Below are 121,896 nucleotides of genomic sequence, written 5' to 3'. Positions count from 1 at the left end.
AGTACTGGTGCCTTGTAGTCCCAACTTCTGTCATTGTGCGGCCCCTTGCCAGGTGCACAGTCGCATGCCCTATGGGGGTCTGCCACCAGCATGGGACTTGGTCTGGGGAAACTTACTCTAGACGTGATATGAGGAAGAAAAGTAGGCCTAGCAAAGCTGCTACCTGATACAGCGGCAATGCTGTGTGAATAGCCATCAGGAAGCAGGGCAGATACATAAGTATTCACTGAGCAATTCTGGATTGGTATTAAGGGTATTAGCCCTTCACTGCACTATAGATCACATCACCAGAACTCAGGCTTTCTAAATTCCTTTGCACAACCTTGTACACTCAGTCTCCAACTGCACAGACTGGCCATACATGTGTGGATCACGGTTTTATTGCAGGCATATGCTTAATAAGGAGAGTAACTGGAGAGGGAGAAGCTGAGAGATTTGATAGAGTTGCTGCTGGGGAAAGGGTATTGAAGTTTGAACTCAGAGCCTGGGTGCTGTCCCTGAGCACTTGCTCAAGGCTAGTACTCTACTACTTTGAGCCACAGCTCCACTTCCTGTAGTTTGGTTCTTAAATGTTCCCTAAAGGCCCATATGCTAATCAAAAGCCTTCCCTGTGAGGTACTGGACACTTCCAGGAGTTTAGCCTGGTGGAAGGAAGTTAGGCTACGGGGAAGTGCTGCCCTTAGGTGCTGTGGGCGTCTCAGTCCCCTTCTCTTCTGGCCCAGCAGCCATGAGGCCTCTGCCATATGCTGCCATAGGCCCAAAGCGATGTGGCTAAGCCACCATGGGCAAAAACCATGAGCAGAAACAAACCTTTCCTCCTTTATTTATCTCAGGCATTTTGTAACAACAGAAGGCTGATGAACAATTACTTTTCAAATACTCGGCTGTGTTGCCTAGTCCTGAAAACTAAGAGAAACAGCTTCTGTGCAGAGACCCTGTTCCAATGTGAACTAGCTTGTCTACAGGCAGAGAAAGAGGACAATGGGCCTGGAGGTTTGGTGCTCTCCTAAGGCTCTCTGTGACAGAGCCATTATTGGGCAGCTAGCACACGGGCCAACTACTAAACTCCTATGTTTATCAAACTATTTTTCAATAGAATCTTATGTATAGCTTTTGAAACAGTTACGCTTTTCTCATTCTTTAGGGGATGGAGAGGGTATTTGGTCCCCAAATCCTATGATCCTGAGATATTTGAATACTTTAAAAATATTTATTATTAATCTATTGAAACAACCAGAAAGCCAATCATATACATACTTGGCTTTTTATTAAATATCCAATCCTCTTTCAAAAAAGAATACATATACACATGACTATGGAATATTATTTTATGAAATAGAAGGATTAAAAACAATATAGAGCAAGGATTAAAACCTCATGTAGTTTAAGACAACTAAGTGACAGAATATTATTTACATTTAAAAATGATAGAAGTATTCTTATTTGAGATAACCATGAATTTTTTTTTCTTTCTTGAAGAAATGTGAAAAAGGTGTATGCACGTGGTTTGATCAATACCCATGAGAGATTGCTAGTCAGATACCTTCTATCTGGAAAGAACTAACTTGAACTGGTGAAAATCCAGTGTTGTAAACAGGAAAGAGTAACCATCTAGTTGTAAGCACTCAAGTGGTCACTTCTTAGATAAACTTCTATATGTTAAGTGTATGTATTTTAAGCAATTTTTTTTAAAATTGAAAAATGTGTCACTGTTCTTAATGAAACCTCCTACTATTCTTAGCAGTAGTTCTCCAGTTCCCCAGACGGTGGCAGGTTTCTTGTCATACTTCCATCTTCTTATAGAAACCAGTGCTAGAGTTCATCATGTGCCAAAACTGTAAGAAAAGAAAGTTTATATTTAATTCCTGAAATCTTATATATGTCACCCATTTAAGCTAATTTTATATGTAAAATTTCAGCTCAGGAGTTTATTGAGGATCTTGTTAGTTGAGTACTATAGTTGAGTACTATCTATACATTATGTGACATGAGAACAGTTCTTTGTACATTTTAGTACCTATTATACTGTGCCATGATGATATGTTTTTTTCTTTTCTAGAATGTGAGATTATCATGAATTTATGAGAGCAGAGATATCTTGGTTATCTCTATGATTCTATATAGATCACAAATATAAACTTACGAAACAAAATTAGAAACCATAATACAAACCCACTTCAGTATTAGAACCTGATATGGTTTAAAATTAATAAATGCTAGCTGGTGTCTTATGCCTGTAATCCTAGCTACTCAGGAGGCTGAGATAGCAGTTTGAAGCCAGGCCCAGCAAGAAAGTCTGTGAGGCTCTTATCTCCAATTAACCAGCAAACAGCTGGAAGTGGAGCTGTGGTTCAAGTTGCAGAGCCCTAGACTTATGCAAAAAAGCTCAGCCCTGAGTTTAAGCCCCAGGATTGAAGTGTGCACCCCCCATATTTGTTTTTTTTTTCTTTTTTTTTTCACCCCCCATATTTGTAAATGATTATAGATAGGTTGATAGATTTCATAGATTCAAAATGTACAAAGTATCCTGTGGGACAACAAAGAGAAGACCATATATATAGTCCTCATGTAAGCCATGAGGCTAGAACATTCTAACATAGACATAAGCACCATACAAGTCTAATGGGTGCTGTTCCTGAGCTAACTCAAGGCTCATGCTTTACCACTTTGAGCCACAGTACCACTTTTGGTTTGTGAGTGGTTAACTGGGGATAAAAGTCTCATAGGGACTTTTCTGTTTGGGTTGGCTTTGAACCATGATCCTTAGATCTTAGCCTCCTGATAGGCGTGAGCTACCTGTTCCTGGCAATTAAGTTCTTATTTTTTGAATAGATGAATGTTTTTTTGTTTTTGTTTGTTTGTCGTGAAGCTTGAACTCAAGAGTCTGGGTGCTGTCTTTGCTCAAGGCTAGCGTTCTACAACTTGAGCTGCAGTGCCACCATCTTTTTTTTTTTTTTTTTTTGTCGTCATGGGGTTTGAACTCTGGGCATGGTTTCCCTAAGCTCTTCAGCTCAAGGTGAGCCTCTACCACTTGAGCCACAGCGCCACTTCTAGTTTTCTGTTGGTTAATTCGAGATGAGTCTTGGCTGGCTTTGAACCACAACCCTCAGATCTCATATTACTGAGCTCCTAGGATTACAGGTATAAGCCACTAGAGCGCCACAGGTTTTTAAGTGGTTAATTAGAGATAAGAATCTCAAGGGGACTTTTCTGCCTGAGCTGGCTTTGAACCATGATCCTCATTCATATTTCAGGCTCCTGAGTAGCAAGGATTATAGGCATGATCCATCGCCACCCAGTGATCATCTTGTAACTTTAGAATTTCCACATACTAGGAATTTTTTTTTTTTTTTTGTCGGTCATGTGGCTTGAACTCTGGGCCTGGGCGCTGTTCCTCAGTTCTTCAGCTCAAGGCTAGCGCTCTACCACTTGAGATACAGCACCACTGGTGGTTTATTGGAGATAAGAGTTTCATGGCCTTTCCTGCCTGGGCTGGCTTTGAACTGCAATCCTCAGATCTCAGCTTCCTGAGTAGCTAGGATTACAGGCGTGAGCCACCGGCAACTGGCACTGGGGAAATTCTTTTCTGAACTACTCAAGGATTATGTGCTTAATCTTTTTTTTTTTGTCTTTTTTGGGGGGGTGGGGAGAGTTGGTCGTGGGGCTTGAACTCTGGGCCTGGGCGCTGTCCCTCAGCTCTTCAGCTTGAGCCACAGTGCTACTTCCTGTTTTCTGAGTGGTTTATTGGAGATAAGAGTCTCACGGGCTTTCCTGCCTGGGCTGGCATTGAACTGTGATCCTTAGATCTCAGCTTCCTGAGTAGCTAGGTTACAGGCGTGAGCCAGTGGTACCTGGCGTGAGATTATTTTAGAACACAGGAGGTAACTTTTTTGTTTTTTTTGGGTCCGGTCCTGGGACCTGAACTCTGGGCCTGGGCACTGTCCCTCAGCTCTTCAGCTCAAGGCTAGCACTCTACCACTTGAGCCACAGCGCTACTTCGGCTTTTTTCTATTTGCTTATGTGGTGCTGAGGAATCAAACCCAGGGCCTCAGGCATGCAAGGCAAGCGCTCTACCACGGAGCCACCTTCCCAGCCCAGGAGGTAACATTTTTAGTGAGCCTGATAAAGCCTTAAAAAATTTTTTTTCAAGGTCTGCTTATATTTTCATGTTTGTGAAAATCAGAATAATGTTAAATTGACAGTTCTTTTGCTTTTTAACTCTTTCTGTGTCAGGAAGCTAATGTTATATTACCTATTTTTATAAATGATAGGAGCTGAAGCTCTATCATGGGGAATAGATTTTCTTTCTGTTTTAATCTATGAGTTTAAAGTCACAGAGAATAAATGGGACTGAGGGTGTAGCTCAGTGGTAGAAAGCTTGCTTGTCATGCATGAGACCTGGGGCTCAACCCCCAAATTAATGAATGAACTAATGAAACTCATTATTAATTAACATGCATTACAGCAGAAGTTTGTGAGCTTAGACTACATAAAATGAAATTGTTAATGAAGCTACCAATTTTCTTAAATTCTGACAATCATTTGATCACTAATAAACAAGTCTGATATATTCTGATCTAATTAATGCACCATATGATTCAGATGTAACTGCAGGATGATGACTTACTTGTGTTTTTCTTCTTGTTTTCGAGATGATCTAATAATTGTCGTATTTCTGTATCATATTCTACCCACTCTGGGACAATTCTGACAGCAGCTTTTAGTTTGGGTTCTTTAGTCTTGGGATTATTGCACTGCAAGTTTAAACAAGTTTTGTTAGTGAAAAGTCATATTTCAAGATGACCAGTAGAATATACATTTTATCAAAAGCAAAGCCTATGTACTTAACATAATGAAAATTTAGCATAGCTAATGAAATGACGACTCAAAATTTATGTTCAGACTGGGTATGTGGCTCAGTGGTAGAGTGCTTGCCTTGCATGCATGAAGCCCTGGGTTCAATTCCTTAGAACCACATAAACAGAAAAGGCTGGAAGTGGTTCTGTGGCTCAAGTGGTGCTAGTCTTGAGCAAAAGAAGCTCAAGGACAGTGCCTAGGCCCTGAGTTCAAGCCCCAGGACTGGCACAGAAAAAAATAAAATAAATTACGTGCGTAATTACTGCTTAATGCAAATACCTTATCAGACATTTAAAAATCATGTGGAAAGAATTTGATAGTTCATAAGATGTGGTAAACAATTCTGCACAGTTTGACAAAAGATGTAATGACATTACCATCTCTGAGCGAACATGGCAGACCATCTGCTTTACAACACAGTAACACAGTAGAAAAGCACAGGAACTGGAACCTCTGCCGGGCTCCAACTCCACCTTTCCTCACGCTAAGACCTGCACCTGCCAGGGGACTGTGCTGGGTGAGGGTTTATCTTTGTTCATCTTGCAAAAGAAATTAAAACAATATAATCTCTTAGTTCAGTAACATTTAATTGCTTTTTTTTTTTTTTTTTTTTTTTTTGGTCTGGTCGTGGGGCCTGAACTCTGGGCTTGGGTGCTGTCCCTCAGCTCTTCAGCTCAAGGCTAGCGCTCTACCACTTGAGCCACAGCGCCACTTCCGGATTTTTTCTTATGTGGTGCTGAGGAATTGAACCCAGGGCCTCTGGCATGCAAGGTAAGCGCTCTACCACTCAGCCACCTTCCCAGCCCCCCAGAGATATTTTTATAGTAATGGAAAACAGCATTTTCTTACAAAAGACAACTTTACAGGCAATTTTTTAATAAAAATTATGGAAATATTTCCTCCTTAAAATGGTGCCAGAAATGATTTGCAAACTGATGCTCTCTTTGGTTTGCTGGTGCTACAGTCTGTTTTCTGTAACTCGGTGCTGTAGTCTACCATTGCATCTTGCCTCAGGGGGCTTTGGCGAGGTCTGAAGATCTGAGCTGCCCTGAATGTGGACTAGCGGGATACTTGTACCAATGAGTGTATAGTAGTCAAGATGCCCATTATGAATACACAGCCCCCGAAGAATATCCAGCACTAAATTCAAGGCTGAAATAGTCCATATAAGAGGCTGACAGCATTCATGCAGACCTCTGCTCCATCTTCAGTGCATTCATCATCTTGCTTTTAGGCTGCTTTCTTGGGACTTGTGTGCATTCCTTTAACTTTTCTCCCAAGAAGCTGCCAACAATAATGGATTCCATTGTATTTAAGTGTATCTGAAGGGGACAGCGTTTAGCTGAGCATTAGAATGTCTGCACTAATGCTAAGAGGCATCTGTTCAAGAATGAAATTTCCCAGTTGGCTTTGCTTTGTATCCTCCTACTGTAAAAGCCTTCAGTTATAAGCACAACTATATCCTGCAAGGCTGAGAGGATCTTAGGGCTTCCTGAACACAGACCTCTATTTGCTGTGCTAAGGAGATTCATAGTAGATGGAGCAGCAGAAAAGGTGAAAGAATATTTGTAAGACTGGAACTATTTTGAGGTGAACATGTTCACGCTGACTCCTATTCAAATGAAGCGACGCACTCACCAGGTCGATGGTTTTGGCTCTCTGTTTGGATTCATCATCACACCAGGTTTCACACCACAGCCAATCTTGGGGCAGAGACTTAATGGCAACTTGGTAAATCATATTATTTGGAAGATCCTATAGGAGGAAAAAAAAGATTTAAACACAGAGATACAGAAATTAGGGTCTGAAGGAAGGAAATTGAGTAAAGTCATTCAATTACTGTACCATAAAACGTACGCAAATTTGAGATAGCTCCCGTTTTTAAGCTTTAAATGCTTAATTTGATCAAATTGTCTTATTCATGTGATAGCTCCTTAATCTTCCACCCTAGAATCTGGGGGGGGGGGCAAAACCCAGCCGCCATGCTTCCTCCTGGTCAGCCATTCTGCCTCCTGTCAAGTCACGGGGTTCAGGGCTCACACGTGGCTGGTTATTACTGATTAGGCTGGGCCCACACTTTCCAGGGGCATTTTCATCTCCTGGCTGGATGGAACACTTTTCCAACTGCATTCTCTGGGCTTTCTAAGCCAAGATTGCTGGTTTATGGGTTCAAGAATATTTGACAACGGGGCTGGGAAGGTGGCTCAGTGGTAGAGCACTTGGTTGCATGCCTGAGGCCCAGGGTTCGATTCCTCAGCACCACATAAGCAAAAAGAAAAAAGCCAGAAGTGCTGCTGTGGCTCAAGTGGTAGAGTACTAGCCTTGAGCTGAAGAGCTGAGGCCAGGCCAGGTGCCCAGGCCCAGAGTTCAGGCCCCACCACCAAATCCCCCCAAAAAAAGAATATTTGACAAGCCTAGGAAGTCAGAGATCTTGAGACAGGCATCTTCCCAAGAAATATTTGCTTCTATTCTTATTGAGCCTTTCAATAAGTCTGACTGAAGTTAAGTGTGATTATTTTTCAGGGTTTCTTTTTTTTTTTTTAATTAGATTCTCTTATATTCTGCATGGTCTTCCTTGCTTCATTAAGCTGTTTATTTGTATCCTCTTTGAATTGAGAGAGAGAGAGAGAGAGAGAGAGAGAGAGAGAGAGAGAGAGAGAGAGAGAGAGAGAGAGAGAGAGAGAGAGAGAGAGAGAGAGAGAGAGAGAGTGTGTGTGTGTGTGTGTGTGTTGCCAGTCCTGGAGTTTTGGCCTCAGGGTCTGGGCGCTGTCCCTGAACCTCTTTGTGCTCAAGGCTAGCACTCTGCCACTTGAGCCACAGCGCCACTTCTGGTTTTCTGATGGTTAATTGAAGATAAAAGTCTCATAGGCTTTCCTGCCCGGGCTGACTTTGAGCTGCATGCCTCAGATTGCAGCTTCCTGTGTAGCTAGGATTATAGGTGTGAGCCACCAGCATCCAGTCAACACTTTTTAGTCTATAGTCAAGGTCCCACTTACAACACAGATCCCCTGGTTGTGCCCCTGTGGGGCACCAGATGGTACTTACAAGGTGTTACCCTAATATGTGTGATAGTGCATATAACAACTCACTGAGCTCTGCACCAGATACTGACAAGAAAAAGAAAAGACTAAATGAGATAGGGCACAGAAAAAGAGACTGAGAATGGAAATGTGAGGATAAAATGCTATTAGTATTAAAAACATTGAAAAAAACTCACTGAGATTGAGTTAAAAATTATTCATATGTACACATATTTGCATAAAGGCCAAAAGTATAAAATGTAGTTGAAAATAAAAGATTTTGCTTTTACATTCAGAAAGTTGAAGCAGTTTATGCATACGTATTCAAGTTTTTGATTCGCATCTTACTCACCTGGTCTAGGTTTGAAAGACTGTTTGGGTCTTGGCTGAGAGCTTGGTACTGGCCCCTGAGCCTGTCACCTGCTGCAATTCTCCTGAACTTCTTGAGATCCACCACATATAAGGCACTACAAAAAGGAACACTCCTTGGTAGCTCATGTTGTTTATATAGTTCCTTCCTGTGAGTGTCTAGAGTGATGTTATTAACTAGTCATATCCGAGAGTCGAATAAATCTTTTCATAAATATGCTCTTAGTGTCTAGTGTTAGACATTTATATTATTAGTAGACATAGTGTTAGACATAATTTGAAGTATGTTCCAATACTTGTAGGCTCTCTATTCTTTAAGGGTCACTTTAACTTTTTCTAGTTGTCTTGATAGCAATAAGAGAAGCAGCTTTGAAGAGAGTATCTGCATTTTCTTGACAAACCAATTTAAATCTTCTGTGAGAGTTAGGAGTACATTCTGGAATGCTATCACTTATACAGGTCAAGTATAAAGTACTAAGAGAAGCCTGTACAAGTGGAGACAATAGTGCCAGGAAGGTTGTCATAAACATTTTATGAGCTCATATGTAAGACATGTCTGTAACTGGCATGTCTGTAACACCATGTAATAGGTTACAATTATTGTATAATCTCTAAGGAGAGTCAAATTGTGATTTAATGCGTTACTAAGTGACAGAAAGGTAAGGGTATAAATTTTCTTACCTGATATGGTATTTCCTTCTGGAGAGATGCGATGCCCAGTACCCTGTTTTCCAGAAGCGATAGCCATCCATTTCAGTGCGGCTATCACAGAATGGGGTATATCCATAGGGGGCACCATCCAGATCAAAGTCACGGAGTTCTTTTAGATCATGTCTCACAATCTACATAATTAAAATACTGTCACTGATGAACATACTAAAAAATATTGTATGTCTTTATATGGGAATTTCATTATTAACCTAATGTAAGAAATAGCTGCATTTATTCATAATTCATTCATGCTCTAAATGCCTTACAGATTAAAGGATACCTGAAATTTATAATCAGAGTCTACATAACATCTTATTTGGTACTAGAATATTCTGTTGTAATATTGTTAAGTAAGGTATTTGATACGACACACAATTTGGAGTTAAATATTACATAAGTACATTGCTCTTACTATGTACTCAATGTGTGTTTCTAAACGTGTGCATTAATACTTCAAAATCACTTTGTGATAAATATGCATTACTCCATACTGGAGTCATACAAAAATATTCTGAATATTCTAAATCACTTCAATGACATAATTACTGCATCTTTTATATTTTTAATGACTCCAGACTTCTGGAAAACTGTGTTTGGGAAAAGAAAAGTAAATTTATTAGAAAATTTGTCAGGAAATGCTTACTCTATCACACACACTTTTTACTTTTTTTTAAGATTCTTTTATAATGGTTCATAATTATCAACTTGGAAAATACTACCAAAATCCAAAAGAATAGTTTATAGAATACAATAAATTTAAATATACTTGTTTTATTTTTTTATATTTTTTTAGTGTAAAAATGCTGTATAGAGGGGTCACAGTTACATGAGTAAGGTAATGAGCACATTTCCTATTGAGCATTGTTGCCTCCTTTGATTTTCCCTCCCATCTCCAACTCCTCCCTCCCTTAATATACTTGTTTTAGATATAAAAGATCTACTTCAAATATTTAATTTATAATATTATATTTATATACTACTGCTATTAAAGTGCTGTATATTCTTCCATTAATGATTACGAAGACAATGCAAACAGGGAAAGGGAAAAGTCATAACTTGCAGACACATAAATTTTTAAGATGATAATTTTTTTTTAGCCCAATTTAGGACTTTTTCTAAAAAAGTATTATGAGCTTGATTATTGGATGAATGTTGGATGCTCTCTATACTGGAGGAATGAGGAGACTTGTGCTAATTTCTAACTGCTCCAGCAAGGAGACATCATTAACAACAACAACGACAACAGCTCATATTTAAAGAAATTCATGTGGCCACTGTTGTGATGACTAATATTTGTTTTAATACTCCATTTAAAAATCTACTATTTTAAATGGAAAACTGTCATATCCTAAATAATAAATGAAACCATGCAATGCCTTCAGTGTTTCCCCAGGATGATAAGAGCTTTAGACTAGGGTGCACTGCTGCTACGTCACACTGCAGCTACACATTTACCCAGCATGGTAGCACAGACAGTAAGCAAGTTTGGTTAGTAAGAGGAAATGATCTTGTTACCTGGTCTGCATCCACAAAAATGATTTTGTCCACTGCTAGTGGAAAAAGGACATCAAGGAAAAGAATTTTGTAACCCCAAATAATCCGTTGTTTTTCAGTTTGTTGATGAAGCCAACGGGGCCACTTATATTGGACTAGTTCATACTGGAATCCATATTCCTTTGCCATGTGAGGAATTACTTCCTAAAATCATATATGTAAACATCAAACAATAATTCAAGGAAAACACAGCTTTATCCTACAAGAAAACACCCACTTTTAAAGGAAAGAATTTACTATGAATTCTAATAAACTAGTTGAAAAAATGTCAGAATTTCATTTATTCTCTCCTTCTGCCTTGCGCTTGCTTATGCGTATTGCTCTGCCAGTTGGGCTATGCTTTAAGACCTTTTTGCTTTTTTTTTTTTTTCAAATACAGTCTGGCATTTTTGCCTTGGGATCCTTGTGTTTAGCTTTCTGTATAGTCAGGACATCAGGCACACACCACCACAGGCTGGCCTAAAAACAAGCCCCTGACTTCTGCCTCTTACTGCTGTTCTTGTGCATGAGATATAACTAAATGTACGTAAGTATATACGTATGCACACATGCATGTATGTGTGTATGAATGCTTCTAAAAGAAATTTTGAGATGACACAAATCACAGGAAAGGAAAATACTATTTCAGATAAGGTACTATTTTTGGCCATGATGTGGTGTGAGAGTTTCTATCCAAATGTAGCACCATTTTCTAATGAGTAAGACAGTCTCTTGCTCAGATGATGTTGAGACTTTGCGTTATCTGTCCATGAAGTTACCTCTGCACCCTAGGCTGTGTTTGGTTAGGACAACCTGCTGAAAAGTCAGGAACAAAACAACGATGGCTCCTTGTATATTTATGGGTTCCTTCTCAGATTCTGCTGCCTCGTGCCAAAGAGCAGAGGGGGAGACCCTGTTGATGCGGGAGATAAGACAGTGGCCCATCAGGTGAACCACCCGGCCTTCGGCACAGAATGCTTAGGGTTCACATCTCACCTGTGCTCTCAGTTAGCTGCTTTATACCAGCTAATTATAAAGGCTGGAGCTTGCACAAAAAGTATGGCTCCATGCTTTGACTCCAAGATAACCTCTCCGCTTGGAGTGCCCTGCCCAAGAAAAATACCATTGTTTTCCTGGAGGCCTTGGACCACCCCAGACAGTTTATGCTGAAACTGTGATTTAAGGAGAGGACCTTGAGACATAAGGAATCAGCTCAAGTTTGGAGGGGCTGAAAACTTAGGGCAGCTAGGCAGGCTTACCAGCTTGGTCTGCAGAGTCAACACCCAGTACAAGAGCTGGACACCAAATCTGAGTAGGTGCCAGTAACAGTCCACCAAGTGTCCTATGGCTGGGAGGAATAAGGGAAGCTCTGCTGAAGGATACCTCAACGCCCCACCCGGGTGGCCCTGCATCCGACCCTCTTCCGTGCCTTTTCCTTCACTGATTTTTTTTTTAAATGCACGTTTTTGTAATAACCTGAGTTGTGTGGATCCTTTGAATGAATGATTAAACTTAAGTGTGGTCTTAGGTGCCTCCTGGTGCAGGCCAGTCTTAGTTTTCTTTTACCACCTGGGATTGTTATAAAGAACAATTGAAAAATGTCAGTAAAGGATTTAAATATGCCTGTAAATATTACGGGCCCAAAGCACGATGGGCTATTTTTATTTCTGCTTCTATCATTTCTTCTCAGCTACAAAAAGAGGACTCTATTGAATTACTGTTAAACTAGATTCTAATCTCATAGATTGATTACTCTGTACAAGAATGCTTTGCGGGAGGTGTGAGGCTGAGGAAAAGCAATAGAGGTTTGGCCACATGAAAAAAATTTTTTTTTGGTCAGTCGTGGGGCTTGAACTCTGGGCCTTGGTGCTATCCCTCGGCTCTTCAGATCAAGGCTAGCACTCTACCACTTAAGCCACAGAGCCACTTCCGGTTTTCTAGTAGTTTATTGAAGAGTTTCACAGCTATTTCCTGCCCAGGCTGGCTTTGAACCACGATCATCAGATCTCAGCCTCCTGAGTAGCTAGGATTACAGGCGTGAGCCACTGGCACCAGGCAGACCACATGAAAATTTCTTTTTTTTTTTGGGTCTGGTCGTGGGGCCTGAACTCTGGGCCTGGGCGCTGTCCCTCAGCTCTTCAGCTCAAGGCCAGCACTCTACCATTTGAGCTACAGCGCCACTTCCGGCTTTTTTCTTTTTGCTTATGTGGTGCTGAGGAATCGAACCCAGGGCCTCATGCATGCAAGGCAAGCACTCTACCACTGAGCCACCTTCCCAGCCCCACATGAAAATTTCTAATCAAACACCTGAGATAATAGTTCCCAATTACCATACCAATCTATGCACTGCACAAAATCAGTTTCATTGTTCTAAGGACTAATGTAGAACTATTTTCTAGGGTATAATTTTTGTAATTGCTTTGTTAAAATATGACAGAATTCTATTCACTGAAAAATCTTTACATACTTTCCATTGTGGAATTTTATTTATTCATTATTACAAAAAACACAATAAGCATTCTAATTTTTGACTACTTGATCCAATCTCTTGCTGTTCTTTTCTTTAAATATCTCTTAAATAATAACTATATACAATTTTTCTCAAGCTAGATAAAATACTGAGTATCCTTTCACAATTTCCTTTTTTTTTTGTCTGAGACATGGACTTGAACTCAGTACTTGACACTTTTCACTCACTGGCTGGCAATCTACCAACCGAGCGAGCCATACCTCCAACCCCTCATTTCAAAATTTCTTAAAATAGTAATTAGAGAAGAAACACATTTTAATAGGCTCGTCTGAGCCTCCAATACTCCAATACTCAGAAATTTACCTTTCAAACATCACCCCTCCAGGAAGAGTAATGACTTACCTTAAATGTTGGTGAAAGATAGTTTTTCAGAAACCAAAATTTGACTGGTGTTTTGGTGTTACGTAAAACAGAAAGCATCATGATTCTAGATAAAGGAATATTAAGCCCAATGTAAGTTAACATCCAACTCTAAAGACTTTTAAACACTTAACGGTATGAATTAGGAATTTTGGAAAATCAAATAGAACTATCATGGCTGATGAAATTTGTAATCAATAAGGACAGGAAAACACATTTCTGATATAAACTAATTGACTAGCTTTTGTTTGTCCTTCCTTGCTGACAAAGAAGCTGCACTGAAATAATCTTGCTTCCACTGATATCACTCTGTGATAAATATTAGGTCTATGAAATTTGAAAAGCATGTCTAGTTTGATACATTCACTAGACAGGGCACTTGTTTTGCTATACAAATCTCTCAAAGATATAAGTGTATCTAAAGCTCTTATTTAAAGTCTCAACATTATGCTTTGTGAGTCATTCTTTGTGATCTTTTCACATAAACTGTTAAAAAAAACATCCCTTTGTTAATATACTTTCCTTTTTTCATCTCCTTCCTTCTTTGTATAAAACAAGGAATTTTTTTGGTACTGGGGTTTTGAACTCAGCACCTCACACTTTCTAGGCAACCAGGCCTCCAGTTCTTATTTATTAGCTGTTATTTTTAGGTTGGGGTCTCACTTTCTGTTCAGGAATGTTCTTATGCTGTAATATCACTATTTTAGCACATACCACCATGCTGAGCTTCTTTCCACTGAGAGGGCCTCTCATGCACTATGTGGCCTGGACTGCCTAGAACATCTAGCTTAAGATGGCAGGTGTGTGCCAGTGCCCAGGAGTATAGGTTGAGAAAGGGTCTCTTGAATTTTTCTGCCTTGGTTGGCCTCAAAATACAATCCTTACTCTCAGCTAGGATTACAGGTGTGAGCCACTAGCACCCACAAAACAAGGTATTTCCCTCATTGGGAAAGGAAAATTTCTATACCTATCTTTGTTACCTATCATATTATTATAAATTTTGTATTTTGTAGCTTTAAAAAAGTATTATTCCAAGTCAAATCAAGATAATCAAATTTCACTGCATTTAAACAATTTACTACATAATTTTAAGTAATAAAAAGCAACATGCTGATTATTATGTACTTACTACTTGGATAAAAGAGTTAAAAAGAGGGGCTGGGAAGGTGGCTCAGTGGTAGAGCGCTTGCCTTGCATGCCTGAGGCCCTGGGTTCGATTCCTCAGCACCACATAAGCAAAAAGAAAAAAGCCGGAAGTGGCGCTGTGGCTCTAGTGGTAGAGCGCTAGCCTTGAGCTGAAGAGCTGAGGGACAGCGCCCAGGCCCAGAGTTCAGGCCCCACGACCGGACCCAAAAAAAAAAAAAAAAAAAAAAAAAGAGTTAAAAAGACAATATATGTACATGTCTTTATGTATACATATAGTGCATATGTATATATGTACTAGCCTACAGATATTAAACAAGATATAAAAATACTACTGTTTTCCTATGAAAAAAAGAACTAAGAATCAAATAAACAAAGACCATAGTTTCTCTTAACTGTAAATTTCTTTATTTTTTTGAAGTGTGAGTCATGTTAAGTGTATTACTTTTAACAAATCAGATAAAACAAACACGTACCTTAGAAAGCGTTCATATAAATGGCCAGAAGCAACTGAAAAAATGTTTAGAACATCATTTTCATCTTTGTTATCTTCTTTATGCAGCCTTCTTGTGAAACTTCAAAAAATAACAGTTTTTATAAATATATTGACAAACTTTATATGCTTAAATACTACACTTGACAATAAAATAAGAATATCATTTTAAGATGAAAATGTTTGTTTAAATTATTAACGTCAAATAAATTTTCTTTTTGTGAGACAGGGTCTCTATGTGGCCGAGGTTGGTCTCGAACTTGGCATCCATCTCCCAAGCATTTTTTTTTCAGACTATTAGGTATGCAACATCATGCCCAGCTGAAACAAACTCATCGTAACAAGTATGGAGTGCTAACATGAAACATGGGACGCTATCACTTTATGTGCTTTTATTTTAACATGGAATGTAATTTTACTCTCTCCAAGTTAGATGACTACAGCCTGCCATGTTCATGTCTAGTGTGTTGAAACCTTAGCTGAAGAACAAGAAACAGATTGTAGCGATGTGTCACTATGGCACAGAAATGATTTATACAGTAGTATAAGTAGGTCCATGAGTGCTGATAACAGGGGCTCAGGAGGCTGAGATCTGAGGATTGTGGTTCGACTTGACTGGGCAGAAAAGTCCCCATGAGACTCTTATTTCCAATTAATCACTCAAAAACCAGAAGTAGAGCTGTGGCTCAAAGTGGTAGAGCCTTGAGAAAAAGAGCTCAGGACAGCACCCAGGCCTTCAGTTAAGGCCCCACCACTGACAAAAAAAAAAAAAAAAACAAAAAAACAAAAAAAAAACCCAAAAAAAACAAAAGGAGGCTTTATTGCTCCACTATTATTTTTTAAATGCCTACACTTTAACTTCTGACCAGTCTGTCCACAGCAACTTCCATGAGGACAGAGAGGTGAGGGAACCCTTCCTTACTGGTTCACATCTTGGTATATGCATCAGGGACATGGGTGGGTTTTAATTCGTTCTCATTGTTCTGTATGTCTAATCTCATAAGTGGCATTCATAATGTATATAATTCCTTCCAACGAAAATTATTTAAGTAAAAATCTTATTTTTGAATAAACAGTTACTTAGCACGACTAAAATTTGGAAAATGTAACAATTGAAAATGATCACTGAATGTATTTTGCCAAATAAAATCTGTTATTACAGAAGTATTTTTTCAAATTATTTTATTGAAATCCTCTTGAGTAAGAAAAACATTTGATTTGTGGGATAGTAAACATAATGCTTTCCATCAAACAAGGAAAAAGAATCTTTAGATAAAGCATCTTTAATGAATGGAAAGCCCTCAAGACGGAAGTACTGAAGCCTGGCATAACAAAGTCTACTTGTATTGTTGAATCTATTTGGCCTAAAGCTTCCATTTCGTTTCCTGAGCAGAATAATCAATGGTTTGCCATCATAATCCAGGACTTTCTAAGTCCTGTACAATGTGAACTACAGCAGACATTTTGTGTTTGCCTCACACCCACTCCCCTATGAGTAAGGAGAGCGTGGTCTTGTTTTGGTGACTCCATTCTCTGAGATGGGACAGGCCTTCCCACAGGCTCTAGAGGAGTGTGTGTGACCCCAGCATGGCCTCTGGAGCCACAGTGATTGGTTTAGTTTGGGACACCAATGAGTCAACCATGTAACTTTGGCTGGTATTATTTGGAAATGGGGAACTTTCTACTGGGGGTGGTAAGTTTTACTTTTAAAAGCCTGCCTGAAAATGAAGGAGGTACAGAAAGAGTAGAACTAAGAGGTAGAAAGCCAGCTCTTAGACCACATCAGCTAAGTGCCCAAGCCAGGTCTACTCCATTTTCCACATATGTGAGCTAGTGTTTTCCTCTTCGTGTGCAGTGCTAGGGAGGCAGGCGCTTCAGCACCGAGCTATAATCCTAATGCCAATCCTTTTGGTTTGTTTTTGATTCATAATGTAACTAACAAATTCCCTATTACACTCAATTTCTGTTCTCCGATGAACATGTCAATCTTTTTGCCCTCATATAACTAGTTATCTTCCCTCTATCTTCAACTTTTGAATACTCTCTTTCCTTTTCAGTAGGCTTTACACACTTTTCTAAGAAGTCTTTCCTGGATTCTTCCTATCTGAATATATTCTTTTTCCTCCTAAGGTTTGCACAATACTTTATTTCTGGCTGTTTCATGGCTCCAGTTTCCAATCCTGTACTTTTCATATTACGCATCTACCTTATGCCTCCTAGAGAGAGGATCTGTGCTTCACTTGGATTTCTACTTTCTGGAGAGTTCCCACTGATTAGGATTAATCTAGTTGTACGTTAAAGTATTCATTAGTAATTACCTTTTAATAGAATCCCACATTCCTTTTTTTTCATGTTTATCTTCAATAAGGATGTCTTCCTTCATTTTGTCTGGTTTTTTCTGAACCTAGGTAACACAGCAAGCCCAAATTTTAGATGCTCACCGTTAAATCTTATGCTGTATGGTTAGTAACTATAACATAGTAGGGAAGGGAACATAAAGGACAGGCCAAATGAACAAATCCAGGCAGCACATTAGCAGAGTGTCACAGATGAAATCTGGCCTTACCTAGCAATTTGGATTCTTGTATTAAGTTTCTTTAGTGGTTACTTCCATATTTCCTATCTAATCATCTTTAAACATTATCTAGATTACTTCTGGATTCACATAATTTAGGCATTGCTTGCTCTTTGGGATGACAGATAAGTAGCTCACTTAAATAATGATCCTTTGGAAAGTACTTAAAGATAATAAAAAAATTTGAATAGGATTTAAACATTTTACGGGGTGGTAGTGGCTCATGCCTGTAATCCCAGCTACTTAGGAAGCTAAGATCTGAGGATCATGGTTTAAAGCCAACTTGGGCAAGAAACTCTGTAAGACTCTTATCTCTAATTAACACCAGAAAACTGGAAGTGGTGCTGTGCCTCTAAGAGCTCAGAGACAGTGCCCGGGCCCTGGGTTCAAGTCCCATGACTGACAGAAAAAAAAGAGTTATTCATTTCATCCAATGCTTTTACTAGCATCATTAAAAACTCCTTTTTAGACATATACTAGTTATTGCAAATCAGGGAAACCATGGAAAACAGCCATGTAAAGCAAGCAAAGAAAAAATGAAAAGAAATCCTAGTCTCTCTCTTAAAGAAACATTTTTTTCTTTTCAGGACCTGTGCTCTCGACTCATCTCTAGATTTCTAACATTATCTGGCTATAGTAGATCCAGTAATGTAGTATAACCTTAAAAACCAAAAGTTGCCCCTTCCTTTCTATCTTCCCATCTGCGTTCCCTTTACTCTTAAGAGTTTTAACGTAAGATTCTAGGTAGTAAAACTGATTGTAAAGTAAAAATCAAGGACAAAAAAGTACATGTAAAATCTTCAGCCTCACACACCTGTATTTTCAGTATCTTGTTCCTGAAGCTGTTTAATACAACGATAACATCACCTAGGTCTGGCTGGGAGTCAGTTCCTTCATGCCTAAAGCAGAGAAACATAAGCATCTATTATTAATTTAGAAACAGACACAATTTTAATGATATAAATAATTCATTTTACAATTAACAAGTATACTTATCAGTGGTATATATCAATTTGGCAGTTTCTATGTCAATTAAGATATGTAAATATTTTAAATTATCAAATAAAGTTTAATATAAGTTGTACAAAAGTGACTAATTAAATTTTTTTCTAGACTTAAGAGCTTTCATACAGTTATATAAGTTTTTGATATCCACAAAGCATTTTTGAGTGACAAAATCTGAAAAGCATTGTTAAATTCAAGAGACTGAAAAATATGTTTACGATACACACAGAAACTCTAATGCTTCTGTTATTTTTACTGTTGTTATTATTATTATTATTTTGTGTCAGACCTAGGGTTTGAACTCAGGGCCTGGGTGCTGTCCCTTAGCTTTTTTGCTCAAGGCTAGCACTCTACTACATAGCTCCACTTCTGGCTTTATGGTGGTTAACTGGAGATAGAGTCTCTTAGATTTTTCTGCCCAGGCTGGCTTCAAATCATGATCCTCAGATCTCAGCCTCCTGAGTAGCCAGGATGACAGGTGTGAGCCCTGGGCACCTGGCTCTGATGTTTCTATTTTATATAAAAAACCATTTACAATAAAACTGAGTTTTGCCAAAGGAGAAGAAATCAATGCTCAAATTAGAAGCTGCTTTTGAGTTCCATGGCACTGGCAACTTTACCCTTTTCTAACATGACCGGGGTTATAGCTCTGGGATGACTTCCTTTCCTCCTAGCTCCACTAGAGTAGTTACCCCATAGTGGAAGGCACAGCCCTGCCCAACAACTCTCACTACAAAAACAGAGTTACAGCACTGATGTGAAAAATCTTATTCTGACACCTGAGCCTGGCCCAATCTTAACATATCGCACTCTTAGTCATATATGAAATTTAAAAGTGGTTTATATAACTTACCTCACTATTTGATAAATATCTTCTGATTTTCCTTGACGTAATTTTAGTATCCAAGCACCTGGGTTTGCTTTTAGCTGAAAATATCCCTTTTAAATAAGGAAATAATGGTCACTGAGTTACATGACTAAGAATAATCAATTGTTAACAAAAAGGCTACATGAATTATCAAAGCAAATATTTACTAATTGCAGAATGAGAAAATTTTATAAGTAAATTCCAAAGACATTTTTACAGTAACTTGTAAAAATATATTCTCAAAGCACGATTCTTCCCATTTGTGTTTTAGTTACTTTTCTTATTCAAGGATTCAGTTTTGTTTTCTGTGAGCTGTTCAGCAATAGAAGAATAAAGATGATGTCACTGTGTTCGATTTTGGTACCCTGGGTATTGTATATATGTTAATCTGAACTAGGGAAGGGAAGGGGAACCACAGAATGGTGAGACAAAGGACAAAGGGGAAACCAATGCAACAGCCATACTCATAAGTCACTATGTTGGAAGTGATCACTACCACTTGGGGTGGGGGGTGTTGGGAGGAGGGAAAGAGGGAGAAAAATGAGGGAGGGGATAGCAAGTTAGATAAGAATGTAATCTCTACCTTCCTTACATAACTGTAACCCCTCTGTACATCACCTTGACGATAAAATTTCAAAAAAAGTCATAATCCCCTCTCCAAAAGAATAAGGATGACTTACTCTATTAGAGTAACACAAAGAGAATTTCTCCAAAGCCTTCAATATCATCCATTACATATTTAGAATACTTACAAGATTAGCCATTACAATTGTGTCCACCATGACAGGTTTTCTTCTTGTGCCCAGTGTGAACTGCAGTCCCTGGGGTGGCTGCTCTGCTATGTCAAAGCAGTGCCCTTCGAGCAGCAGATACTCCAGTTCATATTCTGCCATAACAGTGCTCTCAGTCTGAGGAGGAAACATGTCATTGTTCTGGTTATTGGTGGTTCTCAGTGCAATACACAAAGACGTGATTATTTTAATATTAGTTGATGAAGTTTGGTGGATAATTTGGACTTTTTTTTGGCAGTACTGAAGACTGAACTTGGGGCTTCATGCATGTTCTGCAGGCACTCTACTGCTTGAGACATGCCTCCAACCTCTTTTTTTTTGTCAGTCGTGGGGCTTGAACTCTGGGCTTGGGCACTGTCCCTGTGCTCTTCAGCTTAAGGCTAGCTCTCTACCACTTAAGCCACAGTGCCACTTCCAGTTTTCTAGTGGTTTATTGGAGTTAAGGGTTTCACAGACAGGAAGTGGTGCTGTGGTTCAAGTGGTAGAGTGCTAGCCTTGAGCTGAAGAGCTGAGAGACAGCGTCCAGGCCCAGAGTTCAAGCCCCACGACTGACGAAAAAAAAAAAAAGAAAAAAGTTTCACAGACATTCCTGACCAGGCTGGCTTTGAACCATGATCCTCAGATCTCTGCCTTATGAGTAGCTAGGATTATAGGCGTGAGCCACCGTTGCCTGGGTCCAACCTCTTTTTGCCTTGCATGTGCTTTATGCCCAAGCTGGCCTGGGCTACTATGTTCCTACTTTGGGTTCCTGTGTCACTGGGGAGATAGGTGTGTGCTACTGAGCCTTGCTGGGAAAACAGGTGTGTCCGTCACCATGCTCACCCACTGGCTGAGATGGAGTCTCGCAGAACTGTAAGTCCTGCCTAATGCATCTCCACCTTCCAAACAGTGAAGATAACAAGTTTGAGCCATGGCACCTTGCTTCAAGTCTTTCTCTTATATGTGAGTAAACTAATCAGTTGAGGTACTTCTTCCAGTCCAAAGCTCATAATGGGTGTTTTATTTCTCATCACAAGAGTTTTCCACCAATGCATGTCAACATGTTGATTTTTTTCATAACTTTTTTCAAGCAAGTATAGCAGATATAGTCATTAAATGCAGTTTTCTCAGAATATGAGTATGTCTGTGTCTCCATAAATATCTTTTTTTTTCTCTTTAGAAAAAGGTTTCACTCTCCCCCCTTTGCTTTTTGGGCTGGCCTTGAATTTGTGACTATCCTGCCTCTGTCTCCTCACTAAATGGTCCTATAGGTGTGCACCACTAGACCTGGCCTTCATAAATATCTTTTAAATTGGTGGATATTCCAGTTGCTTTAAGATTGTCTTACTGTGAATGCTATAACACATACTTAAGGGATAAATGAAAATCAAATCAAATGGTAGGAGATTTTTATAGAGTTTGGAAATTTTGTTATGTAAATCTATACATTTACTTCACAATATGAAGATTTCAACACTTTTTTAAGTGTGCTTTCGATAGAGTATTTAGAAATAATCCATATTGTATGGCTGTCCTTCCATTGCTGTTATTATCCTAGAAATAAAGTATGTGCATATACAAACTGGACTTGAGACTTATCAAGTCCAGTTATTCTTATGCTACTTTAAGAACAAAAAGTATACAATATCTGTTTTATCAAGTTCAATTGTTGAATTATTACTGAAGTAGTTGTTGAACTGTTACTATTCTAGTAAGCCATATAGCAATGTGCTTGAATGGAATGATTCATAGAACAGAAACACAATAATAAAACACCTAGCTTTTAGACAAGGAAATGGTATGCTATAGTAAGTATAAGTAAAATATATTAAATGTAAAAAATTATGAAATGTACACCAGGGCAGATAATCTCCATTTAATTAGTTTGTGAATATCTTCATTTTATAGTAACATGAAATGTTCCTTTTGTTCTTATACTGTGTAGCAGACACATTCCTTTGATTCAGATGACACCCAAAATAGCCTATTCCTTTTTTGAGAGATCTTTGACCAAATTTAATCATCTCACTTTTAGCTTTCCTGTAACCACTTTTCTCACCTTTAATCTTGGATTAATGTTGCTGTACAATGAAATCTTTGTAGTCACAATTATGTGAACAAAATCTCACTACTAGCTCATGTATCTTACCCCAAACATTTAATAACATTTGGAAATTAAATACAACAAGGAGTATTTGCACTAACTAGTGTTGAGGGCAATGACAAATCTCTCCTATTGAACTCATTTTTGCCAGGATGTACTTCTCCCGATCTACCTCAGCTCCTTTCTGCTCTGGTAAATAACTTTGTCCATTATTCATATTTTTCTAGGATAGTTACAGATAAAGAGTATTTATAGCATACAGTGGAAAAGGGAGCTAAAGTGTAGTTTATGTTTAAACATGTTCCAATATTAAAATGTCGTTCTCTTTATCTCCTGTATGAAGGAAGACACAGGGACTTTGTCTTTTAGTCTTCTAATTTCATAGTTAAAACTACTGTTAATTTGACTGCATTCTAAAAAGTTGCCATGAGACTTGCTACTTGGTTTAATAGCTGCTAGAACGTTCACTGACAGGCTTCCCTTTCATCTCTCACGTTTGACTTGGAGACTTTACAGCTATTTATTCATTTTTAACAGTTTGTAAGCTCATTAAAAAATTTAAAGAGTTATCAGAAAGGTGACGTACAGAGGGGTACAGTTTCTTTCCAGTTATTTTACCAAAATATATTATCATAGTGTCTCAAAGGGAACCCAACAGACTGCTAATAGATCTCTCTGACCACCGAGAAAAAAGGGACCTTTTTATTTGTTCACTTCTTACAACTTTTCCTCATACATATTATTATCTTGTTTCCTTCTGTTACTTAAATCTAAAGGACTGATTTCAGATGATGGCTATGACTGGGTTTTGGCTATTTAGGGACTAGGTAAATATGTTACAGGGAAGTGACTTATTCATAAGTGCATCAGAAGAAACTGGTCTAGAAGGAAAATCTTTAGGTAAAGGTAACACATGAGAAGCATAAGGAACAAATAGGAACATTCTAACCAAACAGATACAGTTCAGTATTTATACCTTGCTTCATCAAGCCGTGGAGCATTCTAGTGATGTCAACCACAGAAGCTAGCTAGAAGTATTTACTCCTCAGTTTTTAATCTGAACCCTAGGAATCGCTAAAAAAATTTTTTTTGGGGGGGGGGAAGAGAAAGAGACAGAGTTTAACATTCTTTTCTTATTTTAAATTCAGTCTTTTGAAAGATGCAGTGTATTTAAACTATTCTCTTTCTGCTGTGGGTTGAATGACAACAGTAAGACAAGGGTTGTGCAGGAAGTGCTAGGCAGCAGGTGTACTCAGCCTGATGTACAATAGTGAACTTTGCTTCCTGCTTGAAGAAAACTTCCTCGTGAGAAAAGTTCCTCTTAAGAACTAAACTTGAAGGGCAATGCAGGCCTCAAATGATATCTGTCTTCATCTTAGAATAGCCATAGTGAGCTAGTGGTATAAATTGTGAAGAGTGGTAAAGGCACCTTGGAACCTGGAAAATTGCAGAAGCTGAATTCTGAAGTTAGAGAAACAAAAATAAGAACACAAAAGATGGAATCAAGACAGAATCACAAGGAATATCCTGGTGGGCATCTGCAGCATTACCACTTACGTACTCCAGCTCTAAGAGCTGATAAGTTATCCCAGACTCTCTTCACATCATCACTTACATCTTTCAAGTGAATGTTATCAAGGTCACAGTTGCTGTGTACTATCTCAATCAACCAGTTTTCTGGAGTAATCACGTTGAGGGTTAGAAGAGGTGATTCAGGAATATCCAGGAATTTTGCCACTGGTCCAGGAGAAGGATTATTATCAGCTCCTGTCACCAGTTCTGGTTCCAGAACAAAACGGTAAAAGCTGTGAATAATAATAATAACAATAAAGTAATGACTAGGACCAAAATCAAGAGTTATTTCTGTTTAAAATGTTCAAATTCAAAATGGCTTAATCAAAATCACTACAAGGTCTTAAGAACAGCTATTGAGGAAGAGTTCATGACAATGGTTTTGTTGACACTAGTATCTGTTAGGATTGTCTATTACATCCCTTCCTCAACTTGAGAATCCTTTCAGTTTGTGTGCTACTCACTCAGGTTCTAACAGCTCATGATTTATACTTGGCCAGCGATCCTTCACATTTGTTTATGACTTAATTTTTGGCTATTTTATTAACTCTAACCACTAATAATAATACGAAGAGAAATGATACGCTGAAAACAAGTAAACCAAGTTGAAATTCTGGTTTTTTTTTTTGAAAGTTCAATTAAAATAGAGAGGATTGAGTTATGTGAAACTGCTTATCAGACCTCTTAGGTGTATCTACAATGGCCCTAGCATTGGCATCCCCTTGTGAACAGTGATTCACACTATTTGGGGGCTTTAGTTGTTGTGCTGCAGCCCTCCTGACTCAAAGGTGGGAGGGGGAGAGATCTGCTGGGTTGGCTACTTTAACCCAGTGGCTTGCTTGCCAGGAGGACATTCCCAGCATGCTTCACCCGAGAAACATGCAAGAGCCAGGGAAAAGGATGACCAGCAAGACACAAGGAACTGTCCTCCATAACATAATTACAGAAAGGACACTGATCATCTCTGCAGTATTTTGTTCATGAGAAGCCAGGGTACCAGGCCAGCTTTCACTCCAGGATAATTTACAGTGTGACTTCCAGGTAGTGGTGATGGAGGTGGTCACAGGCAGGCAGCCACATTTAAAGAAAAGAAGGTAGGGTTTTAAGTTTTGAAGCAGGCCCAGCCTTAGATAGTGATCTTCCTACCTATAGCTTTCCAAGTAGCTGGGATTATAGAAACTAGCCACTACACTCAGTTTACTATTTGATATTTAATATCACTAACTTTTTTCCCAGGCTGCCTTCAAACCACATTCCTCCTAAGTAGTTGGGATCACAGGTGTGAACCATTACACCTGTCTGTTACTTGTATCTTAATACCCCCAAGTAGTACCTGTGACAAAACAGAGATCATTTTGAAATTCATCTCGGAATAAGTATTGAAACCACAGCTAAACCCCAAGTACTTTAATTCATCTTATTTCCTATGGATAAATTTCTTAAGTATTCCTAGGTTATAGTTCTAAAAACAACTATGGATAAATACCACTCACTATAAATTATGCAAAATGACTTGGATCTCATTACAGAGTTAGGTTAGTTTTGTATCACTTAAGGTTAATAAAATTACTTTCTAATCTATATCAGTGAAGTTTCTGGTAAGGAATAAAAGAAAACCTAAGAACAGTAAATAGTGGCCATTTTCCTTCTTAGCATTTTCCCCTTTGTTAGGATACTGACGCCCTCTGACTCACCTCTTTAAAGGGGCTTCTGACAGCTTACTCCTACAGTTCATAAACAGCGTTATCTTCATGTTTAGAATCTTGCCAAGTACCTATTAAAAATTCCCATATTGAACTTTTAAATAATACTGGTAATTGACATCTATCAAGTGTGTATTATGTGCATTTACACTCACATTATCGCACTTGATCCTGCAACACCCTTCTATGCACTCTTATAGTTGAGGAAGAGACTCAGCAATTTGCCTAGGGTTACAATAACTCACATAGAGGCCAGTTCCAAACTCACAGAATTGATTTCAGTACCATAGGGTTTAGCTGCCTGCTTTTGGCATGAAGTGACTTTTTTTCACAGTATCTAAATTTCATTAGTATTGAAGAACAATACAAATAACTACTAGAACCTTTATCTACAAACATGAAATGGAGGCATCCTAACAGCATTGGCAATGGTGCTCTGACACTTCCAGAATTTTACTTTATGTGCTAAGAGATGTAGGATATTCTTGGTATACACACAGAAAGTACTCTACTTTTTTTTTCTTTCCTTGAAATAAATATGAAGGCAAATCTTAATTTTGACAGTCCCTGTCTCTACATAGGACAAGAAATCCCTAAAGATTTGAAAGCTATTAGGCAACTAAAGATTCCAGGAAGAAGGAAAAAAAATCATACAGCACAAGGATTACAGCCTTAATGAGCAATTTGAGCACACAGACTAAGGGTTTAAGAAGTTTATACATTAAACCACTATTTTTCTCAAAGTTTAGATAAGACATTATACATTTCTCCCAATAAATTATTTTCAATGCAGTTGCTAAAAATAAAGTATGCCATTATTATCCATTATTTAAGCTGGAATGCAATCCAACACTTTTATATTTTTGTATAATTCTATAAACCATTCCTAAATTCTACCTTTACCTAAGTTTCAAATGCAACTAATGTTTTTTTTTTCCTGAATAATGACTTATTAGGAATAGGTTATTTGTCCACTGCAGAGCATATTAGCTTTTTTCCTTACAAAAGATTACTGGTTATCATTCTAAAGGAAAATATACACAGTCTATTACATGTAAAAGTAAAACCCTGAATGTATGAAATATTACGAGGTCTGCAGAAATAGCCCATGGGATTGTTTGAGCTGTTCATAAAAGTGAAACAGCAAAGCGTCTCTAAAATTATGTCTATATTAATATATTTGTAGTAAATATTTATAATCTCTTTTCTAATTTCAGGTAGCATACACTAATTTCTGAGAAAAATATGTGAAATTTTGATGGTACAGCAGTATTACCTAGCTTAATCATTTATCTTGTCATCACATTTAAAATCTAAACACCTTTTGCTTATTTCCAAGTGACACCAATGTCAGAGGACAGTTTCTACTTCTTAGAATTCTTTTCAAATATAGAGAAGTTTCAAATACAATTATTGCAAATTTCTGAGTATCATTAGACAAGCAGCCTTCTAATGCATAACCAGCTTATTGAAAAATGTAATGGTTGAAAGCTATGTTATCATTTGAACCTTTAAAATGTTCAGTAGAATGAAAATGACCCTTTGAAGACTGCTAGCTATCTCATAACAGCTTCCTTCCTTTCTGTCACTATGCTTACACGACCTCTTCTTTATGTTCTCCAGCAAGCTAAAAGGGGTAGAGAGGCGGGGGTGGGGGGTAGGGGGTAGGGGGTGGGGGGGGTGGGAGGGAGGGAGGCAGAGATCTTCCTCAGCCTGAAAGATGAGGGGTTGACTCTTGTGATCTCTTCAAACTTTCCTTGAAAAGCCCCCATCTTTACACAGTAGGCATACTGGGGACTAGGGCTTGAAGGTCACTGAAACATATTTCTTATGTTTAAGGACGAATTCTGGTGGGGGCACACTCAGTGCATAGTAATTCCTAAACTCAACACTGTTATAAGGACTATGCAGAGCTCTCTCATTCTACATGGAAATCTAAATCTATAATCTAAAAAAATGTTGGGTGATGTAAAAAATCAAGAGCACAAATACTTGGTTAGACTTAAAAATACTTAAAAAGTTTCAAAATAAAAATAATATAATTAATATATCTTACAACCAATAAATGTGCCATCTTCTGTGCTTCTCTTGTCAAGGGGTCAACAATAACTATGACGTCAAAGACTATATCATTCTCTTGAGGATTTATCTTTACAATGCTAGAAAAATAAAAATAAACAAGATGAAAGATTATGTTTACACAAATCTGTTACTAATGACCTTAAGTATGCACATTTTTATTTGTTTTTACTAGATTAAAAAAAATCTGGGTTGCTGGGCTGGGAAGGTGGCTTAGTGGTAGAGTGCTTCCCTAGCTTGCATGAAGCCCTGGGTTCCATTCCTCAGCACTATATAAACATAAAAAACCAGAAGTGGTACTGTCCTTGTGGTAGAGTGCTAGCCTTGAACAAAAGAAGCTCAGGGACAGTGCCCAGGCCCAGAGTGCAAGCCCCAGGACTGCTAAAAAAAATGTTATTTACACAATAAAATACAAATTTTGAAGTCTTTGTTCAATAATATACAACCAGAAAGGATTCAAGAAAATGAAAGATTTTTACCAACAAGTAATAAAACCCCGTAAGGAACACTATTATAATAAAATTCCTGATAGTTTTAGGCCCTCAAATTCTCAAGAGTTACATATGTGAAAAATATGAGTGGCTACATTTTTTTGATGCCATCAGTCTATTTATGAAAGGAGTCCTGTCTTCTACTTTATGATCACTCTTGAGGATACTCTTTATCATATAGTCTCCTTTATATGGAGACATTTCTCATCCCATTTCACTAGTATAGTATGTTTGTTTGCGTCTCATGAACTTGGGGAATTGTGGAAACTGGCAAACCATGAGCTAATTTCATGGTGTGCTCTTGGCAGGCAGGAAGGACACTACTGGGACAGTCTGCAAGCCCTTCTTCAGGACATTTTACATGTGATCTACCACACAACTTTCTTTTGTCATTTTAAGTTTCTAGGACAATGGCATTATTACTTGTGCTTCAAAGATGCTACAAAAACATACAAACCACATTTTTTTGCAAGGAAAGAAATGGAGGAATGCAAACATTCAACAGAGAATCTCAGAGCAGTGAAAAATATATTTGTGTTTTTTTTCCTTTTTAAATTTTTTCTTGATCTCAATTTACTGCTGCCTGTTTCTTTCTACTTTTACAAACCTAATTTAAGTTCCTTGTCAAATTTATATTTTCTTTTTTTTTGGGGGGGGGGTCTGGTCGTGGGGCCTGAACTCTGGGCCTGGGCGCTGTCCCTCAGCTCTTCAGCTCAAGGCTAGTACCATTTGAGCCACAGTGCCACTTCCGGCTTTTTTCTTTTTGCTTATGTGGTGTTGAGGAATCGAACCCAGGGCCTCAGGCATGCAAGGCAAGCGCTCTACCACTGAGCCACCTTCCCAGCCCCAAATTTATATATTCTTGTAAGTTAATTAAAAATTTAAAATAAAATAAACATAACAGAGCTGTGACATGTTTTAACATTTGTAAATATTATAAAATGACTCTAGACATGAAGGGTATCACACAACCTAAGCCAATCTAGAAATACATCATTGCTATGTATATAAACACATAGCAAATAAGACCTGTTTTAATGTAGCATTCTTTAAACATACAGATCAAAGAACAGTTGTCCCCTTAGATTATATTTGTTCCTATCTCAGAGCAGTAATCCATACATAAACTCTGGGACATGTATTATATCAGCTATTTGAACATACATGGAGACAGCACTCTGTACAGGTACTCCTACATTTGATTAATCAGAATTTTTTAGGATCTGAGACAGTGTGTGTGTGTGTGTGTGTGTGTGTGTGTGTGTGTGTGTGTGTGTGTGTGTGTGTGTGTGTGTGTGTGTGTGTGTGTGTGTGTGTGTGTGTGTGTGTGTGTGTGTGTGTGTAGTGGGGCTTGAGCTCTGGGCCCGGGTGCTGTCCCTCAGCTCTTCAGCTCAAGGCTAGCACTCTATCGCTTGAGCCATAGCACTACTTCTTGTTTTCTCAGTGGTTTATTGGAGATAAGAGCCTCACGGTCTTTCCTGCCTGTGCTGGCTTTGAACCTCAATCCTCAGATCTCAGCCTCCTGAGTAGCTAGGATTACAGGTGTGAGCTACCAGCGCCCAGCCAGATCTGAGACTTTTTTTTTTTTTACATTAAAAGTATAAAGACAGTTTTACTTATAATGATTATTCCCAGATAATTCAAAAATTACACACTATTTTGACATGAAACCATGTTATCTATAACTTAAAACTTGACAGGCTAAGTGTATTATTCTTTATTTAACAGAGTACATGAATAACTGAGGTTTTTTCAATATTATTTTTATTGTAAAGATACTGTATAGAGGTGTCACAGTTACATGAATAAGGTAATGAGTACATTTCCTATCGAGCATGGTTACCTCCTCCTTAGTTTTTACCCTACTCTCCCTTCCCTCCCTACTTCCCCAACTCCTCCCTTTACATCTCATTGTTATAATAGGTCAACCTGTATCCTTATTTCAGCTTTTTGTTATTTCTCTTCCCCTCCCCAAATTATATTTTTTTTGTGTGTGACTCTCGGATTTAAACCCAGGGTCTTATGAATTAGAAGCAATAAATATTCTACCACTGAGCTATGACTCCAGCCCTAGAACTTTTTTTCCTCCACTAACAGTGTCAAATCCCTTTTGTTTTCTTAACAAAGAACTTGCAATTCTACTTTAAATTTCACTAAATTATAGAAATACTTGAGTGTAACAGGCATTGACATAAACAAACAAACTCACAGATACTGTAACATGCTTACCTGTGATTCTCTTTAAGAAATGTGATATCATACCGAGATGCGTGGACAGGCAAAGAGGAAATAAGGGCATCAAGTTTCATAACAAGGTCACTTAAGCTGGATAAACAAGGCGAACACAGTGACATTTACATGAACGAAGTTTTTTATTTTACATTACAATCAACACTTCTAGAAAGGCTCATAATAAAGGTCCCACAGAAGTAGGCTACTAAGGGAACTTATGGTATAACTGCATTTCTCTAAAAAGTCAAGGCACTCAACAAATACACAAACTAAGTGAGAGTGTGAGGCCCTGAATTGAAGCCCCAGTACTGGTACAGAACACATAAAACATGAATATGCATAGTTTGGTGATGGTGAGAAATAAGTATGTTTTATTTTCTTTATGCCTTTCATATATATTTTTACTTTTTTAAATTCTCTTTGCATATTCTTTTTTTTTTTTAATGTTGGTTGTGGGGCCTGAACTCTGGGCCTGGGCGCTGTCCCTCAGCTCTTCAACTCAAGGCTAGCACCACTTGAGTCACAGTGCCACTTCTGGCTTTTTTCTGCTTATGTGGTACTGAGGAATCAAACCCAGGGGCTCATGCATGCCAGGCAAGCACTCTACACTGAGCCAACTTCCCAGCCCTCTGTATTCTTTACTTTTCTATGTATTTGAAACATTTCTAATTTTAAAAAGAAATTACTCTGCAAAATACCAAACCCCCAAATGAATTGCTATGATTTTAAGTACTTACTCATCTGAGTTAATTTTTATACTTTCAACAATGTCTTTAATTATGTCCATTAAGTTACTGAATGTTATCTTTTCCAACAAGAGAAAATCTTCTGTGTAGAACTCTTCCTCTAGAGGTCCAAAGAACTTGACACAAAAATAGTTACATTACTTTACGTTTTCCAGAAAACAAAGGGAAAAGCAATTTTCTTAGCAGAGAAAGCTAGTAACTGCCTGTCTTTCTCTTTTCATTACAACTAACCGCTCTGCTTATCCTGTAGTCTTCTTCATCCTGAGCCATGGCAGATCCATTGTAAGACCTCCACAAGAAGACTGGCTGCCTTACAGCAGGATTGAGATCAATACTAGTATTTTTGTCCATTTTTAAGGAGAATTGAGTATATAAATAGTGCATATTTATATAGCATATAGAGAAACAAAGTGAAAATAATTTTATATTACTTATTATTAATGCCATATTAATTTTGCTAAGCAATGACAAATTAAATAGAGAGTAGCCAAGGATAGCTATATAATTTATTTTATTGTGAAAATACCGTACAAGGGGTTACAATTACATGGGCAAGGTAACAAGTACATTTCTTTTCAAGCATTGTTGCCTCCTCCTTTGTTTCCCCTTCCCATCCCTTCCCATCTCCCCCCCCCCCATAGCTATATACTTTTAAACTGCTTTTAAAAGTTCTTATAAGCAACTGTTAATGAGAAAAAATAATGTAATTCTGGGCCTCTACATTGCTATCATCATTCATCAATATAATATAAAGTTATCAATAAATTGTAAAATAGCACTATAAGATAAATTTAATTCTAGCACATAGATGAACACAGTTTATGACAATGTGGAAAACAAAACATCAAAAGGGCTTTGAAGATAATTTAAAGATATGTAAAACTTTTCAGTTGTTTCTTGATAAAGCTAAGTATCATATTCAATTGTTTTACTTAAATAATTCATGAAAATATAAAATCAGATACGAAAATATTAGTAGATATTATTCACTTACTCTGTTATAAAGATTCTAATCAGTAAAATCTTTCTTTTTGTGCCAGTCCTAGGCTTGAGCTTGGGGGTGGGGTGCTGTCCCTCAGCTTCATGTTACTCAAGGTTAGCAGTCTAGCCCCGGAGCCACAGCTCCACTTCTACCTTTTCTTAGGATTTCATTGGAGATAAGAGTCTCATGGACCAACTGTGATCCTCAGATCTCAGCCACCTGAGTAGCTAGGGTCTCAGGTATGAGCCACCAGAATCTGGCTCAGAAAAACCTTTTAATATAAAATTATATATGGATAGTATATATATGTGTATGTGTGTGTGTGTGTGTGTGTGTATATATATATATATATATATATATATATATATATATATACATAGAAAGAAAGTGATTGTAGGATTACAATCATGCTTTGAAAAGGAAGAGAAAGAAATGATCATAATAGAAGAGCTGGAAGGTAAAACAAGCTATTAATAAATTTTATTAGGATGATGGGAATAAGAATCCTTTTCTACAGCTTTTAAATGATATGTTAATGTGATAATTTAATTTTATACTTCAAAATTCACAAAAATCATTGTCACTTGACTGCAGGAAATCATGCCTGTAATCCTAGCTACTCAGGAGGCTGATGATTGCAGTTCAAAGCCAGCCTGGGCAGGAAAGTCTGTGAGACTCTTTTTTTTCTTTCTTTTTTTGTTGGTTGGGGGACTTGAATTCTAGGCCCGGGCTGGCTTTGAACCACCATCCTCAGATCTCAACCTCCTGAGTAGCTAGGATTACAGGTGTGAGCCACTGGCGCCAGGCCCGTGAGACTCTTATCTCCAATTAACCTCTAGAAAATCGGAAATAGTGCTGTGGCTCAAGTGATAGAGCACTAGCCTTGAGCTGAAGAGCTCAGGGACAGCACCCAGGTCCAGATATCAAGCAAAATGATCAACCAACCAACCAACAAAAAAACCTGCAGAAAAGCCAGTTGCTGGTGGCTCATTCCTGTAATCTAGCTACTCAGGAGGCTGAGATCTGAGGGTCATAATTCAAAGCCAGGCCAGGCAGGAAAATCTGTAGGACTCTTATCTCCAACTAATCCCCAGAAAGTCAGTGGCACTGTGGCTCAAAGTGGTATAGCACTAGCCTTGTGTTAAAAAAAAAAAAAAAAAGGCTCAGGGATAGCTCCCAGATCCTGAGTTCAAGCCCCGTGACTGAAAACAACAACCAAAAACCCTATAGAAAAAGGAATAAAAGTAGAAGATACAACCATGTACTTGCTACATCTACCACAGCGTAAGTTTCTGTTTTGTAATGTAAATGCTTGTTCTCATACTCACGTTAGAGCAAAATAGGGGCTAGGTGTAGTAAGTACGTTCTACCTTACCTGCATCCATGAATGGAGAAATGTTATGAATGGCCCTATAGGTGAAAGCGCAGCAGGGCTGTTGAGCACCCATTGTATTTACAGTGGTCTCACTGTCTGCGGTGGCAGACAATGTCTGAGGCAGATGGCATGCCTGTCACTGTGGAAGGAGAGCACCTGCTGTTTTACTCACTTTCCCATTGCTGACCACACTTATCTCTCCAGGATCCAACTGAAGCACACTCTGACAGAATAACTGGTGAGTTCGGAAAATATTCACTCCAATAGTGTTATATTTTTTCTCAAAAGCATTTTTATCCATTTCCTGAAGTAGGATTTAAAGATGCTCATTTTAGTGATATTAATATAAAAATTTAAACTAAATATGGTTATAAAACCATTCTTTTAATCGGAAACAGTATTTTAAATAGAATCTTCTTTTGCAGTAATTTACAATGTTTAAATCTTGTTATAAGCAGATATAGTTTGTTATTCATTCTTTAAGAATCTCAATGAAAAACAGTCTTTAAAATAGATAAGCCCTACCTCATTTCATTGTACCAAATGCCATTTAGTAACAATATATTTAAATACTGAAATACATTTAGAGTCACAATTTATATGGACATTCACAGAAAATCAAGCATACCTTCATTATGAAGCACACTTCTTACAAGTTTAAGCCAAAATCTTAGATTACCTTCATAGCTCACATACCATTGGTCAACTAATTCCAATGAATAGTTGTGAGAAATAATATGTTCTTGGTATCTACCACAACTATCTCATCCAAGACACCTAGATTATAACAGTAGCACTGTAATTGTTCATCCTGTGTTCTCCCTCATTTATCTAGGATCAAATCTTTACTGGCATTCAGAGTCATCTTTACAGGTTCCTTTTCTCAGAAAAATTGTCAGCTCCTTACCATGGCTGTCCAGTGACTAAACTAACTGGAGCTATTTCTCTGATCTCATCTTCCAGTGCTTTCCCTATCATCCCTCCATTCTGGCAGTGATGACAGAATGACTCACCTTTACCTCAGACATGGCAAGACAGTTTGGGACAACACACTGTCCTCCAAGACTTCCTGTGGCTCAATTTCAATTTTATGCAAAATTGCCTTTCTGACCACTCTGTTTGAAATGGCATTCTCCAAATTTTACACCCTCTTTCATCAGTCTACATTTCTCTAGTACTACTTATTTTCTGTCTTTCTCATTTTAATGTAAGCTCCACAAAGACTAGGGGCTCTATCAGTCTTGATCATTAGGGTATTTCAATTGTCTTGGCAATGATCAATAAAGGTTTTGTTGTTGTTGTTGTTGTTGTTGGTTCTGGGGCTTGAACTAAGGGCCTGGGCACGGTTCCTAAGCTCTCTAACTCGAGGCTTGTGCTTTACCACTTTGAACCACAGCACCACTTGGAGTTTGTAAGTGGTTAATTGGAGGTAAGTGTCTCATGGAGACTTTTCTGCTCTGGCTGGCTTTGAACCATGAGTCCTCAGATCTCAGCCTCCTGAATGGCTAGGATTACAGCATGAGCCACCGGCCCCCAGCAATAAAGTATTTTTTGAATAGATGAATGAATGTTGCTTCCAGAAGATCATCTTCTTCACTGAACTACTCAAGGATTATTTGCTTAATGATTTATTTATTTATTTATTTTGCTAGTTCTGGGGCTTGAACCTCAGGGCCTTGGCACTGTCCCTGAGGCTCTTTGTGCTTAAGGCTAGTGCTCTACCATTTGAGCCACAGTGCCACTCTCAGCTTTTTCTGAGTAGTTAGTTCATTGGAGAGAAGAGTCTCATGGACTTTTTTGAATCATGATCCTCAGATCTCAGCCTTCTGAGTAGCTCAGATTACAGGCATTAAGTCACTGGCTCAGCTGATTGATGTTTTAGTCCTCAGTTTTTCTTTGTCTCCTAATTAGAATGCAGCAACTTTGAGAAGCATGAAAGAGTTAATAAAATAGATGAAATTTGACAGTCATATCACTTAATTTTCACCATTTTCCCCTGTATATAACTGGTTATTATCTCCAATTTATACCTTTAGATATTTTCATTAAGTACTTTAACTTATATTTTTGAGAAAAACATGTCTTTATTATTTCAAACTAATAGTTACTGACCTCAGTGAGGAAATTTTTAATTTTATCACCAGAATAAATCGCGGTAGCAGTCTCTTCCTCTGTCAGTTTCTTGAGAAAGCTCTTTAAAGGGCTGTTTTTCTGTGTCAGAAAGGCTGCTAACATTCCTCTAGAAATAGCTGTGTTCTCTTCATTTATTTTTGATGTAGGATTAAAAATAAGACCTAATCGACTGTAGACACTTGTTTCCTGAAAAACACATTTCTAGGTTAAAAAGCCCAATGATCATATACCTTTACGGTTAATCAGTTTTTTTCCCAGTAGGCTTGTTCACTTTACCTTATGGCACTTTATAGTGTCAGTCTTCCTACTGAACACCATGCTACCCTTTTTAAAAATAGCTTGAAAACCATTCGTGTCATTAACTCCTCCTGCTTCACCTCTTTGCACAAAGAGGTTTAGCCTCTTTTTGTGAGTATGTGAAATGATACATTAAAAAATACATAAGGGGCTGGGAACGTGGCTCAGTGGTAGAATGCTTGCCTAGCATGAATGAATCCCTGGGTTTGATTCCTCAGTACCACAGAAACACAAAAAACCCAGAAGTGGATTAAGTGGTAGAGTGCCAGCCTTGAGCAAAAGCAGCTCAAGGATAGAGCACTTGTGCGCGCGTGCGCACGCGCATACACACACACACACACACACACACACACACACACACACACACACACACACACACACATGCCCATGGTGAATTAGACTACCATAAAACTACCACCAAGATCAAGGAGTCAAGCACTGACTGCATTGCAAGGACATTTCACATCTTCTGCAACCTGTCACACCCTCCAACTCTTCTAAAGACAACCACTAGCTTTCCATTTATGAGAGTGGCATATTTACTTTTGTTTATAGTTTACTTCCTAAGTCTGCATTTCTAGACATTTATTTTGTATTTCATAAAAGTAGAATCACATAGTATTTAGTTTTTTTGTATTTTTACCACTCCCTTTTATGTAAGATTAATCAATTTTATATTTTTTTAAAATGTTTTTTATTGTAAAAATATTGTACAGAGTGTGGTTACAACTACATGAGTAAGGTAATGAGTACATTTCCTATTGAGCATTGTTACCCTTCCTTTTTTTTCCCCCTACCATTCCATCCCTTCCCACATCCTCAACTCCTCCCTCCTGCCCCCAAGTTGTAAAGTTAGTTTTCAACATAGTGTCTTGTACATCTTATTGTTACAATGGGTCAACCTATATCCTTATTTCAGCATTTTGTTATTTCCCTTTCCCTCCCCAAATTAGAAAAATGTATATACAAGATGCAGGGCACCGGAATCAAATACAGGGGTTCTACCTTGGGGGAAGAACATACAAAAGAAACAAAAAAAATCACATTGTACATTATAAAACAATAGCAAGAAAGAAAAAACCACTTGTGTCCCTATTTTAGGGTTCATTTCACTTAACATCATCTTATATGGTCATATGTACATAGCTTTTGACCTTTTCTGCTTATCCTAGACATACACTAGTTAATCAATTTTATTTCCCATGGCAATAATACACTGGCTAATTTTATTAACATAGTAGGATTGAGAACTGCCTAGGAGATTAATAAAGATGTCTGTGATGGTATTTCCTGAGACAATTAGATCATGAAGGCTGAACTAATCGATGAATTCATAACATGATGGTGTTAAAAGGTGGTGAAAGGTAGGAAGGGCCTGGTTAGGGAAGGCAGCTCACTGGAGATGAGTCTCTGGGGTTACATGTTCCTCTACTCCTATTGTCTGCCTCCTGTCTGCTGCTCTCCTCTGTCACATGGGTAATGGAGCCAAAGCAGGTGGGCCACGTGACCTCATAAACTTTACCCTCAAAACAATGAGCCTAACTAAATCTTCTTCCAAGATTTTTTTCCAAGTGTTTGATCACAGTGACAATAAAAGTAACAAGTATAGGCAATTGCACAGAATTCTATTATATCAATATGTCCTCTGATCTAGGCTATCGAGTTTTTTGCAGTTTAGAATTCTACACACAAAAAGCAGTCAAATGGTTTTCAAAATGGTTAGCTGTTCTAATTTTTACAAATAAAATATGTGCACCATCACTTCACAGACTGATAAGCAGTTTGTACCGTAATTTAAGTGGAATCAAATGATTCTGGTGTACTGAAGTTTTGCTTTGCTTTTCCCACATAATTAATGATACTATCTTTAATATGTTTGTTGGCTTCTTTTCTGATTTGTCTGCCCAATGTCTTACCATCTCTTTTTTACTGGATTATCTTTTTCCCTTGTGGTGTAGAGGTTTCTAAGCCACCAGGACTTTTTGACTATATAGGCACAGATATCTTCTTCCATTTTGTGGCTTGTTTTAAACTCTACCATTGTTTTCAATAGAAAGTAGTACTTAATTTTAATGGACAGTGGTTCAATTTATTGATATTTTTAACCAATGGCTTTGGTGTCTTAGGTCCTATTTGAAACACCCTTCCCTACTCTGAAGCCATAAAGATAATCTATACTATCTTCAAGAATGTATTGTTTTGCTTTTTATGTTTAGATCTATAGTCCATTTGGAATTGATGTCTTTTTTGTATGATGTCAAAAGTGAGAACTTTCCAGAGCAATCTTTACTCTTCTTTTTTTTTTTTTGGTCTGGTCATGGGGCCTGAACTCTTCAGCTCAATGCTAGCACTCTACAACTTGAGCCACAGCGCCACTTCTGGCTTTTTGCTTTTTGCTTATGTGGTGGTGAGGAATCGAACCCAGGGCCTCATGCATGCAAGGCAAGCGCTCTACCACTGAGCCACCTTCCTGGCCCAATCAATCTTTACACTTCTATAAGGCTTTTTAATCACAAACAAGGTTATTAATAAAGGTACAGCTCTGTTTCTGTGTTCTCTTTTTTCCCCATTGCTCTAGTTTTTATCCTTGAGTTAAGAACAAGTTGTTCTCAGATAGCAGGTCTTGAGAGCTAGAAAGACACTGTTTCTCCTTTCTCCCTTAAGAATACTTTAGCTGGGGCTGGGAAGGTGGCTCAGTGGTCGAGTGCTTGCCTTGCATGCCTGAGGCCCTGAGTTTCATTCCTCAGCACCACATAAGCAAAAAGAAAAAAGCCAGAAGTGGCGCTGTGGCTCAAGTGGTAGAAAACGCTAGCCTTGAGCTGAAGAGCTGAGGGACAGCGCCCAGGCCCAGAGTTCAGGCCCCATGAAAAGAATACTTTAGCTATTATTGGTCCTTGGAATCTCTACATAAATTTGCAAATCAACTTGGTAATTTTCATTGAAAATTCAGAGATTCCTACTGGAATCCCAATCATGCTATATGTTAATTATGGTGACATACTTATTACAATATTAATTCTTTTGCTAAATGATCATGGTACACCTTCCCTTTAATGTATTTTCTTTTAAAATGTTTTAAATGTATTTGTCACATTTATTTCTATTTTATATTTCTGATACTACTGAAAATGGTTTATTTTTTATTTATTCTTTATTTGAATTGCATTCTTTGGCCAGGTACTGTGGCTCACACCTTCGATTCAAGCTCCTCAGGAGGCAGACTTTGAGATGACAGTACTTTGAGGCCAATCCAGACAAAAATTAAGCAAGATGCCATCAGTAAAAAAGACCAGGTATGGCTGGGCGCTGGTGGCTCACACCTGTAATCCTAGCTACTCAGGAGGCTGAGATCTGAGGATCACGGTTCAAAGCCAGTCTGGGCAGGAAAGTCCATGAGATTCTTATCTCCAATAAAAGCCACTAGAAAACCGGAAGTGGTGCTGTGGCTCAAGCAATAGAGTACTTGCCTTGAACTGAAGAGCGCTGGGACAGCGCCCAAGCCCAGAGTTCAAGCCCCACGACTGACCAAAATAAAAAAAAAAAAAAAAAAAAAAGCCAGGTCTGGTTGTGCGTGCCTGTCATCTCAGATACACAGGAGGGCTGAGGTTGGAGGACTGTGGTCCATGATGACCTGAACAACAACCCTATTCCAACAATACCCAAAACAGAAGGGGCTGTAGGGCAGTTCAATTGGCTCAGTGTTTGTCTACCAAGTCTGGGGCTTCACTGGGTTTGGCCCCCAGTGGAAGCACAAACATACATATACAAGTAAATAAGAATTCTTTTTTGAACAGGGGAACTGAACTCATGTACTAACCTGCCATCATGATAACCTGTTTAAGCTAAAAAAACAATAATGTATATGTGGAGCATATGTATTTTTCATGTAAATAATTTACAAAAATGACCTAAAATTTTTCGAATTTCATATGGGTTATTAATTTCTTTACTTCTTTAGGCTTTTTGCAACTATGGGCATGAGTAAGACTGGTCTATCATCTTTTGTTCTTCCTTTTAGGCATTCAGTTTTGAAGTAATCTTAGCTTTTAAAATGAGCGTGGACACAGCACATCTTTGCATTTGATGGACAGAGTGTGTCAGAATGATGTGTGGTCTAATTCACAGTGTGGTCATATGGGACAGCAATATTCTCTTTTAGAACATTTTAATTATCACACAAAGTTTACCTTTCCTCAATGCTTCCATTTCCAGTAGGAAGCGTTTTCTGAGATTCAAAATTATTCCTACTTCTCAATATTAATGCTTTTTTTTTTCTTGGTCGGTTGTGGGGCTTGAACTCAGGAACTGGGCACTGTCTCTATATCTCTTTGTGCTTTACCACTTGAACCACAGCACTACTTCAGGTGTTTGAGTGGCTAATTAGAGATAAGAATCTCAAGGGGACTTCTCTGCCTGGGCTCGCTTTGAACTGTGATCCTCAGATCTCAGTCACCTGAGTAGCTAGGATTACAAGTGAGCCACACATGCATTTTATGTAACATTCCATAAAAGAGATAAATAATTAAGATGTTACTTCTCAAAGTTTTAGAATTAAGTCAAGTGAGTGTTATACCAATCATGTTGTAGCTCCTGGACAAAGGCAGTTTATAAACTTTTCAGAAAATATGTTCCCAGAACTTCTGGAGCTGGCTGAAGTTAATTTTTCTTTTAAGATAACTGTTATGTTGTAGAGACAATACAACCTTTTTTGAAATTTGATGGTCTACAGGTTATTGAGACAAGCCCAAATGCATTTTGACATGGTCTAATATAAAAATACTTCTACAAATGTTACAATGTTTTCTTTAAAATATATTATTTATTCCTAATGTGTTAGTCAGACTCTAACGTGGCCCCAGTGATCCTCACCTCCTGGTACGAATGAGTTTGTATGAGCTTTTCTAATAGTGAAGAGAAACAACCTGAACAACAAACAGAAAAATACTTTGTCACTTTTGAGGCTTTACCACTTATTCTGAGGAAGGCCAACTGTCATGCTGTGTGATGTGAGGAGCGTGTGTGTGTGTGTGTGTGTGTGTGTGTGTGTGTGTGCGCGTTGCAGGGCTTAAATCATTCTACTTGTTTTTTTTCACCCAAGGCTGGCATTCTCCCACTTAAGCCACTTCTGTCTGTGCATTTTGCTGGTTAATTGGAGACAAGAGTCTCACAGACTTTTCTGTCCTAGCTGGCTTCAAACCTTGGTCCAGATTTACCATGTCTTAGCCTCCCGAGTAGCTAGGATTCCAGACAAGAGCCATTACAGCCCAGTATGTTGTGAGGATTGAAAAATCAACACCAAATAGATGTTTACGTGACAATGGAATGAGGTGCTCTAACAGTGTCTGTTCTAGCCAAGACTTAAGATGAATGCACTGAAGACAGAATCTTCACACATCCTCATTCAAGGCCCTAAGTCATAACCACTTAGCTAAGTTGTATTTGAATTCCTAACCTCAGAAACAGATGAAAAAATAAATGTTCACTGCTTTACACAGTAACATATGGGGTAATTTTCTATGTAGCAGTAATTTTTTTTTTTGGTCGGTCATAGGGCTTGAACTCTGGGCCTGAGCACTATCCCTCAGCTCTTCAGCTCAAGGCTAGCATTCTACCACTTGAGCTACTTCTGGTTTTTCTGGTGATTTATTGGAGATAAGAGTGTCACAGACTTTCCTGCCTAGGCTGGCTTTGAACTGCGATCCTCAGATCTCAGCCTCCTGAGTAGCTAAGATTACAGGAGTGAGCTTACAGTGCCTTGCTGTAGCAGTAAATTTATACTTAGCTAATATAAAAAGTAAATATACATAAAATATTTTAGTTTTTATTTTTATGAGTTTTAAAAATTTATATACATATAAATCTATGTTCCCATAGAGATTCAGCCATTAATTAAAAACACTTCTAAATAACTATAAAAATAATCTCCTTAAGTATATTTGTTTAAGATTATCTGGTAACAGGAAAAACTGAGGTTATGTTAAAACCTTATAATATTGTTGGTAAGTAAATTTACTTAAGTTTTTCTTCCATAATTGGAAAGTGCTGTCTAACTATGTGACAAAAAATTCTTATTACTAGTTACTCGATTTAAAAGAAAAGTAGATTTGGCTTCACTGAGGTAATGGCAAGCTCTAAATAATAATCTGTGTAACCACACACTTCTGTGTCTAACATATGGGCTACCACAGGCAGATTGAGTCACAAAGACGGCAGGTTTTCTTTTGGGGAAGTTTCCTGTTTTACATGAAACTCATTGAACTACTGATATAGTCTCCTCAGCACACATTCTAATCAAGTTAATTAAAATTTCAACATAGAGAAGGAAAAAAATTAATATATGTTCTTCATACTATTTTCCTTACCCTACAACAAATTGTTTATAGGAAGATTATGTACTTGCCAAGTGCTTTATTGCATTAGAAAGCAGTTTTCTTCCAGAGGGTGTATCAAAGTCAGCAATAAGCCACAGAGTGACTGCAGAAACCACCTCCTCATCCTCATCCTCATCTGAAATTTTCAAATAGGCAAATAAAATGAATTATTTCCAAAATCAAGGGAAGGAAACATATGCATAGAAAAACATACAAAAATAGTATTGTAGATTATTCTGAAAACGTAAATAACTCTAAAATAATGCATGTTTGTGGATTGATTATGGAAAATTCATATAAAAATGCTAGAAAAGTAGTTCATTGTATTGCTTGATATAAACAGGTACTGAGTAAACAGTCCTCAAGAAACAGGACAGTGGGTTATTCTTATCAGTACAGAAACTCTTCTATGGTTTTCATTGTTCTAGCACTGGTAAGGAATACTACCTTGTAGATACAGTTGTGAAAAAAACTGTATTTAGACCAATTTATACTTACATATATGTAAAAAAAGACAAACAGTAGTGGCTACAGAAAATGCAAATATAATATTAGCATATAGTTCACTGATTCCTTGTTATCACTAACTTAGTCTAACTTATATCACTTATTCTACCAATAATAATATAATTCTCTTCACAGTAAATTTTAAAAAAATTTAGAATCTACAGAAACAAAACATTTTCAATTCTGGCACACATTGAGATAAATACAATTTCATGAAATATCAGGTCACAACACATGAAATACTTGTCTGGCTGTAATCAAAACACATAGAAATCAGGCCCTTATACCAGGTTGCTGATTTAAAATAATAAAAAGTTTATTCTACCAAAACCTTTCTTCTTGAATAAATCTGAAGTTATAGCTATTAACATAGTCAATAATATGAAACTATAAAATGGCTTTAATAATGAGAGAAAAAATAGAACACAAGAAGGAGGATAGTTTTGATTCTATTTGCAACCACCCACCCCTGGGTTTTGGAGAACCTGACCACATGCAGCTTTCAGAATAAGGTTAATTTTTTTTGGGAGGGGGGTCAGTTATGGAGCTTGAACTCTGGTCCTGGGCGCTGTCCCTCAGCTCTTCAGCCCAAGGTGAGTGCTCTACAAATTGAGCCACAGAGCCACTTCCAGTTTTCTGGTAGTTAATTGGAGATGAGTCTCATGGACTTTCCTGCTAGGGCTGGCTTTGAACCGTGATCCTCAGATCTCAGCCTCCTGAGTAGCTAGGATTACTGGTGTGAACCACCAGAGCCCAGCTAGTACCCTAATTTTTAAGGAAGAAAAATAAAAGAATGCCAATTCTTCTTTACTGTTAGCACTTGTGCCATCACAGCTAGTAAACAAGAAATATTTAAAAAGTGCTCAGTAAATTCTCAAAATTATATATTTTTATCACAGAAGTACAGATAAGAGGAAAAAAGATTCTTAGATAATATCTTTTACTTTGTAATAGGTTTAACCAAAGGTATTAGTTACAGGTGATGCCTGAAGGGTATTTTTTTTTTTTGGGGTCCGGTCGTGGGGCCTGAACTCTGGGCCTGGGCGCTGTCCCTCAGCTCTTCAGCTCAAGGCTAGTGCTCTACCACTTGAGCTACAGCGCCACTTCCGGCTTTTTTCTTTTTGCTTATGTGATGCTGAGGAACCGAACCCAGGGCCTCGAGCATGCAAGGCAAGCGCTCTACCACTGAGCCACCTTCCCAGCCCCCTGAAGGGTATTTTTAAAATACAAATCAGATCCTGATCTGACTCCTTTTGCCTTTACTTGACACAGCTGCCAAAAGATAGAACTGTATTATATTTTATTCCTTGTTGGATTGCTTATAGAAAAAACATAAAACTAAATGATCAAAAACACATGGAATCTGTTAGAAAGTAATCCAGAGGCCGTCTGGTTGAAATTGGGATTGAATGTACTGTATAGTATTCTTAAAAAACTGTGTCATTTTTTTATTTCCATTTTTCTCCTATGTACAAGTAACATAATGATGGAAACTTTAGACCACTCTGACTCTTAGCATTTCACTGCTGATCTACTGAGACCAAAGCAGCTTCTCTTACTTTTTAATTATTGGTGCTTGTCTTATTAACTGAGCAAGCAAAAGCAGGCCAAATAAAGCGAAGCAAAGCATAAACTAACCAAATTCTATTCATTTTCTATTTATTTCAACAATTATTTGCACCCTGACATATCTGTGATCCCTGCTAGGTTCTCTGTTTAGACTAAATCTTTTATTTCCAAATGTTATTGACTTAAGGCTTTCTTCTTCCGGTCATGAAATTCAATTTAAGAAACACATCTGGATTTTGTTTAATCATAATGCAGGGAAATCATTCTCTCTTCTGATCCCAGAATTGCATATTTATTAATGCTGTTTACATAGCATTAAGATGGGTTCATTATTTTCTTAAAAAGGTGAAAATGGAGTATCTTACTAAAAAAACAAAGCAAGAAGGCAAGATGAACCTTTCTGGGTGATTAGTGAGAATAAGAAACACAATTTCCTCATGACAGTCCTTAAATTTTAAGAAATTATGAACTGTTAAAGTGAAACCCAGGACTCTAATCAAAAACAGAAACATAATAAAATTTATTATGCAAGCACCTTATTAAAATTCCAAGTTTTTATTACTTTAGGAAGCAGTCCCAGAAAATACAAGCTTAATTACCTTCATGGTTTAAATAATACATGTTCTTTGCAATTACAGTAGTCTTATCTTGTGAATCCAAGAAAAAGAAAGTAGAGAAATCTTCAATATCAGCAGTTACTGGAAAAAAACAATACTGAATTACTGAATCATTCACAACAAATATTTGTTCAACAAATGGAGAGTTATTTTACCTGATGTAGATATTAAGTTAATGTACTGATATGTAGAGTCCAAAATCAAGGAATTTATACGGGGTACAACATTATTCCTATTCATTAGGAAATCAATTGCATTCATTTGATCATTTAATATACCCTGAAAATAACAAAAATATTACTTAAACAAAATAGGCAACTTCAATGCATATTTAAAAATAATGTGAAATATATACCTAGGAATTAATCTAAAATAAATCAATACACAGCATGTGATTTAGGATTACCATAATAAATATTTTCTTTCCAGTACATGAGGTAAATTTAATTATTTTAAAATCATGATTAAATGATCAGGATAAGAAATTTTTAGATAACATGCTGTTAAAAAATATAAAATGGGGGCTGGGAAGGTGGCTCAGTGGTAGAGTGCTTGCCTTGCACGCATGAGGCCCTGGGTTCGATTCCTCAGCACCACATAAGCAGAAAAAGCTGGAAGTGGTGCTGTGGCTCAAGTGGTAGAGCACTAGCCTTGAGCTGAAGAGCTGAGGGACAGTGCCCAGGCCCAGAGTTCAGGCACCATGACTGGCAAAAAAAAAAAAAAAATATATATATATATATATATATATTATATATAAAATGACTCATTTATAAATGCCATTCATGAATTTTCTTCAACATACTTACTTACCATAAAGACATCTCTTTGCAAATAAACAGATGTATCCATCATCTTGTGAAGAATAGCCACTTCTAGATCTTTAATAGTCATTTCTTCAAGGTTAAAAGGCTCACCATTATAAAGAGCTTGAGGCAAAGGACCTAATCCAGTCATTTTATAAAAGTACCTTCCTGCCTATTCATTAAAAATATCAGTGTCAAACAAAATATAGCTATTTGAAAATTAATTTAAACGAAAAATAAAGAGACATTGTAACATTTCTACTTGGCATAAAAGGTCAATTTTGCTAATTTTATATGTCTTTCCCAATTACTATGAAAAGGAAAACAATGTATTTACATAGAACAGGAGTCGGGAAACTTTTTCTGTAAAGGGCTTAGACTATAAATATTTTAGGCTTTGTCCAGTCTTTGTCATTATGACTCACTTCTGGTCTTAATAGTAGAAAAGAAGACATATACAACACACTTTACCCACAAAAAAAAATGCACAGTAGATTAGTCTTCCTGACCCTTGATATAGCCTGACATTTATTTAAATCCAGAACCTCTATTTGTACCAGAAATTTATTTTATTCTTGTATTCATTAATTTAATACATATTGAATCTTGCCACCAGCATTTGATGATACCCAGTGAGTACAGAACTGAAAGTCTTCCCTACAGGGTTCATGTAACTACAAACAAAATCTCAAGGCATGTACAAAGTCCCAAGGGGGCCCATTAAAGGAGAATCTCACCAAGCTTGAGTATGAAGAAGGGGGTCAGAGAAGGCACCTGTTAGGGACACTGAAAACATTAAAGGGTGAATGTAACTGTCAGGATGATCAAGTATAGAAAGGTATTCCAAGTGAAGATACAGTATTGCAAGAACCAGAAGGAAAGTGAGAAGATAGCATGTTTAAACTAAACATGGGCTATGATCTACAGGGGAGACCTGTCAGATACAGGGGCACAGGGGTTTAGTTACAACTCATAGCAAGAGGTCCTCAACATCTGGATATAATTTAAGGATAACAAGGAGTCACTAAGCAACTCAGTCCTTTATATTCAATACTAACTACTACAGTTGTTATGATAGCTAATATTCTTATAAGTAGTCCAGGAAACTAAATACTGATTAAGTATTCTTAAATGAAATGGGAAAAGAAATGTATCAATTTCAGCTTTTGGATTATGTAATAAACTACATGCAATCAGTTGTGTATTCCTATCCAAAACCAGAGTAATGTTTAACAGATTCCAGAAGCTTTTGGAATTTAATCTATAGTACCATTAAAACTAGTTCGCATAGAATGAAACAGGGATTAAATCACTTCCAATGTCCCATAGCTACTATCTTTTAGGATCAGAACTTGTACTCAGATCTGACTGGTCAAGAGTTTAGACTCCTAAGTACTGCTGTACATTTGCACTTATTGGAAACTTATTATGTGTTAAGCTTATGAGTACACTGAATGATAGATATGTCAATACTATCCTAATGAAATATACTTTAACAGAGAGAGAGAAAAATGAGTAAGTGAAAATAAGTGTGATTATAGCATCTAAGAGTACCAATGTCAATCTCGTAGGAAGAGGGTTCATGACAAATAAAATGAACAGATTGCTTATTTTAAAAAGAATAAAAAGGGCCCAAAGCTGGTGGCTCATGTCTATAATCCTAGCCACTCAAGAGGCTGATCAAAGCCAGCCCGGGCAGGAAAGTCCGGGAGACTCTATTTTAAAAAAATTATTTATATCCATTTTTCTCTTTTTTAAATAAGTTTTTCTTGTGAAAATACTGTACAGAGGGGTTATAGTTACACGAGCAAGGTAATGAGTACAATTCTTATCAAGCATTGTTGCCTCCTCCTTTGTTTTCCCCTTACAATCCCTTCTCTACCACCTCTTCAACTACACTCCCTCCCCCACCGGCCCCACCTAAATTGTAAAGTTTGTTTTTCAAAATCATGTCATGTACATCTCATTAAACATTTTGTTTGTTTCCCTTCCCCTCCCCACTGTGAGATTCTTTTTAATTTTTTTTATTATTTTTTATTGTGAAAATACCGTACAGAGGGGTTACAATTACATGGGCAAGATAATGAGTACATTTCTTATCAAGCATTGTAGCCTCCTCCTTTGTTTCCCCTTCCCATCCCTTCCCATTCTCCCTCTGCCCCCTCCAGTCCTCCCCGCCCCCCCCCCCACCAAAGTTGTAAAGTTCGTTTTTGACATAACAACTTGTTCTTCTCATTGTTGCAATGGGTCCAACTGTATCCCTATTTAAACAAATTGTTTTTCCCCTTCCCCTCCACAAATTATATCGACATCAAATACAGTGAAAGCACGGGTTATACTGTGGGGGAGGGACATACAAAGCAATGAAGAAATAATCTTATACATGCGTTAGAAACAATCACATGAAAGAAAAAACAGTTGAATACATATCTTAGGGTTCATTTCCCTAACATCACCTTATCTGACCTTTTCTGCTTGACTCATACATATACTAGATATTACAAATAAGGGAAACCATGGGACCTATGTTTCTTTGGGCTTGGCTTACTTCACTTAATATCATTTTTTCCAAGCCTTTCCATTTCCTAACAAATGTTTGGGCAATGTCATTCTTTCTGATGGAGGCATAGAATTCCATTGTGTATATATACCACATTTTCTTGATCCATTCATCTACTGAGGGGCATCTGGGTTGGTTCCATATCTTAGCTATAGTAAATAATTCTGCAATAAACATTGTTGTGCTGGTAGCTTTAGTGTGGACTTGTTTGTAAACATTTGGGTAAATGCCCAAAAGTGGGATTGCTGGGTCATAGATTCTTATCTCCAATAAACCACTAGAAAACCAGAAGTGGCACTGTGGCTCAAGTGAGAGTGCTCGCCTTGAGCTGAAGAGCTGAGGGACAGTACCCAGGCCCAGAGTTCAGGCTCCACGACAGGCAAAAATACTTAATGGGTGGAACAGACACAATTTATATTCTATTGTAGGAAGGAAAGATGTAGTTTAGGACTAGGCTTCCAGTAGGGGTGGTCTGGGTGAATGGGGTAATAGGAAGATGATGATGGGCTTAGTTTTAGATACTTTTTGTCTTAGATGTTTATGGGCAATATGCTAGCAGTTAAATACATGGGATTTTGGACTTCTACAAAAAGAAGTCCCTGCTAGAATTACAGAATCTCCTTCTGCCACTATTCCATCACTTACCTACTCATTCCATAAGCTAGTGATAAGATTTTATACTTTTAACTCACTTGTCTATAGACATGTATATCTAATTTTATATGTGTGATCTTCTCTCTCAGTATGTCTGCTCTCCATTCCTACCAGTCTTGCCAAAGGCATCATCTCTCTTGCAGTCCATTGTTTAACTGAAGTTCGGGAGTCATCCTGGGCAGCATCTCATCTTCCCTCCTTCTCGTCCGCCTCAGCATTGGCCCTGAATAACTCAGATGTGCACATTTTTTGCTCTTGCCCGTACTTTTCCCAAAGGCCTACCAGCTTGTGCCTTGCTCTAACTCACATTCCTCAGTCTTCCTACCCTGCGCCTCTGCTAACAGCCACTGTATTCACTCACTGTTGTTACAATCTATAAAATCCACACTTATGAAGAAGAGCCACATTTTTAGGTTCCACAGATGAGCGAGGTCAGGCAGTATTTATTTTTGTTATAATCCAATGTTCCTGGTGTGTGCTCCACTTACACTATTACTGTTGTTCTTTTTAAAATAAGCAATTTGTTCATTTTATTTGTCATGAACCCTCTTCCTATGAGATTGATATTGATACTCTTGGATGCTATAATCACATTTATTTTCACTTACTCATTTCTCTCTCTGTTAAGTATCTTTCATTAGGATAATATTGACATATCATTCTGTGCCTGGCTAATACATAATGCCCCAACTTACCATTCTTTCTTTATCATATTTGGAGTAAGTTCCCAAAATATCTCCAATGTTAGCATGAGGAAATTTATTCTGGAGAACACTCTTCACATTGTCTACAGTGAGCAGATCCTTCACTTTTTGGTACATCTGTAGAAATAAAAATATTATAATCTTTTTTATAGTAATTAGTTTTTTTCATAGTATGTAACTAGCTTTGTAAAGGTCATATTTTATAGTTTGCACATATTCAGGATACTAATGATATATAAATGCAGATAAATAATTTTAAGCCTATAATACATTCTTTTAAAAATAGTACAAACATATTCTGAAACTAGATTTCAAAAATATGACAAATTTATGTTGTATTCTATTTTGACCAAACTTGATTCTTAATAGAAGAATGGTTTATTTTCTTCAAAAAAATCCCTGTCTTTACTACATTTTCTTTGTGTCCATATTTTCCCAGTCTTAAATATTCTAACATACTTGCTGAATATAGGGTATTTTATTTTCTTTCCTTTTGTATTTCTTCATCTCTTCTGTTAACAAGTAGTTATTGGACCTCTACAATGACCCAAGTGCTACTGTAGCTATGAAGAAAAGGGCTTTGCCCCAGGACGGAAGGCAATGAGTCAGCTAAGATGTAAAATGAACCCTGGGTTAGCATTAACACATACCTGGGAGAGAATTTCACAGGCAAAAAGAATAAGTAGTAAATACAAATGATATGAGGTAGCGTGCGCGCGTGTGCGTGTGTGTGTGTGTGTGTGTGTGTGTGTGTGTGTGTGTGTGTGTGTGTGTGTGTACTAGTCCTGGGGTTTGAACTCAGGGCCTGGGTACTGTCCCTGAGCTTTTTTTTTTTTTTTTTTTTTTTCGGGTCCGGTCGTGGGGCCTGAACTCTGGGCCTGGGCGCTGTCCCTCAGCTCTTTGACCCAAGGCTAGCGCTCTACCACTTGAGCCACAGCACCACTTCTGGCTTTTTTCTTTTTGCTTATGTGGTGCTAAGGAATCGAACCCAGGGCCTCAGGCATGCAAGGCAAGCGCTCTACCACTGAGCCACTTTCCCAGCCCCCGTCCCTGAGCTTTTTTGCTATCACTGAAGCCACAGTTCTACTTTTGGCTTTTTTGGTAATTAATTGGAGATAAGAGTCTTATGTCCTTTCCTGCCCAGGCTGGCTTTGAACCACAATCCTCATATCTCAGCCTCCTGAATAGCTAAAATGATAGGTGTGAGCCACTAGCACTCAGCATTTGAATAGCTCAATTCAAAATATTCATATTAATCCAAATTTACTTCATTATTATTGCCTTCAGCTAGGGGCTAGTGCCGTAGTCCTGAGTTCAAGCCCCAGTACTGGTACAAATGATATTCTAATTTAAAGGCAAAGTCATCTAAAGGATATAATATACTTTGAAAAAACGTTGGCTCAAAAATATGGCTTCTTATGGAGTTTTGAGATAACAAATTTTGATGTTCTAAATATATATATGAGAATTACTACCAGTTTCTCACACTGTCAACCTAATGGATCCTCTAAACATTGTCCTTGTCCTGCATGCTAATTGCTTAGTGCAACTTAATGCTCTCCATGTATTTTACCTTGCTTCTATGATGCTTTGTACTGAAACCCAGGGTTTCAAGATTAATTAGGCTTTCCAAGAGATATTATCATGATGAACATCATGATAGATAATTCAAGGACAAATATGCTGTTTCATGAAAATCAATGCCTTATAGAATAGAAATTCAATTTGAAACTTAAGATTTCTTAGGTACAGATAATTTCTGAATGTCTTTGGGTTTTTTAGTCTTGAGTATCATATAGATCCTTTCATAATGAAATAGTTGGATATAAACAAAAGATGCAAGTTGATTAAGTCCTTTATAAACCCTTACAACAATCAGTAACATAAAGGAAGACATACTACTGATATATATATTCCTTAGCATAATCTTACAGACAAAATAGTGTCCAACATAAATTGAAATAAAATAGTTTCTGTATTTTAGGACAGAGAATTAAGCAGGTATTTACTGACTTTCCTGGAAGTAAAGAAACAGGGTAAGAATTTACATGGTGTCTGTATCACGTGTCTATCAATTATCTAACATAATGCTCAGCATCATGTTCAAATATAATCATTACATTTGAAATTATAGATTTCAACACAAAGTAATATAAAAGAAAGATTTAAGTATGTGGGATAGCCTACAAATTGCACTAAGCAACTTAAATTTCAATTATAAAATAATCTTAGTCTTCATTCGTAGCTCCTATTTATACTTCTTTTAACCTGAGATGACAGGGCCTGTACCACAACATCTAGCCTTTTCTGTTGATGTCTCAAGAACTTTTGGCTTGGGTTGGCCTTGAATCATTATCCTTCTGATCTCCATCTTTTGACAGGCTACCTGCGTCTAACTTTTCTTATACAAACTCTTTCATTCTTAGCATCAATCATCCAGTTTTATGTAATTTGTTGCCCCTTAGTTATCTTCTCTGAATCCTTTATGAAGCATTTATGCATTTTGTCATTTGGAATATTTATCTTTTCCGTAATCTTTATTTTTTTTAATTGTTAAAAATAGTGTACAAAGGGGTTACAGTTACATGAGTAATGAGTACATTTCCTATCCAGCATTGTTACCCCCTCTTTGTTTTTACCCTACCATTCCTTCCCTCCCCACCTTCCCCACCTTCCCAACACCTCCCTCCACCTCCCCAAGTTGTAAAGTTAGTTTTCAACATAGTGCCTTGTACATCTCATTGTTACAATGGGTCAACCTGTATCCTTATTTCAGCATTTTGTTATTTCCCTTCCCCTCCCCAAATTAGAAAAATGTATATACAAGATGCAGGGCACCGGAATCAAACACAGTAAAAACAGGGGAAAGCACATACAAAAGGAGCAAAAAAAAAATCACATGGAAAAATTATATTAAGTGAAGTAAGCCAGGCCCAAAGAAACATAGGACCCATGGTTTTCCTTATTTGCAATAACTAGTATAAGTCTAGGACAAGCAGAAAAGGTCAAAAGCTATGTACATATGACCATATAGGATGCTGTTAAGTGAAATGAACCCCAAGATAGGGACACAACTGTTTTTTTTCTTTCTTGCTCTTGTTTTTAACATATTTAAAATGTACTATGTGATCAGTAATCTTTTTGCCAATGATTTTTAGACATTTTTCAAGTGTTCTTTTCAATAATCAATTTTCATTATATGTTCCTCTACAATTATGTATACAATTTAAATCCTTTTAATGACTGGGTCAATTTAAGCAAACTGATATATTTTGGTCCTGCCTCACAACTGGGGCAGTATTATTTACTTTGGTAGAGAGTTGCAAAAATAAAATCATCATTTGTTTGAATTTTCATGAATCTAAAATAGAAATAAATGTAATACTGAAAAAAAGATACATTCTAAAGAATTTTATCTATTGTATATACTCACTTGTACTAGAGAATTAAATGCTTCTGTTACATCATATTCTTCTGCAATATAATTGAAAGCTCGCCAAAGAGAGACGCCAGCAGCATCTGTCCTTTCAACTTCATTATCTGTATTAAGAATGAACACAAAACCAATTCTGGGAAAAGAAGATGAATAAGTAATGTCACAATTATCTGTGAACCATAATAAACCCCTATCTTAAAATATTACTATGACTTCTAGATGAAAGAAACTTTAGTAGATAATAGGACAAAAGGAGGTATTATTTGAAATGTATGATTATAATATGCCTATTAACAAAACCTCATAGCTGAATAAAATGCCAAACACACTGCTGGTGAGTATATCAAATAGCCAATCTTTGTTTTTCTTTGGGGGAAGGATTAAAAAAAAGGTAAGAATATTCTTTTTTTTTTTTTTTGTCGGTCATGGGGCTTGAACTCTGTGCCTGAGCGCTGTCCCTCAGCTCTTCAGCTCAAGGTGAGCACTCTACTACTTGAGCTACAGTGCCACTTCTGGTTTTCTGGTGGTTTATTGGAGGTAAGAGTTTCACAGACTTTCTTGCCTGGGCTGGCTTTGAACCATGATCCTCAGATCTCAGCCTCCTGAGTAGCTAGGATTATAGGTGTGAGCCACCAGCGCCCGGCTAAGGTAAGAATATTCTTAATGTAATTACACAAAGACAGGCAATTCTAAAAGTTTCCATAGGGATAAGATTACTCTCTCAGGAAGGTAACAGGTATGTAAGAATATCAATAAGTTTCGACTAAAAGAATCTGTCATAAAGGTATTTTAGGCTTCAAAATGCAAGCTGTGTGGTCAAACGCCAGAGCTAGGTAGGTGCTGCTTTGAATTCCACATTAATACTCTGTGTATAACAAAATATAAACATCAGTCATTTCTTTTAGTTGAAATTTTAATAATATAATGTAAATTTATAATTACCTAAGAGGAATTTTATGATAATAGAAAAGCTCAGCAAGTCTTACAAATTCCAAGGTATATTCTTCACTAGGATCAATAAACAGAACCTAGAGGCAAATACATAATTGATATTTTTACAGTTTAGAATAAAATTTAGTCTGATTCTTGTCACTTAAAGTATATAATTCAAGATAAATGTTTAAAAATATTTTATTAATATTGAGGAATATATAAAAATTTCACAATTTATAAAGGATTTCTAGAAGCTATACATCCAAATGTGATCACACTTGTAATTTCATTTGAGATTACTTATCTTTTTTTGGAAGTAAAGCATAGCACATGTTTTAAAGAGTGAAATATCTTATTGTAAATGTTGACCAGCTTTTCTGCAAAAATACTTTAAAAATTGACCAAAAGCGCCATTAATATAACTTCTTGCTCAAGATTCTTACAGGAAATAAAATATTTACTTCCCATATGAAAACAAAAAATAAATTCCGAATCTTTTCTCTATACATTTCAAAATTCCAATAAAGCTATTTGGATATTGCTTTATTTTGTATATTGTATACTGTAATAGTGAACTTGTAAGCATAGATAAAAAATTAATGCCGACTCAGCCATACCAGCTCAAGTCTCCATCAGGGAAATCTTCCTTACAACTGAGGTCTCTACTTACGAATACAAAGATATATTAGCTTTATAAAGATAATGTAATAATCAAAATATAAAACTCACCAAATTATGAAAATTACGCCTTATGGAAGGTATAGTTTGGGGGAATACTGACTTTAGAAGTTCCTGGTAACTTGTAGGCCATGTAACATATAAGCCATCAGTTTCTAAGTCATTAATCCACTAGAAAAGAATTTAGAAATCTGTGAGAGCTGTATTGAGAATATTCCCATTATGTTCAAGTCACTATGTTAAATGATGGATAAAAACATACACAGGCTTTTTATATTTCTGATCAAACATAAAACACTACTTGAATATTCTCTAAATAACATATGTAACAAATTTATATTTCTAAAACCTTTTGACATTAAAATTTTCCTTAAAAACCAATGATTTTTTACACCTTTGTGTTTTTATCTCATAAAATAAAAGTATATAAAATTGGTCCCCACAAATCATTTAGGGGAGCTGATTACTTAATTTTAATTATTGGAAATGAAGCTCCACTCCTTTTTAATTACAGGCTTGATCACAAGGAATACAAAATAGCTTATTAAGAGTTAAATCAGAAAATTCATATATGTCCAATTCTGAGCATAGTGTAAACCACACTTCCTGGCGCTATAAAAACAAAAACAACCCCCCCCTCTCAGCTATAAACCATGAAGGTCAAAGCTATTATGATCCTTGAAAGGAGGAAGCATAAGAAGTAAGTTCTACATTTACCACAATGAAAAGAGTTGCAAGCTATTATTGTGTGTGTGTGTGTGTGTGTGTGTGTGTGTGTGTGTGTGTGTGTGTGTGTGTGTGTGTGTGTGTGTGTGTGTGTGTGTGTGTGTGTGTGTGTGTGTGTGTGTGTGTGTGTGTGTGTGTGTGTGTGTTCAAACCCAGTATTGGGGTTTGAACTCAGGAGTTAGGTGTAGTCCCTTAGCTTTTTGCTCAAGGCTGGTAGTCTACTCTTAAGCCAAGGCTCTACATTTAGCATTTTGCTGGTTAACTGGAGATAAACAGTCTCACAGACTTTCCTGACCAAGCTGGCTTTGAACTGCAATCCTCCTGAATAGCTAGGATTACAGGCAGGAGCCACAGGTGCTGGGATGTGTTATTTCCGTTTGCATAGAGTCTGTCCCTTCCCTGTTTCCATCCGCATGAATGGTTCTGACAATAACAGCCTGCCTTACAAATACAACTAGGGAGGGGGAGGGGGGAGGCTGGGAAGGGATGTGAAGGGTAAACAAAGGAGGAGGCTGCAATGCTTGGTAAGAAATGTACGCATTATCCTGACCACGTAATTGTAACTCCTCTGTACAGTATGTTCACAAATAAAATAAAATTAAATTAAAAAAAAAAACAAATACAAATAGGGAGAGTAAAATGGGCTCTGAAAGGAATGTCAATTATGTGCTTTGAACTGTCCAGTCCTATAAACACTCACTCCAAAGCTTATTTTTAATTTGCCTAAATCATTTTGTCTTTTGAAAGTTGTTAGCCCTATGTGAGGGTTATAGGCAAATGTTTTTGTCACTGCTGACCTAGATTATAGAAAACAGTTACAACAAATAAGAGCACAGCCACACAGCTAGTGGAAAATGGCTGGTGGCTCAGATGCACTAGAGAACAGGACTTCAGAAGTTCTGGTGAAGTGGACCCTGAGATGGGGCCCAAGATGGTATGATTCCATTTTCAGCTTTGTCTTTGTTTTAGGGATTTTAGACTCCATTTTTGAAGGGTGGTGACTAAAAATCTTTAAACAATGTTCAAACTAGAAAAACAACTTTAGTCACAGGGCCACACTTGGCTCTGACAAGCCTAGTTCCTGGAATGAAAAAAACGCATCTGGTCCCCCTCCCCTTAACAACCTAACCCACCCTTGACTGTTCAGACCAATAAAGCAGGTAGGTTGTAATCTTGCTGAACTGGCAATACCACCCGCTGACTGTAAACCCTGCCTTTTGCCCACCAAATTCGAGTGCCAATTCAAACCAAGATGATAGGATAGTTTAAACAACTAGTATAAGACAGACTGTAACTCCATCGGCCACCTGCGTGTGGCCTAACATGACTATGCAATCCTTTGGGTGTGTTGTGAACCCATTGGTCACCTGTGCATGGCCAGAGGACCACATGGATTTTGCCTTTACAAACCATAGCTTGTGGGCCGTCAGGGGTGGTATCAGCTCCCGAGCCTGTGCTGCAGCCTTGACCAGTCACTGTAGGAACCTTCTCAATAAAGTTGCTTCTTTGTTAACAACTTTGTTGTGGTGGGCTCTGTCACTCTGGACAACTAAGTGGGCTTGCCTGCCTGGGTAGAGATCTTCCAACTACAGTGGCATTTTCCTTGGAATCTCAAACACCATGCACACAAACTGGGGTCAGAATGTCCTCAGGAAAAATGGGTAAAAGCCCTCTCACCTTTGGCTCGCCTTGAAGCTCTGCTGAAGCCCTTGCAAATAAGAAGGGGAAGTTATGGCAAAATGTAAACTCCTGGGTAAGGGCCCTCTACTGGCTACCCAAGGGGATTTCCTAGTTCCAGGCACTTGTTAAATCTCTAACTTCAGTACACACCTGTGAATTCTTACATCTTATCTACAGATATGTACATGTAGACTTCTACATATATATACACAATGTATTTTAATTAAAAATTTAAAATATGCTGGGTATAGTAGCATACACTTGCAATCCCAGCACTATGGAGACTGAAGAAAGAATACTGAGAGTTTGAGGCCAATCTGGGCTACTTAGTAAGACTTTGCTTCAAAATAAGTAAATGAACAAACAAATAAATACTGGATTAAATCTTTTTGAGAACAAAACAGTAAATGTAAGATTATAACCATGGTATGATACAAAGGGATTGATCTGACCTGCAGTACATCTACATATGCCTGTATATAAATAACAGTACACATATAGACATGTGTGTGGGATGAGACAACTTCAACTGTCAGCAGGCCTGGGGTACTCATACCTTGCACATTCCAAGAGACCATTTTCCTTACTGTCTGTCTCTTGGCAAGCTACTGGGAGCTGAGATTCTGGAACATTCTAACAAGGGTGTTTTGCATGGTTAGATTCTGAGCCATGTTGTTGCAGTCCTAAAAGCTTGTCAGGGGAGGCAACACAAGAGTGGGATCTATAAGGACACCTGCTTTTCCCTGGAGAGTTGGAGGCTTCAGTAAGAGCAGGTACACAGCCATGACAGCTTCCATATCAGACCCCCTTTCACTCCTTGCAAACTAAGCATTCATGCAAGGAAGTGCTTTGCACACATTGCCACATATTGAATTAACTGTACTCTGTACAACCACCAGGAGGGAAACTGGTACCAGCTTTTCACTAGACTTCAATAAACAATAACCATGGTCTCTACTCCACCAAGTCTGTGAGTCCTTCTAGTAAATCAATGGACCTGAAGATGGTATATAAAAATCATGTAATCTCAACTGTTAAAAAAAAAGCTCTTTGGAAGGAATTTATAAGATGAAATCTGGAAAAAAAATCCAAATACCAACCAGTAGGTGTTAAAGTGGAGACAGGGAGAGCAGTGGAAAGAAAATCTCACCGTCTAAGACCTAAAAAGTAAGAGCAGGCAGTCTGCAGTATACAGATCATACTAAGAACCACTTCTGTACTTAAACAAGGAAGGGATGTGTTCAGATTTCAAGAAACAGTTCTCTCAGGCTATGATACACAGACTGGACTTACTAGGCCACTGAACACTGTCTAGGCAAGATTCTCATCATGTTCTAGTGGCAATTCTTATATTTCTCAGATCTTAAACCATTCATTTTTTTCACTTTTGTCCATGTTGTTACTCTGTTCTATTTTATCTTCAAGCTGGAGAAGAAATGGACTGGGTAGATATTCTTACGAGAAGCTTCTAGAACATAGAGGGTGATTATGTCTAGATTTTTACTTTTTTTGATCAGTTGTGGGGCTTGAACTCAGGGCCAGCGCTGTCTCTGAGCTTTTGCACTCAGAGATAATGCGCTACTACTTTGAACTCCACTTCTGGTTTTCTGGTGGTTAATTGGAGATAAGAGTCACATGGACTGTCCTGCCAGGGCTGGCTTTGAACTGTGATCCTCAGATCTCAGCTTTCTGAGTAACTAGGATTACAGGTGTGAGTCACCAGTGCTGGCTTATATTTTTACTTTTTTACTGAGCACTCATCTAAAGCACTGAAACTCATTCTAAAGCCCACAAAGTATTTGGCTTTATGCTAAGCCTTAAGTATTCTAAACATTTTAAAATGAGGAACAACATGAGCACTTACCACTATAGAAGAATGCCGAATATCTAACACATAGGTATATTCCTGAGCATGTAAATTTAATTTAAAAAGTTTTTTCATATCTTCTCCATCGATCCCAAGATTTTGAAGGCCATTCATTATTTTTCCTTCTAATTTCAGCATATTCAAAATACTTTATACACAAAAAAGAAATGAATTTTATTTTGATTTTCCAAATGAAAAGCTAGATTTCTCAAAGCATTAGAATATGTTCCATTGACATTTTTATTAGCAAGAAAATGTATTAAACTAAAATCTTTAGCAAATTAAGACAAACACTCATAAACAGTTATTATAATAACATTGGTAGTTTATTTGATTTGGGGGGATGGGGAGTAATAAGATCTTGTTATTATTTAATAGACAACACAAATATATCCCCAGCCACCAGTGCTGGGGCTTAAACTTAGAGCCTCCCATTCTCAGTTGGCTTTCTTGTTCACACCTGGCTCTCTATCACTTGAGCCATGTATCATCCATCTCCAATGTGGTATTTCACAGGTTAACTAGACATAGGGTTTAGCAGACTTTCTTCCTGAGCAGGCTTTGAACTTCAATGATCCAGATCTCAGTCTCCTTAGCAGCTAGGATCACAAGCATAAGCCATTGGTGCCCAGCTGTTTTTTTTTTTAAGACTCATGAACAGTACTCAAAGTTTCAAATCCAGTTCATTTTTTGGGATGGGATCTCCCTTACTTGTTGACCAGGCTGGCCGCAAAGCAATTTTCCCAATCTCAGCTTCCTGAATAGCTGGATTTACAGGCATATAGCAACATTCATACCCTGCCTCACTCCCAAGCTCTGTTTTCTAAGAGCTTCAAGGTGGCCCATGTGTATGACTTCACCTTTGTGTGTCTGTAACCTACACAATTCTCGCCATAAAACAAACATCTCTCCAGGAAAAAATAGTCTATGAGGAGATGGGCACTAAAGAGTACCAACTTAAATATCACAAGACACAGATCGAAAAGCAAGATCTACATAGTCTGGACTATATCACTGGTGAGTGGCTTCTTGAAATCCTCAAACTCTAAATTTTTTTATTTGTAAAATAAGAATTTTGGATTTCACTGCCAATGTATCTTTCGTATTTTGCTCCATATTTTTATTAGCATTGATTAGTGGTTCAAAGGGGTTTCATTTTGACATGGTCCTATATTCATACAAGGTGCACTGATGGACTCCCCTTTGTCCTTTGTCTTCATGCCCCTGTCCTTCCCATCCAATGTCTACAAGCTTCACTGTTCCATTTTCACACATGTACGTACAGAATTTGACCACCTTCATCCTCTCTTACCCCTTCTGCTGACTTTCCCTCCATTCCCCAACAGGGCCTGATATATGTTCATTCTTGTCATTCTTTTTTTTAAAAAAGCATTATATTAGTTACTCAAAGGGATTTCATCTTGGTATCATACATGCATATTACTTTAATTGAATATTTTTCTTTTAAAAACTTCATGATATTTAACTATCAGATACATTTTTGGGGGATGCTGTTTCTGGAGCTCCAATTCAGGACCTTTTGTTCTCACTCAGCTTTTTCTACTCATGGCTGGTATTCTCACACTTGAGTCTAGCTTTTTTGTTGGCTGATTACAGGTAGGGTCTCAAAGACTTTTCTGTCTGGGCTGTCTTAAAACCACAATTGCCAGATCTCAGCCTCCTGAGTAGCTATGATTATAGACATGAGCCACCTGAGCTTGGCTTAGATAGAATACTATATGACAAAATTTTAATATTCCTCATAGCTTTGTCTTTTCAGCCTAGTTGAATTATAATGCTTGCATTACAATGTCTATATACAGATAAATTATAATAAAACCTAATATAAATTTATGTTACTCAAAAATTAGAAAAAGTACATTTTGCAAAAGCTCAATAAAACTGATCAAGGTAAGTCCATTAAAATATAAATTACAGAGTGGGCTATCAAGATACTTTTGCAGCAAATGAAACAAACATTTTATAAATTTCAGTTTAATGTAAAACATTCAATTAAAACTGAATGTGTGAATTAAAGAATTATTTTTTACTAAATTCATCTTACATTCCAAATGCTAACTTTTAGAGTACTATTATACTTGCTATTTTTATTTCTTTTCTGCTTGGCCCATGTCTCTAATCTGTAAGTGACCAATGATAAATAAAAGGACCTCCTAATTCTCATTTAAGCACTCTGGAAGAATTTTGTTTGACCTAAGGAACTTGAGAGCCCTCAGCACTCTACAATTTCAGACTTCCTATCTGAAAGAGACAGGTACCTGCTAATTGCTTTCTTGTGAGCAAATACCTCTTGTTCCTTTCAATTCCTTTCTTGAGGGTAAAGCTTCCTGGCTGTTTTTCAATAGTCCTATTTTCTAATGAAAGGAAGTCTGGAATAATGAGATAAGTATAGATCTAGTATCAATCTGCATAAAAATCTCTAGGCTCTATCCCAGTTTGGGTACTTAAAGATACTTTTAACTTGCCCATTTAAAATAGTCTAACTATAAAAATAGTTTTATATAATCCAAAACATGTACTTGGGGATGAAGATGACTGAGAGGAGGGGTAACAGGTGCCAAAAGTCAGTGTGATGGGAAGAATAAGTGCTGCTGTTTGACACAACAGCTGGATCACATTACTTCACAACAATTCACTGAATCTTTCAAAATGGCTAGAAATGAGGATTTTTCATGTTCCTAACTCAGAGAATGATAAAAATGCTAACTAACCTGAGTAGATCATTCCACATTATGTACATGAACTGAAATATCACACAGTATCACATAAATATGTACAATAATTCTGCCTCAATCAAAGTAAACCCAAAGCATGTATTTGCTTTATTTTTAAAAATGTACTATTTTTATTTTATCTTACTTTTGGGCTTCCTTGAATATTTCCGTACATGCTAACAGCGCATAGTGAGCAAGTTCACCTCTCCACCATGTTTCCATTCCTTTCTCATGCTCTCCTTTTCAAACAGTGTTTATTTTTGTCTTTCAAGCCATTCTTTGCATTTTGACAAAAACCAAATTCAGGATGTTTATCTTTATATCTACCACAGTTATTCTATATCCGTAACATACTACTTACCTAAAAGGATCGTGAACATCCATATCAATACGAAGGCCATTAATAAATAGACGAGCATCACCTGGCTGAATCCCAAATCTCTCTCCAAGGTACTTGAAATAGATCAAAGTAACAGTTAACCAAGTGACCTAACAGTTAAGATCAACCTCAGAGGTCATTGGACTTCCTATAAAGGTCAGACAGTGAACATTTCAGGCTTTTCAGACCACAAGGTCTCTTGCCATGACCTAACTTTGCCTTTCTAAGAAAGAAGCAGATTTATGCAATATGTAAACAATTAGGCATGATTATGTTCCAATACACTTTTATTTATAAAAGTATAGATAGTAGACCAAATTTGTCCTAGGCAGAAGTTTGTCCACAATTTGAGTGACGGAAATCTTATTACAGTATAGACAGAATACAACATGTGACTGTTTTGATACTGCAATACATGACAGGAAAGTTCTAAGACTACAATGGATGCTGATCAACTGCCTTTTATATAATACATGTTCCCTACATGTAGTCTGTCATATTCCTCTCCTTTGAGGCAATGACATCCCAAGTAAAACTTTGATGTATATATAAATATTTGAAGTTCATTCTAAATTCACAAAAGTCTTCAAAGAGCAATGTTTGAGTTTTCATGTAAATATTTCCCGAGTTGCTTCTGTGTACCAGAAATTACTTTTAGTACCAGAGCAACAACAAAAGACATTGTCAGTATAACAGTTATCAAGGGCATGGTATGAGTTAACATGGTATGAGTTAAATCCTAGAGTTTGCTACTATGCACAAAATTTGAGGGAATTGAGTAAATTTTTAGTCCTTTGCTTCTTCACTTGTAAAACAGGAACAATTTTATCTCTATGAGACACACACACACACACACACACACACACACACACACACACACACACACACACACACACACACACACACACACACACACACACACACACACACATCCTTTGGTTTGGGCAGCATCTCCTTTTGTCTGTCCACTTTAAAATCACTGCATTTCTGTGCTTGTGTTGTTTCTTAGCTTTGAAAGCTTTGATAACTGGCTACATATCAAAATCCTGGCAAATGAAATAGAAGCCAAAATTGGCTAAAGTGTTTTCAGGAGAGGGCTTTAAAGAGGATGATTTTGGCTCTTGCCATATTCCTTGCTCTTTTAGCTGAAATTACAGATAAGTCTGGACCTGTGGCTATCTTAGAACCCCAAAGGTGGCTATCTGTGAAGTGTTTCATGATGCTCTGTGACATTGTGAAATTCTCAAACCATAATGATCATAGACATTACTTTGAGCTTTCTTTTAATGTGAGAAAAATAAACTCCTACTCCTAAGGGCCATGAGAATTCAATACTTTATTGTTAAAGTCAAACCTATGAAATGGAGCCAGGCCTTTGCTAGTGTAGGCACTTTACAAGTATTAACATGGCTAGGATGATCTGTGATCTAATGGTAACTTAAGAGATCATGTGGGCTGGGAAGGTGGCTCAGTGGTAGAGTGCTTGCCTTGCATGCATGAGGCCCTGGGTTTGATTCCTCAGCACCACATAAGCAGAAAAAGCTGGAAGTGGTGTTGTGGCTCAAGTGGTAGAGTGTTAGCCTTGGGTTGAAGAGTTGAGGGACAGTGCCTGTGCCCTGAGTTTAGGAGCCACGACCAACAACAACAACAAAAAAAGAGATCATGTGTTAGCATTTTATGAAAAGTACTCATTAAAGATGCCATACTTCCTAAAGGATTCTAGTATTGCCAAGACATCTTACATTGACTTATTCCTTATAAGCATTTAAGCAAAACCAGTTAAGAAAAACAGAATGATTAACTTGATTGGACAGGTCTAGAGCCTAGGAAGAAATAAATAGGAACCCTATTAGGAAAGACTGGCTAGAATCATAGAGTATGCTACGTATAGTAGATAATACAAAAATGTTATACCCTGTTTGGGTGCCAGTGGTTCATGCCTGTAATCCTAGCTACCCAGCTATCCTACCTAGCTGAGATCTGAGGCTTGTGGTTAGAAGTCAGCCGAGGCAGGAAAGTCTGTGAGACTCTTAATCTCCATTAAACTACCTTGAGCAAAAGAAGCTCAGGGACAGTGGGCAGTCTGCGTTCAAGCCATATGACAAGCACCAAAAAAACATATCCTGAACTGTTCTAAGAATCAAAAAGCAAAAAGTAGCATCCTCTTTTTATGAAAATAAAATATCTAAAATGTGAAATGGTGAAGTAGCATGTAATTTTTTTTAAAGAGAAATTCAAACAAACCTTTTGATTTTCCAGTATTTCCTGCCTCATTTGTTGATTTACAGCAATTCTGGTCAGAGATCTGAGAAAATAAATACTGATATGATTCATTTTTCTTTAAATGTTAAGAACAAATCTGTAATTCTAGGTATTACAATACTTGAAAGATATATTTTCTAAATGTTTCAGGAGTGAAAAGTTTCATATAGCCTTTTTATTTGACACAGTATTGGATTCAGGTAAAATGGAGATTCATCTTCACATTCCTTCATTTGGAATATGATTTTTTTTTTTTTTTGGCCTGGGCGCTAATCCTCAGCTCTTCAGTTCAAGGCTACCACTTGAGCCACAGTGCAACTTTCGGTTTTTTGAGTGGTTTATTGGAGCCCCGGCTGGCTTTGAACCACTATCCTCAGATCTCAGCCTCCTGAGTAGCTAGGATTACAGGTGTGGAAATTTATTTATTACTATTTTTTTTAATTTGACTAAAATTACCAGTATCATTATATATATATATATATATATATATATATATATATATATATAAATTTCAAAATATTTTTATTGTATGTCAGGAATTTTAGTTTGAGATTTTATCAGATTATATAATTCCAAAATACATGCACATTGGGGTTTGGTTTGGTGAATCCCACCATACCAAAATCCACAAGTGAGTGCTCATTTTCCCTTATTAAAAATAGCATAATGTTTGCATATAAACTACATATACCTTCCTATACCCTTGAAATCATCTTTAGATTACACAGAACACCTAAGGTAGTGCTATGTTAGTAATCAATCTATATTAGTCAAAGGTTAATAACAAGAAAAAGTCTGTACATGACCAGCAGAGATACAAGTTTGTTTTTCTTTTAATATTTTCCATCTTCCCTCTTGCAGATGTGTTCAGCAGAGATACAAGTTTTTTTGCTGAATATTTTCCATCTTCCCTCTTTGAATTTGCAGATATATTATTTGCACATAGAGAGACATGACTGTTGTGACTTTTTATTATTCAGTCTGTAAGAGTTTATAATTCCCTTTTATAATTCAAAGACAGAATTAAAAAATGTTTCTTTTGGGCTATTTATTCAATTTGAAAATCCCCAAGAACACTTAATTAATTACAGATCTGTCATGTTTACACACAGAAGAAAATTATTTAAAATTTAAGGTTGTCGATGCAAGGCTTTGCTTTAAGGAAAACTCAGACAAAAAAGGGTATTTTCATCACCGCAATGTGTATTAGCTCCTAAGCATGTATTATTTCCTAAGGTCTGGCAACATAAAAAAGAAGGCAAAATTGTTACTCAACTGTTCATATATATTCCACTTTAAAAATATTTACTGATTGTCTACTGAGTGGCTTTTCAGAGATGCTCAAGCCTGTATTTAGCCATTAAACAATGTTAGCATATTTTGGAAAATTTGCACAATAACTAAAACCATAAATCAAGTGGGTAGAGCTTAGCACTAGAGATTCTAAGTTTTACTGGCTTCATATAATGGTTAAATAACTGTCTTATTAGAAACAGAATTATTTTACTTTACTATATCTCACCTAATAATCACAAAAGCTATTGTTAATTAAAAGCAGTGTGGCTAAACATGTATTTGCATATATACATACATATTTCATGTATTAGTGATTTCTAAAATTCTTGATTTAAATCTAAAATTAACTAAAGGAACAGGGAGGCAAATATTATGAGTGTACTATATACATGTATGAAAATGTCACAATGAAATAATTATTTTGTATAATATACACCAACAAAAGTCACTAAAATATCTTATAAATGTTTATTATTAACCTGTAATTAGGTTACAAATTCCTCTAATTTCAGGAGACCACTGTATACTTGTTCTTAGCATTTTATGCTCTGTCATTCCTAACCACAACACAAATCTATCAAAGTCATGTTAGTTTGTAAGTCCTCATAAAATCTGAAATGTACATATTGGTCATGTTTAGATATGCAAATGTATTTCCTATTAATAGAAAATATGTTCAATGTAACACCAGAATTTTCTGGAAGCAGTTTAATTAGACATTTTAGCAAAAAAAATTCATAAAAATTTAGACATTAGTGTTTGAAATCTGCAAGAAGAACAATTGGCAGTACTTTGGGTACAGAGCTCCTATGTATAAGACTTTTCATTATCCTCCATAAAGGAGAGAAACACACATATATAATATTTATGTATAATATATAAATAAATGCTTTCGTATATACTATTTATTGCTTAAAGAATATTTTTCTTGTGACTTTGATTAAACCTAGTTTTCCATTAGCCTCTAATTTAATGTTTCTATTATGTAGTGTATATCAACAGTATACATGTACAAGCTAGTATTTTCCTTTAGTAATAACAAAGTCCTCATACATAAATGTTGAAAGATCCTAATTTCCAAAAAAGCAAAGGTACTAAAATTGGCATATCCATGCTATGAAATCAAAAAATTCTTAATGGAAAGAATTCTGGCAGTAATCAAACCAATAAATTTTAACATACCCACCTGGCTTTTGTGGGAAAGTTTTGTGAAATGTCTTTCATTAACTTTATGGCATCATATACTGGAGTGGACATTATCTGAGAAGCTGCTTGAAAACTAAGATCTGGAAGGGAAAAAATCCTTAAGGAATGTAAGTAATAAATATTTCCATGAAATATTAACTGTTCTACTTAATCACATGTTAACACTCATAGATGGCATTTAAAAAAGTTGTAAGTGTTATCACTAGGTCTGTTAAGATGAATACTACATTTTTACAATGGAATCATTGTCATTTAATACCAATTATCTGGTATGACTTCAAAAGAGATATATGAAAATGAACCCTGATATAAAGGTATTTTTTCTACATTCAGGACCTAAATCAGGAGGTCTGGGGAACCTCATTCCCTCAGGCTAGAAAAGGCTGGTGAAATAACTTGGTACACAAGGGATAGACATGTATGCTTCTTGGCTTCCCCCAGTCTGTCTGCCCGTGATAATTTTGTGTGGCCCACACATAATGTTATAATACAGAAATGGCCCCAGTGATTTACACCTGTAATCCAAGCTACTTAACAGGTTGAGATCTGGAGGACAGAAGTACAAAGGCAGCCCAAGCAGAAACCCAGGACACTCCACCTCCAGTTAACTATCAAAAATCAGGCTAGAGGCATGACTCAAGTGGAAAGACACAAGCTGTGAGCAAGCAAGCTGAGAAAGAGCGCCAGGTCCTGAATTCAAGGCTAGTTTTGTTTTCATACTCTCATGTGGTGACGCAGCCTGAAGGCAAAGCCTAGAAAAGACATGCCATTAGGGTAGCCTCCCATGGGAGGATAAAGTCTACACCCATGGGAAAATAGTCTATTTGGGTTCAAATTCCTACTTTAGCATACTAGCTGCATTAACATTAATTAGAATTTCCTCAACCTACTCAGAGGTTTTCAGTCCTAAAGCTGATTTGACACTATCAACCATGTATCCTAAGGCCAAATATAATGGGTATTATTCACATCTTTTTTAGAAGGATCCTTTTGTATGTGATAGGATCATTTGTGCAAAGAAAAAATATCTTGGTACAAATGCAGTGGTACAGAAAGAACAGATGCTGTCATTTAAAGATGACGATTCTTCAGTTTGGATTTTTCATATATACTAGTGTTATTAAAGTAATGATACAGCATTTCACTGATGGAATATGTGTATTAGATATGTAAGTATAGCAGAACATGGGAAACATTACATATCAGATACTCTGCTACAATTTCACAATATGACTTTTTAAGAATCTGTAAACATAAAAAGTTAACCATATAAAATCATATAAAGTATTTAACTTGTACTGAAAAATCTTTACTTATTACTTATGTTGAATTTAAGCACATCACACACTAAATTGCACTTTTCTAATTTATAAACTGGGAGTTAATATTACAAGTTTTCTGTAAGATTAAAATAAGATATATGAAAGACTCCTAAAGTTATAATTCAAATAAATTATAAAATATTATTTGTATATTATGTGTATGTTATTATGGCAAGAAAATTCCAATAAGTATCCCTTTAATTGTGATTTTAAAACAGAAAATTGATTACTAGTTGCCTATAACTTGGGAACTGGAGAGAAGAAGAGAATGGCTGTTAATGAATATGTTAGTTTCTCTTATGGTGATTTAAAATTGGTTGTGGTAACTGATACAGAACTCTTAAAACATTAAAAAAATTTAACAATGTAGTAAATGAGTGAACTGTATCATATGTGAATTATATCTCAATAAATCTGTTAAGTTAATAGAAGTGGCTGAAAGGTTTGAAATTATTATGCAAAAAAATGACATCTACATGTCACCATAATCTACTAACTTATTTCACTTCTTTTCTTTCTCTCTATTCTTCCTTCTTTCCTTCCTTCCCCTGCCCTCTTCTATCTTTCTCTCTTTATGTCTGTGCTGGGGCTTGATCTTGGGGCTTTGGCATTGCCCCTGAGCTTCTTTACTCAAGGCTAGAACTCTACCACTTGAGCCATAGCTCTACTTCCAGTTTTTTTGGTAGTTAATTGGAGATAGGAGTCTCACAGACTTTCCTGCCAGAGCTGGCTTTGAACCATGATCCTCAAATCTCAGCCTCCAAGTAGCAAGCATTACAGGTGTGAGCCACTTGCACCTGGCCCTACTTAATCATTTCAATAATTTTAAGAAAAGGACTTATTGTTCAATCCAAAGGTCATTAAATACTGATTTATAAGTTGTCAGCACAGAAGATGTTTTATGTTTGCAATTTTATCTCCTCTCATTTCAAGTTTTCTTTAAAAATGGTCTAACAAGAACAACATTTAAAAGAGAAGGCAACACTGGAGTGTGATATCAGTGTAGTGTGTGTGTGTGTGTGCGTGCGTGCGTGCGTGCGTGCGTGCGTGCGTGTGTGTGTGTGTGTGTGTGTGTGTCCTGTGGCTTGAACTTAGGGCCCAGCTGCTGTCCCTTAACTTTTATTGCTCAAGGCTAGTTGCTCTATGACTTGAGCCAAAGCTCCACTTCTGGCTTTTTAGTGATTAGTTGGAGATAAGATCTTGTCTCTGAGACCTTTCTGCCCTAGTTGGCTTTGAAGCATAATCCACACATTTCAGCCTCTTGAGTAGCTAAGGTGATAGGTATGAATCACTGGAACAGGGCCAGTGTATACTTTTAAGATGGACTATGACTTGCTTGATAATCTTTTTATTAAACATGAATTCCCACAAAAAGCCATATAATTTATGTTTTTCAGATTGTAGAATAATCAATATCATGTTTTTAAAGTTTATCTAGTAAGATGGAGATCAATTAAAGTACTTCAAAATACCATACCTTGTAGTTCCCAGACTTTCAAAGGTATCATTTCCTTATTAATCTCAATCAGGTATTTCTGGAATATTGTCAGATTATCTCTAAGATCTGAATATAGTTCTCTGCATCAGAATATTAAATAACATTAATTATCTCAATTATAAATAATTACATAAGCAATATATTTTTGAAATTATCTTCTATATATAAACACAAAGTAATCATTCAGAATTAAAGTAATAAATTGTGATTCAGCTATATTAATGGAATTAAAAATAGGAGAGAGAAATGGATTAAAGTATACTGTTATTGACTAGATTATACCTCTTAGTATCGATAAATCTGTTTGTCAGATGTACTAACTTTGTAAGAGCATGAATAAACCATTTGATCAAAATAGTTTAGGAATATAACTCAGCTGATTAAGTTAGTACCATCTACCATAATGTTAACCTTTGATTGACAGAATTATTTACTTCTTTCTAAGTATCTGTTAATACCAAGAACTAAAAGCATGAATAACAACATTCCTTTAACCTGTATAAAGCCATCATCAATTTCCTTTCTTGGAAGTAAAGGAAGGCACATAAAAGCATATAAAATTGCTGCTACTCCCACTCATGAGTACTCAGAAAGGACTCACCATTGCATTCCTTGTCTGCAGTCCACATAACAAAAAAAGAGGAGCATAATTTTACTTGTTGAACGCTTACTTATATAGGCATACACAATTAACATCAGAGGTTAAAAAGTTTTTAATATTGAAATTTGTGGCAAAGAAATTTAGGGATAGTTTTTTCTTTTAATGGGGCATACATTTCTTTAAGTTCAATGTCCATATTATTCATAACTTTTGTAATTCATTACATATCTGAAGTTTTGGTTCCTATAGGTTTTGTTTTAGTTCTCTAGAGATAACCTTCCTTTTAAGTCATGTTTTTTCTAAGCATATTATGTCAAATTTGTCATAGAAATGGTTTTTATCTCATATTTTATAAAATTCAAAAGTATTAGAACTGTCTTTTAAAAACAAAAAACAATTTTAAAACATTTTCCATTATTCACTAAATTAATTGTATATAAAACAATAAAATATCACTATTTCAAAATAGTAAATATTAGCTATCATTATTATAATATTAAATTTACAATGATATTTTGTAAGTTGTTATTCTTTTCTTTTTAAAAATATATCTTATTGTTAGTGTAAAGGTGATATACAGAAGAGTTATAATTACATAAATCAGGTAATGAGTACATTTCTTCAAAAAAATTAACTTGTGCAAGACTTTCTTTTTGGCATTATTTGAAGAAATTATTGTAAACTGGGCACCAATGGTTCATACATATAATTCTAGCTACTCAAAAGTCTGAGATCTGAAATTGAGGTTCAAAGCCAGGCCAGGCAGACAAATCTGAGAGACTCTTCTCTTCAGTTAGCCAGCAAAAAGCTGAAAGTGAAGGGGTGTCTCAAATGTTAGTGCATCAGCTGTGAACAAAGGCCAAGGAGAATAAAAGATACGGATGGCAAGCCCCAGTACCAGGAAAAAAAACCCCAAATCATAAACACAATAATTATATCTCAGATGTACAATTATTGGTGATTTTAATTACCACTAATTAATTAAAATCAATTACTTTAAACTTTTATGCTTTTTGCTTTTTCTATGGATATAAACTGATTCTTTTATAAAAAAAACATAAATGGTATATCTAATCTATATGACAAAAAGTGAATATATGCAATGCACACAATAAGTTAAATCACTTAAAAAACAAGAGAATATAATAATAGCAATTACAATTCACCTCAGACTTACTTTAATCTCCCAAAGAGAAACCCTTGAACTTCATTTGCTTCAGTTTCATCTTCTCCAGTAGTATTAGTCACAACTACATTTTGGAAATAAAAACAAAATAAAAATATTTTTAGAGTAGGAAAAGAATATATAATAAAAATTAGAGTTTATAATTAAAATCCTGTTTTTCATTTTTAAAAAAATGTATTGTCATTGTTTTTCTTTCATGGACATACTAAATATATATACATCCGTATAGACTTTTTTTTAAATGTACTCTTTCTCCCTGCTTTCTTTTTGTTTCTGTTTTTCTTTGTTTTGTTGTGTGGCTTGAACTCAGAGCCTGGGCACTTCCCTGAGCTTTTGTGTTCAAAGCTAGAACTCTACTACTTTGAGCTATATAGCTCCACTTGTAGCCTTTAGGTGGTTAACTGGAGATAAGCCAGCCAGGGCTGGCTTCAAACCATGATCCTCAGATCTCAACCTCCTGAGTAGTTAGGATTACAGATGTGAGCCACCAGTGCCCAGCTAGGCTTAGCTGTTAAGTGTGGTGGGAGATCTATACCATTTTTAATAAATAGGCATTCTTGCATATTTTTAACAGTCTTAAAGATAATTAAGGAATCTTTGGAAAGATGCTATCATAGTCTCAAAAGATAAGGATGTAATATTTTATCATTATTTTCCTTCTCTTTCCAAGCACTTTTATGGAATGGTAGGTGGATGCTGTGAAGGGTGCCTTAGAGTTCAGTAAGCATTCATGTTCCTTTGTCTTCTCCTGAAGCCCTGCTTATCTAGGGCCACACATAAAAACCTTAGTCCTTTGATCTAGACTTCTTTTTCCTCCTATTCATTCTTGTTGTTTGAGAAATATTCACTGACTGACTACCACAATGTCTAATGGGCTAGACACCAGGAAGAGACACAAATGATTCTGCCCATGCTAAGTGAAAAAAGAGAGATAAAATGACTACTTTAATAAATTAAGAAAACCTTTTCTAACAGAAGGGAGATAGCTATATGAGAAAAATATGGGATATGAAAGTGGAAAACTCACTTCTGACAGAACAAGAACACAGGCAAACACCTCAGAGGTACTGACTGATGTATGTCTATTTAGTTCAAGCATACGTTTATTTAGAACAAGCATAGCAGATATTGGCTGGTAGATCACAAATGTGGTAAATCTATTTCATCTAAGCAAATAATTTAAAGAATGGCTATGGCTATCCTGCTACAAAAATATTCTAACTTTTTTTAATAAATAAAAATGTTAGGCAAAGCTTCCTAAATTTGTACGTTACCACTGACCTTCAGGGTGATGGAAATATTGATTCCCTTAAGGAATTCAAGAAGACTGGGCAAAGCACGGGATAGCTGGTCCAGTCATCTATTGATGTAACAGCCTCATCTGTTGCCTCCGTGTAAAATAAATAACTCTCCTAGTGCATGTGTGTGTGCACACCCATGCATGTGCTTGCATGCACCTATGCTATCATTCATCACCTGGTGACCAAAATGGCGGAGCACTTTTTTTTTTTTTTTACTTTTAAAGAATAGGGTCCCATTAAAATGCTTCTTTCAGCTTAAAATTGAGTTCTAAGGTATTCAGAATATGCCCATCTAATCTCTAGCTTCAAATGAACACGTGTATAATCACATTTTTCAAATATACTTTAGAACAAAACTATGTTATGGCTCCAATTTTTCATCCTACTTAAGTAGAGACAAAATCCCCAACTTACTTTTAACTTGGATATCATCTAACGCTTTGTATTCTGTACTCTTAATTGCTAGCTCCACACCATAGCCAGATAAGTACATTTTCCGAGAGCTTGGTTTCTGTTAACACATTTATTTTATAAAAAGAAGAAATTCTTAGTCAAGCATATTGTTTCAAATTCAATACAATATTGAGTTTCTTTCTCTTTCTTTTTCCTTTTGTGTGATGAACCCAAGGCCTTGCACATGCAAAGCAAGCACTGTGTACCACTGGGCTACATTCCCCAGCCCAATACTGAAATTTTTCCACTGTGAATTATTACTTGGTCAACACTTATGCTCTCTACATAGTCTATCAAGGAGTCAGAATTTGATTAATGGTCCCTTATTTACTACCTAAAACCTTTACCAGAGTTTAGAACTTTAATTATTTGTACAATGAAAAATATGAAATCTTTTTTCTGTTACACTGTGACAACTTTCCTATATCTATCATGAATTAGCAGAGGACTCATTTCAGTCATTTCAACAAAATTATACTCCTTTAGGGAGTTTCCACAAGACTTGTTTTTTATCAGTAAATTCTATTCATTTGTTAAGCTTATAGATGTAGGAATGCTGATGAGCTGCAAACAATGAAAAGCAAAGGCAAAAAGAAAAAAGGAAAAAACCTATTTGTCTTTCTTCATGTTTCTCAATGATTAAAATCTATCAAATACAAATTGGTATCTGTTCTTACGAGTTGTTATTAAGTAAAACTGAATTATCTGAAGTATATATGATCAGAATTTTAGTACCTATTATCCCATTTCCTATCAAAGGTAAATATACAATGTGCCTCAAGATTATTCTATCAGACAAGAAAAGTTACCAAATTTTATTCAAAAGGAAACAAATTGGAGGGATATATACAGTATTTAAAAAATTGTCTAAAAAATTTGGGCTGGGAAGGTGGCTCAGTGGTAGAGCGCTTGCCTTGCATGCATGAGGCCCTGGGTTTGATTCCTCAGCAACACATAAGCAAAAAGAAAAAAAAGCCGGAAGTGGTGCTGTGGCTCAGGTGCTAAAGCGCTAGCATTGAAGAGCTGAGGGACAGTGCCCAAGCTCAGAGTTCAGGCCCCACAACTGAACCCGAAAAAAAAATTGTCTAAAATTTTTACCAGCTTTGAGACTGAAATTCTTACTAGCTGTGCTACAATTATTATCATTTGCCATATTATTTCAGGGGTTAGGAAACCAGTTTACTTCCAGCAGACTCTTGGAAGTTGCTATGTCTTTGCTTAAGACAGGTTTATATAAGGGCTGCTGGCAACCCTAAATACACAGGGCAAGGGAGATAGGGGAGATGAGTAGGCTTTTCATTGTCTTCTTTCCTTACTTAATTCTTACTGCGCTCCTCATATAAGTATATGACCAGTGTTCATTCATACTCTGTTTTCAAATAAGAAAATGCAGGAATTAACTTCAGATTTGCAGACAGTATTTAATGCTGCTACTCACATTAAAACTAAATTTGCTAAAATTGCAGGCATATGTTACTATGAAATATAGCAGATAGAAACCATGTTATTCATAATTATAGTTGAAAAAGTTGAAAGAGCTTCAATTTAAAATACATTGTGAATATTCACTCAAAAGATAATCTGCCAATGGCTTAGCAAATTGAAGCTTTCAAGCCACATGTCTTGTCATAGTTGATGCAAATAAATGCAATTCCACGTAACTGATTTCTAGTATCAGTTCTGGGAAGTTATTAGGTCTTCAACAATAAAAAGAAAATATTTATTGAATTTATATTTCCTTTGCCCATTTGAAATGTATTCAGGTAAAATTTGAATTATAGTTTAGTGAGTTTGAATCTGTAAACCAAAAATATTCAGATCAAAAGTGGCAAGAAAAAATCTTCATTTTCCTACTTCTTTTTTTTTTGGGGGGGGTCCAGTCATGGGGCCTGAACTCGGCCTGGGAGTTGTCCCTCAGCTCTTCAGCTCAAGGCCAGTGCTCTACCACTTGAGCCACAGCGCCACTTCTGGCTTTTTTTCTTTTTGCTTATGTGGTGCTGGGGAATCAAACCCAGGGCCTCATGCATGCAAGGCAAGCACTCTACCACTGTGCCACCTTCCCAGCCCCTCCTACTTCTTCTTGTTCCCTTAAAAAAGGGACCAGATGGGGACTGGGAAGGTGGCTCAGTGGTAGAGTGCTTGCCTTGTAAGCATGAGGCCCTGGGTTCGATTCCTCAGCACCACATAAGCAGAAAAAGGTTGGAAGTGGCGCTGTGGCTCAAGTGGTAGGGCACTATCCTTGAGTTGAAGAGCTGAGGGACAGTGCCCAGGTCAAGTTCAGGCCCTATGACCGACCAAAAAAAAAAAAAAAAAAAAAAGAAACAGATGTTCAAAAGGTAGCACAAATAGGTCTCCTAGAATTACAGGTTGACTAGATTTAGATTACAGCCATACAGAATGTACAAGATATTTTTCATTAAATAAAGGGCTATATTTGATTCTATAGATTACTTTGATAGTTGAGCAATATGATTTCAAAGAAGTGTAATTAATGGTTACACAGTCTCTAAAGAGTAACTTAAGGAAGATTCTCAAAAGACTGCCATTCTCTCTAGGGGTCATTTAGAATAACCTGGGGGAAATAAAAATAAACATATAACTTTTTATCTTCTACTCTCATTCCTATTTTAATTTCTAACAGTGGTTGTACATGGGAATGTATCTATACTCCTGGGAAACGCAGGCTAATGGCTTACTGGTGTAGAGAATCACACTATATAAAAGATTTTTGTCAACCTGAACCCTATTTAAACAATTTGTTTTTTCCCTTCCACTCCCCAAATTATTCCAACATCAAATACAGTGAATCAGGGGTTATACGGTGGGGGAGGGACATACAAAGCAACAAAAAAAGAAATCACGTGGTACCTTATAAATATGTTAAAAACAATAGCAAGAAAAAAAACCACTTGTATCCTTATCTTGGGGTTCATTTTGCTTAACATCATGTTATCTGATCTTTTTTGCTTGTCTTAGATATATACTAGTTATCGCAAATAAAGGAAACCATGGGACCTATGTTTCTTTGGGCCTGGCTTACTTCACTTCATATAATTTTTTCCAAGTCTTTCTATTTCCTATCAAATGGGGTAATGTGATTCTTTCTGATGGAGGCATAGAATTCCACTGTGTATATACCACATTTTCTCGATCCATTCATTGACCTATTGCAACAGTGAGATGTACAAGATGCTATGTTGAAAACCGAACTTTACAATTTAGGCAGGGGTAGGGGGTGAGGGGGTGGGGAGGAATATAGTTGTGGAAATGGGAGGGAAGGGATGGTAGGGGGAAAACAAAGGAGAAGGCAACAATGCTTGATAAGAAATGTACTCATTACCTTGCTCAAGTGATTGTAACCCCTCTGTACAGTATTTTCACAATAAAAAACTTATTTAAAAAATGTTTTTTGTGCATACTCTAACCCCTGATCCTCTTTTTTTCCCCTATTTTGTTTTTATTGAAACATGTTCATTATCATCTAGTATGATGAATTTTATACTTCTCTGAAACTAAAATGGAAATTCTCTGAGAACAATGTTCTCACTTCCAGGTGAATACTACCTGGCAAAGAGTCATCGACTACAAAATTAATGACTTAAATATATAAATATGAACAGATAATACACACACAATATACCCATACTGTCTCCAGGCAAATATCTACATTCTCCTTTTTGAACCACTCACAAATATTTCCTCAGTTCCAGGAAATTACATTAACGCAACTTAAACCATCCAATATATGATTAAAATTGAGAACTGTGAAGGCTATATAAGGGACTAATCCCTTATGGTGGTGACCTACGGCTTCCTCCGTTTTGCACCTGTAGTTCTCAGTGTTACTGCAGAATGAGGGGATGCAGATGCTGAGATAAGGAAGAACTGGCTGGAGAAGCCCCGGCTCTGTTCATTCTCTCCTAAAACATGATTCCTATAGCCTGTCTAGTGGCCTGCTAGTATTAAGTCCAGAGCATGTCTCTCTTTCAGAGCTTTCCCAGCTGTAGTATACCTAACTGCCAGAGAGGTGTGGGAGGATAGCTTGAATCTTGAGTCCTAACAGTCAAAATGATCACCACCTTCCTTTGAGCACCGAGGGAATGGCTAGCCCTGAGGCCTCTGCTTTTATTGTCCTCAGCTCCCTGTGTACAAGTAATGAAGGTGCTTCACTTTAGTTGCCATGTCTCATTGGCTTACCCAGATGGGGTGATACAGCACAGTATTGGTAAGGTGTTCACCACACTGTTGACAGTGTAAAGTAAGACCGATTCATAAATTATCCTAGCACTAGTACTGAACACTGACTGAACTGTAGGCATTTGTGGAAAATTATTATAATAATGGCCGCAAACGAATAACTCCTTCATGTGTCTTTACGATGTGATTGCCATTCGTTAAAAAAAAAAAATAAGCCTTTCTCTGTGTGATGCTAGTTGACTTTTTGGCTAATAAAATGTGGCAGAAGTATCACTGTATGAGTTCTTGGTCTGAGTGCTTAAGAGGTATTGTAACTTCTACTCTCTTGGAATCTTAAGCATAGCAATTTGATCTAATATATAATATTATGTAAATAAGATTTCTTCACTGTGCTACTTTTTATTAAAATGGCTATATATAGTAGCAAATACTGTACATGTCATTCAAGTATATTTTTTATACATTTTAAACTGTGGCAGATAAGTAAGGGAAAGAATTGTAACCATGATACTTCAGAACAGATAATCTAATATACTTTTCCATATAAAACTCACGTTTGATGGATTAAATTAAAAAAAAATCTTGTCTCGCTTAGCATCATCTCATATGGTCATACGTACATAGTTTTTGAGCTTTTCCTTCTTTGTTGTTGTTGTTTTTAATGTACTATGTGGGTTTTCTTTTGTTTCCTTTGTATGTCCTTCCCGCTATGGTATATCCCCTGTTTGATTTTGGTACCCTGCATTTTGTATATACATTTATCTAATTTGGAGGGGAAGGGGAATAACAAAATGCTAAAACAAGGACACAGGATGACCCATTGCAACAATGAGACTCATAAGATACTATGTTGGGAATGATGTACAACTTGGGGGGGGGTAGGAGGAGTGAAGGAGGTGGGGGAGGGAAGGGATAGTAGGAGAAAAACAAAGGAGGGGGTAACAATGCTTGATAAGAGAAGTACTCATTACCTCACTCATGTAACTGTAACCCCTCTGTACAGCATCTTTATAATAAAATTTAAAAAAATCTTAACTTATGTAACTCTAATAAGGAAGTTATCATAAAGTTTTTCTTCTTCTTTTCTTTTTGTCAGTCATGAGGCTTGAACTCAGGGCCTGGGTGCTGTCCCTGAGCTCTTTTGCTCAAGGTTAGCACTCTACCACTTTGAGCCACAGCATCACTTCCAAAGTTAATTTCCTTAGTGAAAATGATAAAAATCAAACATGTACCTGAATATAATGGCGAAGAACATACAGAATTTTACCATTTTGAGCTTCTTGTGACAATACTCTGTGAAATTCTGAAAATGCTCTGGTACCTATTTCTGCATAGAGAATAATCACTGGTAAATTCTCTTTGTTTGTAGGAAATATATGGTCTCCTTTAAAAAGATAAGGCCTGGGTCTAAAATGAAAACAAAGCACAAACTTTTTGAAAGGATTGAAAGTCCAAAGCATATAGACATATATCATGATACCTTCTAATCTATGCTTATTGAAATATATATAGCCTGGTGTGGTAGTCAGGAAGCAATTCCACTCCAATTGTGATTTTTTTTTTTTTTTGTCGATCATGGGGCTTGAACTCTGGGCCTGAGCGCTGTCCCTCAGCTCTTCAGCTCAAGGCTAGCGCTCTACCACTTGAGCTACAATGCCACTTTCTCTAATTGTGATTTTGAGGCCAGCCTGGAAAAACTGAGACCCTATCTCAAAATACAAAATTAGAAAAACAAAGAGCATAGCTTGAGTGATAGAGCACTTTCTTAGCAGATGTGAGGCTCTGGATTTAATCCCTAGTACAACAAAATAAAAAAATTTTGATATATGTAATCACAGAAAAAGAACTTGAATTTTCTGTGGTGATTGTCTTTAATAGGATAGAATTTTGGTTAATCCCAAAGCAAATAAAAACTTTATTTGCCACTAAGTTTTGTTATCTTTAAACAATAATACAGTTTAATTTTCAAGGAAATAAAATGTTTTATTTAATTAGGACGATACAATTTCTCATTACAGTTCTTTAAATATCTTCCCAGATATTTAAATGACAGTACAAAGGTATTACCTTATACAAAGATTAGTACCCAGTATGAATAATTAATAAAATCCCTAAGGGTAGTCCAAGATACAGGGGAGCGCCACATTCTAGTCCTATCATTCCAAAAAGCTTGATAATTTATTTTCCAGGTATTATGCTAGATTATTTACACTTAGTAAGCCATAATTTTAAAATATTAATTGCCATCAAACTTTCCAAGTTTCTAAGCTCAGACATGTTAAATATCCAAGATGAGAACAAATAGCCAGAATTTCAACTCATTCCTATTTTAGCAATTTACATGTATAGGAAGAAAACCAAGAAATGAAATTAAGAATAACAAGAATATTGGGAATTTTGCTTAATGAATTTAGATCTCTATATTTAGTCAATACCTTTAACAAATACTAAGTAAAGAAAAAGAAGGCATGAGTAACACTCAAATAGCATTCTGGTGAAAAGATTTTGGGATTTGGAATCAGGCAAAATTGGATTCCAATTCTATCTTAATTAACTGATTAGCTTTGTGACCAGGAAGAGCCTTTTTATCTTCCTTGGGAGTATTTATCTGCATTATAGAATGAATTCCAGCTACCTCCTGGAATATTCTATAAACTTATCAAAATGACTAACAATTTATCACCTAGCAGTGTTTTTAAAATATACATGCATTTCTCAAGAACTCACGCTTCTTTTGCTTTTGCAAATCTCCATAGCTAAAATATCAAAAGACCACTGTAAGAGGAAAAAATGTAAAAAACTAAACATATAATGCACCAACATTAATGGTAAAAGTGGTGGTAATTTATGTAATTATACATACAAACTCCATTAAAAATATATAAGAATTTTATAGCAATGGTTGTCTCTTAAGAGTTCTTCAAGTCCAGATCATAATAGGTTTATTTAATTTTATTCTTTATTTTATTGTTTTCCTTCATTTTTAACGTTTGTACATAACTCAAAAATTACAAACTGCCTTTTGGAAAAATATATCAATTATGAACCTATACATAATATTATCATTTGGCTGTATATAGTATATTATCAAGTAAAGAATTTAAAACTTGAGAATTCATACAGGCTAAAACAATATATTAGAAGTAGGACACCAATGGCTCAGGGACAGCACCCAGCTGTTCTAGCCCCATTACTGGCATAAAAACCAAACAAACAAGTAAACAAAATACAATATATTAGGAGCATGGTGCACATGCTTTGATGCACATTAACATAAATGTTTTGATTTGCATTTTCTTTTTTCTTTCTTTCTTTCTTTTTTTTTTGTAGGTGGTGGGACCTGAACTCTGGGCCTGGGTGCTGTCCCTAAGCTTTTCAGCTCAAGGCTAGCACTCTACCACTTGAGCCACAGTGCAACTTCTGGCTTTTTCTGCTGATGTGGTGCTAAGGAATTGAACCCAATGCCTCATGTATGCAAGGCAAGCACTCTACCAAAGAGCCACCTTCCCAGCCCCTTTCTTTCTCTTTTTTGTGGTCCTGGGCACTATCTCTGAGCCATTTTGTGCTCAAGGTTAGTGCTCTACTACTTGAGTCACAGTGCCACTTCTAGCTTTTCCTGAGTAGTTTTTTGGAGATAAGAGTCTCACATACTTTCCTGCTTGGGCTGGCTTTGACCTGCGATACTGAGATCTCAGTCTCCTGAGTAGCTAGGATTACAAGTTTGAGCCACCGGCACCTGGCAATTTGCATTGTTTATGGTTAAAAATGTCAAACATTTCTATTTGTATATATATTTTTAAATGTTCAACTAATTTACCCATTTGTTAAATGGATTATTTACTCTTATGATGAGCAGACAACTCAAGTAGCTGACTCCATGATCTTAACCTTTATCTAACAAAACAATCCAGGTGAATGGATCAAAATTGCTGTTCTAATTCCTCCAGTCCCCTTTTGACTGGGTGACCAGTGAGTGCTATTTTATATACTGACCAGGCCAACCTGAGGCTGCTGTTGGGGAAAGGAAAAGTTAACAATGCTGAGCAATAAACATTGATTCCTGAATTTTCAAAAGACAGCTACACAGTCTCAGGTCCCTTTCCTCCTGATCATTTCACAGAAGGTAGTCAAGAGATGAAATCTGAGGATGGTCTCATCTGGAGATCAAACTGCTCTATAAAGTTCACAAATTACAGGGAAATAAGAGATATGTCAAATCTTTAATTTATTTTTAAAGAGGAAATTCTAGTGCCACAAAATCAGATGCTTTTGTGAAAGGTACACTCTGTGGACTAGTTTGTCACTGAACCCTTTGAGTACTGGTCAGGGCATCAGGTACTCAGTTGTCAGACTATAGATGATATGGCAAGCCACAACTGTGGAACACAGTGGTGTGGGCAGGGTTACCCCACCAGACTGAAGGTAGTGAAAAGTGTGAACTGAGAACATACTCACAGGGATGAGGCACAAATGGCACTATTGATCTGCCAGAAATGAGGGCCCTATACAATCTGGTCTGCTTCACTACGGAACAAATTCACCACATCTTGGCATAAGTCACAAGTCAGATCTGCTGTGGTAGCTTTTACATCAGAAACACAAAATCCTTTCTTGTGCTGCCTATCTATATTGCTGGATTCAGGCAACAAAAGCACTCGTCTGGGAGCTGCAGTCTTGATAAGTGGCTTGCTTACATTCAGACTTGCCAGAAAGTGAGTCCAGACTGAGTGCATCTACAGGAGTAGTGAAGCTGGTGGACTGGGAGTTGCAATTTATTTCCGTGGTGTATAGACCCAAGGAGTGGTAGCTTTAATCTGCCAACCAAGTGGCAGACCAGACGAGTAGGTCATTGGCAATAGCCCAAGTGTCAGTCTAATGTACCAAAGGGTCAATGACTGGTCAGGGAGAGGAATTATCCTTGAGTTATGCACAATAAATGGAATTTCTTTTTGCTTTTATATGATGGTACCTAGCTAAAAGGCATAAACAATCACCCAAAGACACCACCAGCTTTTAGCTTACCTATATCTATCAGTAAACTTGGCCTAGGCATTTAAGAAAATCACTGTGAATTGAGGACTGCAGTAAGGCAGCAACTTTACTGGGGGAAAGTGAAATGGGCATTTACTTCCTCCAAAGGAGTTACTGATGTTTTTTCCTGCACACTTGAGATCATGTTAGGGCCGTAAAAGCTGTGGTCTGGAATATATCTGTTTCTATCTATTAGGAATGCATTATGGATGCTATTGACCTTGTAGTCAGTGAATCTTTAGTTGACTTATACCAAAATGTAGATGCCTGATGGCAAAGTCCTAAGACTGCTGGTCAGGCACTCATTTTCAGTAAGAGCTTAGGAATTGTTGTTTTTAAAAAGGCATCTATTTGGTAGCTGAGTCAGGCAGATGGCGCTGTTGTACTTGGAAACAGCCTCTTTAGCAGGTATTAAAACTACAACTAAAGTTGGGATTTGTCTATTCTCTTCTTGGGATTTTATTTTTTTTTCTTCTAAACTGCATAGAGTATAAAGTCCATGTAGTAATCTCTGAATGAAAGTCTTCTTCTGGACTTCATTATTATTTACAGGTAAGCATGTAAAATACCACTACCAATATTCAGATGTGGGTGCCAAAACAATAATACAGTCAATGAATCCACTCAAACTGGGCAGCAAGCAGAAAAACGTTTATAATACAGGTAAGAGAAGGCTGCTGTATCCCTTAGAGCACTCAGAGAATGGAGGGCAGTGGTGATAAATTTTAAGGACTAACTTTTTTCCCCTCCAACCCATGGGACCCTGGTAGTGACCTTTCAGTTTATTTTGTTCAACTTACAACCTAATATGTTCATCTTGTATCATGGATTCTGGCAGAAGACATGCAGTAACTAGGTCAATGTCAAAGGACTTAATTGCTCTCTGCATAGCTCACAGTATAAGCATTATGTCTCTTCACTCCTTAAAACCAACAAGGAGTGACAAAATAACACAGATAGCTACCACACAAACAGGGAGTGGATGTTTGAAGTAATACATTATAAAAAATAGCAACTTCATACATGTATTTGTTTTTATTATTAATTTTGTTAGAACTTTGACATTGAGTTTATATTTAAACAAGATTCAGTCCAACAAATTCATAGTTCTGCATATTCAAATATTTATTTACATAAACATACATCTCACATATTTTAGGATACTGTTATATAGTATATATTCTAAAATTAAAAAAGTCAATCCAGACAAAATATTCTCCGAAATACTTTTTTTCAATATATAACATTTTTGTATATACAATGTCTTATAATATTACAATTTTTGCTATTTAACTTTTCTTCTCTACTTATAAACCATATCTTTCACTATTGGCAATTATTACTTTACCTTGAAGTAGCCTTTTTCAGCAGCTTTTTGATGTGGTTGATTTTACAGGCTTGCTTGTTATGAATGACCACAAATGCATTACATCCATCTGGGGGAGGCTCAGCAGCAGCAATCTAAGATTTCACAGATGATATTAGTTATAGTAGCTGACAATTTCAGCAGGGTTAGAAAATTCATACACACTTTGATTAGACTACTGAATCACCTACAATTAAGTTATTGGTCTAATTAAAGCAAAATTACCTGTCTGTAGGTAGAACTTAAGGAATTTTAATAAAGACAGCTTTATTATGGGGAATATATGCTTCAAAGTTAATAGAGAAAAAAATCTATCAAACTTTTTTTTGGTGCCAGTTGTGGGGCTTGAACTCAAGGCCTAGGTGTTTCCCCTGAGCTTCTTTTGCTCAAGGCCAGTGCTATATCACTTGAGCCACAGCTCCACTTCCAGCTTTTTTTTTTTTTTTGGCAGTTTAAAGAGATATGAGTCTTACAGACTTTCCTGCCCAGGCTGGCTTCAAATCATGGACATCAGATCTCAGCTTCCTGAGAAGCTAGGATTATAGATATAAGCCACTGGCCCCTACTATCTAAAACTTTTATTATAGGTTATCTCAGTGCTAGTATGTTCTCAACTTTACTCATCCCAAGTGAAATTATACATTCATCTTTAATTACTACCAACTATAGTCAACAATAGGCATAAAACCAGGTATTATACATTTGTGGAACATTTTGAACCAAAGACACTTACATTAAATAGCTCTATGTATCTTAGTAACACGCCTTTTCATTACAATTTGGCATTTTTGCATACCTGTTGAAACATCTGGATAGCTGGGGAGTATACTCTTATGGAGAAAGCAAATTTTAAGAGATTTATGTGTAAATTGTCCAAAAACTGTCCAGCTTTCTTCAGAATCAAGTTGTAATAAGAATAATCTGATTCTATAGAAAGAAATTAGGTGTGTTAATATTTTATATCCAACCCACTGACCCATCCCTCACTATACAGCTAACTTAACCAGTATGCCATAGTCTGATTTTAAGTTTGTTTATGGATGCTAGAGTAAAATGAAGAAATCAGGTTGTCTAGCCTATTAACTTTGCTTTGGATCTTCCAGTGTTTCTAAGAAATTAATGCAAAATCAAGTGGAAATATTCTTGATATTAAGATCTATTTAGAATATACCTAAATGTTCCAGGGTTACAATAAATCATAAAATACAAATCTATAATTTAAGAGGAAATTGAGAACAGCACAAGAGAGAGAGACAGAGACAGAGACAGAGAGACAGAGAGGAGGCAGGCCCCAGGTTCAAACTCCAGTATTGCTAAGAAGAAAGAGAGAGAGAGTGAAAGAGATAAAGACTGAATCTTGATTTAAACTACTTAAACTATGGACTTTGAGTAATAGTGATTTGTCATTGTAGGTTCATCAAATGAAAGAATACCATATAAGTGTTACAAATTTTCAAGTACATATCTGAAGGTGACAACTTGGTGAAGAGATCTAAGTGTAATTAGTGTGTCTAGAGTCAAAATTTGAACATCAGCTTGCTGCTTCCCTCCTCCAGTCTATCTCCAAAGATCCCAAAGACAGAAAAAGAAGGATGGAACCTAGAATTCAGTCTTTAAGCTCTCTACTGTCTTTAGGGCTATAGAGACTCCCTGAATGGGGGAAGGTAGAAGAGAATGGCAGCCCAATGCAGAAAAGGACTAATGTGATGGGGATAAGCAGGGAAAGAGTTTTCTTTCTGTGCCCCTTCTCTCTACACTGTCCTAGTGCAACTATCATCTTCATTGTTGCTAAGGTAGTATGTATGTATGTATGTATGTATCTATTTGTCTATCTATCTACCTATCTATATATCGCTGTCCATATAAATTTCTAATTCTACTGCATGGTGAGAGGAAAACATGTGTTATCTGACTTTTTGAGGACAAGTAACTATCCTGTGGCAATAATGTCAACATACACTTGCCCATACCTAGAGAATGTAAGTCAAGTGTGAACCTTGTGCTGGACATGGTGATGTTATGGATTACTATAATCCCAGTTATCCCAATTAGGCAGAAGTCATAAGTATAGGAAGATCCTGGTCCAAAGCTGGAGCAAGGTAAAACTAAAAGTCCTATCTGAAAACTATGATTAGGGGTGTGGCTCAAGTGTAGAGCACTGGCCTAGCAAAGGAAAGGCCTCAGGTTCAAACAGCAGTACTGTTTAGAAAGAGAGAAAGAGAAGTACTGTTTAGAAAGAGAGAAAGAGAGGTCCCAGGTTCAAATCCCAGTACTGATAAGAAAAAAAAGGAAGATACAAACATTGAATCTTAAACTATATAAACTATAAACTTCAAGTAATAGTGATTTGTCATTACAGATTCTTCAACAGCAAAAAAAAAAAAAAAAAAGAAAAGAAAATGTGCCACTGTGGTGAGGGGTACTGACAATGAGAGCGGTTCCTGCTGTGTAAGAGTAGGGCATACATGGGACATTTCTGTATTTTCTGCTTTCTTTTGTGGTGAACATAAAACTTCCTTAAAAATAAATTCTATTAAACAAGAAATAATTATATTTCTAAAATTAATAACATTTCAAAGAAATGTATGTTAAAAAACAAAACAATTTTTGATATAGAGTGGCTGTAACATTGCTAATTAAATAGGTGCTTGGACTGGTTCCATTAAAATTTAATGTCAAATTTAATGTTCAGACTGAGTAACCTAATGAAGCATTTACATTTAATTATAATCCCAGAAAATAACCAATGTGTATACATAAATAGACACAGTGTACGTTAAAATTTGTAGATAACCTACCTTGTTGCTTGTAAATTGCTAATTCTCGTACGGTTTCCAAAAACTGCCAAAATTTTTCATTACTTTCTTCTGCCATAAATTCACTATTTAAAAAGTATCAGTTAGTAGATAGAAAGATAGAAAAATGGTTTGGATATTATAAATTACTTTAAAACTAAACTGCTTTATAACAAAAACCTTCTAAAAACTAATGCGAAATTTATGATTCCCATTTAGTAAACACAAAAAGAAAACAAATTTATCATTTTAACCTCAGTTATCACTTTCAGTTATACATGCATACCCAGGAAATACTAACTAAGAAATCACTTTTGGGGCCAGGTCCAGTTGGGTATAGCTATACTAGCTACAAGAGGTTCATGGTCTGAGGCCAGCCTGAGATTCTATCTGAAAAATAAAGCAAAAAAAGCCAAGGGAGTGGCTCAAGTGGTACACTGCTTTTCTAGCCAGGTCCTGAGTTCAAACCCTATACCACCAAAAAAAAAAAAAGATTGGTTTTTCCTTAATTATTAGCAACAACTAAATAGGGATAATTTATATTGTCATTCTACGTGAAGGAACACTGACAAATATAATTTAGTGATAATGTTGTGAGAGCACTAAAGATAAATGATAAAAAGGTAAAAGGTAAACTTCTGTATTTCATCAACAAATTCTTCTGAATCTGAGAGAGCCACAAAAAAATGGAGAAAGGAGAAAAGAAAAACTAAAAAACCTGAGTGTGACAAGGATGGCAGCTGTAAACTATAAAAATTATATTAGTCATCTATTATTTTTGACTACTTATTCGCCAAGATAGCATTTCTTAAAACAAGAATTTAATATGAAAAGAATCATTGCACCATTTGTTAGGAAATGGAAGGCTTGGAAAAAAATTATATTAAGTGAAGTAAGCCAGGCCCAAAGAAACATAGGTCCCATGGTTTCCCTTATTGCAGTAACTAGTATATGTCTGAGTCAAGCAGAAAAGGTCAGATAAGTTGATGTTAGGGAAATGAACCCTAAGATATGTATTCAAATGTTTTTTTCTTTCATGCGATTGTTTCTAACACATTTTATAAGATGATTTCTTTGTTGCTTTGTATGTCCCTTCCCCACAGTATAACCCCTGCTTTCACTGTATTTGATGTCAGTATAATTTGTGGAGGGGAAGGGAAAAAAACAAATCGTTTAAATAGTGATACAGGTGGACCCATTGCAACAATGAGATGTACAAGTCGTTATGTTGAAAACGAACTTTACAATTTTGGGAGGGAGGGAGGAGGACTGGGTGGGGGAGGGGGGGAAGGATGGGAAGGGATGGGAAGGAGAAACAAAGGAGGAGGCTACAATGCTTGATAAGGAATGTACTCATTATCTTGCCCATGTAATTGTAACCCCTCTGTACAGTATTTTCATAATAAAAAAAAGAATAGGAAATTAGTATATACAGTGCTAAGGTCTTTGCCACTAAAAATAAGCTGCGCTTGCCTTGCATGCATGAGGCCCTGGGTTCGATTCCTCAGTGCCATATAAGCAAAAAAGAAAAATGCTAGAAGTGGCGCTGTGGCTCAAGTGGTAGAGCGCTAGCTAGCCTTGAGCTGAAGAGCTGAGGGACAGCACCCAGCCCCAGAGTTCAGGCCCCTGACTGGACCCCCCCAAAAATATTTAAAAAATGGCCAAATACCTTGGAATCATGTAGAAATAATGAAATAAATGAAAGAGTATTTAAGCCGGTATAGAACATAGTGCAAGACTTATCCTTAAGCAAGGAAACTACAGAGAGCACTGATCCTTCTAGCCTTAGTAAATTTTAACTAATGCTTGCTATAAATAGTATGGAGGAGATTGAAGGCACATACATAAAGAACTCTTCTGAGACAGCCACTAAAGCGTGGAAAGAACAAATAAGCATGAATAAGACAAGAATAGCAACTTAAAGCAACAACTTTGAAGCAAGTATTGTTATAAATGGTGTCCATCTCAATGTTTTTTAAAAAAGGAAGAAATAGTAGGAGAGGTCCAAAATGGATAGGGAGGACAAAAAGTCCCAGAATTCTGGGAGTGGACACAGAGGACTGTGAGTTTGAGATTAGGCTATGGAACAACACTTAGTATTCACTTGACCCAACAGACACAGATATGTGTGTATACGGGTTGAGAATTCTTGATGTGTAATGCTTGGGAATGTAAGTATTTTGGAATTTTCCAGATCTTGGAATATTTGCATATATAGAATGAGATTTGTTGAGATGAAACCCAAGTCTAAATGTAGACTTCATTCACCTGAAGGCATTTTTACACAATATTTGTGTTTTGATTGTGATCTTTCACATGAAGGAGGTGTGGAATTTTCCACCTATGGAATCATGACACGCTTCAAAATTTTGGGTTTTGAGCATTTCCAATTTATTTTCGGAGAGAAGGTTTGGCTACATGACCTACTCTTCAACTCTCAATTCTCCTATTTCCACTCCCAGAATTCTGAGATTACAGGCATCTGTCATCACACCTGGCCCTAATTCCAAGCAGTGGGTGCTGAGGATTGAAACCTGAGTCTCTGGAACACTAAGTATGCACTCTACCACTGAACTACATCTCCAGCCCTCCATCTCTCTTTTGTTCTGACAATGGATTTGTGACCATCTGGATAACCCTTGATAACACAATATCCTTAATTAGAACCTCAAAGTTCTTTCATTCAAATAAGGTTCTATTCACAAATTCAGGTGGATGAGCAGTACCCCGGGACACACACCAGGGGAGGCCACAATGCAACCGGTAATTCAGACCAAGCTAGATTATAAAAGGCCCTAAGAAGCACCCTACAGTAATTACTCCATCACTTGAGACAAGCAGATATTCAGATGTCATAACCAGCAGGCTGAGTGCAAACAGGAATTGTTAGGTTGTTCTGGGACTAAGTTTGAGTGGTCAGATCCAGGCAAGCTCTAGGTGCAACTGAGGATGGAGAAAAGGGACAGTATCTATTATCATATAAATGTAATGTAATGTGGGGTAGCATCACACACTGGTGCTTTGATGAGAGGAGAAAAGTAGTTGGTATAAAACTTTATGCTCCCTAAGAGAAAGAAAGGTCTCATCTTTTTACTGGGATAACTGAGTGGCTGTGTGTGTGTGTGTGTGTGTGTGTGTGTGTGTGTAAATATCTCTATATACATGCTAATAAAACAGAGGTTGAAAAGTTTAAAAACACTTACAGCGTATTCATGATTAAAGCAACGTGTCACTGTCATGTGCATAGGAACCCATTGAGGCAGAGCCTGGGGTTCGCAGCTCTGACAGGGCCTGAGGTGGGAACACACTTGTGTCCCAAGACGGAAAGCCTGGCTCCCAGGCAGAAGCCCTGCATCAGTGCAAATGCAACCCAGGTTTTGGGAACCCATATAGGACCTACTGAACCGCCATCAGTGGACGACGAGACAGATGGGAGAGGAGGTGCCAGTGGGCGCTGCAGAGGACCCCAAGGCGGCAGTGTGGGGAATGAGGGGGTACATCTGGAGCCGCTGGCACTGGGCAGGAAGCCCTGCCAGGGCTGGGGTCCGACCTACCACTCCTCAGACCCACGCCCCGCCCCCTGCCCCTCCCTCCATGCCCCACCCCGCCCTTCTCTGCCCTCCCTCTACGCCCTACCCCCACACCCCACCCCTAGTCCTCCTTTCACTCCCACCCCTCTCCCTCCTCCATCCACGCCCCGCCCCTTCACGCCCCGCCCCGTCCTCCTGCCCCGCCCCTCCGCGGGCCCCGCCCCTCCCTCCACGCCCTGCCCCGTCCTTCCTCTTGCCCCGCCCCACCCCACTCGCCACGCCCCTTCCTGGACCGGTCCAGGCCCGCACACACCTGGCTTCCAGTAGCAGCGGGGGCTCCGGCCACTTCGCGGCCAACTGGGTCATCACCGCCTTGGACGCAGACGCTGTCGTGGCACCAAGCAGGGTGAACCACAGCGCCGTGGCGCCCAGGAGCAGCCGCACCGTGTCCGCGGCCTTCGCGGGCACCATGGCGCCGGGTGGGCAGTGGGAGCCAGGCGGACCCCACGTCAACAGCCCGTTGTCGCCACGCGACCGCCGCTCCTTCTGCGCGCCGCCCACTTCCGGTGGAGGCGCCGGTCCGTTACCGGGGGGGGGGGGCGCGGCGGAAGTCTGCGCATGCGTGCCCGGCGCCCTGGTGTAGCGGGCAGTTAGGGGGACGTCTGGGAAGACCGCGTGGGACGACGCTGCGTGAGCTCCGCAGACTAGGGATGCTCGGAAGGGCCCACCGCGGGGTTGTCCGGCAGAGGGCGTTGAGGGTCAAACAGGGACTGGCTGTAGGTGGCCACGTCCTGCCAGGACTTGATCCACATTCTAGCAGGAGGAAAATAAAAACCTGTCAAAGTTAAAGTGCCTCAGGGGTTCCCAAATTACCATCACGGGGCGGGGGTCACTTTTTAAAGGGCCAAGCCCGGGCTGCAGCACGTGCTCTGACCAGCAGGTGCCATCAATCCTGTTGGAAACCCTGTGATTGGCCAGCGATCCCAGACGCCTCGGCTCTCGGGCTTGTTGTTGAATCAGGGCACTGGGCTTTGCCCCTAGTGGTTCTGACGCAGGGAGGCCCAGGTGGGGCCTGAGACCTGGCCTGGCTATTTCTGTCAAGCGCCCTGGGTGGGGTTTGGTCGCCAGGCTTTCATGTCTCAGGAAGCAAAAGTGGGGGACGCGGCGCTCTCAGACCCTTTTTCAGACCCACTGAGTCAGAAGCTGCAGATTTCCATTCTCGTGGAAGTTCGAGAGGCGCTGCGGAAGAAAGTAAGGAAAGGGCTCAATAAGAGACAAGTGCTTTGCTAGAGTAAATTATATGACAAAGAGACTATTATATAGTAGGGAAAAATAGCTTTGGGATACACGGATGCATTACCTTTCACCCCCCCCCCCCCCACTCATTTGCCCTGTAAGTACAATTCCTTTGAAGTTGTCAAAACACAGGCATTTCCCATGTTCATTTACCCTCATCTGTTTACACCATTTCTTAACAGACCCTTGAAACTCACCTCAAATAGCTCTCACTAATAGTAGTTGTCCTCTGATTTCTCCTCTTGTTACCATCTTCTCCTTGCCTAAATTCCCATTGACCTCTTTGTGACATAGAACTTAGGTTTTTCACTTTATTATTTACAGTACTTATTTATTCTTCTACTAGCGATGTGATGAGTATGCGATACGCTGGGATCCACGTCTTGCTCCCTTGTCATCATCCCATGTAGCACTTGGCACAAGCCCTCCTATATTTTGGCAGATAGGTAAGTATTGAAAAAAGTCACAGTTTTGCAGACAGGTAAGAGAGAAAGTCAAGGCAAATTAAGCTTCATTTCTATTCCAAGTGCAAGGTTGAAAAAAATATAAAACTTTGAAGAGTATTTTGCTATAATTCATTTTCAGTAATTGTTGATGGAATTTTAAGATTGAAAATTGTCAGAGAATGTCTTGGATGTTAGCATATCTCACAGGTTGCAAGTTCTTTAAAAATGATTCACATGTAAAATTTGTATAAGGTATACTATTTTTAAATTAAATTTTTATTGTTATTATAAAGGTGATGTACAGAGAGATTACCGTTTCATAAGTCAGGTAATGAGTACATTTCTTTTCCGACAATGTCACCCCTTCCTTTGCTCTCTCCCAGTTTTTTCCCTCCTGTTCTTGCCACAAGTTGTATAATTCATTTCTGACATAGTGTCTAGTGAGTACCGCAGCTGTAAAGATATACTATTAAATGACACTAAGTAAAAGTTAATGTACAGTTTTGTATGTTTAAGTTCAAAATAATGGGAATGCTATGTTTTTCATTGGCTGAGAATGAAATTAATGTATTTCCCTCCATTTATTTATATAATGGTTTTACATTTTATCTCACATGGTATTTTCTTGGAAGCTTAAGTTGGCTTGGAGCATTTCTCACCCTGGTCAAAAGGATAAGACAAAGTTATGTAACAGTGACCTTCTATATGTAATTTCTGTGTGCAGATAGAGAATCCAAAAAACAAAATCAACTAATAAAACAAAGCCTCTTGAGTCAATTAAGCAGCTAAATGTTTTAAAATCTATTATCAGTACCCTTTGTCACAAGTTGGCTATGAACTGCATGTACTTCAGAGACATAGCCATATTTTAGGATTTGATGGCAAAATTCAGTTCACAGTCATTCACTTCAGGGTAATATGAATGAAAATGGGTGATGATACCATTTTCACTGTGTGCAGAAGACATGATTAATGAGCACTTTATAATCAGAATCTGGTGTTCAGCAGAATAAATCATTTTGAACTTTTTAGGTACCATGGACTATATGTATTTAATGATTATAATGATGGTATGTGAGGATAAAGTGTGGCTGAAATATATTATTCTGTAATGGAATCTTAATTTTCTGAGGTTTAGTAAAGTCTTATAGCAGAAATGACTTTTAAAAATACCTTATGTGAGTGGTGGGAGGGAGTGGGAGGTGTGGCTCAGGTGAGAGAGCACCAGCCAATGAGTGAAAGCATCAAATACCAAGCTTGAGTCCAGGTGTTGGAACAACAACAATAAAAAAAACCCAAAATAAAACAATACAAAACTCATTGGTTTCCCACACTTTCTTCATTATAAGAAAGATCCTATTTGCAATTTTGAATAGAAGATATTAAAAACACAATGTTTCACTGACTAAGTAGAAAGAATTTCTAAACTTAGGTACTTTGTTATATTTCTACCCTATATATGAGATTATATAAAAATCATAACAAAAGTCATAATCAAATAAGTAATGGCTTAGACCTTTTAAAAATCATTAGCAAGTTTGATTTTTTAATTTAATTTTTTTTTGTAAAGATACTGTACAGAGGGGTTATAGTTACACGAGTAAGGTAGAGTACATTTCCTATTGAGCATTGTTACCCCCTCCTTTGTTTTTCCCCTACCATCCCTTCCCATCCAAGTTTGGTTTTTGTTTTTTTTTTTTGGATTGAGCAATATTTTATTTTATTTTATTTTTTAATTTAATTTTATTTTATTTGTGAACATACTGTACAGAGGGGTTACAATTACATGGGCAGGATAATGCGTACATTTCTTACTAAGCATTGCACCCTCCTCCTTTGGTTTACCCTTCACATCCCTTCCCAGCCCCGTTTGATTTTTATAGGTTTCCATGTTTTACTTAAAGAATGAGTGAGAAACGCCTTACAGATGTCTGACTCCTTGGATGTTCAATGAATTTTTAGTGCAGGCTACTACAGTGTCTTTTTCATAGCATATGAGAATGTACAATATATTTTTTATATTATTTTAGATGATAGAAAAACTTAAAATTTGCTATTTCGCAATGGATGCCTCTACTTAGATACATGGTTAGCATGGTATTTTTGATTGGTGGTAAAATATACAAAATTTAATATTTACCATTTTCACTATTTTAATTGTGTTGTAGTACAAAGTTCAGTAGTGTTAAGTATATTGACATTGTTGGCAACCAATAGCCAGAACATTTTCATCTCGCAAAAGTGAAACTCTAGAGGGTGGGAGGAGGACCGAGTGCGGGGGAGGGGAGGAGATGGGAAGGGATGGGAAGGGGAAACAACGAGGAGGCAACAATGCTTGATAAGAAATGTAATCGTTATCTTGCCCATGTAATTGTAACTCCTCTGTATGGTATGCTCACAATAAAAAATAAATAAATAAAAAAACTAAAAAACTAAAAAAACCTGAAACTCTAGGGTTCTAGATTCATTAAAGAACTTTCATCCTTCTCCCTGCAGTCTCTCATTCTACTTATGGCTTCTATGAATTTGACTACTCTAAACAATTATATAAATATATGTATATATATTTATATAGAAGTGTTTGCATTTTTTTTTTTTGGTCAATTATGGGGCTTGAACTCAGGGCCTGGGCACTGTTCCTGAGCTCTTTTGCTCAAGGCTAATGCTGTACCACTTTGAGCCACAGCTCTATTTCTGGTTTTTGAGTCGTTATTTGGAGATAAGAGCCTCACAGAGACTTTTCTGCCTGGGCTAGCTTTGAACTGGGATCCTCAGATCTCAGCTTCCTGAGTAGTAAGATTACAGGTGTGAGCCACTGGTGCTCAGTTTAATGTTTGTATTTTTTGTGATTGGCTTATTTTAATTGCCACAATGTCCTAACGGTTTCTCCATGTTGTAGCATGTGTCAGAATTCCTTTTGTTTTAGAGATGGATATTTCCGGTATGTTGCTCATCTATTTACTGGTAAGTACCCAGTGCTTCCTGGCCATTGAAGTTTTTTCCACTTTTTAGCTATTATGAATAATATTGCAGTGAATCACTATGAACATTCAAATATCCCTTCAATACCCTGCTTTCCATTCTTTTAGTTAACATCTCTGAAGTGGAATTTCTAATCATATGGTAATTTGGTTCTCATGTTTTTGAAAAACTGCCATGCTGTTTTTCATAGTATCTGCATCATTTTACATTGCCACCAACTATGAGTACATAATTCATATTTCTCCATAACCTTACCAATATTTGTTATTTTAAAATAGTAGGCATTTAATAGTAGCTGATGAAGTGAAGTGGTATCTCATTGTGATTTTAATTTGCAACTCCTTAATGGGCCAAAGTAGTTTTCAAACATAACATATTCTCTCTCTCTCTCTCTCTCTCTCTCTCTCTCTCTCTCTCTCTCTCTCTCTCTCTCTTTCTCTCTCTCTCTCTCTCACTCTGTCAGTATGTTGGGCCTGGCCTGGAGCACTGGGCCTGGGCACTGGGCCTGGGCACTGTCCTTTAGCTTTTTTGCTTAAGGCTAGCATTCTATCATGTGAGCCACATCTCTACTTCTGGCTCTTCTTTGGGTAGTTTATTGGAGATAAGAGTCTCATGGACTAGCCTGACCAGACTAGCTTTGAACCATGATCCTCCAATCTCAGTCTCCTGAGAAGCTAGGATTACAGGCATGAACCATTGGCACTTGGCTGAATTGCAACTTTTGTAATTAACTTCAGAGCTGATTTATAAGTTGAAGACAATAGTTTCAATAATTGTATACGTGCGAGGAAATCTCTAGTGCCCCTTCACTTAGCTCATCTATGATTATATCACTTAGAAGACTGACGAGTTGACAATCTTGATACCTCCTAAAAAAACCCCTTCAACTACTAACAGATTCTGTATGTTTTTCTTCATGAAGTTGAAAATAATTTAAAGTTGCTATGCCAGCTCAGAAATGTCCAGTCTTTTGTGACTTTTGCCTGTCATCTTTAATGAATGGGTTTTCACCTCGTTCATGCAGATGGCTTCTGTATTTCTTGGTATCATTAATATATCCTTGGAGAAGGAGGAAAAAGGAAGGATAAAAGGCATAACCCAGGTACCAGCTGAGAAACCTTATCAAAAAACTTCCCCTCACTGTTCATCAACCAGTGTTGTGCTCTGTGCCATCCTTTTCATGATGAGAAGTTGGGAAATGTAATTTTACAGCAGGCAACACATTTTCTCTCTCTCTTCTATTGAAATTTCATTCTCTGACTAAGAATCAGGGAGTGAGTTGTAATTTATTATACAGTTTCATGGATATATTTGCTACTTTTCTACTTTAAGTGTCTCATTTTGAGGAAATAAGTTAGTCTAGAAACTAGGCATTGGAATCTAAAAGTCAGAGGACAATTTGGAGGGCAACATCTAGAAAATGATTGTCTGCCATAAGTAAATATCATCTAGTTTAAAGAACTCTAATGTAGATTTGTCTGAAAAAGTAACTATTGATCATTTGAAAAACCAAATTACAGGAAGAATTGTTTTTGTTTCAAAAATACTATAATTCAAAAGCAGCAACATGTCAAAATTTATTGTTGAATTTTTATATCAAATCTGTTTTATTTGCAGCTGGAGATACTAAAAATCATTTTGTCTAAAATCAATTGAATCAAGTCTCCTGAGCCAAGAAAATTTATCATCAACCCTTCATTTTTTGGCTTAAAAATTTCTTCCTGGAAGTGGCACTGTGGCTCAACTGGTAAAGTGCTCACCTTGAGTTGAACAGCTCAGGGACAGCGCCCAGGCCCAGAGTTCAAGCCCCACAACATCACCCCCCCAAAAAATTCTTCCTGACCCAGTTATTAATCCTAATGTGATTAAATAATAATTTGTTGATTTCAAAGACCAAAATCAGATTATTCTTGGCTAGCCAAAGGAATATCAGAGAAATATGTTTTTTTGATTTGCCTTCTTATGTACTTCTGGATGCACAATACAGCTCTAGATTGAAGAAGGGGATGGTTTACATGTACAATGATGCTAATTGAAATGATCTCCAAGACATGGAAACAACAGGTCTTTTTTGGGTTGCTGACCTTGTTGTTGTCAATGTACTATATCTAATTCTTTCTTTTTACTTTATTTCATTTTGCTTTTTCCATTGGTTTATCCCTGACAATCACTGTCTTTGATTCTGGTACCCAGTGCCTTGTATCTGATTTGGGGATGAGAAGGGAAATAACAAATGCTGAAACAAGGACAAAGGATAACCCAATACAACAGTGATACTCACAAGCCACTCTTGGAAATGAACTTTACAACTTCAGGGTGGGGGCGTGGAGGAGTGGGGGAGGGAAGGGATAGTAGGAGAAAAACAAAGGAGTGGTTAACAATGTTTGACATGAAATGTACTCATTACCTTACTCATGTAACTGTAACCCCTCTGTATAGCATCTTTATAATAAAGCAAATTTTAAAAAGGGGCTGATTTGGGAAAAGAAAGAGACATAGATGTCAGTTAAGTCCCACATCACACAAGAAAGTTATTATATGTCATATAGTATATATTATATATATTGTCAGATGGAGACTAAAAGAGGCAGAAATGGAGGGAAGGTGAGAAATTGTGTGATGTAAACAGGCTTGGTAAATGTTCTCGCGTCTCTATTTCACTTGTGTCCCAATATATCCTTTTGTTCTTGCTTCTCCCTCTCTCTTCCATGGTTATTCATTTCAGAAACTAAGCTAGAGATGACTAGAGTACTATTTGAAAGAGCTGTGTGGTCTATTCAGAGGTCATTTATTCTGCCCAGTTGAACCTTACCTGGAGAAAATTGGACCTTGAACACAACCTTAATAGAGCACAGGTTCTCCTGCCTCACAAGAGAACTCTGCTTTGTCTTCTACATGCCTTTCCCTCTAGCCCAGGATTCTTTTCACACATCAACAGTGTTAGCTCAACTGTCTGGCTTCCGCCTTCCAGATTGTCTCTCACGCTCTGGACTAGCCTTTTCATCTCATGCCCCAGAGAGTTTTCATTTTGAATCATTTGGCATCCAGAGCATCTGGGAATGAGTGTTCTAAGGAGAGGAAGAGCTGAGCTGCGTTACAAGTCCAGGCGTCCAGACTTGTCAGAAACATCTGCAACAGACAAATAAGGTTTACAGGGTACATTATGGTTGAGCAGAGAAAAAAGTGTCTTGAAAGTTATCTTCTGGGGAACTAAGTTCAGGACTTAGGTACTTTAGGGCATTGGATTGGTACATTAACATATACAGCTGCAATGAAAGTTAAACTGCCAATGTAGTCATGTTATGGATAATGAAAAAAACCCAAATAACCCAGAAAAACAGAAATTGAACTGATTTGATCAACTTTGGACTATTTGTAAATTCACTGCAACGTTATGAGATTATAGACAAAAACACATTAAAATTGTCTATAAAGCGTGTGGTGCATAGTAGGTACTAAAATTGTGAAGTTATAATTACTTATAATATATTGCCATGTTTTATATCTATCATATTATAATTTCTACTTCATGTAATGTATTTTATTTCATTGTATGTTTGTTTGTTTTTGTCTATCTTGGAACTTGAACTCTGGGCCTGGGTGCTGTCCCTCAGCTCTTCAGCTCAAGGCTAGCCCTCTACCACTTAAGCCATAGCACCACTTCCAGCTTTTTCTGCTTATGTGGTGTTGAGGAATTGAACCCAGGGCCTCAGGCATGCAAGGCAAGCACTCTACCACTGAGCCACCTTCCCAGCCCCTGTATTTTATTTTAATAACAGGCATTTTAACATTATGTCCCAAGTTTCATCTTGTAACTCAACCTCTGTGTCCATGTAGCAGAGTTTTCTGTTTATGACTTTCCTAGAGTGATGGGAACATTGGTGTAGATTTTGTACTAAATCCTACTGAGAGTTATAGGCCATACCTTCACCTAAAATTTATGTTCCAAGTCACTATAATTCAAAATGTCGGAATAATTTCTGCCGCTGATTCAGAAGGTATCTCTTTGCCTCTCAGTTTTCTGCTGTTTTGTCTGGATTTATATTTAAGCATTTGGCTTTCCATTTTATATCTAATTCAGCCAGGCTGGAAGAGTTGAATGGTAATACCAGCTGGCGTAGAGTTGCGCCTGTATCAGCATATTGATGTTCCTGCCTCAGCATATTGATGCTAGTGACACCAAAATGCTTCTCTGTCTTACTAAACTGCCTCCCATGTGCATTAAACAAGTGTGGTGACAAAAGAGAGCTGACAGTAATCAGCCCAGAGTGGATGAACGGTGGCCCAGTGGAAGTGAAAATGGTTCGCAATGAGTTGGTGCATTATCACAGTGACATAGAACAAATCAATAGATCCCAGCTATCTATAATAAATAAAAACGAAGATGTGACTTTCTGCTGGTGGTGGATAATTAACTGTCGAGACCAGAACACTTTTAGTTCTGTGGTAATTAAAAACAAAATTCACTGGGTTGCTGCTCAAATCCTGATATTAACGAGACTAATCATTCTTTAATTTTTTTAGTGGAAAGAAAAACATGTATACAGAACAGGACTTACTTAATATTCACATAGCCATATATATATGTACATATATATATATATATATATATATATATATATATATATATATATATATATTGCTGTAACAGTGTCCTCTACTCAGATTAGGGAATAATACATATTGATAGCACACCTTTTGCCTATAATCAGTCATTGCCTATCCCTCTTCCTGCAGAAGTTACCACTTGTCTGGTTAAATTTTGAGCAATAATTCTATAGTATTTTAGAGAAGGGAATATGTGTAGAATGTTGTAGCAGATGCATGTGATTGATCATTGTGGAGTAAGATGAAGAATAAACTTGAGACCCAATGACCAGGTAAAAGATGATAGTAAAGCCAAGAGAGGGTGAGGAGTCAACAGAGCAGGGGCAACAGGGCTGGGAATGAAGAAATGAACATGCAGGTCTGGTTTCTGTTGAATATCAGGGACCAGTGCCAACCGATAGAATCTTTGATAACTGGATTGATAGAGCTTCACTCAACATGAGGCTGGAGAAAAGAGACGAGTTCATGTTGGACATACTTAATTTGAGATGCACTATGACAAGGAGATAGATACCTAAATTTCAAGCTACTAGGTTGCCCAAAGGACAAATCTTTGTTGAGTGGCAATTTGTGGTTAGGACATGGTAAAGAAAGATGTGAAGGAGTAGTCCTCAGGACCCTGGCTTGGGTGAACTGATGGATTTAGTGTTGACAGTCACTGAGCCAAGAAAACCTGCTAGCTTCAGATATACTGAACATGAGGCACTTGTGAGAGATCCAAACAGAAATCATTTATGAGTAGCTGAAAATAGGAATCTGGGCTCAAAACATAGATTTTTTTTGAATAAGATAAGTGGAAAAGCCTCCTGGAAAAATATAAAGTGTTTCAAAGACTATTAGATATTCTTTTTGCTGAGTCAATTTTAAAAAGTCCTGATAGTGATATCCAACTAGTCCATGATTAATTGCTGGACAAGAAACATGGTTTGTGGTTTTGTGGAAGTAAAAGAAGACATCAGCACTTTGTCACTGATGACAGTGGCATTGTGCCAGTCCTAGGAGCCATGTCAGCCGTGCTCATCAGGAGTTAGTCAACTAAATTGTAACTAGGAGGTAATTCATTTTTGCAAGAAAGAAATGTGAATTCATTCTTAACAATTGGCTATTACTAACTACATCATTAAAATTACCTTTTGGTGGGTAATGAGAACTGTTTATGGGACCAAGGCAAGACAGGAGGAGAGGATCAAACTTGAAGGTCAAAGAAGAGACATCATACATATATTTTTCAGCATGTTAAACATACAGTTGTCAGACTATGCTGAGCACTAGGGCTAACAAGAGTAGATCTATGTTCTGTTTCAGGGTCCTTATTTTATGGAATGGTGGAGAGACCCAGTGATGAATGCTTATCCTGTAAACTGTTAATTATAACAATGGAGATAGAAACAACCTTCATTAGGAGACTAGGAGATGAGGATATAGCGCTCCCAGTAAGAAATGCTTCACAGAGAAACCGGGATGAAAGAAGAGCAGAGGGATGAGGCAGGAATGCTTGCTGAGGATGTCAGCTAAATTTATGGTAATTTGACATTGTTCAGGAAAGATGGAAGGAGGAAAGGGGAGAGAGAGACAGAGAGAGACAGAGAGAGAGCGGCGGGGCATAGGAGTGGAGGTCCTACTTTGTAAACCCCACTGTAATACTTGATTCAACCCGAATACCATTGAGTAGATTTTATTTGGGAGGAATGTCATATTTGAGCAATGCCAAAGGTTAACACTATAGTTCTTTCTTAGCTGTAAATGGATAATTATATTTTTACAGTACAGTAGTCAGTAACACATTGTGTTGACTGAGTGACCAAATATACCCCCACACAGAGCAAGCACCGAGCAAGGCAATCTGATATTCTTTTAAGCCTTCTAATGATGTGAAATCAGATGTACACAATACTATTTATGAGGATTTTTTTTTGTCGGTCATGGGGCTTGAATTCTGTCTGGGTCTAGGTGCTGTCCCTGAGTCCTCTTGTTCAAGACTAGTATTCTACCACTTTCAGCCACAGATCCATTTCCGGTTTCTGAGTGGTTGTAGATAAAAGTCTCACAGGGACTTTTCTGCCCAGGCTGGTTTTGAACCACAATCCTCATATCTCAGCCTCCTGAGTAGCTATGATTACAGGCATGAGCTGTTGGCACCTGGCTCTTATGAGGAATTTTAAAAAATATATATTATTATCTTTAAATAGTTGTACAAAGGAGTTGCCATTCAACAAAGCATTATGAGGAATTTTTGACCAAAATGTTAAGCCTCTTCAAATCTGAAACTCTAGATTAGAGTTTACAGCAAATACATGGAAGACAGAAATAAGGAACATTATGAGAAACAAATACAATTTAAAAATTTTATAGTGCATTGTGGGATAATATATAATACAACAATCCTGAATTTTGTAGTTAAGGGGGAAATAATTGTTGAGTTGTCCAAAATTATAGAAATTCAAGAGCTATAACAACAAAACACAATGTATAAGCCTTGAATGGATCTCTGAAAAAATAGATATAAAGACATTGTCAGGAGGTGGTAATTAGAGGAAAATTTGAATACAAACAATAATTACTTGGAGAATTATTTACCTTGCTGTCACAAGTGAACTCAGCTTATATAAAAGATATTTTTAGAAGATACATGAAGTTTTATGAATTTGATAACATAACTTTCAAATGATCCAACATAAAACATTTAGCAACATACTAAGATTGTTGAAATTGATTTATAGGAATTCATTATACTATTATTTCAAGATTTCTGAATGATTAAAGAATTTCGAAATAATAACTGGGTGTGATGGCACACGATCCCAGCTATTCAGGAAGAAGAAGCAGGAGAATCATTATTCTAAGTCCAGCGTGGGCAAACTTAGCCATACCATAACATAGAAACAAAAGTGCCAGGGATCATAGTTCATGTGACAAAGCAACTGCATAAGGCCCTCGGTTAAACCCTCAGAACCTCTCCCCTCCCTCCAATTCAAAAGTTGAAAATATTTATTTGCTTGTGTTTTTTCCCTATGATTTATCCTCTGTTGTCACTGTATTTGATTTTGGTAACCTGGGTATTGTATATACGTTTACCTGAATTAGGGAAGGGAAAGGGAACCACAAAAATGGTGAGACAAAGGACAAAGGGAGAACTAATGTAACAGCAATATTCACAAGACAGTATATAGGATATGAACTGTACAACTTGGGGGCTATGGGGAGAGGAAAAGAGGGAGAAAAATGAGGGAAAGAGCAACAAGTTCGACAAGAAATGAACTCACTAACGTATGTAATTGTAACCTCTCTGTATATCACGTTGACAATAAAATTAAAAAAGAAAAAATATATAATCTTGGGGAGATGTTAAAATGATATTTAATCTTAAAATCATCTTGGTCTCATTTGTGCTTTGTGGTGTTTATATGTTACCACATCCCCTATCCCTATTACCAGTTATTTTCCAAGTTCTATTTTCACAGTTAACTTTTCCTGCACAGGAATATTTAGTTTCCAAGTACGTGGGCACATTCTCCAAGTTCTGTCAGTAGGGAATTTTTTTCTTTTCACTATTGCAACCCCAGGACCTAGAACTTCATTTAGTGCAAATAAGAGTTTTTGAATGAACAATTAGGGAGAATCAAAAAACCACAGTAGTTTTAACCCATTGAATGTTCACTGTCTTTTTTTGTTGTTGTTGTTGTTAAATGGTACCATTCTCATTATCTCTGACACAGTTTGTTGCCTCCAAACTTCCTATTTAAGAGATCTAGAGGGACAACAGTCTGGCTAGAAGGAAAACCAGGAGACTAGAAGATACATTTGTATTACAAAAGTTGTTGTATTTAGCTTTTAGTTTACTTGGAGATACTGTCATACTTACTTGTCAAATTGTCTGCATAGTGGATCATTCTCACATTAGGCAGAGTAGGGCTCTACCTCCACTTCTAGGTATAAGGATTCGTTGGTTCAACATTTATTGAAGCCCTGTCACAAATCTTAATCAAGCTCATGGGGACTCATGGATATAGCAGCCAGCCAACTTAACTAACCTGAGCAAAATGAAAAATTCAAAATTCAGTGCTTTAAGGAACAGTTTATTTAGAATGAATGATAGCTGGTGATGAAAATAGCCTGATAACTGATCAAAACAAATGTGCTCATAGAACTGCTTTTCTAAGATCTCACCCAAACGAGTGAGCTGCTGACATGAATTAATAGAAATCACAGGACAGCTGCCAGAATTTTCAAGAAGTTACATTGTTACCAAGACAAAGAGTACTTTCTTCAGGTTTTGAACTTTGTGATTATTTTAGCCAGACTTTTCCCAGAGACTCAGAACCAGTATTAAATATAGAAGTTATGAGAGAAGGGGTTTATTATGGGTATTGACTCATAATTATGAGGCCAAAAATGTCCATGATCTGCATGAGCAAGAGAACTGGTGTTATGGCTCAAACTGAGGACCAAAGCTTGAGATGATTCTTGGCGTTAAGTCCCGTGACTCAGACATCTCAGTCCAGGGGAACTCTAGTATCGAAGAAGAGAAGAAGGTAGGTGTGTCCAGTCAATGAGAGATGAAATGTCTTTCTCCAGCCTTTTAGTACTCAAGGGGGGATGTTGTACACCCACACTGCAGGAGGGTACATTTTTCTATTCAGTCTACTGATTCAAATGCCAGTCTCTTCAGAGATATCCTCAAGGCTCTATCTGGGGACTCTTTAATGCAGTCTACTTCACTGAAATGTCACAGTGGTATTGGAGATTATGGGTCCAAAGATAGAGTCTCAAAGTCCTTGCCATGTTGTCTCAGTGCTGCTGTGACCATCTGAGATTTGCTCTTCCAATACCAGTACCATTCGTGGTACCTCCTGGCTGCCTCTATTCTGGTGTTGGATCTTTTTTGATCCTAAACCAGTGTCTATATTGGTGTGTGATATATAACAAAGTCATTTCAAGGCCTTCTAATAGTTGCTTTATGTTGTTTAGGTTGATTTCAGCCTCCTGATTTGTGCTCATTGTGCTACTGTCGACGTTTAACATCATCCTTTACACTCGTGTACTTTCTTGTTCTTACTGTGGAAGACAGTTCTTTTCTTAACTTTCTGTAGAGGGCTCTCTCTTGCCATGTATAAATGGAGCCTACAGCAGACTTAAGTAAAAACAAGCAGTCATATTTTCTGTTTGCTGTTATTCAAATCCACCATTGCAATTTCTAGATGCCAAATTGCCAGACATACTGCTTAAGTTTAGTGTTATATTCAGCTTTAAGCAAATTAGGATTGAGGCTCATCCTCCTTTTAAAAATAGATCCTCGTGTATTTCAAGTGCAGGAAAACAAAAATCCCCAAATTTACTAAGAGCTAGAACTAAACATTATCAGGCAATTACAATGTTTGATGTGTGCTTTGGGAAATATAATAAATTACTCTCTGATTATAGTATTTCATATTGGTAGGCTAAAGAGTCCCTTATGAATTAATACTTCTCAGAAACATTGAGTCTGTATAACAACATATTATTTTCATGATTTTAAGCAGCACATTTAAGTTGGGGGCATTTAATCATTAAGCCCATTCAGGCACTTTTATTGAGCATGATGATGAATATTTAAAAATTACTTTTCAATTGTAAATGACCATATTATCTTTTTGTTAATTTGAATATGTAAAATTTTCAACTGAGATGATTTACATGGGGGTCATAATTATAAAACATCAAAGAGAAACAGCTTTAAAAGTCAATGTAAAATATAAAAATCACACATGAATGGATACATACAAAAAACTAGCTACAAGCTATTGCACATAATTAAAGTGGATTTATTACTTTTAGCTTTTATGTTTTCCTTCTGTAGTCATTATGGTAATCCCCTGAGTTCAATTATAATTACACACATAGACGTTATAATATCTCACATATATATTTTGTGTTGCATATATGATCTTTAAAGGTGTTTTAATAGAATAATACATAAGCAAGCAAATGTGTAAAATTAACACATAATTAAAAGTGATTATTACCAGAAAAACATAACCTACAGGTAGCCATGAATCACTGCATTATACATTAAATTTTTTATCATACTATATCCCTCTGGCACTCTGGCAAAGCAGGTTTATGATTTGTTTGAATTGTTTAAATTTTATAAAAATTATGTTCTGAAAATTATTAGGCCCAGATTTCTGAGTTTCATAATTGTATTCTATATTTAAGAGTTTTCTTTTGTGTAGTGGGCAGGCTGATCTTTCCCTGCACAGAATCCCCTGCTAAGCAAAGTAGCCTCCATGATTGCATAAGCTAAGTGGCTCCAGTGATAACTCTAATCCTGTTACTTTGGCTGCAGGGGAGAAAAGAGTAGGTGGGGACCCTCCCCAGGTTTCTCTGGTATAAAGACTCATCTAGGGCTGGAGTGGTGATTAGCATTAAGGCTTTGCTTAAGAGAAGTGTTGGTAACTTATTAGAATAATCATATTTGTTTGGTGATTTTGTGTGTGAGATTCAGAAAAAGCTGAATGCTTGGTAGATGGAACAGAATTGTTGAAAAAGAAGAAAATAAAGAAATGGGCACATGGTTTGGGACCATTGTAATGGGATTCTGTAAAAATCTTGTCTGAAGTGACTTCTATGTTAGCCACTTCTGGGATGGTCTAAGCTATATCATTCTAAGTCAACCCAGTTTGGGGTAAAATTGTATTCTCCCCAAAGATATGTTGAAACACTAACATCTGGTATCTGTGATAGTGACTTTATTTGGCAGTCATCATGAAGTCATTGAGTCTTGATCTGGTTGGCCTGGTATCTATAATAAAGGAAAAGAACAGCATGTGAAGACTCACACCAGGGAAGTTCAGGATGCTGGAGGCAGAGATCAAAATGCTCCAGCTTAAGCCAAGAAACACCAAGTTGCCAACAAATGGTGGCCAGTAGCAAGGAAGGATCCTTCAGGTTTCAGAGGGGACACATTCCTGTTGACATCTTGATTGCAGATACAAATGCTTCAGAACTGTGAGCCAGCCTCTATTGCTTTAGGAAGACAATCTGTGGTACCCTGTTAAGGAAATCTTCAAAAATAAATACAGTGTCTATGAGTCAGCTCTGCCATGTTTCCTGTTCTCTCTGAGGTCTGGTTTCTGGTTCTTCCTGGATTCCTATGTGGCTGACCACATTCTTCTTATTTACATGTCACATGAACTACCTCTTAAGTTCCTAGCAACCTAAATATCAGCATACATTGGAACCAGGAGTAAGGCCATCACAATGGCAGTTTACAATGAATATAGGATATGTGGAGTGGTTACAGCAATGAGGCAGTGTAAGCGGTGGTGAAGTTCACTTCACATCTGGGATAAAATGGTAGTACCCGGTATTTTGGGTGACTCCAAGTGTCTGCTCCCTCTAAAAAGTTAGAGCATAGATTCACCAAAAGCAAGTCTTTGAGAGAGTTTGTACCTCTTAAAGACTACTTCTAAAACACTTACGGAATTGATGGGTCAGCTTTATTCTAGATAGGCCTATATTTCTCTATAAAAATCTAGTGCACACAAGAACAGACCTCAGGACCAATGGAATAGAATTGAAAACCCAGAAATGAACCTACAGACCTATAGCCATCTAATCTTTGATAAGGGAGATAAAACAATAGAATGGAAGAAAGACAGCCTCTTCAGTAAATGGTGCTGGCAAAATTGGCTAACTACTTGTAGAAAACTAAAGCTAGATCCTTATATATCACCCTGCACCAGAATCAACTCCAAATGGCTCAAAGACCTCGGAGTCAAAGCAGACACCCTGAAAACATTACAGGATGGAATAGGAGAAACCCTAGGTCTTGTTGGAACAGGCCAAAATTTTCTTAATAGAGACCCAGAAACACAACAAATCAAAGAAAGGTTGGACAAATGGGATTGCATGAAATTGCAGAGCTTCTGCATGGCAAAGGACATAACTAGCAAAATCAATAGAAAGCCCACAGATTGGGAGAAGATCTTCACTAGCCATACAACGGACAAGAGTCTCATATCTAAAATATACCTGGAACTCAAAAAATTAAATCCCCCAACAACAAACCTTCAAAGAAACAACTGCCTGATAAATAAGTGGGCTAAAGACTTAAAGTGAAACTTCTCTGAAGAGGAAAGAAGGATGGCCAATAGACACATGAAGAAATGCTCAACCTCCCTAGCCATAAAAGAAATGCAAATCAAAACAACATTGAGATACCACCTCACTCTAGTTAGAATGGCTAAAATCAAGAACTCTTAATAACAACAGATGCTGGAGGGGATGTGGACAGAAGGGAACCTTACTGCATTGTTGGTGGGAGTGTAAACTTGTTCAACCACTTTGGAAAGCAGTATGGAGGTTCCTCAAAAGACTCCGCATAGAGCTCCCCTATGATCCAGCAATCCCACTTTTGGGCATTTAGCCAAATGTTCACAAACAAGACCATACTAAAGCAAAGCTACCAGCATGACTATGTTTATTGCAGCATTATTTACTATAGCTAAGATATGGAACCAACTCAGATGCCCCTTAGTAGATGAATGGATCAAGAAAATGTGGGATATATAGACAATGGAATTCTATGCCTCCATCAGAAAGAATGACATTGACACATTTGTTAGGAAATGGAAAAACTTGGAAAAAATTATATTAAGTGAAGTAAGCCAGGCCCAAAGGAACATAGGTCCCATGGTTTCCCTTATTTGCAATATCTAGTATATGTCTGAGTCAAGCAGAAAAAGTCAGATAAGTTGATGTTAGGGAAATGAACCCTAAGATATATATTCAAATGTTTTTTTTCTTTCATGCAATTGTTTCTAACACAATTATAAGATTATTTCTTTGTTGCTTTGTATGTACCTCCCCCACAGTATAACCCATGCTTTCACTGTATTTGATGTCGGTATAATTTGTGGAGGGGAAGGGGAAAAACATCGTTTAAATAGGGATACAGGTGGACCCATTGCAACAATGAGATGTACAAGTCGTTATGTTGAAAACGAACTTTACAACTTTGGTGCAGGGGCGGGGAAGGACTGGTAGGGGGGGTAGGGGAGGATGGGAAGGGATGGGAAGGGGAAACAAAGGAGGAGGGTACAATTCTTGATAAGAAATGACTCATTATCTTGCCCATGTAATTGTAACCCCTCTGTACAGTATTTTCACAATAAAAAAAATTAGTGCACAGTCATCGGGAGTTTGGAATTTTAATCTTAGAAATAGTTGAGGTCAAGTGATTTACTTAAGTTAATACCAATTTTGTGTTGTATACATTTTGCCTCAATGAAAAGTAATAAAAAGCCAATAAAAGCATTCAGCTTATTATTAGTTGAGCAAAAATGTTAATCATTTGAAAGGCAAAGGATGTTGTTAAGATTATGTGTAATTATTTAAATTTGAAGCCAGAACATGATCTCTGATGAAGGAGTCATCTCCTACAATGAATGATACTAATTGGACCAATGCCATCCATTGTTCCTACAGTGAATGGCATATTTTAGTATGAATTCTTGGCTGAAATGGACCATGGGTAAAGGGAACAAAAATTTACGATAATCAGATCTTTATGATTTTTACAAAATAGCTCAAATATGGAGAGCTATGTTTTAATGAATCTAACTCTTTGAAAATATCATGTGATGATACTTGAATGCAATTAATTGAACATTCAAACTAAGTTTGCCTCTTGAATGAGGAGGAAGGTTCACCTGGTTTCCTTTTGGTAGAGTAAAAGTGACCCCAATCTTCAACTACCATCCTTTGCTCCTACCAACCCAATAAGCAAGCAAATACAAGAAAACAGTTCTGTACCCTTGAGCATTCCAACATTGTGCATAGACTAGTCTGAGGTTTTTCACTTTTTGTCCAGAAAATGCAATGTTTGAAACAGGTTTAGTAATCAAGGTCAAGGATACATTCCCCGCCCCCCAGGTCAAATCTTCTAATCTTCTTAAACCCATTATGACATTCAACAAACAAAGATGCTTATTCACTCAATCAAAATCACCCATTAATGGCAGTACCTGACTTAAGAAGGTACTTTTGCTAAGACAGAACCCAACCTAAGAGATATTTATTCATGAATTATCTTTGTTTAACAATTTCCATAAAGGCCTAATTTTCTTGACATCTTTCAACAACTAAGATCTCTTTTCTTAGGTTAGTACACAACGCAAGTCCTAAAAGGTTATAGTGGTCTGCTAATTGATGATTTCCAAATTTCATAGGTATCTTTGATATTTTTAGTAGGTCAACTTCTGCCAGTGACTGGCATCTTGGACATAGCAGCTGGATGGGAAATATTTTTAAACAGTGTTGATAACCAATAAAGGTAAGGCTCCCATTGAATGTAAAATTTGATATTATATAAAGCAATTTCTTTGATATGAAAAACCTTTATTTCCAAAGGGTACATAGAATTTTCAGCAGACTGATAGTACAGAAAAGGATAGAGCACTAGTTAATCCACAGATACAGTGCAAGCTTTGCTGTTTTAATGTTCCTATTTCCAATTTCTCTTTTGCTTATTAATCAGAAACTATTCTGTTTCTTGGCTTGGAGGACATGATACTAACAAAGCATACTGTAATTGTTTAGAAGTGATTTTCTCCAGAGATCCAGAAAGCTTAAGTAGTTGAGTTTCCTATTACTTTCTGCCTCCTGGGTTTTACATTAGTTCTGCACTGACTTTCTTGTCTTGTGTATTTATAAGAGTAAACGATTAGGTAGGAGAGGCTCCAGGGGACTGTTCGTGGCAGTAGCAGGTTGTGCTTAACTACCTCCTATTTGTTCGCACCTGATGCTGTTGGTTATTAACAGAGTTTGTAGGAATCAATGACTACAATATCTCTTTGCTTAATAGGTGTGTGAGAAGTTAAAAAGAAGATGTAATAACATTTGTCTGCAGGTGCATCCTGTAGCCTTAATCCAAGAAACAGAATTTTGTAGAGTTGTTGACAGCTGTTTTACTTGTTTTACATTTTCATTGCACAGGTTGAGTCATGAATATTCAAAATATAGTCTGCCTAACTATGTTACCCATGGGAAAAATCAACACAAAGCGATATATGAAGTAGAAAGTAATGGATAGCCAAGCCTATTGGAAATAGAGTGATAGGAATAAAGCATAAAAACAAGAATGATGGTAGAGATAATTAGTATTTAAAAGAATGACAACTTAGCTGGGTGCCAGTTTCTCAAGCCTGCAATTCTAGCTACTCAGGAGGTTGAGATCTAAGGTTCACAGTTCAAAGCTAGCCCAGGCAGGAAGGTCCATGAGACTCTTAGCTACACTTAAGCACCAAAGAGCCAGAAGTAGAACTGTAGCTGAACTGATAGAACATTATTAGTATTGAACAAAAATGTTCAGAGACAGCCCCCAGCCCCTGAGTTTAGGACGTGTGTGTGTGTGTGTGTGTGTGTGTGTGTGTGTGTGTGTGTGTGTGTTTGTGTGTATGCATGCGTGTACACACACAAATACACACACATGACAATTTGATATCAGTGATGAAATTGTAATATAAATGTGATCTGATACTTCTAGGACCCTGATGACCCTCAATTTCTCTACCTTGTTTTAATCCTCCATTATGATGTGACTGGAGATTAAATCAAATTTGGAAATAGTTCAAATAAAAATGTAAGATAGAAGTGTATTATCTTTACTCTAATACCTTTCAAAGGATAAAGTTATCTCTTTCCTCTCCTCTCTATTTCCTTCCCCTTCTCCTTTCCCTTTTCCATTTTCTTCTTTTCTTTGTCTTTCTTCTTTGTTTTTCCTGGAGTTTTTTGGGCCTCTACTGTTGTTGGATCTTTGTTGCTGAGTGAGGAGAAAAGCTGGAGCAACTCAGAGCAAAGTGGTTTTAGATGATGGAGGGGGCTGGGACAGTTCAAAGGAAGAGGCTACATGAGGAAGGAGGTAGGGACACAGGGGCTAATGGAGGATGAGAAATGAGAAGGGAAATGGATACAGTTTGGTGGAGCTAAATGGTCCCTGGGCCTCATGGAGGAAAAGGAGTATAAGCATTTTAACGAAATGTCATTATGGATGGATGCATGATGTTATCCTCTTATCTGTAATTCCAACTAAACTATGAAACATGCTAGATTGATTGATTGTGTGTGTGTGCGTGTGTGCGCGCGTGTGTGTGCGCGTGTGTGTGTGCCTGTAAGTTACATCTATGCATTTGGATAGTAACTAAAAGCAGACTAGACTCACTAAAACATCCAAGGGGGACTGTGAAAAGAATTTTCTTTAATGGCATCACTTTCTTGTTGTTCTTTTAAGTTATCCACTACAGTTAAGTGAGACTATACTCTATCTCCTTAACTCTGTACCTATCTCTTCCCTCTTCCTTAATATCCTCCATTTCAGGGCTGGGAAGGTGGCTCAGTGGTAGAGCGCTTGCCTTGCATGCCCTGAGGCACTGAGTTCGATTCCTCAGCACCACATAAGCAAAAAAAAAAAAAGCCAGAAGTGGCACTGTGGCTCAAGTGGTAGAGTGCTAGCCTTGAGCTGAAGAGCTGAGGGACAGCGCCCAGGCCCAGAGTCCAGGCCCCATGACTGGACCCCCCCCCCAAAAAAAAAAATCCTCCATTTCACTCAGCTGTCAAAGTCTTGCTTACCTTTCAAATCCTTAAAGCCACCTTTCTTTTAAAACTTCCGATTATCTTTATTTTCTTCTTAATTCTTTTTTTTGTGGGGGGGTCTCTTCTTTTTGGGGACTAGGGAGCAAACCCAGAATGGTACACTTGCTAGACAAGTACATTGCCATTGGGCTATTAGAATCATACAGGTGGATATATCTCCAATGGGAAGATGGGCAGCTCTCCAGGCAGACACCCTATTCTATTGCTCCAATGTCTCACCCAGATCCTGATCACTGCCTTATAGCTAGCAGATGTTCAGTAAATACCCACGGAAGTGTGTGTGCCTGGGGTCATCAAATGTAGTTGTCTTTGATGTTTACTTCTCTCATTATAATTTAAAAGCATTTTTTTCAGTTCTTCTATAGGTAAAATTTCCTTCTCATAGTTCAACATTGAAAGTTAAACTTGGTAATAACAGATTTCAACAGCAAGATCATTCTAAAACAAGCAAGATGGAAAAGTAATTCAGAACTCCTTTAGGGAATGCTAGTTTTAAATTTTCAATAGCTAAATTACAATAAGTTCCCATCCATTTGAGAAATGTACTTACAAAATAAAACTGTGGAAGTGACAAATAAAAAAAGCCTGACATTCTGAAGATTTTTATATGAGTGGAAGGGGTCCATGGCTATTATCTATCTTTTTCTTAAATTATAAAAATAAAAGAATCATTGAATGTAAACTATTTAAGAATGAGGAAATGTATGTAACCTGAGGTGCTACTTAGAAGTAGTTTACATACTTCCTATTAAAAAAGAATAGATACTTCTGATACAAATGTTTCTCAATTTTCTATTGGTCTTATGTCCTCTGGCATGAAGAAAGAGAAGTTCATATTTGAGACACTGGTAGGATGACATAATAAAAAAAATCTCAAGGCAACTGAATGAACAATGTACCACACTGACTTATCTCAAAAAACATTGTTAGCGCAAAGGCAAACCCAAGAAGAATATATACAGAATGAGTACTCTTATACAAAGTTACAGTGTAGATGGATAAGATGCTGGTGGCTCACTCCTTTAATACTAGCTAGTTGGGGCTGAGATCTGAGAATAACTGTTCAGAGCCAGTCTAGGCAGAAACATCTGAGGGACTCATTACCAAATAACCACTCAAAATCCAGTTCCTGTGTAGAGTGATAGCCATGAATGAAAAAGCTGAGCAAGAGCACAGGGCCCTGAGTTCAAGCTCCAGTACCAGAAGAAAAAGATAAAGTAGACGGAAAACAACAAAAACCCAGAATGTTGACACAAAGTTCAAGAAGTAAACATTACACCTATTTACAGATGTAGAGGAAGGAATGGAAAGGGAATTCAGAAGAAACTAACAAAGGACTTCCGAGGTACAGATAATATTTCATTTCTTAAGCTGGGTGGTGGATTTGTTGTTGTTGTTGTTGATGGAAAAAAAGTTTTTTTTTTTCAGTCCTGAGGCTTGAACTCAGGGCCTAGACACTGTCCCTGAGTGGTTTTGCTCGAGGCTAGGGCTGTACCACTTGAGCCACAGCCCCACTTCTAGCTGATGGGAGATAATCTCACAGACTTTCCTGCCCAGGCTAGCTTTGAACCATGATCCTTAGATCTCGGCCTCCTGAATAGCTAGGATACTGGATGTGAGCCCACTGGTGCCTGCTGAGGATGGATTTTAAAAATTGTGCACATTTGTGTTTATACATTTTTGCATACAGGGCATAATTAAAATTACATAATGAATAAATACATATACATATGTAGGTAGCCACATAGATAGACAGATAGATAGTAGATAGATAGATAGATTCAATGTTACAAAACATGGCTGTATAGAGAGAACTTGAAATCACCACGATAGATAAAATCGCTTTGGAGTGTCATTTTTAATCTAAATATTGAGGGCAAAAATATCTTAAAAATGAAGCCTGCTGGAGTATTTGTGGAATAAAACCAAGCAGGACATTTTTGAGCTGTGGAAAGCTTGACCCCAAGCCTCATGAGTTGCTCAGCACACACGGTTCTTTATAGGAATGGTAGAGGAGTATGGAAGCCCAAGGAATTGAGGGAAGAAGTCAAACCGAGCCAGCATGAAGAGGAGATTCATGTGTTGTCTTAGAAACACAACCAAGGGGTGTTTATGAAATAACCTGTGGTATTGTGTGAACCTGATTCCTTTTTTGCTAATTTAAAGAACACTGAGCAGATTTCTTCACAGTCTTTGCTGAAATAGTTATTTTTTCTTGTTGCCTTCTAGTGGTTATTATAAATACAATAATGACTCGATCTCTAATTCCCAAGTAATATCTGTACTAAGTCACTTCTGAAAGAGTGAATGAGGGAATCTGGGAGTAGATAATACACAAGACACAAGGGGCTATTAAAGCTGGAAAAGGGAACTTTTAGACACATTAAATAGGTACTCTTAAAACTAAAGAAAGCTTTTTAAAAACTTCCTTTGTCCAAATACAATCTCTGTCTCTGTCTCTTTCTGTCAGTCTGTCTGTCTCCTCCCCACCCTCCTGCTGGTACTTGGGGCTTGAACTCTTGCCTGACTTTGTTGCTCAAGACTATTGTTCTATCATTTGAGTCACTTGACATGTCTTTTGTCAAGAGAAAAAAAAAAAAGAATGGTGACACGTCTGTAACCTCAGCTCCGCAGAGATAGGATACTCATGGGGCCAGCCCCCAGGCAAAAACATGAAAACTTACCTGAAAAATAATGACAGTAAAAGGGGTTGGGGGTATGGTTTAAGTGGTAGAACACTTCCCTGGCAAGCAGAAAGCTGAATTAAAAAACCCATCCTCCAAAAAAAAATGAGGAAATGAAAGAAATGTCACTTTTTCTAATATATGTACATCAAGACAGAGTACAGGTTGTGTCACAAGACAAGAAGGATATTCTGAAAGTCTAGATTTATTGACTCAGCAAACATTTGTTGAATGTCCACTCTGTGGCAAGCATCCATACTAGCCCACTGGGGACACAGTGATGAATAAAATCACCACCATCCTTCAGAACAGATGTCTAGTAAAGAAGATGCGTATTCATCAGGTAACATGAAAATGTTTAATTAAAAATAGCTAAAAGGCTACTGCATATAGAAGAGGAGGTGCTATACAAAAGAAGGGATTAAACTTGGTGGCAAAATAGTTCAATTAAAAACTCTGAGAAAGTAAGTCGAAGTGACATGTGGACAATGAGCAGAAGTTAATGACTGAATTAGAAGGGAGTTGTGTTTTAGGAGAGAAACAGTGTATGTTCAAAGGCAAAAGACAGGATGTAATATGCATGATCCGTTCTAGAGAATGAGGCAAGCATGGAAGAGGACCTTGAATGCCATGTGGAAGACTTAGGTCATTACTTCTGCAGCTCATTACTTCAGTGAAAAAAAATCACTGAAATTGTAAATGGAATGGCATGATCAGATGTATGAAAAAAATACTTGGACTTCAAGGTACAGAATGAATCAAAAGATGAGGTAGGAGGGAGACTAGTTAAGTGATGTAGGAGCCGAGTGGTAGATCTGGTGCCTTAACTTATCATCCTAAATTCTGAGAAATATTTAGAAGGTAAAGCCCTATCAGGCTTGCAAATGGATGAGAGATGAGTGGTGAGAAAGAACTTCCAGGAATGACTGCCAGGTTTTTGGCATAAGAAGGTTTGGCCATTAATGTAGGGTCCCTATTAGGGAAAGCTCATGAATTTGACCAGGGATTAAATTGAGTTGGACTTATTAGTAAAATCACCAAATTGAGATTTTGAGAGGGCTTTTGGATGCCTGCAGGTTTAGCTGGGGACAGGGTTGGGCTGGAAAGAAGAAGCCTGGGGGTCACATACATGGGCAATAGGGTCATGCTAGAGTTACAAGATTTTTGGTGATGGGGAATTTAGATTAAGAAGAGAAAAAAGCCAGGATTGTACCCCTGCTTTTGTTGTCCTAGTCAAGGTGTGAGAAAATGAGAAAGATGCAGTTAAAAATCAATTATTCATTCATTCTGTTGATTGTCTGTCACTGAACTAGGCACTAATACTAATCCAAAGAAGAGGAAGTCATAGACTCTGGCTATGGATAGCCTAGAATCCAGGGGGAACAGCAAGTATTCATGCTGTAGCTTCTCCATTTGATTAAAAATGTGAAGAAATCCATATACTGTCTTCCAAGAGACAGAGCACCTCTTCCAGGTGCTCTCTCAACAAGTTGAGCCCTTAAATTCCCCAAACACAGTGCTGTTATTTGCCACAAGGAAAGCCATCACATCTATTCTTTGAGGAGTGAACAGTCAAGTTGGTGATCAGCACCTGCCTGGGGAAACTTGGGCAATTTATAATCAAGAAAGGCCAGCCAGAAGTGGACCACATGGGGAAGAGGCTGACCTTCTTTGTGTAGAGCAGTGGTCCTCCACTTTAGCTTGATATTGAATTCATAGAGTTAAAAATTCTGTTACCTAGATCCCAGATTCAGATTCAATGGGCTGGGAATGTAGCTCATATGTTAGGAACATTTTTTAATATATATTTTTATTGTAAAGATACTGTACATTACCTTACATGAGTACATTCCTATTGAACATTGTTACCCCCTCCTTTGTTTTTCCCTACCATCCATTAGGGACATTTTTAGAGTTCCCAAGGCTCTCCAAAAATGAGAAGCTCTGATTTAGAACATCTATACTCAAAGACTTACCTCCCCTACACCTACGCCTACCAGCTTTTCCCCTGAATGTTTACCTGTAACAGATTTTGTATTGTAAGTCAAATCTGAGCCCAGCTTACCTACCTCTCTTAGTTATACTTTTACCTGTCTGATTCTACATGTCTTTATTCTTAGCAAACCTAAGGTACAATGTAGGTTTCTTTTTAAAGAAACCCTTGGCCTTGATCCAAACCTATATACTGTAGATATTCTGATGTTTACTTAGAATATTTTTGCCCCTTTTTGACACAATAGAGACAGGGACCAAGGCAGAGCCCAATGCAAGATTTATGTCGTTGGGTTTTGGGGGATAGAAAATATTGGGAGCACCTCTGTTTTATCCTTGAGTTCTGAAGTTCTATTTTCCATTTCATTTATTCTGTTATCTATGGATTCATTATGGTTTGCATTGTAGAACTTGAACCTTTAATGGTTTTGAGAACAGTTCTCATGGTGTCCATTTCATCTTTTAATGTGGTGTAATTTAGATCCATTTAGTAAACACAGGAAGGGGAAAAAAACAAAATACAAGAAATCAAGAAAATGGCAGGAAACATGGCACATCTCTTTATAATAACCTTAACATTAATGGACTCAATTCTCCTAGCAAAAGAAGAAGAATAGCAGATTGGATCAAAAAACAAGGTCCAGCCAATGTTTGAATTCTGTTTTGGGTTATTTTTGAATTGAGTAAAGCTTCACTAATTATATATGTTTTTTACTATATTACCTGCATGTCACATTTATTGAATAAATAAAAGATAATAAATTCCATAGATAAAAGAAGTCAGATGTAGACATTTGTATAAAATAACATACCCTTAAATATAAAGAACCATCAAGAATGTCATAAAGGCTGTCAAACTAACTTATAATAGAAAACAGCTCTATTGCAAAAAGAAAAAAAAGGAAGAAGAAGCAAAGTCCCAAGCATAGGGTCTTTCCTCCACCACCCAGCAAAATGAAAAAGATAATTAACAAAATTAAAGTTGAGTGAAATTAAAAAAGAAAAAAAAAGAGAAAATATTGGGCACTCAGGTACCAGGAAGTAACAAGGGATAGAATTTTGTACAGAGCAACAGCAAATACCTGACTTGATCCCAAGTCCTCACTGTAACTTGTCTGGAGAAATTGGCTCTTGAGAACTTGTATGTCTAGATACATCTCAAAGATTCTCTTTGGAGAAGGTACTCAACTATTCAATACAAAAACTCTTAGATTCACCTATTTTGACTCTGACACACCCCAGCAATTAATCCTTAAACATCCAATAGAGAAAAATGGATGACTTTGAGAAGAGAAAGTCAGGAGGGGTTTTCAGATGAGGACTGGTGTTTCATTATTTTGGTGAGGATTTTAAGAAGCAGAGGTCTGGATTGTGCTCTTTGAGAATGCAGGGCTAATAGATGAATGGGTATGTCAGTGCTTCTTATTTAGGGAGCAGGAAGAATGAAGCAAACCTAGAGATGTCAGTGGAAAATAAGCGGTTGTCATTTGTTTTTTTTTTTTTTTTTTGAGGAGAAATGTGTGGTCGTTTTATGGTTGCATTGTGTATTTGTTTTGATCTCTGTTCAGGTATGTTCCTGGAATGGTCTCGTTTTTGTCCTATTTGTAATCATGGAGACTCACCTGATATTGTGAAAATGTGGAATTATTTACATTCAGCAGAAAAATACCATGGCTTACTTGGCAGCAACTAGGCCAGCTACTAGCACACAGTTGTTAGGGTTGTGTTTTTTCTTTTTCTCTAGACAAGTTGGAGTTGGGGTAGAGACAATAAAAGGGTCAAGGAAAGATTAGGGATGAGGAATGGGATGGAAATCAGGAAACATGATCAGAAAAAAATAATTTTAAGCAAGGCTAATGTGTCTGCCACAGTCTTTCAGCTCAGAAAGGCCTATCAATCATTCTAAGGGAACACCTGCTTGTTCTCTGAAAATTCATTTGTACTTGAACAGGCCACAGCACAACACCCTTTCCTAAATAGCATACTTCTTTCCCCATGTCCCTTCCCTCCCCTCTCTTCCCTTTCTTTCCCTCCCCTGTCCTTCCCTTCCTGCCTTCCTGCCTTCCTTTCCTTCCTTCCAGACACAATCATTAATTCAAACTAATCAACTCTCAGCTAACCAGCTAATATCTTATTATGTCCCAGATACTAGACTAGTATACAGTTTCCAATTATAATATAACAAAATACTGCAAAGTAATTTCTTAAAGCCACAGCTACTTTTAGTTTACAACTCTGTGGAGCGTACTTCTGAGTGTGCCAGGGCTAGGTTCTTTATTCAAAGAAAGGTATCAGTTGGTGATTCCTGACTGGAAGTGCTGTGGGAAAATGTGCTTCCAAACTCAAGGAAATCACCTCAAGGATTCCATTTAGGTTTGGATGGAGGTAAGGGACTGCCTACAGTTCCTTGCTCTGTGGCCCTGGGAGGCAGATCACAGAATGAACACTGCTTTTCCTTCAGCATCAGCAGAAGTGTGTCTTTCTAACTTCTTGCTCTGAGACCAGCTGGAGAAAACTTTCAGGTCTAAATAGGATAATCTCTGGTATACTATACCATAAGATATGTTACGATACCATACCACGCCATGATCATAGCTTCTGCTTATACTCCACAGGATGGGATTATACAAGAGCAAAGGTCTTTGAGAGTCATCTTGGAATTCCCCCTCTCTCCACAGGATCAATACAGATGTCAGTAATTCAGAGTGCAACAAAGAGCCCACCATTTCCCATGTAACAAGAATTTAAATACAGACTAATGCCAATAGAACTACCCAATTGTAGTCAGTTGCAACAATGGAGGGAATAATGAAGTTTACCTGGAATTGAATGGAGAGTTGATGGAATGTCCAAGTCTCTTTATAAAAGTGCACTTGTTTTACTGAATGTGGAAGAAAAGATTGAGTCATTAGCTGAAGAATATGGAGTTCTCCTGGTGGGGGCCAGGGGGAGATGGGAAGGGATGGGAAGGGGAAACAAAGGAGGAGGCAACAATGCTTAATAAGAAATGTACTCATTACCTTGTTCATGTAATTGTAACCCCTCTGTACGGTATTTTCACAATAAAAAAAAAGAATATGGAGTTCTAATGGAAAGCTGTCCTGTGTAGGAAGTGTGTGTGTGTGTGTGTGTGTGTGTGTGTGTGTGTGTGTGTGTGGTGGAGTGTTTGGACTGTAGTGCAGAAGGAGCTGATGGTAAAATATAGGTAGCTAACAGAGAGAGGTATGCGGTAAAGAGGAGCTTTGAGAAAGATCTAGTCATGAGCAGTAGCCAGAGTTCTAGGATTGCTTCCAGTCTTCAAAAGAAAACACTCCTCTGAGGGTCACTTGCTTGGATTGGGTAAGTAACCATCATGTGAAGTACGTGATCATTTTCTCCTATTCTGCCTTTGTGTGCTTTTAGCAAAGAGAACTTCTCACAACAAAGACCCCAAAAGACAGATGTTTCAATTTCCTTTTTTTTCCCTTCAGAGGAATGAGATGTTTTTACATTTGCTACATCAGGACAGTAGCTTAAAGTTAGATGCTTACATGAGGTATCATTGACTTATAAAATTACAATAATAACATTTAGCTAACAATAGTTGGGAAGAATTAGCACGGATTGCTTAAAAGCAATTCACAGGAAAGAATGATCAGTAGACATCTACAGTCCATGGAGGGAAGAAAATGAAATAGCAATTGTTCTGAAATGACTTTTTGTGAAGAAGAAGAAGAAGAAAAAAGAAAAGTACATTCAATTGGGTGTCTGGAGTACAGTTAGGAATTAATTGGCTAAAAAAACCATGAGTCTCACAGCATGATTTAAAAAACAAATTCTTATTTTAATTAATTGAATGACAATGGGCATGCATTGCTGAGAAGGTGTGTAGGGGGTTGGCTTGGATTTGGGTGGGCAGGTTTGGAGGTGGATTAAACTATTGATTTTTCCACTTAAAATATACTTCCTTATTAATATGGAAAACCTAAACAATAGTGAACAGAACTCAAAGCTTTAAGAAAATGCTTTGGGGACATTGTGAATGCCTGCCTCCTTAGAGGAGGAAAGAGAACTAATTATAAAAGTCTTGAAAAGAGTCATATTCTACATAATAATCATTATAAGGGAGCAGTGAATAATTTTGTCAGATAGCTAATGTGCTTCCATGGCAAGGTGACTGGTCTTTTTTGATAAATGAATATAGATATTCACATATGTGTAATATAATTTTGCTTTTGTGTGGTATAATTCATCAGATAGTTCAGTAGCAACATTGGATTAAATGGTAGTGAAAAGTCAAGCTTTTATCAGTGGTAGGGACATGGAGAATGATTCATCAACAGAGGTGATGACATGTAAATGAGAACTGTCATGTTTTTGAAGTGAAGTACTCCTTGAGCCAAGAGGACTTATGGTAGCCCATTTTGGCAATTTAAAAGGAGAGTAGCCAGGGACTCGTTGTGGCTCATGCCTGTAATCCTAGATACTCAAGAAGCTGAGATCTGAGGATTGAGGTTCTAAGCTATCCAGAGCAGGAAAGTCTGTGACTCCAATAAACCACCCAAAAAAGCCAGAAGTGCAGCTTTGCCTCAAGCTGCAGACTTCTAGCCTTGTATAAAAATCACCAAGTGCTCAGGCCCTAAATTCAGGCCCCAGGACTGATATAAAAAAAGAAAAAAAAAGAGAGTATATGTTATTCTTTACATACTCAGAGAACATTTGTCCAGATGCCTACTAAGTGCACAGGACAAGAGTCTGAGTTAAAGACTGCACTTAGGAGTTTTGAGGTAGATATCTTGCTTTGCTATAGAAAATGCCACCCTAATGTAGTCAAGAAAAATTACTGAAAGTAGATTTTAGATAATTGATTTCTTTTAACAGAAAAGGTATGCAAGGTGCTGGTGGCTCACACCTATAATCCTAGCTACTTAGGAGGATGAGATCTGAGGATCCAGGTTTGAAGTCAGCTTGGGCAGAAAAAGTCAATTAGATGCTTATCTCCAATTATCCAGCAAAAAGCTGGAAGTGGAGCTGTTGCTCAAATAGTAGAGTGCCAGCCTTGAGC

At 37.3% G+C, this 121,896-nt stretch overlaps 1 protein-coding gene across 1 annotated transcript; it reads right to left on the bottom strand.

Annotated features, from left to right (window-relative positions):
- Positions 1 to 1,248: 1,248 nt before the first annotated feature.
- Positions 1,249 to 90,738, bottom strand: Uggt2 (UDP-glucose glycoprotein glucosyltransferase 2). The gene is made up of 39 exons (XM_070002728.1): positions 90,525 to 90,738; positions 86,685 to 86,767; positions 84,683 to 84,813; positions 83,869 to 83,981; positions 78,722 to 78,896; positions 73,254 to 73,350; positions 71,530 to 71,602; positions 69,731 to 69,831; positions 66,912 to 67,011; positions 64,412 to 64,472; positions 62,150 to 62,241; positions 59,051 to 59,201; positions 54,832 to 54,951; positions 54,112 to 54,197; positions 53,167 to 53,302; positions 49,725 to 49,850; positions 45,823 to 45,987; positions 45,168 to 45,291; positions 44,995 to 45,093; positions 42,349 to 42,455; positions 35,631 to 35,837; positions 33,691 to 33,822; positions 31,153 to 31,277; positions 30,413 to 30,508; positions 27,670 to 27,772; positions 25,605 to 25,684; positions 23,954 to 24,143; positions 20,217 to 20,372; positions 19,450 to 19,535; positions 18,406 to 18,490; positions 17,335 to 17,420; positions 15,000 to 15,098; positions 13,363 to 13,447; positions 10,473 to 10,655; positions 8,928 to 9,088; positions 8,230 to 8,344; positions 6,496 to 6,612; positions 4,628 to 4,754; positions 1,249 to 1,835 (listed from the first exon to the last, which is right to left on the bottom strand). The coding sequence occupies exons 1-39, from the start codon at positions 90,680 to 90,682 to the stop codon at positions 1,813 to 1,815; spliced, it is 4,554 nt and encodes a 1,517-aa protein (XP_069858829.1). The 5' UTR covers positions 90,683 to 90,738; the 3' UTR covers positions 1,249 to 1,812.
- Between the last annotated feature and the right edge of the window lie 31,158 nt (positions 90,739 to 121,896).

This window comes from Dipodomys merriami, unplaced genomic scaffold (genome assembly GCF_024711535.1).
Source record: "Dipodomys merriami isolate MVZ:Mamm:240054 unplaced genomic scaffold, mDipMer1.0.p SCAF_6, whole genome shotgun sequence".
NCBI classification, from domain to species: Eukaryota; Metazoa; Chordata; class Mammalia; order Rodentia; family Heteromyidae; genus Dipodomys; species Dipodomys merriami.
The sequence above is the reverse complement of the archived record's forward strand: the minus strand, read 5'-3'. Positions and strand labels throughout refer to the sequence as shown.

Excerpts from the sequence above, each read along its gene's own strand:
- Uggt2 (XM_070002728.1), bottom strand. The coding sequence starts at position 90,682 with ATGGTGCCCGCGAAGGCCGCGGACACGGTGCGGCTGCTCCTGGGCGCC. Across the intron at positions 33,823-35,630 it reads TTAAAAATTTCCTCACTGAG|GAAATGGATAAAAATGCTTT; the intron begins GTCAGTAACTAT and ends ATCCTACTTCAG. Across the intron at positions 20,373-23,953 it reads ATAACATTCACTTGAAAGAT|ACTGAGAGCACTGTTATGGC; the intron begins GTAAGTGATGAT and ends TTTCCTCCTCAG.